Source organism: Varroa destructor, unplaced genomic scaffold (genome assembly GCF_002443255.2).
Source record: "Varroa destructor unplaced genomic scaffold, Vdes_3.0 BEIS01000005.1, whole genome shotgun sequence".
Taxonomy (NCBI): Eukaryota; Metazoa; Arthropoda; class Arachnida; order Mesostigmata; family Varroidae; genus Varroa; species Varroa destructor.
Genome location: NW_019211458.1, coordinates 6,165,887 through 6,310,065, shown reverse-complemented (window position 1 = coordinate 6,310,065; position 144,179 = coordinate 6,165,887). Strand labels below are relative to the sequence as shown.

Genomic DNA, 144,179 nt, shown 5'->3' with positions numbered 1-144,179 from the left:
CTCCTATTTTTAATTTAGGCTGTAGTGGTCATTACGCATATGATTGATATCTTTCGAGTGTTTTTCCGAACGGATCTTTGGATTGCCAGGGATAGATAAAATACGATGTTGCTGTATACTTCGTGTGCCCTTTTTGTCCTTAAATTTTAAATCACCGACTACAAGAACAATGATATGGCGTGGAGCCCCTTCTCCGATAAAAAGAAATCTTTGCTGATACATCGCGACAGCAGCAGTTGAACTGAGTTCAGCTGCCAAAGGACCGCTGTCTTGTTGAAACGTTGTACATATAGTAGCTAATAAGTGATTGATTGTCTTATACTAGCCCTATGTACTCTAAGAGGATAATCATGTTAAATACGTAATTATGCGTGATACGTAACCCTTAGATATTTATTATAACGTTATCTCGGCATGTATTAAACAGGAAGTATGGCGGCTCATTCTGAATATTTGTCATATATTGAAAAAAAATATTGATTGACAACACACAAATATGGTTTAGATACACACATATCCTTTATGACAACATTCGTCTTCAATTAGTTGCCCAAACAAAACGTCCAGAGTTCGATATGCATTCAACAGATAAAATCTGCGTTATCGCTAGGATATTAATAGTGCATTTGTAGGAGCATAATCTACGTACAACAGTTCGCTAACCTATTTGACAAGTTTTGCATCACTAGCCAATTTCAGTGATTAATTTTCTAGATGATATTTTTATCTCTGGCAATGAATCTACGGGCTGTAGATAAATTCGAAGCCTAAACCATGAATCAGTACTGCAAAGTTCTCCAAAATACAGAAAGGCTATGTTTACTGAAATGTAGTTAAATTAATTAATAATGCTCTGTTTGTTCGTTTGGCTCCGACGCACGTCGCTGTTTCTCCTCGGTTCTCTAGTCTTTTTTTAGCAACGACTGAGATAAATAATGCACCTTTTCACACTTCCACTTCAGTTAGGCCTTCTCTGTTTAGCTCTTTTCGACGCGTAGGGTTTAATTTCATTATTCGTTGATTTTAAAAAGTGTACTTTTTGTTGCAAAACACAAAAACTCAGTAGCCTTGACCTAGCGACTTATTTATTGTCTTCAAAAGAGCTAATTTTTTCGTTAAGGGCTAAACGAACCACAGATATGCTTTTTTGTCTCAGCAAAATCCCATTGAGCAAATGGACGAGTTCGTTTTGCCTAGCTCAGTACTTCTCGCTTTGCAGTTTATCTTTCATAATAAATAATATTTCAATTCAATAATATTTCCAAATAAATCATTTTCAAGCCATTGTTATCGCCAACCCGAGTGAATAAAAAGTGAACAGTGGTTTTACTTGTACAGATTTAAAATCTTACCGCTTAGTCAGGTCTGCCAAGACGTTGAAGGGCATAATTGTCTAGGATGGTGCGATATGAAATTTTCTCTAAACTTGGTAAAAGCCAAGCTATAATCAGTGAGTAAACGGGTTTTCGTATTTCAGGTTTGAGACTCACCTGTTCAGGCACAAATTGTTGTGCTGGGTTCAAGCTCCCTATTCCCTTCAGATTTTGAACACACAACTGTATAGTGGTTAGCCTCAGAACATTTGTATCTAACGTGATGGTTCTGACACTTCTTCGTTTGGTGGTTGCGCTGAGAACGCATTGGAAATAAGGAATCTCCCTCTCCTTCTACCAAAAGAATTTTCAAGCATGGAATGGTTTTTGGGTATTAGCAAGTTGAATGGTTCTTTCCTCAGGATGTACGATACGTCTTCGAGGTTGTAAGGAATGAATTCTTTTGTTTGAGCCCTTTTTCTGTTAGTTGGTTACCTCTGTGGTGATCAACCTTGTAATGAATATGCTTAATATGTTTGTGCTGATTATACTTATGTTGTGTCAAATGGATACTTTTAACAAATGACGACAAATTTACAATGTTTATTATTATTATTTTAACAAATAACAAATGAAATAAACAAATGATAAAATTTCTAGTTTTCTCACCTCGAGTTCAGGAGATCAGAGAAACCGCTCTACTTTGCGGTTAGTGGTTTAGTATATGCGCGTCATCCTCATTTTTCCTGGTGATTCTTTTTTGTGAAATTGTTCGTCTCTAAATTACATTATAAACAACATTCAACCATCATTAGTGCATTGGTCATTAGTAATGGGCCGGTATTTTTCTTTAAGCGACCAGAGCATTGATAATTTGATTAATTAACACAAACTGCTCCAGTTTATCCGGCACAGGTTAATCTTTCATAAACGAGGCCTTGTGTATCCGGCTTATATACCCAGCTCGTGTTCGTTATTGTTATTATCTTTTTTGGTTAGATTTAATGCACGACTAACTGCGAAACTAAGACAAAGAGTGACATGACTTGCAGGGCATACTAAAGCGTTTTCAACTTTTGAAATTTTTCTTTGTTTTCTAATATACGAATACGCTGAATAGTTAAAACCAACCTTTTTTACATGGCTACCAAACTTATTTCGTGCTTGAGGTTACTATTGCATTCAACTGTGATGCCGAGTTCTTGTTTTCGTTTCCACTACATTCTGACAGCACTTTAATACAATCTTTTTTACATAATGATCACGTCGATATCGTTGTTTACATACACGGCTTTTCTTCTATGAATCTCTTTCAATCGTTTTCCAGACTTTCATTCTGACAGCGGTATAAGCAACATACCTCTCCGAAATTTTCGTCGATTGCTTGCAATCGCAAGAACAACAACAACAAAACGTACTTTTCTTAATAGTATTTCTGCCAATAAAGCAACAACTTTATTTTTATTAATGTGAACCTGGCCTGCTCGGTGCCTCTTTTCCTAACAATGGCATTAATTTGTGCGTCGGACCATTGACCCATCCCTGCCTTCGACTCCTCATCTCCCTTTACGCTAGATCCATTATTGTTAATCGCCATGTTTGTTTGTTCTGAGGTTAGGTAACTTACATTTAGCTCACTGATAGCATCCAGTTGACCGCGTCCTCAAGATGTGCTTGGTATAGTTGTTGTAGGGTTGATCAAACCTTGAAACGTAGAGTCGTCCACACTTCGATGAACGGCGATGGGTTAACGAATCACTTCTCTCAACACAATTGATCCTGGTGATATTTTACCTTGATAACAACGGGCAGTATATGCAATCGTCGTATAACGTTGTGTTAGAAAGGCTTGACCTTTTTTGGTGGTGAGTCTTATGAAGTGGTAATTTTTCCATGAATCACCATGAGAAGCATTTGGTTCTAACTTCACAGAGTAAAGTGGCCTTCTTTTTTAAATCGACCTACTGACGACAGCACGATAAAGGGCATCTTTATTATCATATATGCGAACGTGCACGTGTAGGCAGACGTAGATAAGCGTCATGCACGTGTTGCAGGTCGTTAACAGCTCGCCACTGATATCATCCGAGTGGCATTTCGATTACATATGTGGCATCCTGAGCTGTTTCGAAGTGATCTTTGTAACTTAGAGAATCACAGCAAAAATTTGGTAAATGAAATATCCATATAGAGGTAGCAAGACAAGCCTGCTTTATTAAGCAATAATACAACTGAAGCATTGTTCAATTAATCCTAGCTCTGTTTGGCACGCTGTGGGCTCTAAGAATTCTTGTTATTCGACAATTCGTATAGGTAATACCTTTAGTTGTTTTAAAAAAAAAAAACTACAATTACTTATAGATGAATCTACGTGAGCATAGTTCTTAAACTCAGTCTGTCTTTTTTGGGCAGCGACCGGCAAACATACATGAACAGAGTCTACGCATTACATGACAACAGTATTCGCCAACGAACAATGAAGTGAAAACCCGCCAATCACGTTGGTGAAAACCCGGTATCTTAGAAACTATCGGCTGGCTCGATCGGAATCATAATTGCACCTGTTAGTGCAGTATCTCGTTGTCAGTTAGTGCTTTAGATTCACGTATGATACTTTGAATATATGGCTCAACTTTGAACAAGCGTTTAGGTTACAGTTTGACCAATGATTGATAAATAAAACAAAAATGTCTAAACCCGATTTTTCACACTGCTAACAAAAATGCTTTTGCCTGCGTTGGGCTTCGTTAAGTGATCGGCATCAGTTCAGTTAATCAACTAATGGCACAACGAGAATTATTTATAACGCTAATATTCCACGTACGAGTATCCATATGTTCACGTACGCTGCTATATTCATTGTTTGAATAGCACACACTCGTAAGCCTGGCACATTCAGAAAATGCTGAAAACGTTGCAACGACTCACGGACTGGAGGCAGAGTTCTCAGTGGCCCACGACCAGAAACGGAAATGGGTCTGTCTGTCTAGGGCAACCTCCGTTCGAACCCACAGTGCTGGCAAATACAGCAACAGAAATCACTGGTGACGGAACGACTCCTGTCGCTTTATCAGGTGGCCATACAATACTTGCGCAATTTAGCTACTCAGTTGTAATTCTTCGTATTAATATAACTATTATTGTTATATGTGTGGTTTGCTTGTATATTTGGCTATGCGCAGTTCATGTTGAAATAATAAAGAGAGATAGTCAGTCTGGGGCCTACTGATTCGTTTAGAATCGAGGAAATTAGCGCAGCGATATTTGTGGAGATGATGTCGTCGATAATAACAGGTGAAATAACAAGATATCAGTAAATACAGACTTCGCGGACCCAGCGACCCAATATGGTGAATTCAACCTGGATACGATACAGGATATCGTATCCTTACTCTTAATTTGACTCTTGCGGATAACGACTGACAGACGACACCAGTATCTCGGTTCGCTTGGTAGAGCGGTAATAATCGCATTTTTATTAAACATTGTCGCTTTCCCAAATAGAGTTTGGGTCTGGTAAGATCTTCGGAAAGACGAAAGGTTGACACTTTTAAAAGTAGCACATGCAAGCTACATAACTGGCGGCCACCAATCTCAATTTACGACACGTCATTAAATATCTAGGAACTATGAAATTTTTCTAGTAAAATAGTTTTAGATAATAATTCCGATATGTATGTAGTGATTCTGCAGGACGCGAAGCATTTCTACCGAACATTGGGGGCATAAACGTCAATGAAAGAATGATACGGAAGAAATAACGGACATTTTGGCAACACTATAGGTTTATATAATCTCGGAAAAATGAATAGGAAGGGAAACAGGCTGTGTTTTCATTTATAACGATAATTAATGCAGTTCAAAGTAGTGCGATGTCTGTCTAAAATAATCGCCGATTCACTTACTATTTACGCGAACCATTACGCGAGAACAAATCAGAAGCGTCTAATGTGAGTTCCCCTTAGTCAACGTGCTATAAGTGAGATAATCACATTAGCAGTAAAAACAAGCAAAAATAATATGTTCATTTCGTCAAATCACGAACGTACCAAACACTTTGTTATTTGTATGAAGATACTATTATCGCTATGGATATAATGCTCATTTACTGGAAAGGACTAACTCTTTGAATGTGAAAGTGTTGGTACAGTAGATTACAGATGAGTTACAATTAACTACTGAAAACTATCTCGAGCGTGCTAGATACATTCGAAGTTCTTAGCAGCTCTTAGGTTATAAAGATTGCAGTAACAGTGCTCCTACTGGTGATTATTACGTAAAAGTTATCTTTTTGAGGTTTTTCATTTCTCTCGTAGTTACAAATTAATTGATTAATTAAAAATGAAATAGTTGATTGAGGTAACTAAAATGCTTGTGATGCGGTTTGCTTGCTACCGCCTGAGGTATGTTTCTCATCTTCGCATAAAGAATATTTGTCGAACTACCCCACCTGTATAGAGATATGTGCTTTAGCTCAAGAGCTTATGGACACTGTGACAGTCTGAGCACGTTTTGCTTCGAATGACTATATGAAAGAAAGGACACCTTTGTAAATTACCGTTGAAAGTGCGACTGAATGCAGGCGGCGCCTTAACGTCATCCAGGCAATGCAATTGCTCCGGTCTCTGTGTTAGGGATGATGTTCGAAAAACCGGTTTGTTAATTTGTTCGGAACGTCAATGACTACTAATCTATGGAAGATGCAAACATCTAAGATGACTTACCGAATTGAATTTTTTTAATCGAGGCCTAAATTAAAAGCATGTTTGGGCTGCCTCAACCAAGTCTCGTGGCTTTACTTAATTCGAAATTCATGCTTATACTACGATCACCAGGGGCTGTTCCGCATTATATAAAAAACGTAACACACGGTGCTAGCCGATCAAAAATGGATCTAGTTCTGGAATAGATCTGAGGGCAACGTATCAGAAAACGAGCCTGTACCATGTACTTTTGTGCGTGCTAGTATTGACAAATGATTTTTTAGGCAAATTAGTATAATGCCATCTCACATAATACCAAATTCTCTAAGTGAGTAGTTCTTCATCTATTTATAGGCTCAGCAGCTGTCGATTGGCGAAGTGTTGAACAGGACCATTGTCCGATAGGTACCTAATAACTTGTCGTAGTTATATACTGAAAAAAAATGTCTAACGTGTTTTGAAACATGCTAAAGAAATACTTAGTCGATTTTTTAGAACAATTCTATATCCTCATCATTTAACTTCAGATTCAGCTGTACTACACTACTTTATGGGCGTACTTTATAGATGTAATAGTATAAGAAGCTTAAGAGGGGTACTTAAGCTTACAAGCACCGATTTAACTATTTCTGATTCATTTTGATTCGGAAGATGTCTGTCTGCTGGGGATTCTAAGATTTAGGATGTTACCCTAAAGTTCATTTATCTTAACGATCTATACATGTAGAATCAAAAATAGCGTAGTTAGGTAGAAAAAAAGCCTTTGTCATTGGCACTGAGTAGCCCTTTTTCTTACCGTTAATCGTTACGGCCAGTTTCATTCTAACAACGTGCACATGTTTATGTCTTCTGTGAACGCTCGAAAGTGCCAACATTTTAATATGCAATTGCTACTCCTCCTGTCAATGAAATATTTACGATAAATTCGGCCAAATGTTGATAATGAACGCATCACTTCAGTGATCGCCTTCAACTAACGAGTAACAGGACCAGGTGTGGGTTTGAATGGTCACTACATCATTCCACCATCAGCAAATTTGTACCCAAAACCGCTGGCCAAAAAAGGCTGGCGAAGCTCTGTTCGATAAATTTCTATTTTTTGCGCTGAAATAGGCACGTTTGAGGCTCAAACGACTGAGCGGCTGGATGGTCAAGCGGTTAGATGCTACAACTTCGCAGTGAAACTGATTGATAAACATTTGTTTTGGTCGAGTTACCTACGAGATAGTTACGTTTTGGCAACTATTCATTTCAACCGATGATGGTGATAAACAAATACAAGAACCAGAACGGTGGTCACTATGTGCTGATGATTTGCCCTTGTTGGTTACTTTCTACAAAGCTGGAAGAATAGATTAACAGCATTTTATAGTACACGTGCGGTATACAAATGTTTCAGCTCAACCAAAGAAGCTCAGAATAGGTTTCTTGACAACGTTTTTGCATTGGTAGCAAAATAATAATCTGAAAACTTTTCCTTGTCTATAGAGAAGTTTATGACAACGCGGCAGACTGAGTTATCACTGAACATAAATTAGGATAGAAAATGATGAATAGGTCTCAACTTAATTAATTAGTCGTCTTCTTTTATATGACCATGGTTCTAAGTTTGCTTTCCGACATACAATCAAATTTTGAGTAAGAACGTGGCTTTCCATGTACATCATAGGATGTTAAATTTCATCGAATAACTTTGAAATTTCTAAATCCTTCTAGCAAACAGGCACCTCAGAGACGACCTCTTACGGTATTTAAAGCATTATGGCTTTGTCAACTTTTGCACACACATAAACCTATAGATCCCTTCTCGTTGTCAGAAATGAGACTGCCAAACTCAATGATTTCTCAAACTCTCGGGGTCAGCGTGCTGCAATACAAGTTATTTAATTATGAGCCATTCTGGCGAAAAATTCATTCCCAGTATTATTGGTTCCGCCCGCTGGCACGAACAATTGATGTCACACTCAGAGCACAAACGCATTTTTCCTAGAAATTTCCACCTAGCGTATCTTCCGAACGTTGCGGGTGCTGCCTAACAACTAACCCTGCTTTGGCTAAATCATGTACTCCCAAACGGAATAACGTTTACCTTAACAATGTACATACTCCTGGTTAAAGCAAACTTCTTCAAACGTATGTGATCGTGACAACAACCGGTCGGTCTGTCTCCAGCAATTGTTTCTATGGTACTTTTCAGCTCTGTGACATGCATCAATGTAACTGTACTATTCTTGGAAAAAAATCCTGATCAAAAAAATTAGTGTTCAAACATGAAGTAATAATTATTCGTTCAGCCGTGACTGTTTTTATATAAGCTTCTAATGTAAGGGGATCGAGACCTGTGCAGTGCATTGCATGTTCTTTACTTTATCAATCCTAAGTTCGGCGGTATACTGAGCTTTTATTAGGCTGTGCCGCTTGTTTTAGCCATATTTATCCATACCGCTCATATGTTAACATATAGTACTTGATAGCTGCCATTTTGAGAAGTCGACCAAGCTTCCGCGGTTCTTAATCTTTTTGTCACTATCTTGCTGGCTTAGGAACTGCCATCTGTGCAAAGATGGACGCTTCAAGATTAAGCTATGCCTTCTGGTGAAAATAATGGTTGTCTTTATTCACACGGGCTATGTACTACGACGCCTTCTGACGAAAATACCACCCTGTTAGAACGAGGGAGGAGAGCGAAATGTTTTCCGTCTCTGCTGCGAGAGTCAGATACCGGTGCTTGGTTTTAAATTCCCTATTAAATCAGCCAAGGATGCCCGCGGGTGTTCTTTCTCTTTCTATTCGCCTACAATCATAATAACTAACCGCAACGCTCATGCTGTTACTACTTGTTATTTCGTGTTCCGTCCGTCGCGCTTCTGTTAGTTCGGCCTATGTATACGAAAGCCACATGTCATGCGCCTGTATCTTTGAGGTGATACGAGGCCTTGGTATCCAGAAGACCGAATTTCTATAAACTAGTAATGTAGGTAATGAATATATCCTCGTTTTTTTGGCAACATTAGTTGACTGGATTCAACCGTTTCTGGTACTTGCAATAGAGATATTAATGCATCAATATGTTTTCCAATCTTCTGAGGGACGTTTGATCTATTTTTTACATGGACACATTTGTTGCTCACGGCTGTTTAAATTAAACAGACATGCATCTGAAATTCTCTTTTGTGAGCAAACAATGTACAGCGAACCTCCATAGCGTTACCGTTGAAATATCCAGTCAATCACAAAAACGACGTTGTGCTTTCTTGGATATTTTTGAATTAGTCATACGATAAACAAATCAGAGTTACCACTGACATACCATATCTCTATTCTACTGGAAATCGATTAAAAAAAACCCGTGTTCGATATCAAATAACAGCGTTTTGGCAATGCTTCTGATTGCTCTAGTTAATTGCCTTCTGATAAGTCTAAACAGGAACTCAATCGTCTAGGCCATTAGTCCTAAGCTAAAGCTGCTCTAGTGATTTGAAAATTCGTATGATCCTCATTGAATTAGCTGAAGTGAATCGGTTATAGGTGCAATATTGCATTCATTGCGACCAGCTTCAGTTCAGAAATGCAAATGTTAAAGTCGTAAAGGTCGACCGTCTGAATAGAGCATGATATGGTCGTGTTATAGGCTTTCGTTATCCGAAGATATCGTCTTAATTCGGTTCGATAATTTTACCTAAAACCAGTGGTTACTATTACCGATACTCGTAGCACACGGTATGATTATGCAAAGCTGATCGTTTCTGTGAAATAAATTTCTGCAGCATATATCCTTTACATACTCAAACCTGTGAACATCAATATGTCCAAGTAAAGTATCAGTTTTGGAAACCTGAATAAGTCAAACCGAATCGAAAGCTTTAGAAGACGAACTACTTCAACTAGACGCACGTATTTCAGACGTTTTAACTAGAATTTTTTTCTACTTCCTCTTAAAGGAATTTTAGATCTAACTTCATATAGGTTGTAGCATATTTCTTTTCGCGTTTTGCGTAACAGATCTGAAAATTATCAAATGGCGACCTAAGAACGACGTGCAATTCAAAGGACTATGATAATGTCGTTCTGTGGTCGTGATGCACGAGCGTGGACATCACGACGCTGTATCATGTAATGGTAACGTACAGCTGCTGCTCCCCTTTTAAACAACGGCAGCATAGCCGTCAAACTGACGCACGCCGCCACACAACAGCGAACACTGCTAATGCTATTTGAAAAAGTCTTTATAATAATAATATTATTATCATCGTTGTCGATCCTCTTCCCGACTCGGATCCACCACGAAGGCGAATGCGATAGCTGCGAAAGAGTGGCAGATGTGTACGGATGCTGAAACGAGACGGCAAAAATTCGGTCAGCCAAATATAATCACACGTGGACTATATGTATACACACACGCATGCAGGTGTGTGTGTATGTGTCTGCATGCATACCTACGTACATCGGTGAAGGCGACTATGGTGGCAGTAGAATTGGTGATGCCGTTAAGCTAATATTTGTCCATAGGCGGTGCTGCTGATATCCGTTCGATTTGTTGTTGTTGTTGTCTTCAGCATCATCATTCTTGGCCTCAATCGATTTTGCCTATTGCGGCTGTGACTGACGCAGCAGCTGTATCGTGGAGGTGCTATCTTTTGTCTTGTCTGTCGCTCGAGAGATCGTTTCTGACTGTTTTGCTTAAATCGGGTGGCAATCTCTCGCGCGACGGGAGTCCTCTCAAGTTGTTTACTTGGCCCGCGCCATCAGAATCCTCGCTACGACGCTTTTGTAGATAGGCCTCGAATTGACTTCAAAAATGCCTGCGCAAAGCCAACGATTCAACGTAATTGTCATTTTGCCAATACTGCAAATCTTTATTGAAGTCAGGTCCTAGGCTAGTTAGGTCAAAAGCTGTGGCTGATCCAGCGTACGTATGCAAAACTACCGAGACTATGAGAAGTTATGGCTGTTTGTATTTCTTTTTCGGCATCTGCTTCAGTCGCTTCATTCCGACGACTATTCCAAATACGAACTTCGACAAGTTATTCTGTTTCCTTTTCCTCGTTCTTTTTTTCGATCTCTGTCGCACAGTGTTATTGAATATTTACACGTCAGTATGTCGGCGCTGTGAGAGTCTGTGTGTTTACCGTAATTCTTGTGTTCCAAGGATGGCCCGCGCCCAATGGATCCTGCACCTCAGACTCATCGTTCTTTCACACGTCGGTGCCAGAATGGATTTGGAATCACCGACTTTCACTAGATTGTCGCTAAACCGTACCGATTTGTTGTTGTCATAAAAACGAACTTGTTCAAATCACGCCAAGATTCAAATACCTGAGAACCTGTGTGTTGTCTGTCGTGAGCTTTTACAAATAGGAGCAGAGGCAAATGACGAATGAACCCTGTGAGATTACAAGCTTTTAGCACGTTGAAGTCCTAACCACAGAAACAGCTGCACCTGAACGTGTTTTTCAATATTAAACGAGGTCGCTTTTATGCAACCCTTTGGAAAAATCCTTTGCCATCGTTTTCATGCACCTCATTTCCAGCACAGTAGCTACCGATTGCGCCAAAAAAGGACAAGTTTCTAAAAACGTCCAATTATAATGTATACGTAACTTAACACAAATACGATGGTAAGATCAACGATTTTATTCCCCTTCATGCTTGACTACATTCAATGAAAGCAGTAGATACATAGGATCTCAGCTGAACCGAAAACGTAAATAATACTTCCGATGCCAATCAGAATAGGAGATATATTTCGGTAGGTTTCATTCAGATCAAACGCTAAGAGGTCACCAAGAATAGATAAGGCAATCATAATCGTCATTTTCTTATGAATCCGTATTTACCCAATCACAAAATGAAAATCCTATAATGTGCATTAATTTTGCTCAGATCCATTCGGTCTTTATCGGTTCATAAGACGCGATATGTGTGGTCTTGAACGGGTTTAGCTATGCACGCTTGATAAGACAGCCTTTGTATGATCGCGCAGCCAACTTCAAAGATTTCACCCACATATGCAAACGCATGAATGTAGATGCAGTACGCCTGGAGCGGTCTTTCGACTACAATGGCGTTCATGATGACGATCATGTTAGCGGTGCTGATAATGGCGTCGAGGATGATACCGACGCAATGGCCACTGCCGTTGCAACTAGCGCGATTGAGAGCCATTACTTGTACAGAGACGCTTTGGCGCGATATATAAATATAAATAAGACGAGCTCGATCTTTCGATTCTTTTCTTAGGCAATTGACAACGGGTTGAATTTAAGGGGAAATTATTTCCTTCTGGGCAGCTGTAGACGATGAAGGAGCAATTGATGAATTTCTAACTAGACATCATTGAATAGAGCGATAGAAACAACAGCAGCAGCAGCAGCAGCAGTAGTAATTACTAAAATAAGACTAGGGGAAAACCGCTTCCTTCTGGCAACTTTACTGCACCAACTAGGAAATCGTTTCCGATGCCAACCTGTTATTTTGCCCATAGTCTCAAAGTTTTCTTTAGGCCGTAGTCCTAACAATTGTAGCTTGATTGTGTATTATAAATATAGGACCGGAACGTAATTTCTATATAAATCCTGAATACTGTCATTATCAGGATATAGCACAACATGGGTAACCTCGCAGGGAACCATCTTTTGTCATTAGAAGCAAAGCATTTGTTCCTTTTTCTCTACACCTAAATATCGTTACTTCTTAAAATGTCTGACCTGCAGTGTTGTAAGTAAAGAATTAATGCAGCTAGGGCGGAACATATTATTATACTGCTCTTCCTGTCGTTCTCACCCCCTAAACATTAAGTTCAAATTCTAGTCCTCCGATTTGCTTATCGAACTCTTCGTATGTACATAATTAGATTATATTATTATATGCTTCCTCAAATTGGAAATGAACCTTACCAGGCCCCAAATATCAATCAGATATCCACAATAATGATGCATTACTTTGCACGTTCTCTTACAGTTTGATTGCGTCAATTTGTTGTCTATCGAACAGGGTATGTTCAGTGAGATGTTCAAAGAATACCAAATTACACCCATTCGTAAAAATGAGACGAACCAATTATATGGGCATCGATCACCAAGAACTTTTTGTTTTCACTCCGCAACATTATAGATGAAAGAGGCGTTTCTGAACAAAGGTGATAACTCCTCCACGACCAATTTCGATTTCGTAACTATCATCGCACCGCCCTTTAAGGTGAAATTATTTTAAGGACTTCTTTCCACTTGGCGTGGCAGTAAAAGCCTATTCGTCTAATCGTGCTTGTTACATTTACACTCGATCTCTACCTCCGAATATATTCAAAAAGGGCCTTGTCCGTATAGTACTTACTTGGGTGCTCATAGCTTCAGTCTGCTGAAGCCCGTTTTCTCTGAATCTTGATTGATGATAAACTCAAGATGTTCATCTACCAGTCGCAGTTGAGAGTTAAGGAGGTCTTGGCCCTGTTCTCTGAGTAGGCTTTCAAAAAAAGCTGGCGTGTGTCCTCAACAGGTAGGCGTCACTTATAGATTGTAAGCCGGCTGCAGTTGTTTATTAATAAAATAGCTCACTTCAGAGGCTCGCGAGTTGCTGAAAAAATGGGATTTTTTTGTTGATCGAGCACGCTGTGGATGTATACGGCTAAGCCTGTCTTTTGACTTATAACAGCGTGTTCTTGGAGCAAGACATATCGAAACGTTTGCAATTACAGAAACACATATGCGACACATTAAACATATTATGAGATGTTATTTCGTCTTGGAATATATGACCTAGACTAGAAAAATGACTGGCCACTGCTCTCGCAGCCACGCGCGGTCCCTATAGTCCTTCGACGGTACCGGCGCTCTTGCATTTCCGTTGATCGTCGCACTTCGTCTCGACGCTCTCCTTTCCTCGGATCTTTAGGATCTAGATCTGGCAACTTCGCACGCTGTGTAACCGCTTGCTTTTCGTAGGGCAGGGTCTCTCTTGTCTGTCAAGCCTTTTCCACCATTTTGTGGCAGCCCCTCCCTTTCATCCCCAATATTGGTGTTGACGACCTCGTAAACGACGACCTGACACTCCTGTTAGACTTGTCTGCTGTGGCGATCTGGCTCTAAACTGACCTGCTTCTGTCGGCGATTTGACCAGTGTTTTGTGCATTCCCGGTCTCGTCCTTAGTCTTCTTAAATCGGGTCGGCTGAACAGACAGCTGCAGGCCGGCTCAGTCTCTTCTACAGCTTTACCCAGACCTTGTCGCTGCCATTATATCAAGAAAGACTAGACCGATGGAGGTTAAGAGTAGTACATTGGCTGACGGCTAAAATTCTTACACGCCAGCCGCGTTTGAGCTTGCAGCCACTTATTGATCGCTTACCTTTTTCTTAAATAAATGATTTTTTCAAGGATCGTCCATCCGTACGTAGCAAAATTTCTTAATTGGTTATATAACGCTAAAATGATAGTATTGCGAATTATATATATAACTGAGTAAGCCATGGCGACAAATGGGGCGCACTTCTAAAGTCGATTCTACTTTTGTTACAGTAATCATAAGGTAATAACTATTGGCTTTTCATTCATACGCGCACTTCATAACACAGCAATTTCTAATATATTTACTATCATTTTCCATGACCTTCTTGGGGGGTTTTAGTGGCCTTTAACATTTGAAAGGGGCAGCTTTGCTTTGTTTATGGGTTTTTCCTGTTGGATAAATTCGTTTAATCAATGCAGCATGGCCATACATGGATCTTTTGTTGACCGGCTTATTGTTGTACAAAAGCATTTGTCAGCGTATAAAACCCGTCCAGTCCTACCGATGCAGATCCTCGTCTTTTTGGCATGTAAGTGCAGGCTTAAGTCTGCCCTCTAAGCGTGTCCTTCTATTTGCGCTGTATCGGCTAGAGATACCACTTCCTGTCATCCATAATACTTTTGCGTAGAAACCTGCCATTGTGCTTGCATATCGCTCGATGCTGGACGAGATTTTACGAGGCAACGAAAAGCTGTATTTCCCTGCGCATTTCACCCAGACTTCAGTGCAGTCAGGCTCCTAATATTTGATAAAATGTCATAGGCGTCAAAAGGCCGAAAGGTGCCTAACAATCGTTTAATGTTCATAGCTCGTCTTCTCGGCCAATTAGTAACTCTAAGGTAGTTCTCTGAAGTGGAATACACCCTCCGTTTGTTTTCACCACGAGTATCGATCTTCCGAGCTCCAATTGGGTATGAAACACAACGAAATTGTGACGGACTTATAAAGGAGAGAACGCAATTTTTAAGGGTAACAAACAGTGACCAGCCAAAAGCGGTGACCGCGACCTTACTTATGCTACAACCTAATCGTCGCTTGCTATTCTATTATTTTTTTTTTTATTTCATTATCACTGATCTGTGTGTGTATTGGACGTAGTTGCTAAAACAGACGACAATATAAAATAATTATAAACTAGATAACTGATGACGGCCGATTTCTTTTTGAACATTCCCTCAGCCTTTGTTTCTTTGCCCTTCATATATATGTGTGTATATATATGTATGTATGTATGTATGTATGTATGTATGTATGTATATATATATATATATATGTGTGTGTATATGTATGTATGTATGTATACATATATATGTGTGTGTATATATATATGTATGTATATATATATATATATATATATATATATATATATATATATATATATATATATATATATATAGAAAGAAAGAGAGATATTCGAAATTGTCATAAGAATTACGCGAAGCGGCGTCGTCGTTCTAAGGTTTCACAGGGATTCGGGTTTTTAGCTGAGAGTTATATGTGCATTTTCACTCTATCATGGTATACTATTTCAATTGAACTTCGTTGTCCAAGACTCCGTTTTTTCTCCGTGCTGACCCTAACTCCGAGACAAGTGACTCCGCACAACAACGATTGCGAACGCCTTCTGTTTCAACTGAAAAATGTCGTTTAGGTGCACCTAGAGTCATAATGATCGATGTTGGTCTGGTTCCATGCAGTCAACTTTACTTCTTGTAGCTGGCCAATACGCGCATATAGAAAACATCATTATTTCGATGATTGCTGCTCATCACATAGTAAATATGACAATTATTAATCTTCACGACGACTGAGAACGAGGAAAAATGAAATTGAAGCCAACAGACCTGAACATTACATTGCTTCCAGCTGGTTAGTACTGGCCGAAATGTCATATTCGATAATGTACCTCGGATCTATTTTGTTTTATTCCGTTCTATATTAGTTATCATGGTGACGTGAGTGGCGACGCTCTTCAGCTATAGTGTTATTAATCGATTTCATCTTTATTCCATTAGCTTGGGCCACTGTTTTTCAGTAAGACTTGATCTTTGGTAAGAACAAGGTGGTACTAACCAACCCCTGCAAGAGCTCCCTCATCCCAATTGGCGACTGCGCTGATTCTTTCTCTGCATAAACGAAATATTTCTCTAAGGTAAACTACTTTTAGAAAGTCTCATTTGTAGTCGCTGAAGCTGGTGGTTAGCACCTCTAAGCATGTTGTGCCATTACGCAAGTATCGACTTTAAGTTGGCCCGTTTGTATACAACGGGACCCGTAGTAAGGACGGTATGCTCACTTGCCGCATATATAATAATAATATGTAAATCCAGATAAGGAGCAGAAGCACGCATTTAATAGCACAGAGGTAGTGTATAATAACTGCGAAGTCGAAAGTAAAGCTGAGGACATAAGGGCTTGCTAAAACCGAATGATTTTACTTATAACATAAATATGCCTACTATACACACGGCACTCTTATAGAAAATATCGCAATTGCCATACAAGCTTTGGCAATACACGATTTTTCGTAGAAAAACTGAGTCCGTCGAACCGGTTAGACCAATTCGCAATCTCTCAGAGCGCCAAGCTTTCGAAAATTGGTCATTTTTCCATTATTGCTTTAGCCCATTTTATAACAGCACAGTTCTTGAGCAAGATACGTGTGGTTTGTCGTTCTAAATTCGACTTAATTGGTAGACTAATGAAATGGGCGATGGAATGGAGGAGCGTGTCTCTGTTCCCTTTGGGTGCACGTGTGTGTGTGTGTGTGTGTGTGTGTGTGTGTGTGTGTGTGTGTGTGTGTGTGTGTGTGTGTGTGTGTGTGTGTGTGTGTGTGTGTGTGTGTGTGTGTGTGTCTGTGTGTGTGTGTTATTTTTTGCAGCATGTTTTTTCTCCAATTGCGATCAACTCGCTGTATTGTTCCCTCGTTCTGGCATCGTTTATTGTGTGGCGATGATGATTCGTATGATTTTGAACTTGGTTAGTGATGATGGATGCATTGAAGGGTATGTCAGTGATATATATTTAGCTGGCGCCAAGAATAGTGCTGTTGCTTGATTATGATGATAATTGACCTGTTGGTGGCGAGTCTGTAAATTAAGAGACACTGATGCATGCTGTGAAGAGATTAGCGATCACTCAGCAAGCGTTAACAGCATCTAGACAAGTAACTAAGAGAGAGAACAGTGTCCAGATGATTAAAAGGCAACGCCACCAGCGGCAGCAGCTGCTGTTGACTGCCAGGATCACCGAAGTGATGTACGTGTCGATATGACGCGGAAAGGCGAAGCCGTGATGGCGATGACGATGATGGCGGTTGGAGTGTTGGTGTTTGTTTTGACGGTGGAGATGGATCCCTACATAGCAAGCGCCATCAACTCCACATGTTTGAAGTCATCATTCATAATGGCAGGGACGACGACGACGACGACAACAACAACAATCAGCAAAAAAACATCACAAATGCTACTGCCAAGTTCAGCTTATTGTTTTTTTTTCTCTGAAACTTTATGGACAAATATCCTGGACATTTGAACGGAGGGCTAACCTGAATCAAATCCAATTCCAACCTGATTTGATGGGTAAATACAAAAGCCATTCCTCATGTCGAGACGTTCACAACAAATATCGAACCTTAAGAATATTTGAATTGTCGCATGCGTTTACCAGGCATCCTCTTTCCCTGACCAGTGTATATGCCTTCATTCCTGGTGTGTCTGTCTGTCTGTCAGTCATAGCTTTGGTTACCAGCGAAGTAGGATCTTGTTTGCTCTGCAGCGCTTTGACGCTCAAGTTCACCTTTGTTATGAATATTAAGCGATCATTGATAGATTAACAAAGAGGTTCCTATTTGCTCGTTTTACCGAGCACGTGTTGCTCGTAATACCTCATTTTCGCACTGGCTGTATTTACTATTTATCTAATCTTGCAATAGAATACATAGTGAGCTATTTAGGCTGTAGGAGACACACAGATGTACCAGTGAAACTGCGCCATAATGAGTCTGTAAATCGCAAAAAGTAAAACGATATTTTCGTACATTTTGGCACAGTTCGCACCGGTGAATAAAGTATCTATCTGAATTTAATAGTATTCAAGTTTACTCCGCAAATATTTGACATTTGCTTCTGTGATAGGGGAAGCACTGGCCGATCTAAATTCTGAATCATTTGCCACAGCCATAAAATAAATTGTCTTTCTTTATCTTCTGTTTTATGAGGAAGTGTCTGAAATATCGAGACAAAATTGTTCGTGCAGCCTCCGTCTCGTGACAAGGATTTCGCCTCGGTAGCGCAAGCCACGTTTTCAGAATGATCGTTTTAAAAACGGCAGAAAAACCGCAATGATAGACGAGTAATTATTGAAAAGTGACTATTTTTGCTGCCAGCGTCTAGCGTTGTTGTTCGATAGCCTCAGGCCACCAGACTGATGACCCCTGGTGCGCATTTATTAACACCATTAATGCTTAAATTGCGCTCAGTATTAAAAGCAGAAGTAGAGCAATAAGCGGCAGATTTGAGTGAGGCCTTGAAGGAAGGAAGGAACGGCTTTCTGCCTCTAAGTGGAGACTAAAGAATTAAGAGTTGCTGCTGCCGTCGCAGCGTCCGTGTTGAGCGGGTCCGAACGCAGAAATTCAGAGGTGGTAACAAATCCTTTTTGCCTCAGGGCCTCTCGAACAACCAGTCAGCAGCTCGTAGCCAGTCAATCACTTAGTGAATTATCGTGAAACAGAAGGAATAAGCTATTTTATTCTAGATCATACCATGGACCAGCCCAAATCAATATGTATTTTGGGTCGCATTACTTTCCCGTCGACTAAGCACGAATATTGTTAACACACGGTTTGGTTCGAGTCCATTCGAGGATTTTTTTACGGACGCGTAAATGGATTACGGCTATTATGCCTGATTTGTATCATATTCTGTTCAAACAATGAAGTGCATTACTTTATTACTATTAAACCACGCCTATCTACTTCAATAGAACAATGGGCGCATGTAAAAGAAATTTAATTATGCAATCTTCTGCAGCAGCAGTAGTTAGTTTAATCAAATAAACTTTGTAGGTTTGGGCTTAAACGACTGAGCTTCCGGCTCAACTGACGGAACTATCATAATAGTTTGAAGGTCGCTGCATATTGTGTCTGCTGCTCGGTACGTATTAGGTATTTTGAAGCATCCCAAAATAGGAAAACGTGTGAAAAATGACGTCATGAAAAAGGTTTACTTAGGTCAACACAGAAAATGCTATGGCCTCGTATAGCGTCGCTCGTATCCTCCACAGCCTAGTTATCTTTATATTAGGTAATTTTGGTTCGTTAGTAAAAATGGGTGTGGTTTACAATATAATAACGAGTGGCCCCTCTTAGTTTTCTTCAGCTCAATCAACGCCTTTATATTTCCACTCTCATTAGCTCGATCACTGTCGAGGTATAATGCGCTTTACAATCGAGTGTCTCATTGCCAAACAGAACGACTTCTCTCCTGTGTAGACAGATAACTTTGCAGTTCAGCTTAAAAACAGGTCCCAACTAGTGTCAAGTACAACTTGCAGAGCATTTCAACATCGGAAATAAACATCTGATCTATTATTTAGAGCGAGCAAGGGAGGCGAAACGACAATCTTGCTTATCTTATTTTTGTTTACCTTAGTCTGCGGTACTCGATACTGCCAACGTTGGAACCTGTTGAAATCTTGAAAAAGCAGGACCTTTCATAGTACCTGTCGCTGTATCGCCACAAAAGACAAGAACAACAGGGCGCGCGCAGTGTTTTTTCCCCTTCAAACAGGTGTTTTGATTATGTATTAGCAGACGGCTGCTTCCGTCATTAATCTTCTTTTAAGAATAACTATCGTGTTCGAAGTTTGCATCCATGACGGGGCGTTAAATTTGTACGTCGTTGTCAATGAGACTATGACATGCATCTATGTATTTGTATATATGTCAGACCACCGCCAACTATCATCAGTATCATTTTTCTTGACTTCGTCATTGGTTCTCATAGCACCCGTCCCTGCATAACCACGACCCCAGCCACAGCCTTCGATGCGACGTCACATACAGATTTAATTAATAAATTTTAGCAAATACGATATCATCAGAGTCACTTTCAATACTATCGCCGCCAGCATTATGAGCATCCCGATTAATAGCACGCTTCGAGCACAGTGGATTTTTGTCGTTTTTATGCTCGTGTTTTTCGTTGTCGTCGGCCGAACGATGTTATTCGGTGGTTTCCATTGTCGTCGTCGTCGTCGTTGGCCTTCGTTTTTACTACTAATGTTGCAGTTGCTACGAACGAGCTAACGTCTGTCAGTTACTTGAGCCTTCTTATCGTGAACTTGGCTGGTCGGTCTGTCGGTGGCTTCCGACGCCAATGGCATCGCAGAGTAGAACGCGATGCTGTTCATGCTTGTAAAGTTATTGACTGTGAGTGGAAGCGCGAGATAAACGTTTAGTTTGGGCGCGGTTGCTGTCGTTTATTAATCTACATAAACTAAAAAACATCGACGAAGGTAGCGCGACAGCCCGCACAGAACAGTCGAAGTAAGTGAGTCCTAATGTATAGACGATGAATCGATAGTGAGAGAATTTTAAGCGAGAATGTGGCTTAGTTGCTTCGACCCGCTCGATGCTTTTTTAGCCGGTTGAGAGGTTTGCCGCTGTCATTTGCAGCATCGTTGCCCAATGTCACACGACGGAGTATATCTTAAACTCTATTATGCGCACTACTAGTCTCGCTCATTCCCTGATGTCTTTTTTTTTTTGTTTATTTCTTTCTAAACAATTGACTCTGCTTCAACCAAAATGGATTAAATTGTCTAAGGTGGTTAAACCTTTAAGGTGGAATCTTTCAGTTGGCTTCTGTTGTGTTTAGCGGGCGACGCAAGCGCCACCAAAAACAGTGTTAAGCGCTTCTTCGCTCTTTTAAAATGTAGCGGAATGAAGTCGCCAAGCTAGGTGAAGCCATAGAATATCATATCGTCATTGTTATCACTGCACCGACATGTGATCAACTACTGTGATTATTTCAGTGTCTCACCCGATAAGTGATTTTTAATAAAACACAGCGTTCAGAAAGCGTTAAGGCCTGGCCTAAGAATCCAAAGATAGAAGCGCAGGGGCTGTTTACTTCAGTCTCAAATGTAGGTTGGTCAACGTGAGTTATTTCAGTCATACATAGAGGAATAACCACCGAAGGACTAGCTAATTTTTATTAATAGATAAGCTCTGGGAATTTTCGGGGAGAATTTTGACTCTATCGGACTGCAAAAAAAAGAATTAAACTTGAATAAGAATCCTTCAATAACTGGCGCGTCATTGTACCTCTTACTATCAAATACCAGTCACACGTTGCTGCAGATCTCTTGTCTCGTTATTTAGGTCATACTATGAAATCGCTGCAAAAAAGCATTAATTCCATATTGAATAATAGTAAACATAGCTTAAATCCTTCGTGATGCGAGCTGCATATTCCGTTCATCTACCGAAACCTGGTTGATAAGCTGAACAAAATGGCAGAGCAGGAGTTACCTTATCTATACCAATATAGTTAATTCACAGCTCCAAGACTGGTTCAGAATACCTGCAGTTTCATTCTTGGGTCACCTCAAACAAGTTAAGAAAGCATCGAATCCAAGATGGTGGATAACGTCAATTTTCTACGCACACGACTTAGCTCCAGGTTATTATCAACCAGATGGGTCTCAAAATTCAACTTATTCTTCTTGCAAAGGGTTGATCTTACGTCATAAGTAGTTGGCCCTTAATTTCAGCCTCGTGAGCCCAAGGATGCAACAGAGGCGTTCAATGTGCCTTGCGCAACTTTTTGGGCTGCCTGTTTTTTCCCTTCATTCACTAATATGCTCATTGAATTACTCGACGTTTATATGTGTTACATGGGATAATAGTAGCATTTGTCTGTTGGAATTAACAGCGGTTGGCTGTGCGTGTCTGCCGGCGAGTGCGCGTGCGATATTTTTTGCTTCGCCCAATGAAATTCTCCAAAGCAACATGTAGATGTGCATGTGCATACACATACATATATGAGCGAACGCACACATCTATTTCACACTAGACGCTAGACAAATAACCCATCAGCGACCAACATATACTTTCGTCAGTGTGTGAACCTCAATGGGGAATGACAGTCACACTATTCCCGTTTGCTGGCTTCATTTGATATATCGAAAAATGATGTATATACTAGCCACAGTTTGTAGCTATTGTCTGCTGGAAGTCGATGCATTCTGCTGTAATTATACGATAAATAATGTGACCTTCTATTTCATGCTACTTCGTAACAAACAACATAAGTACATAAATCCACAAACAAAGAGAGAACTTGTAGTAATGTTCTTCATAAACGTACAAGCGAGGAGAACAACAAAGTTCTTACAAAGTTACAAAAAACTATCTCAATAATGATGTTTAGCTAATGGATCGCTGCGGCTGTTATTCAGGAGGCGCTTTATGTGTAAAAAAAATCATTTAGAAGTGATATCTAGATCGAAGGAACTCCTCAGAGTTCCAGATAGGTTTTAATTACCATTGGCTTTTTTGAATTCGAAGCTATTTTTTCGTAAAAAAATCATTTATAATAATATATAAAGTATAATAATAATATACATAATTAATCGTATGTTAAAAAAAATAATGAAATTATAGCGACACTAGAAGGCGGACAGTAATTTAGCCTGTTTTTTTCTTAAATTTTTTTTTAATAATTAAAATTAGATCGACAGATATTGCACAACAGGTGATCAACCATACTAACAATACTGTGCATCTATTACATAGTCACATTCACTAGAATTATGTACAGCCAGCATTAAACCTTTTCGATTCGTTTTGTAAAAATCTGATCAAGTTGATTAAAATCACAGGGTGGAAGGATTACAACTTCAGATGAACAGTTGCGGTATTCGTGTGTTCACATAAGAGCCAGCGGTTCCGGAACAGGAAAGCTTCGCGCACACCTTGTGTGCACACCATATATTTAAATATACAAAAACCTCATGTGCAATATCTACGAATCTGGCAACAGTTTTGGCATAAAGGATGTGTGAACCAGGAGCTGCCCGTACCTATAATAGCAGGTGGGTGGTTAATTTATTAAGAAAAATATCGCTCTGAAGCAAAATGTTCACGAAGCACCGCGGTGCGTTGGGCCTGTCGTTCGTTACGTGACATTTCGATACAATGTGCTCTCGTTATTTACTTGTATTATGTTAAATCAGATACTATAAAAATGAGAAAGCTTCAAGATGAGCGCCTAGTTTTCTTGGACAGTTGATTTGAAGTGGGCATATGGCGAGTGCTTGGAGCAAGTGCGTTATATTCTAATGGTCGTACACTGTTCTCATCGATCAGAGTACTACAATAATCGACAGTCACAGCAGCTTACTACCAGCCAAGATGGTCGTATTGCATAAAATGGGTTGAATCCATCTACTCTACTATTCTGTGACAGTTGTATCTATGTGATTTATCTATTTACTTGTACTAGTAAAACTGAGACCGAGTCTCTGTCTGGCCTTCCGCGTACGTGCAGGCTGATCTAATACAAGTGCATTCTTCGCATTGAGCTGATTTTTCAGAAATATTAAGGCATTACCTCAAAGTCAATCACCTGTCGAATGGAGGAGACCTGGATGACAATCTTTTTTCGCAAGTATAAATAGAGCGTAATATTAATTAAGATAACTTAGTTATATCTTTGGATCTCCTCGATGACTATTAAGAGTTTATGAGGGTTATGTTGGAAAGTTGTTTTTCCATGCTCTATAAAGCCGGCTACGATCGAATTTAGACAACAAGAGCTTTGATATTTTATATATTTATTGCCTAGAGTTTAAATAATAATGGTTTCCAGTTGATAGCTGGACACATGTGGCCCCTATTCTTTAAATGTGTGAATCATTTTATTAGACTCTTTATTAGGATTAGATCCTCTCTCCTAATCAAAAAAAAAAAGAAAGAAAGAAAGAAGAAAAAAGCGGGGAAAGGGCGTAAGCCTAATTGGGCTGTTTGACTGACGAAATATCAGTTGTTCGGAAGAATATAGCTTATGTTTTCTGGTAGGGATGAACAGTTTTTCTAAGATATAGATTGTGCAAGCTGACCGTTGTGGGCCTGTAACTCAGCAACCCTTGAGAGTATCAGGAAGGTTTGTAATGCAAAGTAATGATGTATAGTAATATAATATAGAATAGGTATAGCAATGACTTTTTTCTCTTTTTCGTATTCTATCTCTTGAGATAAAATGGTGACCTCTGGTTGAATGGTTCGAAATCGATATAAATGCGAATCAAGGTACAGACGCAAACGGGTATCATTATAGCTTACAACAATGTTCCATGGAGTAGCGAAAGCAACTCAAGAATTGTACGGGGGGACTAGGCTAAACGAGACTCGAAATGGCCATCCGTGCGCGAAGTTAACTTTGCCTATACAGATGAAGTACATTTGTCTGGGTTAATATAGGCAACTTCGAAGCCGCGCTCACTTACTTTTTTCCAGTAGCGGAATTCTGCATCAGCGAAATAACTGCAATTTAGTAACGTGGTTGCTGGAACGTTGATTCCACAAAGGGAGCTAATCCCCGGGTACAGAGTAATAGGATAGCGTACGCAAGCTAACGTAATCATTGACATAAGGTAAAAAATCGACAAAGTCAATGATATACCATTAGAGTGACCAGAGTTATAACGAGATAACGGAACTAATAGTACTGGGTTTACGAGACTGAAATTGAACGCCTATAAAATTGTCGATTTGCTATTGAGCAGTAGCTTTAGGTTAGGAATGATACAAATCGAAGGACTGTGAGAACATTATAACGGGAACGACCTGCGTATTTCTAATAAATTAGAAAAAATAGAACTACCTTACCAGGATGGCTGCAACAATCTAGCGGGTTTGTTGCCCCTGAATTTTAGAAGAACTACAACGAGAAAGCTAGATAATTCAGTTGTAAACCTACGTGTTCAATTTGCATCAGACCAGATCTAGTATTAATGAATCAATTCAGGTAAATTAACGACAAAATAGGCGTAGGCTGAAGCTCGTAGGTGTGCCTAATTTCATCTAAAGGGTTCAGTTCCGATCGGATTCCAGTCTCCAGTGGCCAGCTCTGCATTTTTAAAACGTTGCGATAATCTAATGTGGTGCAATAACTTAACTTCCACAAGGATGAAGGACGATTGCTTAAGTCATCGCCTTTAACTTGTATCTTCGATTAAGTTATTTTTTGAATTATGCTCTCATCTGCGATAGGTCACTATACGTTATTATCGCCATGAGATTATGCCTCGTACAAGTTGGCGCTGATTACTCGCATACATGAGTAGTTGCCTGCCTGGTGGCGCGTAGTTTAGCCAACTTAATTTAACTTATAACTCCACTCACGTGAGTTATAATTTTATCGCACAAATATGTATAACTAGTCTTATTTCTGACTGAATGTTATTTGTCTAATTTAAATTTATGCTTGATATAAAGCCCGTGATCTTGATCTCAGCCTTGTGGGTTTGTGGGCGGAAAGGCACTGGATAAAAAAATTCCCGCCCCCTCTCTAACTTGGGTGATTATGAGAGAAAGAAGACGAAGAAAACAGCAGTTATTTTTAATTGTCCGAACCTCAATTTCGTAACTCTTGCCGTCTCACCTTTTGTGTTATTTTTTCACTTCTGCACATACAAATACGTGTGATCTAAGTTTGATTATTATGACCCTTACTCGGCCATTTCGATGCTACTTTAGCAATCAGGGTGCGCAATGAGCGCACTCATCGTAATCTCCTGTACAGCCGACGCCCCGACGATGGTTCGCCTTTAGAGCGAGCCCACCCAATATTATGATGATCATCATCGTCTTCTTATCTCTACCCTTTGCACAATCCCACATCGGGACCTCTACTCGTGATTCGCTCGTCTGAGAGCTTCGACTAGGCCGCGAGTAGATCAAGCATTTCCTGATTGAGTCACCTTCTCTGTCAGACGCCCTCGGCCCGAGTTGTAGGCAGAGGCTATGCCTCGTCCTCTCCCCATTCGCCTAACGTGGATCCGGTCTCCGCCTTGATGGATGGATGCTTCGCGACCGACTCCTCAGTCGGCATCCAGAGGATAAGTTCGATAGCCCCAGCTTAGCAAGCCCAAGGCCCAGTTTTTTTCCAGCCTCTTCAGAAGCCTCCAGCGGTCGTTTCGTTCTCTTGCGCTCAGACATCGCTGTTTCCCTTGCCTATTGTTCTTGCTTGGTTCCTCCAGCCTTGCCCTCCGTCTTCCATCCGTTGTTCGTCGCTGGTCACTCGCTATGGCCGTTTGGCGTTGTGCTGCTGTTCCTGCTACAGCGGCCCGGCGGCAGCCCTCCTTCCTCCGAGCCGTAACCTGGCCGATGCTGCTTCTACACCAGCGGCGATAGCTGCTAGGTTTCTGCCGCGTCCGTTCGTCGACTCCCAGCCGGCTGGCTCGTCCGTTCATTGCTCTCAGCTCTGCGCGCTCTCGTGGCGTCCTCTTCGAAGCACTTCATTGGCTCGCCTATTATTTCTCCCCTTCGTCTCTTATCCTGTCCTTCTTTTCCTTTTTCTATTACTTATAACATTGTCGGCCATTTAGCCGGCTAACGCGTTCTCTGTCTATCGGCCGACCCGAGTCCGGCCAGGCCGAATCCCCACCGCCCCAAAAGTTACCAAGTGGCAAACGAAGCAAACACTGCCCCCATGTCCATTACCATCACCGCCGCTGCTACCGCTGCCCCGGCCGGCAGCAGCAGTTAGATCGAGATCTGCTTGGCTCGGTCCGTCTGACGCGGCCCAGCTTCCCAAACTGACGTTGCCGGCATCACCATAGCCGCGGCCGCCGCTGCATTGTAGCCGCCCGTAATGGTCCATAATAAGCGCTGCCCTTTCCCTAGTCCCGCCCCAAACTCCTCCTATTGGCCCGCCCCACAATGGAGCGCTCGTCGGTTTAGCGTTCCCTCAGTTCGAAGCGAAGACCGGTGCGTGCGGCCGGGATAGCGACAACGCTGTTGCTGCTACTGCTGCCGCTAGTTCCGCTTGTCCTGCCACTGAGCAAGCACGACTAGTGCCCTTGTGGGGCCGCAGCATTTACGAAAGCAATGACCGCATGGGAATGAGTACTGCCTTTTCGGTGACTACGGCCGTTGCTCCCGCTGTTAATGCCACAGCCATTACTTTTACTAATACGACTGCCGCCCTTGTTGCTGCAGATCTATGAATCACATCTACGAATTGTAGTACCGCCCGTGAATTAAGCTGAGACAGTTTTACAGAGATGTGCACTACAACTGTTCCCGTTCAGATACAAACCAATTTTATATTTCTGTTTATCTCTTGTCTCTGCTAATATGTGTCGTAATAGAAAAGTTTTGTGTATACTGAAGAAAAAACCTTATGCGTCCATTTGCCTGGAAACTACGCATAATCAGGGTGTCTCCGATCTCGCTAGTTCGGATCGTTAATAACACTGCATGTTAGAATATCAGTGTGTCAGCTGAATCCTAGTGCTTCTTTTTTCCGCGTCAATCAGAACTTTGTGCTCGGAAACACCTGAAGAGCAATCTCTGTTATCACAGCAGTGAAATCGCTTGCAGAGCTACAACTGTGGTGCTGTTCGTGTGCGGTGACTGCGAGTGTGTATGTGTGTATTTTGTGTGGGGAGTGCGTGCCCATAGAGTATAAATGTGCGCGTCCACCGAGTCCATCGTAATCTAACTGTGTACTCTAACTAACTTCAGTTGTGTCCGATGTTAATATTCAGTTAAGGATCTTGCGTCGTCAAAATGGTTTCAACGGAAGAGATTACGCAAGCGATGGTAGTCAATTCGGCAGGCCCTCAGGTTACACGTCCCAAGTTGGGATTCAGCATTGACGCTATTGTAGGTAAACACCGCGCGGTCGCTGCAGTTGCCGGTGTGGGAGCAATGGGTGCTGCTGCTGATGAGGAAAGTTCAGGGCCTTCGCGCACGCCATCTCCAACCGCGCCCCCAAGTATTGCAATGGACTCACCTGGTAGCGCTGATTCGGACCCCGAATCGCGTGAGGGAGCCCGTGCGCCTGCGGCTTTGCCCCGCCGTCCAGTTCCTCTTCCGGGTCCGCTTGATGCTTTGGTGAGCGTTCAGGCTGACTTACGGGCTCCGTTCCCGCTCGCGGGCTTTCCGGCACCTCAATTTCTCATGCGACCTGGGCATCCTGGGGCATCTGAAGCTGTCCCGGGCCATGGGCCGTCACCCCAACCGCTTTACCCCTGGCTTTTGGCCGCAAGACACTCACGATTCTTCGCACAACGCTTCGCCGGTAAGTAGTTTGGTCCAGAATTAGATGAGCTTGAATTCAGGTGGTGCATATCTCTAAATGGACATTAGTATTATTAATATTTTGTCTCACCGTCAATTCCCCATTTTTTCTTCACGGTGATAACAAGGTTTGCCACCCTGACAGTGAAATCCGCTCAGACATACAAAAACACTCTCCACCCACAACCGTAACGATTTAAGCGCAACCACTCTTAGAGGCAGAATCTCGTTTTGTTACCTTTACACCTTTCACTGCAGATTTTCTACCTTAAATTGACCGTTTGGTCAACCGATCTAGTCCATCTATCTAAACACCATTTATTTAATAAATATTTATTTAGTGACACTGTCGATGACTGACGACAATTCTTCAACCGTGACTCATGACAATATTCAATTAACAAAGACTGCGAAACTTTATTGAGCAGATCTCAAGGAATTACTGCCGAATTAAACAGGTAACGACGCGCTAGTGGTGACGGGTCTCACAACGATCTTCTGTCAACGACTATCATACTGTATCTACCAACGAGAAAGTCTGTACGCTTGTATAGGTTCATACTTGGCTGAACCCGAAGACCCGAGACAAAAACCTCTATTCGCCGCTGAATCACAGCGAATGCTTGAACAAATTTCCTGCAGTAATAGACAAATGTTTCAAATTGATATCATCCCGAACGAGCGCTAATAATCTACACCACAGTTAACAGCGTGCCGAATTTTAATGGACTACTAATTCTAATATACTGGACGCTAGCAGTGTACCTTGGAGAGGGGTAGTTTATTAAAAGCTAGTTGGTGTGAGTATTTCACCGTCGAGTCACTTGTATGTAGGCCCCACCCTCGATAGGTCCTAGAAACAATACTAAGACAGCAACGCCAAGGCTCATCGTGGGAAGGACAGTTGAGTCGGCTATGAAAATAGTGTTCTTTAGGTGGTGTAAATACTTCTATTATGTACAGCCCTACTACCTCTCGATACGAATGATATGGATCAAAGTTTCGATCGAAGATTGAAAGTCTTGATTATTATGGCAATTTGTATTCACTGCGTAGGCATCCTCACCGTCAACAGGCCTACATGTGGCATATTTTAAATGCGGGTTTTGCTGTAAGGCATGTCGTGATGTACGGATGTTCACGCATTGGCTAACTATAACTTAACTATATCGATATTTAATGCGTCAAATAGAGAAGCAATACATATATGATGCTTCACGTAAACGTCAGCTCGGTGATATGATTTCGCTCCTGCGTGTCCGGCATGCCTTTATCAGAGGACTATGTATAATATTATGCCGCCATATACTAAGTACCATTACTACCGTTATTCAATCAACACATTGTTCCGCTTCGCTAAGTAGATGTTGATACACGACCGTATGGGAAGCGAAGAGGCTATGGTTACTTCTTCAGTTTTCCTCACGTGTTTAAACGACTTGAATGAACAGTGCGTAGTTTGACAACACGTTTGTAAACGGACCCACGTTAATTACGGCTTTGCTACATCGCTAACAATAACTTCAGCATAATATATGTAGTCTTGCTATAGGATTAGTAATATTAACAGCCATTACCACCATTACGGTTTGATAGGAGAAAGCATTGATTATTAAGGGTTGTCGGTCGGTCGGTCGGTCGATCGATCGATCGATCGATCGATCGGTCGACCGGCGTCGTGGAATATCAACAGCTGCAGTAATACTGCTGAGTAATTTTATACTATTATCGTCTGCTGTTGCCGTTGACGGTGCTGGTGTGCTTCCTAGACTTACTTCAGCACAGACCATCGCAGTTCTCTCTCCAAACTATTCTGAGAGCCCTGGCCGTCTATCGCCCGTGTTAATTCGCTACATCCTTCCGTCGCCTCTGTAGTAATAATATTTACTATATTGCCAACGAGCAGTGCTTGTTAGTTGTCAGCTGTCGCTGGTCGGTTGGGCCGTCGTCCATCCGTTTGCTGCCAGTTCAAACAGCAACGACACCAATCTTTAAAGAAAACAAAAAAGAAGACGAGAAATAACGCTGGTGCGTGTTTATTTATTATTTGAAGGATACAATTAACTGCTTCCATCTTGCTCGTCGTGGTACTAGTTCTGCTTCTGTGGCTTTTTCTCCAAACGAAACAGAAGATCAGAATATAAGCAATGTGAAACATTAACGCATTTTCGCCTGTTCATTGTGGTCGCCACAGCCGTCGCCATTACTCATGATGATGGCGGCGGCGGCGGCGGCGGCGGCGGCGGCGGCGGCGGCGGCGGCTGCTAATGATCATCATGCTAAAATAGACGAAAGATGCTCGACCAAAACGGAAGAAACGAATAGCTGTATTGCTAGTTTTAGAAATGAATTTTGATTGTAATTGTAGCATTGATAATGCTGTTAGCGGCTAGAAATCTTTGCCCTTCTGTTTTGGGAATGAGTTATTAGAACGGCGCGCTTTTCTAGGATCACGATCGCACGACACGCAGCGCACCATACGGATAGTTAAATACATGGCAGTCTGATATTGGTGTCGTTTACGTGCAGCCAGCATGCGTGGACTTCATTGTTTCTCCGTGCCAGTGTTTGCACTAGCACTACCGGGTCGTGTGTTGCTTCACTAACCTATTGATTCCTGACCTATCCTTAATTTCCGATCCACATAGGTTTCTGTCGACGTTAATAAAAGAAAATGATTTTCCATTTTGTGCATCTATCTAGCTGTTGGACATTTCGGATAGTCTAGTTCCTCGAATACTTTCATGACTGAATTAGGCAAATCCAAACCACTGTGTGTAGCTAACGGATCTATATGCTCGGAGGTGGCTGTATTGGCGTAGTTCATCAGTCGAAGCTCTCTTTGTCGCCGCGATATTAGTAGCGTAAACGCCATTACTGACGTTGTTCACACAGTCTTAATTAGCCTTCTCCTCGTTTCTTTTAATTATTCCCTTCAGTTTGGTGCTGGCTGAAGCGAGCCCACGTAGAAGGACTGACTAGTTACCCCCGATCCATGTGCTGCTGTTGGTACACCGTCCATTCGATAGATGACACCAACAAGCACGTACGCGAGGCAATATATGTGTGTGTGTGCACATATACACAGTACATACGTAGAGCAAGATTCAAGCATTGTATTATTCTGAGTGTGTTTATGACTACTGCAACGTTGAGACGACATTACAACTGGGTTAGTGTCCTCCAACCACTGCCGGTTCCGCTGTCTACCTTCCTCGGAAGTTTCTGAAAAAGAAGATCTTTTTGATCACTTCTCTCTGAACTGTCATTTTTAACACTTCTAGTAGCCCTGTTGTCAACTGTTATTATACGATAGAAGAGCAACAACAACGTGGACTTTTATCCTTAAAACAGTAATGTTGGCCGCTTCCAGACATTTACTACAAATATATTACATACAAATATGTTTGAGCATACACGTCGCAGACTGTTGTTTAAAGCGCTTTAAAGAAAAATACTCATTCGTTAAAACAACCACAATGGTCCGCTGAAGTGGTTTGCGAAGAAAAGCCGATGTATGTTCAGGCTCTTTGTGGTACGCAAACTAAGAGCCACAAACAAATTGAGCCTTCGTCAAGTCAGCCCATGGTCGAAAAATCCTGTTTCCATTGATATTTCCTCAAAGATCCTTATAAATCTCTTAACGGATAATGTTTATATGGATCAGTTTTTGTAGTTCGTACCGTGATGTTGCAGTGCGCAGATGAATCATTGAGATTAACTTAAGTAATTTACTTTTCCAAGCACTACCAGCTAAAATGAACATATTTAGGGCTGTATTCAAATTTTAGTTATTATCTGTTGTTTCCTTTGTGCCTGAGTTGTAACGAAAATAAAAAAGCCATTTGTTGCACACAGTTTTAGCGAGTGTTGGGGGGGCATAACTGTTTCGTTTTCAGTACTGGCAAAAACGTGAATTTTAGACAACGAATTCGAATCTAATTCGTACGCTATCCGTTGTGCCCCCTAAAACGCCAGTCGGAGCAGCATTTGTCATAGGCCGGGATTATTTTGATTCGTATTTTATTAGTATTTGTACTATTTCACTACAGCGTACTTCTACCATCACTATTCCATATTGCCTCTTCTTTTTATGGTGACTTCGTTAGTGCTTGTACACTAATATGCACACGTGTATGCACAGGGTACGGCACCTAAATTTGAACGAAAAGTGGCGGGCGTTTGCCGTACGAGGCGTGAGTTTATCCGCCCTTCTCGCTACTAGAAAAAAAGCCACATCTTTCTAGAGCAAAACAATAAACGCGTCATGGTAGAGAACCATGGGTCATTTGCGCGAAAATAAAATAGGCTATTATCGTATGTCTTAGCGCTGGACGAATCCTCACGGAAATATTTTCAATTTTTTTTCTTTTCTTTTTTCCTAAAATCGACCGTTTACGTTATTTCTGGTTTTCACGCGAATTTGAAAAATCCAAAGATTTCCATGGCGCAAACCGCAAGTCTCTTCTTCGCTTTCAGGTTTAGATGGCTTAAAAATTTAATAAAAAGCCATTTTTAATACACTTGGATCCTTTGTGGAAAATCGAAATAGCTAATCAACGAGGCTCTTGAGACCTAGCCACAGGTCAACGCCAAGTGCACGCGTGCTCTTCAACGAACCTTTGATAGGGAGGTCCACTTGTGGGTGGCAAGGCTTACAACAGAAGTTAAACTAAAGAGCTTGAATTGTGAGCAAGTGCCCAATTGGTCAACAACGGTTTCAAAGTAATCCTAACATAGCCACAGAAAAAAAAAAGCTATTTACAAAAGGTTTTTAATAACATTACGTGACGTTGTTTTTTAGAATGAGCCTAACTTTTTGCGATAATGCATGGGCCTACATGTTATAACTTGTACAAAGTTATTTTTTACAGAAAAAGTTGGTGTTTGTGTTGCGTGGATTCCCGTGTTATTTAGATCTAGCGGTTTCTCTGACTTTCTATTTCCTCTAAATAAAAAAAAAACTTTGCAGACGAGAAAAATTCAGAAATTCAGCGGAAAACTGGAGTGGCCTGAGGTCTTGATCTATAATCCCAACGCCTTGGAATTAGATTTGGAAAAATCGGTGACACACGTGCATCGAATCCTCGCAGAAAACTACAAGACGTATTCGGGTGTCAACGCTTCTTCGATATTTCTTTTGGATTGTTGATCCGATAACGATGGATAGCACAAACAGTGCATACGTTTTCTAGCGTAGAGATCAAAGTTTAAATGTAAAAATTGCTTAGTTTTTGCGCGCTTCCAAAAACGACGTCAAAAATTGCTTAATTTACCTTGCTGGTACTGATATTTACACAGAGTTTTATAGATTGACGCCAGTTCCGCCGTAACTTCAGGGTTACAGCATTCGGAACAGGCAAGAGGAATACTTCCTATTGTGTTTATTTTTTTTAAGTAAATTCTTAAAGGCATTACGTTGGCTGATGAAGTTCTTAAAGGCTGATGAAGTATTTGTTTGGTACTGTGAGACTTTGGTCCGCTGAAGACTAGGCGCGTTTTGCTTCGGACCTTGATTTGGAGCTAATTTCAAGGCTCTGTGATGATTTAGTGATAATGTGTTTGCGCACTACGTTGAAAAATACAAGAGGTATTCCAAATTTGGATAGGGCGTTCCGCGACAGAAGCCAGCGTCTGAAGCGATACGTGACTGTGGTAGTACCGGATGTTAAACCCGAGACATTTATTAAAGTCTGAACCAGAATAACTGAGCAATTGAGGGTAAGTAGCCGATTTATTGAAAAAGGGGTGATTGGACAACGCAGTAGTTTATAGAAACGAAACGAGAGAAGCACCGTAGGCAGAGAACTGTTACTGGATCAACACAAGGATAACAACGATTTAACCGGAAAACGCGAATAGTGCAACAAGACGACAGAGAAGAACCGTCATAAACAGCTTTCGATTCGGCAGTCACAGGTTTAGGTACATACACGTGTGTGTAGTGGCGGGGGAGAGAGAGGGGCCTGTACATTTGTTGGTAGTATAAACTGTCGTCCCCGCTTTGTTTGCTTCAATCATCAAATAAAATAGATTGGTAACGTTGTACATCCGCATCTTTGCTCACCGACATACAACAGCCTCTATTGACGACGGCCTGGTCTCTCTCTTTTCCGGAGAGCTATCTTTTCCTTCGTTCGTTATTCGAACGGCGAGGACAGACCGCAACGGCGGAGATGGCGACGACTGTTTGCCATTGCTTTTTATAGATAGCGATGTGAGCGGCAGCGACGCCACGTAGCCAGATCGCGCTCAGATTCAATTCAGCTTAAGCCAATTTAGGCTTGTAGTGTCTCAGGTGCACTGAATCTAAGAGTAGTACTTCGATCTGATTCGCGCCATTCGCTCAAGGAGTCGGCACCAATTAACCACACGAATCTGTCATGCTGCGCAGCTAACCAACTGGTAAGTCTTCTGTTCAGCCTGGAGCCGCTTCACTGGCAGATTTACGTAGACGAGCTGCTCTGTAATAGCACGGGCTGGTTTGCTGGCTGACACCACGTTCTGCCGTACCCAGAAGTCAAGCGAGAAACGGGAACCGTCAACCCGACAAGCTGACTGTAGGCCGACAGGCCGGCCCCTGACGTCTGTCGGGGAACGGGAGAGAAGAGTAAGGGCAGTGACTGAGAGTGGGTTTTGCCTGTGCTTTTGGCGTTCATGCTGGTGTTGGCGGCGGTGGCGTGGCAGCCCCTATAGCGAAGCCAGAAAAGGCCATAATTGATTTTAATAGTCGTCTCGGCTCGTTATTTTCCGCAAGAGGAGGCTCGTTGACATTCCAGTCTTTTATTATCTTCAGTATTATTGTCGTCATCAGCACGATCATCATTATTCTTAAGAAAAGTTTCGTAATTAACAAGATGAGGCAAATTCACTTGAGGCGAGTTTCGGTGGCTGGAGACAGAGACGTCGACGAATTAACGAAGAAGCAGCAGCAGCAGCAGCAGCAGCAGCAGCAGCCAGACGAAAAAAACAATCTTCTACGCAGCGCTGCGTTGATGCTTATGTGCCATCAGCGCGTATATTTGCGTTTATCCGTTTGTGTGCCAACAATCGCAGTACGGACAACAATAGAACAAGCCGGGGCAAAGATCGTCAGCTTCATGCAGCTTCTAAACGAACGAAATCATATCGATACGTTTTTGTTTGTAAATCAATTATTGAGGATCCGATCTGTCACTGTGGAGTATCTCTCTTGTTATTTTTAAAGTACAATACGTCGTCTTACTGCGGAATCAGTCAAGCAGCTGACATTAATGGTAGTAATAGTTAGAGTCCCGCCACTGTCCTGATATACCGCTATCAAATTGGAATGCTCACTGGCTCAGTCAATGTACACACGCCGTCATACACAGAGCTTTATTTAGCAAACATTACTTCCATGCGAGTAGCGTATACTAGGGCCGTAATAATAATCGGGATAAATATACAGGCAATCATACTTACTCTAACACGTCCATTTGCATATTTAGCAGGGTCGTCACTGTGCTGGCCTATTACACTCGTACGAGTCGCTGCTTAGTAGATTTGCCCGAACAAAAATGACTGACGTTTTACCAACGAAACTTACCATTAACGCAGTCGTTGGTACCCTATATAGCGACAGGTAATATTTAATTGCGATGGTCGGCACAACAGTCCGTTTGAGCTTCAAGTGTCATTCACTTGTACATTGAGACATCAAACAGTTGCTGTCGACGGCAACAGTAGCGGTAGACATAGTCGTCACTGCCGCCGTCACGATGCACGTTCCCCTTACAGCACATTGTACTATGAATTCAGCGTACGGTGCATGTAGCAATGATGCTTTCTTTGATCCAATATGACTGCTGTACACATAGTGTTCATGCTGCTTGTTGCTTCTCCAGCCTGCTCACCGGCACCTACCCGGTGGCGTTCCCGTTCAGAACAGGTCGGCTGTTGGGGTACCGATGCCTCTTCAGATGCCCGTCTTATAAGTCTAGTTAGGTAATAGCAGCATATTATCTGTCGGTTTGTCTTTATATCAGCGTGTGTTTCTGCTTAGTACTAGTAGTAGTACTTTGCTTGGGTGACTGTGGGTCGTGCAGCAGCACCACCACCGCCGCTATATGCGCCTTTTCCTGTTCATGATTTTCGTCTTTCTGGTGTTCATCTAATTAGGCGTTCTCACGTAATCGTCTCATCGGGGGTCGGCTGCAGTAGTGGCGGTCGTAATAACTGTTTGTTGTTGATAATGATGACGGGGATAGCTTAGCAGTTGGAGTTCTTAACGAAAAAATGATTTTGCCCAAAGCGAGGAACTGAATAGCTTGATAGATAATGGCTAGGTACGTCTTTTGAACTTCTTAAACTTCGCTAGTTAGGGCACTAGTCAGCTCCGCTCGGTTACACTTGGCCAAATAATATTAGACGTCTCACTTCTCTTCAATTTGCAGGCAGTCCGGGACAACTGGATGAGAGGAAACCAAATCAGTTTAGCGGATTGTTTCCCAAAAGCGTGAAATTGTTGTATGGGGCTAAAGTAGAGTACGAACAGAATCCGAAGCCCGATTATGCTTTTAGCAGAAAAATCTGTACCACTTTACAATTAGTTAGACGCAGTCTAGTGAATTGTTAGGCCACCAGTACAACCGGACAAATCCCCATGAGTTTTGAATGTAGCTAGTGCACGAGAAGCACCTGTAAAACACACATGCGGCGTCAAATTTTAACCGATATAAAAACGTCAGAAACAAAAAAAGAAAAGAAGCCAACAGATCGACAATTGTCATAACGAAAAGCAATTCCTCGTGATCGGGTAACTGTTTACGCCATCGCTCGAGACCTGAAAACACAGTGGTGTCAACAGCGGCCCAGCTCCTTAGTTCTAGGCACAAATTGTAACCAGCCGCATGTTTGCGCTGGACGTATTTTAATACGTACTTCCATCCAATTCAACTAATTGCTCAGCTAGCGCAAATCAATCACTACGATGAAACTCACTACAGAGAGCCACTGTGTCAAATATTAACAGTTTCAAGTGTCTGTTGAACGCCTAATAAGTGATCAGCGCTGATTTGTTTTGGGACTGGTCGACCTGTTGGACGGTACCTTTCGTTGTTACCCTGCCGAAGAAATATGCCGCGATAAGGGGAAGTGGGTATAAATGGTCATGACAATCATCGCAGAAGAACGGAACGACGAGATTCAAACGGCCCGAACGCAAAAGGTGATCACCATATCGGTTGGATGCAGCTACTTAGCAAACATATCCTACTTTAAAAAGAAAAAAGATGGTGGAAAGTGCCAAATGAAGTTTATCACTGAACAAGACCTGAGGTACGGTCAAATGAAGCGTCTTATAGCAACCCCACGAAAAAGAACGATACTTTTCTGCGATTCTTAAAAAAGATGGATAAACTGCCAGCGGTCGGCTGCTTCCACCACGTGGTAATTTCGTGTAATTCGACTCTCACGTAATCGTAACATCGTATGAATCTGGGGTGGCAAGCGTCTACGACACTCCCATAAGCGCCTCATTTCGAACAGCGAAGCCACATAAAAGAACCCATGAAGCGAGTGACCGGACGCGCTATCGTACAGAAGGCTGCAGTGAAATACAGACAAATAGACAGACACAACGAGAAAGAAGGGAAAATAGCGCTTTTTTTGCCGCCGCGTGGCAAACAGGCAAGGCCGGCCTCGCTCCTACTTGACGAAATATTATTACATACGCGCATACATATATATATGTGTGTATATATATATATATATATATATATTTTTTTTTTTTGAGCGAAAATAACGGGTAAATCGAAGTAAGAATTACGTATAAGTCACACACGCACGCAGGGAGTCATTGCGTATCAAGTGCAATAATGTTAAATTATAATATCAATAATAATTATGCTTTCACATCTTTTCCTAGAGGCTTCTAGTGAATAGACAGAGGCTAATGTTCGTTTTGATTGCTGCCGTTACTGTTGGTACCGAACTCCCATCAGCAAATCCACGAAGTGATCGAGGTCCTCCCTTCGTTTTCAATGTGTTTGCTACCAATAAATGTGGCTGTGTTCGGCCTCACCTCCAACGGTATGTGCCGCTAAATCTCGTCCAGTAGTTCTAGTAGTCGTAGATATTTATTATATATATATATATATTCGTTCGTCCGTCCGTGCTCAAACAGGCCAAGAGAAATGAAGCTCCTTCGTTTGCGAAACCGAGTCGATAATTTCGGTAAATGCTCTTGTCGCGTCTTTTTTCTTTGTAAAAACGATTAACTCTAATTTAATAGCAAGCCAAATGCCCACTTCGATGGGAAGCAACTAACTCCGACTCCTAGAGTGGCGATTTACGATAATTTGCCATCGTCAAGCTCAAAAAGCGACACATATCGGTGGAAACAGCAGTAACTGCGACTGCAATCTATAACTCGGGACACAACCTCATCAGATGGACGCTTTTTACCAAAATTATCAAGCGACTGTTAAATGAGATCGTCGAACGATTGCACGAGACCAATAGGGGACTGGAGCACCCTCCTCAAAGAGTAGAGCCAGGAAAAGGAGGATCGATCGTACATGAACGAGAGACAAACGAGGCTCGTCCTTCGTTCGTATGCTATTCACTTGCGAGGGGTTCGAAGAACGGCTGAGAGATTTATGAAATAGACTATTGATCCCCTATTTGTGTTATCGGAGATAGCAGTGGTCAGTCGATGTTAACGATACGCTATCAATTCCAAGACGTCATAATTTAGATATATTCCGTGGTAAAAATTAGTTTTTAGATAATTATGTTTTGTGTTCGTATTTAGGCCAATAAATGATTAGATAGGAAAATAACACGAGACATTACTTTCATTTGTCGCATTTAGCCTTTTCAAACGTGTACTCAAGTTGGTCACTTCAGTAAACATATGTTTCCGATCGCGTATTATAGCTTCGAGCGACCTTTAACGCGACGAACTTTGAACATCTTGTACAACAACGATAGGGATGCGGGATGTGGGTGTACGATTCATTACTTTAACTTCATGTTCCTCTAGTAACAATGCATTCTCTGTCTGTGCCACACCTTGTCCACGACTACGCTAATAACAGCGACGGGTGCTATGTGATGTCACATCTAAACAATGGTTCTATTGTCGTAGTTAAATAACCGACATATTATCACAGTTCTTCATTGGGAAAGTGTAACTGCGTGGGGCCGAAAAAAAAACAGGAAAAGGCCACTCTGCTCAGGTCACGCCTGCTGCCTTCAGTGTTTTCAATACTCAGTGCCAAACACAACGTGGCGTCCATACGCACCGTTATACAACTAACGAGCGTCAAAGTATCACTATCGCAAATACTAATGCTCATTAGATCATTCACCAAACGTCTTCGTCAGTCTCGATTAGTCCCGAAAATAGAACAGCTTATTCTGAAAAACTGAGCAAACGTCAACGACCTTGAATTCCTTTGTGATGAATAAAAACAGAGCTGGCCAAAAAAGTAGAAGAAGAACATAAAAACACGAGGTATTCATACCACCTGATCAACTCGTCTACATACAGCACATGCATATGTCTGATGCTGCTGCATCTTAATACCGATACTACATATTTATCAGCGGTAATGTGGTGTTTACTGCTATGGCAGCAGCAGCAGCAGCAGCAGCAGCAACAGCAACAGCAGCAACAGCAGCAGCAGCAGCAGCAGCAACAGCAGCAGCAACAGCAACAGCAGCAACAGCAGCAGCAGCAGCAGCAGCAACAGCAGCAGCAGCAGCAACAGCAGCAGCAGGGTGGTAAAATATAATGACAATAGGAAATACGAGATGTATCGAACGTTTTTGTTTCACCATTACTTAATCGTTGCTATGTTATAAAGTGGCATTCGGTAGATGCACACACGCACATATATGCCCGAATGTCTGTGTGTGTTAGATTGTGTACGTACGCGGGGCCTGTACATTTGAGTAACAATATTCACGCTGTTGGAGTGATTTGTCATTCCACCAACGCGGAACAATTACGCTATACCTGGACATTGTCATCGGCAGTCATAATAGCTATCAACAGCAGTGTGATTGTCGCCTACAGTTGCTCGACTGTCGCTGTAGTCGAGTTTCGGTTCGATTTTACAGATCGACGCTTGATTCTAACGATGATCCTCGATGGACAGTTGAGCATAGTAGGGTACGCCAGCAGTCAATTACGGAAACCAGCTGGTAGAATGGCAAATTACAAAAACGGTAGCGCTATCTAAGTCCCGTAGATAGCCGGTAGCTATTGTCATATCTTTTTCCAGACACTGTACTAGAACACGTTTAAGGGGTAGACGTCTCTCTAGCTGAGCTAAGACTAGCATCAGTTGCGACCGGTATCAATATTACTAAACTGTTACATCTCATAATGTGCCTGTTATCTTATTATTCAGTTTTCGAAAATTTCATCTGGACAATCTACCTAAAGCCAATCGGCAAACGCCGATAAAGCGAGCGATACGCGCAGACCCGAGCGGTTAACTAGTAGCGGCTGTATCTACGTCGCAGAATTTCTACAGTATTACTGCTAAAGCTACGTTTCGAGTGACACTCACAGGGACAACGAGAAGAACCGGCAATTAAAAGCTGTGACAATTATTAATATTAGACGTCTAAATTAAATTAATCTCCCGTGTAGGAAAATCAGGCGCCGACACGTTGGTGATCATCGAAAAAAAAAAAAACTAACTATTATTCCCCTTGATTGCTAGCGCACTTATATAATATAATCTATCTAATAAATATAACATTATACCGTCATTAATTATGTAGTAGCAATTGCAATTATGCACATATATTTCTCTTGCTTGTTGGTCCTTTTCCAAGCCACGATAACACAACTGTATTACGTACATTCATACAGACAGAAGTTGCCACAACGTTCTGCTGTCTACTATATATTTTTCGATATACTGCCACCTACCGGCCCGACAGAAGCTTCGGTGAACGGAATAACTCCGTAAAAAGTGCAACGACGAAATATACTCGTCTCTGTGCCTTATTTCCTCCCTTTTATCCCTGTAATTAACGACATAAATTCATTGACATTGTAAGAAATAGATGGTTTTGCGGTAGCTCTAGCAGCATTGCTCCGCATGAAATCCGAAACAAAACGCATATATATTGCATTTCCTGTGATACTTTTGTTAATTCCATCTTTTTATCGAAGCGATGTCTGATATAGATTCCGGCCCCATGACCATGGTCATCAGCGGTGCTATTTGCATGAGAAGCGTCTGGCTGGTAGACGTTCCGTTTGCCTGCATTTTTTTTTTCTATTATCCTCAGTGGGAATTAATGAAGTGCTTATTAGCAGTGTATCCTCATAGTAGCTATTCATATTATTATTCTCGTACCTTATATAGAGTAGCTAGTCACTTGGTCAGTCGTCGCTGCTGACGGCGGGACCAGCATCAAGCTATTGATCAACACGTTTACGCCACACATTTGTTCAAATGCTTACACAGTTATCATTCTATAATTATGTCATAATACTAGATGTTATTAAATATACTAGTGTATAACAGTGCTGAAGCTGAAGTGAGATAATAATATAGTAACTAGATTTGTATAACAATAAGCCTGTATAGCGGCGGCGGCGGCGGCAACTATATTACCGCTCGGCATTTGCAACAACAAATGTATTTTGTACTTATTATTAATATTACATTGTAGCCGTGGGGCACAACACAGTTGTTGAATAGCCAATTAGCGCAGTAAAGCAAAGTGCGTTGATTTCCATTTTGTGATCAGTACTTTCTTGCATTTTCGTTAGATTCTCTGTCGGTTGCACGCGCCGGCGTCGGCCGCGTCAGCGTAAAAGTGAGTGAATTGTTTATGTGAGGGTGCGCGTTCGGTGACGATGATACGGTCAGTCGACCCTCTCACGTCTCCGAACTGACCACCGCTGGCGTAGCAGCGGGTATAACCTCACTTAAGATCGACACCGGCTAGTCCTCGTTGCAGTAGTGGGGTCAGTTGAGAGTTGTGAGCCATCGTTTGTAGCGGCGCTGGCCCTGATGACGCTGGTCGTATTTCTGCCATCCTAACTGCCTTAGCCGACCGTATGATGTTCCCCAACGGACGACCGGCCGTCCGCCACAAAGAACAAAGAGGGCGGTTCCCAATTAGCGTTCAGGTGTGGTACGCTTTGGTGTGGTCTAGCGTGGCGCTGCTGCTGATTACAACGCACACGTCCGACGAGTAAATGAACGAGCGCTTCGGTTACTGACGCAGGCCAATGGACGTCCGTCTAGTGGACTCTGCCAGCTCCGAGCACTGGTACAAACGATATGTACAGTGGTGGTAACAACGTGCCGCAGAAAGAAGACAGCCATAGTTTCGAAATTCGTTCATCCACAGCGGATTTTGCCAGGCTTCAGTTCCATTCCTGAATCTCCGCCATCATCTGCACGACGACCTCACATTTGAATAATAATCGGCGTAAGCTATTTCTGCTGCTGCCAGTGACGCTCTCACTTAGCTCGCTATGAGATGGCGATCGTAATAATAACAATAATGTCACTTTTAATGATATGTCACTTAAATCAAACTAACCAGAGCTAAATGAAGGGTCTGGCGGGCAGTCAAACAAGTACGATAGCGTACTTGTGGCTCCGTTCATTTGTTGGCCCGCCACAGAATTAGTGACAACATAGAATAATACATGTGCTATTAATTTAGTAACAGCTTCTACAAAACAGGCCAATGGTTGTGTAGCTATTGCTGACAGGGTTGATGGTGCTAATGATTTTGATGACTATGGTGCAACATCTATATCAAATGAAAGTTCGTTCGTCTTGTTATTGTCAATGGTCACTCGCTGCTCGAGTGCTAGCGCGAGGTCTTCGCCTTTGAAGCGTTCACTGAAGAAACCTTTGTTAGCGCAATTATAAACAGAATTAGGTTGATCAACCTGGCTGCTATCAGCGACCACAACAACAATGCGACGGCCAAAGCAACGACAGGAGACACAAAGGGGGCCTTTTTTTAGAAACTGTTTCTGTTGTCAATTCGAAAGCCTAATTGGCGCACAAAGCGGAAAATCTTACAGCTAAACGCGCGGTAATTCAGTGCGTAACCTTAAAGATGTTGCTTATTGTGTTTTCTTAACGTGACGATTGAATAGAGAAAAAGGGTGAGCTGAAGTAAACGGCAGCGTCATACAGAATGTGCGACCGTATGTACTTACACGTAAGCGACCTCGCGCGACCAGTTTTGCTGTTCGACGTTTAGCATACGTCTACTAATAGAAAAAGTCGAGCTTTGCTGATAGCGTTAGACAATTAGTTGATCTTCCAGATTGCCGTTAACGTGCTGAGTATAGCTATGCCCCTCGATAACTCCAGGACGCAGGTACGCATATCTATCTAACGTTATCTTCTTTCTCCAGATGCTACCCTTTGAACAGGAATCTCAGTGAGTTTCTAGTTCTTTTTCTCTGGTTCCTCAATAGGGTTGCCAACTGGTTCATCGTAGAGACTCGTGTCATTTGCGAGCAATTCTGCGAACTTATTGCCCACTTACTTGACTAGAGTCTGCATCTGATTGATGTGATGTGATGGCCGGCCGGTCGGAGGGTAACGGAACGACGAAGAGCTCAGGGCGCTAGAAGACAAACATCAATGACACGTTCGCCTGCAGTACACACAGAACGGCGACGATTGTTGCCGAAAGGAGATATGCAGTGCAATAAGTTGAACCTGCATATTTGGTCGTGGTCGATCAGATATACAGGTTCAAGGCTTGGGAGCGATAAATCTGATCATAAAAAAAAACAAAAAAAAAATTACCCCGCAGGTAGGTTGCGATCAAACAGAAAATACAAGACGTAGCAGTAGCTGATGGTAGTGAGCTGATGTGGTACGACTAGCAGTTTTATCCAGCGATGAACCTCAAATATCGCACCGATTTGAGGATTTGATTAGTCATTTGATAAGGGTGGTAGCGCTATGCCGGTGGTTCGCTTAACAGTCAACTGGAAAAATCGACCACTCACTCTTTTGCGGCTCTTGTGAGTCAGCAGAGCTGGTAACCGTAGTGTTTCGTTTGTTCTACTAACGCTGCTATTGCCTCTGTCATCATAACATAGCCAGCACTATCATTGCTAGACACCTATGTACCATATCAGTTTCATCTTTCTCCTTGTCGAACTTTGTTAGACACAAGAATAATGGTCCTACATTAATGTACAGCCAAATAGTTTTCCGTATCTTGCTTGATCGTAAGCAGTCGGTTTTAGGCGACGCCTGACGTCAAATATGAAAGTTCTACGAACGCTGCGTGGCTCCAAGATGCAGGGACCTTAACACTCTTGAAGGCTCGGGCTACCCTTTGCATATGAGATCAGTTACGATAGAGCACGTTCAAAACAGCTTCTTTCCATGCCAACTTTTTATTTAATAATATTAACACTACCGTATTGCCACAATTTTGCTATAACGTTAGGTTTAATGGCAAAATTGAATCCATCCGTAGGAAAATTTAAGACGGTAAGATTCCCATAGAAGCTCGTGAACTTCTGGTGCTAACATCGTGATTAATATTTGCGAACCGCTGACCACTACTTGTGTATATTATACAATGATGTAATGCCTGCAGTTAAGACTCAGAAGAATTTCATTACAGGGCGTGCATACACGTAACAAGTTCTATTCCATCAAAATGAGGTGCAATTAGTGAGTGACGCGCATCGCTAGACGAGCGCGATATCTTTTTCAGACCTTTTTTTTCTTCTTATCTTAAACTAGAGATCAGCGGAGTCTCGTCATGAGTTTCGTGCTGTGGATTTTAGTTGTCTGCCACGCTAGAACTGGATAGATGTTCTTGTAGCAGGTATAGCGGTAGATGACACAGCATGAGCCCCTCGCCGAGCGCGGACATGACAGATCGCATGTCTATTCGATTCTATGGTCCGCCCCGTAGTAGGCGCTGGGAGCCGACGACTGCACCAGATGCTGCCAGTGGACTCACAAATAGTTAAGCTCTACTCCACGGAGGATTTATTCTGCTGATTCCTCTGCCATTGATACCTTTTTTGCTGGCGGCTACGGCGTGTACTGGTTCTGCACGGGGCAGGGGTGTTAAAGAGCATGCACTTTTACGACGCATCTCTGATCGCCGCCAGCCAGTCTGTCGTACATCGTACGCTATATATTTATATACGTGTACTATATCTGGATCCTAGGTGGCTGATCTGGTGCTTCCCGTATTTGCGACTGGTAGCAACCGTACAAGTAACTACACAGGGCTCTGTTGGTAAGTAGGGAATGCCAATTAACCTGTGAGCTGACTACCCTAATTAACAGACAGACATTTTCAAAAAATTACAGCAAGCAGAACTCGAACCTAAATCTAGTTATTTGTCTTAAAAAAAAAAAAAAAAAAAGAATAAATAATTTCAACGCATCTGATCAGTAGCCTATTATGGTAGGCAGTCAAGGGAAGATACAACCACATGACAGTGGTTGACAAACCTTGTAAAAGCATCGTGGCATAGCAGTCCAAATTGCCCCTCAACGCCACGCATAATCATCTATATACATAAAGGATGATATAATTACAGCAAATGGTAGGTAGGCAGCAACGGGATAGACCGTGTGCGTACTGAATAGTGATGAGCGGCATTAGAAGACTTAGCAGCTACAGAAGAAACAAATTAATTAAAGCAGTAAAGAAGCTTATTCAGTTAATGGTGTTACCACAACCTCATGCGTGTCTGTACGTGGAAGAAATGGACGTATTTCGACAGGCGATAACAATAACAAGTACAGCTTCAGCTGTTTCTATTCTATTCTGTGTGTACACTGTAGAGCAAACGTCTAGCGGCTTGTCATAAGATCGCAGATATTCCGGATAATGCCCAACAGTTCATCGGATGGAGGAAATAAAAAGGACGGTTCCAGCCGAAGGTAGATCTGGGAGGAAATAGCATTGTTCTTTGAAAGCATGGAACGCATGCGCACACACGTATAGGCAAATGGAGATGTATAGATCGAAAAACGAAGCCTGAATAATAGGTCCAAACGCAAAGAACTACGTTCACTTTGTTGGGTCTCGAAGAAGAAACGCCAGAACCTGTATAATATCTCTCTCTCTTTCTCTTCTCGCCACAGAGCGACCCTCCCTCAGCAACAGCAGCAGTAGCGCCATCAATTCTAGAGTGATGGAGTACCGATGGTAGCTCGTGTTCTAATCCACAACGTCGGTCTAGCCGGCTTGGCTTACGTAGTATGCCATACAGATGACAATTGTTTGCTGTTTCTACTTCACCGTCATCATAATCAACGCCATTTTGCTTCACTGTAGAGTGAGAGACTTGTATCTTTTGCATTTTTCATATTGCAAAACGCTGTGGACCGATGAATGCTGACCCTGCAACTTAAGACTACGACGACTATGGTCACGGCAGCTGGCAGTAGCGTCGCTATTGCTACTAGTAAATGTTTCGAGTTTTATGTCTGCTACAATGCGTTTAAGTTTTGCTAGCGACTGCTTCGACTACAATTACTTCTAGTATTACTATGAGCACTGATGTTGCTGTCGGCCTTTGCCTTTTTGCCTCCTTTTATGGCCTTTTGCAAACTGCTGTCCCAGCATTTACCGTTTACCAACGAGAGTCAACGAGTGAACGAAAGCAGGCCAGAGGCGGCTGAAAGAGCAGTCCGCCATTACCATCGTCGTCAGCCCCCTTCCATCCCTCCCGTGCCCCGTTGTTTGAAGTTACCGACAACGCGCTCAGTCAGTCGAGGACGCTCTGGCTGAATATCCGGTGACCAGGCACCGATATGAGGCGTTGGGCCTCAGATTCGCACTACTCGTAGCTGTCGGTTTTTGACTCCCTTCTGACTAAGTTTCGACAATGAATCTGCGGAGAACATCGTTGGCGGCGATTGGATGTTGCATTGAAGCGTACATACGCCAACCATCTATAGAAATCATCCTAGTAGTAGATTATTAAGAGATGCGAAGAGGAAGACGAAGAAATCAGCGAGGAAGAATCATGTCTGTTTCTGTGCTATGCTTACCGTTCGACTGCGTGCTGTTTCTCTCTCGGAAATCGTCTCGCCTAACAATATATGTATACATAGACATCCCTTTACGGCACTCTGCCCAGCCCGTCCGTATTCATCCGCCGTTAGGTCAGTTACTAGCAAAGCAGAGCGTAGTAGCACCGCCAGCGGCAGCGGCAGGAGTAGCGGCTACGCTCGCGTACTAATTCGTGTAGCGGAAAAACCAGTAAAGTGGAGGGTGTGTGCATGATTCTTAACTAGACAAAATGGATAAATGATCCCTCTCTTTTACTATGAAGTGGCAAAGTGTTATTACTACTACTCGACGGTCAACAGCCGCAGTAGCAAAAGCGGTAGTGGCCGTACGAGTAATAGTGGCTGCATGTGTGACAGAGATTTACGTCGAAGTTTCGCATTTGCCTAAGATGTTTCCTTGACCGTTTCAGTTATTAGCGGTACTCAGACCGGCAACAGGGCAATCGTTGCCGTTGTGGACGACGACTAAATGTCCTGTCAATTTATGGACCACATGGGTTTTTTGTTTCGTCATGTACAGCAGCAGGGCAAACGTTCATCAGCACAAGCAACAACAACAACAACATAAGTATTGATGGCACATCCTACCTTATAAATATAACGTATACTTTGCGATCTAAAAGAAGGTACCTACTATTTATTACACTATTCACTGATCATTCCCTAAATGTGCGCGAGTGGTGTGTCCGTATGTATGGACGCGCACCGTCTCGCATGTGATCGATCTGGCTCGCCGATGAGGAGCAGAAGATAGAGCGATACCGAAAAAAGCGACCCATTTTGCTGTCTACCACGCTCAGAAGATGATCATTTACTGTGGCAGCATCAGCATTAACAACCACCATCTAATAAGTACTAGCAGTATATTGGTACTTTGAACTGTTGACGACCGCGGCGATGGTCTGTATCCATTATATATTGAAATAGATGTAGGTGTAGATGGTACAGGCACTATTGCGTACTAAAACGAACATAGATATAATCATCTGATAAGTGTATTTTTGTGCCATGCGAGATTAACTTATGGAGCTAATAGTAACGGTAGTAGTGGTTGTCGACTAAACAGGCGTCCGTTGCATCGTCTGTCTATCGATATCGTCTGTGTGTGTATATGATACACATCCCAAGTATCTCTTTAGCAATCCCTCACTGCAACAGCCGCCATTGTTGATGAAAACGATGTTTATGAAGTGAGGTCGGCAACCTGCTGGATTCTCTCGAATCGATTAGTGGATCTGTCAATCTAGTCGGCGCCAGCTGCATTAAAGGCTTCCTACCTAGGCACGTACCTCAACAACTCTTCACGTTGTTCCACTTGTCTAGTTGATCATCACAACAACGGTCACCTCCTCGGAGCAGTGCAGCCCGGACGATGATGCCCCGCCCTCTTTTCCCTTGAGGATATCTACGACAACTAGCTAAACCTCGCGATTCAACCGTACGCATAGACGGCGATGGCACATTGATTACGAATACTATTATCATTAAAGTCCTGTATAATGTCCAGTGATGACATATTCATCAGGTTCGAAGTTATCGAACGATTTTGTTGATTTAGAGGGCCGGCCATGGAAGCGTCGGTTAGTTCAGATGTTTACACGTTTGGGATGCGAACTATTAATTGTTTTCGCCCTAACTTGTGCGTCTGTGTGCGTGTGATAATGATAATCAAATGACAAAGCGGCAGCAACAACTATGTTGAGCAGGTTTTGTTGTTGTTGTTTGGAGGAAGTGACTGCGTGGGATACTTCGTTGCCCTTCAATGATTTTTTTCTAGAAGCGCGCTAAGGACGAACGCTTCAGGCGCCTAGTGCTTCGGATGTCCATCCCCGGACCGATGGATCGCCTATACTTGTCCTCTAGTAGATAATGATCTGATAATAATTACCCCAGAAGCCACATTCATTAGCTACTAAGTACTAGTCGACAACGTGGAATGCGCCACAATTAAGCGGCTGTTGATTTGTGCCTGCGTCAAATGTTATATATGTACACATGAGTAGATGCAATATACATTAGTTTGGTGTCGTTTTTTAAGAGAATCATCACTGCCCGTGGCTGTGTTTGCTGCGGGCGGCCTGACGTGAACAGATTTCTTTGGACGTATCTTTCTTCAAAGCCCTATGTCACGAATAGCCCCAGTAGAACAAACTGCCCATATCGTCGGTTAGCAGACGTTGGCTGTTTGCTACAATGTAATGTTGATCTGACAATTATAGACCAAGCAGAATCGGACACCTAATAAAGTATATACAATCGTCAATCAGTAGTGATAATAATTTCCTAGCTAATAAAGCTTTCGACCAATCAAGGTACTAGCGAGTAAATCACAGCTTGGCTTGTCCTCCGTGCCTTTCGATTGGCTCCGAGTGTTTCCTTTTAGACGTCATCTTTAGGGCGTAAGCCTAGATGTGCATGAAATATTGCGGGTCTACGATTCCTTACGCCGTCGCAGCGCGAAGAGTTCTGATGCATTGTTGCGCTATGTGACCGTTGTCGCTGCTGGGCCCGTATCATCACTACATCTACTACAGTACCACCAACATTGGCATCAGCAAACACGCGTCACTTTAATTTGCCCGTATGACAACAGTTAAATTTAATAATAAGGCAATATAAGACCACCATGTCCTAAGTAGAATTATTTTCACAACCCAAACCCATGTATTTATTTTGCGTAACAGTAAGGACATATATTATGAACAAGTAAATCAGCTAAACCTATACTATAGTACGATTTCGAAACATACCTAGTAAAAGCTAGTACGTTGTTTATACGCGTACTGACACGTGTGTGTGTATATATGTGTTGCAAGTAAATAACGATCCCAATCGGCACGTGAAGCTGAATCTGTTTCGAAACGGGCAGCGAAAAGGCCGGCTCTTTTATACGTACGGGCTAGCTACTATGTGATGATTTACAGCACGAATCATGTAGTTTTTTTTTTGCGCATTTTTAATTACGAAACGGCTTCTCAACATTTTCAGAGCGTCCAAATAAACTTTTTTTTAATAACGGGTACGGTTTTTATGAAGGTAGCGTGTATGATGGCTCCTTCACTAAACACCATATCGATAATATTGACACTAATTGGAAAATTCGTTCTGCCGTAATGGAGACATACTATGGATCGAGGACAAGTAGGCGGCCGTTTCTGCGGCTGAGTCCTGTGTGTGCGGCAAATATCTTCTCGTTTCTGTATAGCCGAAGACAGCTTTATGCTCTGTATGTTGTCCTGGTAGCAAAAATGTAACTTGTACCTGAAACATTCGTGAACAATCTGAGCCATTATATTTATCATCGGCGCACACCGAAATACCACGAACGTCAAAGATGTACTTTTTTCCTGTTCATTATGGGATATATACATAGTCAGTTGGTTGATTATCTGTACATACGATGTAGTGAACGTGTAAATATTGGCACGATGTTATTTTATCATTTTTTCGGCCAATTGACGTTTATGAGCATCGAGATAACAACAATGATATCGTTTACTGATCGACAGTGTTAGTAGTAAGAGTTCAACGACGAAAGTAATGCAGAGGGAGGACGGATAGGGTCTAAGGTAACGACAATTACCGTCGTTACTAACTGTGCTATTGCTGACGATTGCTGTTCTGAAGGAGTGCCTCCTGATTTTCTTGCTTCGTATTAAGCTAGGGGTCGAGTCGCTTCCTTACTCATAACATGGTCAATTATTTGATGACGATCAAATAGGGAAAAATAATTAACGCTTGAGACTACGATAATTAATTTTTTTACTCAGTTAATTTTTTGCGACACGGCGGAATTTCGCTACTGCTTTAGTATCGCTACAGATTTTATAACACTATTGTGTATTGTGTGTAAGCAACTATTCGCGGCTGGTAGTCGCCTGGGAATAGATAATTACGCTGCTGCTGCTGCTGCTGATGGTGGCGACAACGACGTCGACGACAAGTTAAACTGTGACCGACCAGACACATAAGCGGAGTGAAAACGGAGCTATTTCGCCCTGGGTCTTCTTCCTGTTCCTTTTGGTTCTGCAGCTGCTGCTGTTTTTGAAGTTCTTGGCTTTCGCTGTTGCTCACCCTGTCACCACTGTCACTCGCTGACTGCTCATTTACTAGCGCTGCTGACGTCACCACCAAAAGCTAAATAGGTGCTTTCGACTAACCGGCTAATTGCACTTTGCCAGAGCGCTAAAGACCTTCTATATTCGTCTACTAATTGCATCTGTGCCACCCGTCTGCTTCTCTCCACTGCTTCTTCCTTCTCGTCCTCTTAGCGGCGGCACCCTCAGCCGCTGTCTCCTATCGTTCGTGCATTTCCCTCACCCCCTGTTTCCCCCAACCCACGCTGCCGTTCACCCGTTCTTCTCCTCCTCCCTATTCTGCTTGCGCTTTCTGTGTGTTTCGCTCTTTCCTATCGTTCTCTCTCACATGCTGTGGGGCTTCTTTAGAATTTTGGATCATTAAATTTAGCGCCGACATCAACAATCAACGCCATTACGTCGATCGTTCCTATCAGCATCTACTAAACAGCTTTTTAAATGGCTAAGTACTAGTAGTAGTAGTAGTAGTAGTCGTAACCGGTCGCTGCTAAGCGCCATCACCACGACGACGGCACCATCGTTTCCTTCTTCTCCGCCGTCGCCACTGCCGCAACCGTTCGTCGTTGCCACGTCATGCTATTGGCTCTATGTAACAGGCCATTAACGGCAACATGAGCAGAAGTTGTGGAGTCACCCTGAGTAGTGGAGGGCCGTCGACGACGTCAATATCGTCATTTTTATCATTATCATCCGCAACATCGCTGATGCCGCCGCCGCCGCCGCCGCCGCCACCGCCACCGCCGCCGCTGCTGCTGCTGCTGCCGCTGTTATAGACGCCATTTACAACAGCAGCAGCAGCAGCAGCAGCAGAAGAATCAACATCGTGAAACTCAAAGGCTACATCAATAACAGCAAAAAGCAGAAAAAGTGAGGACCATCACCAGCACGAGCAGTTAATTAGTGTTTGTCCGCACCTCTAGAGGGCGCTCACCGCTTGCGTCGTCGTCTAGTCGATCGAGCCACGTAACCGCCCCCCGGGGTGACGGGAGGCACTCGAGATATGTGTGTTATTGCTTGTTTTTTTTTCTGATTTTTTTGTTAGCCAGTTCCCCGTATTGGCGAGTCGTCCTGTTGTGACGGTTGTTGATGACGATGATGTCGTCTTGGTTGATGATGTTCCGTCTACTGTTTGCTGCCCGCAAATTTGTTTTCATGCTGTTTTTCATCAAATACACACCAGCGACAGCACGCATCCATGGAGCTATAATAGAAGCATAGGATAACTGCTGCCGTAGACTGTTATTTTTAAAGCAGAAGCAGTTGTAGCTTATTATCGAAAGAAACAAAGAGAAGCAGAATGTTTAGAGATCCGTAGAAGTCGACCATAGATAATACAGATTCTGCGCCATTTCTATGCCATGTGTCGACGCGACACACGGTTCTTCAAGCCGTGGTATACCAAATGTAAGGACAAAAATACTATCCGACTGATTACTTCAGGGGGAAGAGAAATAGCACGGCGATCACGCAACTCAAAAATTATTGTTAGCGCTCTTTATTTCTTGTTTTACTTGATTTCCGTTCTCGGCTCCTGTTCCGTTGTTGATAGAAGTGGCGTTAATTCTACGCAACAATCGGAACGTCGTTATACGCAGACGCGGCTGGTGTATGTGCTGATGATAGGAGTAGAAACTGTGTACGCAATGTTACTCTGTTCTATTCTGTCGCGGTGCTTTGGCAGAGTGGCAATGTGGGCAACGCAAAGCTATTGTGGGTTGAGCATAGCTTTGCCTATATCATCGATTGATCGAATGGAAGTGAAACGTGCGCTACCATCTCGTCGTCCTATTTTACCCGTGGATGACCCAGCAGCGGTTGACGTTCCGGCTCGAGTTATGCTCATTACTCGGTATTTTAGTTGTTGTCAATACTACTACTATTTGTATTTCATGCGTTACTTTTGCCGACCGCCTGCCTATGGTCGAAGACGGTCGTAGATAGTTTCGGTGATTTTCCCTGGCACATGGTCATTCCTTTCGCTGATCAGCATCAGAACTCCTGAAAGCATTGCTTTAACTAGCGCGATCATACCACTCTGATATTATAGCTAACAACAAATCGAACAAGCGTCTAGGGTTGTCCTCGTCTACACAATCTGCTTAAGGACGCTTCACCTCATCGTAACGACTATCTTAGTCGAACGTGTAAAATTGAAAATCCTTAAATGCGTATTTATATGAGAATACGTAAAACGAATAAATCTAAATTATGGCACATACGAAGGAAGCAAATCAATGTTAGGTGAAGTAATAAACTTCATTTATTACTAACAGCATTATATCCAGCTGCCATATCCGAATGAATGTGTTTCTCTAAGAAGCCCATTTGAAACTATAATATAAACAAAAAATATTCTCATTTTGTCCGGTCTCTTGTAGAAATTTTTTGTGGTCTTATATTTGCATGTCTCTGTACTTTTTACTTGTCCGTCAAAATTTAGTGCTTTTAGTGTCCTGGCCCGCTTCAGCCGCTCTCATTCCACGTAATTATTATTAGCATTACAATTATGACCGCGGTTAGGGCCAGTGGCAGTAACAGGGTGACGAGATGAATTGGCTAGAGCATTTGTTTCAACTTGTTCGTTTATCTCTGATCTGCTTAAATTGGTGTCTAAAAAGATATCGGTGATAATATGATACATATGTGCAGCGCCGGTTATAGTTTTCAAAGGCTCCATATAGCTGAGCGGGTTTTTCAAAAGCTGTATGAAAATCTGCAACAACAGCAGTGGCAGAGGCGGAGTGTGGAAACAGATTGTACTTTTTTACATCACCTTCCAGTTCTGCTTCAAATACCATCTACAATTCTGTTACGTGCTATTACTAGGACGCACCACTTGTTAATGCTGCTAAGTAATTTCAGCGCTGATACAAGACATTACCGCCATCTGTAAACATTTAGCGTACCTTGGATTGTACGGGTTTCTTGCGTTTGTTTGTTTGTTTGTTCATACCATTACACTATTGTAGGATAAATGGATAACGTCCGTTAAATGAACACCTGTGAACCGTGTCTGATGCCAGTAAGAACAAGCTTTTTTCAAAACCGAAACGTCTACTCTGTTTTTGAGAGAATAATGGGTCGCACCACGTCTCTGGCCAATACGACAGAAGATAATTGTGTAGTTTGAATTCTGATTGGGATACTTACATCGAGAGAATTACGCATTTTCGTCCAGCAGCAGCAGACCGACCGACCGGCCGGCCGGCCGGCCGGCCGGCCGTTTTAATTTGTTTAATTCTGGCGCGTTAAAATATCCTGTTAAAAGTGAGGCCTTCAACTCCGACTTAGAGCGACTTTGATGGCCAAAGCAGCAAATCAAATTCGAAAGGTACGAAGCGCGTGCTCACCAAAGGACGCCGTTATGATGGCTGTTTTATTACTTTCTTTGTTTATATTGCTGTATCGTACATTGAGCCATCGACAAGGTACTGACTGTTTGATCATTTTGGATATATAAGTATCGTCGGCATTAATGTCACCTGAAAGCAGAAATTTGCTAGCGGTAGGCGTATCAAAGTTATTCGGGGCTTAGGATCGAGCGCTTTGAAGCTGAGTTGAATTTCTGCAAGATAGAGTATTATAACGATAAAGACACTGACGCTGCTGCTGCTGCTGTGTTGAAAAAGTGGAAAAAATCATCTTGTTTATGATCAACATTGATTACTGCAAGAAACGGTCTATTTCGATATGAGTGATGGACCTCGATAAAGGTCCCGTTCAGGAAAAAGTTGCAGTTACTGCGAAAGTTGAGCAAGACTTACGCACAAACAGCCATGATATCACCATCTACCATCAAACAGTTTTAAACCATTTGATGCAAGTCGACTACAACTGGCGCAAAAAAACTGTTCTGAAAGATCGAATTATTTTTTGAAGCGGTGGATAACGGGCGTTGAAAAGTGGATGAAAATAATGTATAAATAAAGGAAAGTCAGAAAAAAATTGTATTCTCCCATCTATGACTTAATCCAACGAACGTGATGGTATGTGTTTGGTCGGACTGGAAAGGAACCGCTTGACCATATAACTTATTCGAACTTTTTTTGTAACAGGATTACAATAAGCCGCTGAAAAAAAAATCGACCGGAACAGAAGAAACGTCGTTTTCCATTTTGACAATGGTAGCCCACATTCATTTTTAGCTATCCAGTAAAAATTGAGAGAATTGGCCTGCACTGCGTTCGCCGTATGGCGCAGATCTTGCATTATCGTCTCTGCAGAACCTCTTTGTGTTACCTTAATTTCGAAAGTCATCGATCAAAGTGGCGCACATTTAGTCCAATGTTATCGTTTTTAAATAAAAACAATGCCTACTTAAGGCTTTGCCAATATGTCAAAAGCGTTATCGAAGATTATGTTTCCCGCGTATAATTACGTGTCTCTAGCATCTAGTCTTCTGTCGCGTCTGACAATTAGGGTTGCCCTGTCATAGGCGCCTGTAGATGCTTTCCGTTTTCAATTTAACACAACGGACAACACAGTTGGCTATATGTACATGGTTAATATTATTTATGATATGAATTTACGAAGGGATAAGCAAGAAAATGTTGGCAAAAAATATTTATATTGCATTACGTTTTATCAACTAATATGATTTAGTGAAGAAGCAGCGGCAGCGGCAGCTTGCCTGGTAATAGAAAGCAACTTGCACTCAGTAGTATAAGTGAGCCATAGCCGTGAGGAGACACGGATTCACACTTCATCTGATTCAGACAGGATCGTTTACTTCGGCGCCAAAAATATCATTAGCAGCAGTCCCTCTCTCTACGTTATGTGTCTCCTGAAAAGCGTCAACGGCGCAACAAAAAAGCGGGGCCAATCAGGAATGGCCCTGCTGCTTACCTTTTGCAATTAGTAGTTGGCTACGCTCGCCGAGATCTTCTTACAGAGTCGAGAGCAAAAGTGAATTAGGGCTAACGAGAAACGTGTATAAAAATTTCAAATCTGTTTTTATGTACATTAAATTAGAGTGGCCATTATATCATCACTTAACGGAAAGCATTGATGACGTTCATCAGGCGCTAGCAGAATTACGTGTCTATGAAACGAGTGGTACTTCATCCGCCTTCGTCGTATCAAATAGGTGTGTTGAACGTACAGAGAATTCGTAAACAATCTATGGTTAACCTTTTCTTCATTACGGAAACATCCCATTGCCAAGAAATTTCTGGAAATGCCCAACAACGCGGAGGTAACCTTGTCGCTAAATGATGATCATCATATATCTATCACAATAGCTGCTAGTCGGAATAAGTAGAGCGCGGCAGACGCTGAAGAAAGAGGTACGCACGGAGGCCAGTGAGCTAGCCAGCCAGCTATCTCGCTGCCACCTCTCAATAATTTGTAATTATAATAATACTAGATTTACTCGATTATGAGCGCTGAGTGCAGAAGAAATATTGTAACAAACTGATACAGGTAACACTTCCGTCGAGATTCCTCTAAACGATTAATGTACGGTCAGCGTTTTCGAGCTGTGAGGTGCCACGCCATGATGACACGACACGACCAACATCGAACTACCTCTATATTCACCACAATTATAATGATAATAGCCGCTGCTGAACGGCTACTTTTATTACTCAAAATCAAATGAACCACGTGCACATGGATCATAGTACCTACGTTTTTACTAGACTAGAACCGTAATAGGTAACCGCAATAAATCGCACGGCAAATAATACAGAACCGAACCCTTGGCCAGCCAACGATAGAAAAGGCAACGCCTGTGCGTGTGATGTCGTCATTCCGTTATAATTGGTCTATCGCAGCGATACATAATCTGGTGTTTCCAAGCAATTAATTAATTGAATTTTGCGTGTTCTCGCTGATAATAAAGATCATGTCGATCGTTGAATTTTATTGTTGCATATTAAAAACGTCGCCTCAGAGTAAAAATAGTCGATGTTGACAGCTAGCGCCGCCATCACCGTCAGCATCAGCGCCCCCATCTGCTGAGTTTTCTCTCTTTCCCTGTTTTGCTCTCTTCAGTCGGGTCGCTAGTTAGCCTTTTTCTTTCTTTCTTTCTTTCTTTCCGATTTTATGAGGATTACTATATTCCGATCGGCCATCGACAGCGGCGGTACCGGCACTGATCGTTTCTTGCGTCCTATTTTGCAGTTCTGCGAGTTGGCGTTGCTTTGTTATTGGTCCTATTATTATTGTTAGGTTTGTTGTGAACGCGTTTTTGTTCGTTGCCTCACCCCTTGATGTTGCTCGACGCTTTTTCTTCGCTTGTCGAGAAGTTGCAATAATGTCTTGGCTCCATCGACGGCGGTAGCATTGCTGCGTAATAAACGTGCGATAAAGCTGTGGCGTTTGCTAGTGCTTCGTAGTTCCCCTGATGACCTTCCGACCCGCAGAAATGCCTGCTTCCCTTCCTCTTTCGCTCTCTTACTTTCTTTTAACGAAAATAGACAAACGAGTGCGAAGGGTAGACAAAATTCTCGCTAGAACAAGTCACTTTAACCCCCGCCGCAGCAGTTCGCTATTACACCCCGGGACCACAGCAATGCCTCCTGTTTGATTTAATTCTATTCGACACGTATGTATACAGGAGCAGCTAAAAAATCTTCACTAAAGCAATGGAAAATGATATGTGGACTGTGCGACACGTTTGGAAGAGGGGTAGTTTCATACCATCTTTATAATGCTGTACTAAAAGCGTACTACCTAATCGCAATGTGTTGTGTTGGGCGTATGTTGAAAGTACAACTGGTCAACGTTTAACTTAGCATCTAACTAACGCTAAATGTAAAAAATTGACCAAATGGCAATATCTGATAGTACCTCTTGAATTTGTCAAATACAAAAGTGTGACCCTGTCTGGCCGAACACTGACTACTAATTCAAGCATCTATAACATAAAATGTGAGCGGTATTATTATTTGCTATTAGCTAATGCACAATTTAAAGGCCTAAGGTATTGACTGTCATAATTGGACAGGCCAAAAGCTAGTATACCGACTTAATCCCTCCGAAATGGACGGAACAGAAGCAAGTTTTGATGAGGGTCTTTATTCCCATGTTAGGCCAGCCCAGAAGCTTTAGTCTTTACTATACATTAAAAACGTCCTTTCACGAACCTGATCCGTTCCGTGCAATTTGGTTGGTATGGTGCACGGCTGGTATAGTGCCACATAAATTTCCCCGATCTCTTAAACCGTGTACTGTGTAGAGTACCTCTGAATAAACTCCGTCCTTAATATAGGCCTACAAGATCAAAATGAAGTGCTCATTCATAGGTCGAGTTGCTGGACAGGGTGTCGTTGAGGTAGCTGGATTGGTCTTCATGCTGTTTCGAACATCAGTGATGGCGTGCCTAGTTCAGCCGGCGTGCAGTCGTCGTTATGTGCAAGTGTGCCAGGTACTTCGAATTTCCTGACCCGTCACTTTAGTGCTATTTTCGTCAGCGAGAAGTATCATCCGTACTCTAAGCGATACTTGCAAATTTTCACCGTAATTCGTTCTTCCTTTCAGTAGTGAGTTTCTATGAAAATAAATGTCGTATCATTGCAAACCATAAATGCGCTCTAGAACTATTGTGGTGTACCAAAATATCGTAGGGAAATGACAGGCTTTTTACCATGTATAATGTGTATATTTCCTTGGAATGGTCCTTGTCGGAAAAGGCAAAGCTGGTACGCCGACGAGGGATATAATTTAATTTGGTCACTTACATTTAGCACTTTACAATAATTGTTTAACGGGGTGGAGTGGGCTATACCACCGAAACGTTAACACAATAATGTAGTCCTCGGTTGGCTGGGCACACATAAATCGACCCGATATTATACTTCAAAATTTGCTAGTTTTTATTATTATTTACCTACATCCGCTACTTTTAAAATAGAACTGAAGAACATAAAAAACTATCACTAGACGGTTTAAAAGGATCTTTTGGTGTCTGTGCAAACGCTCTCAGTCGCAGTTTTCGTTCAGCCCGAGTTAGCCAACGTCCTCTTCTTCGGGTTCGATAGATTAAGCATTTTTTTCGTCTTTAAATAATCCAAAGGTTCGTCAGTTTTCTGTGAATTTAGTCCGGGTAGACAATATCAAACGGTGCTTAGCAGGGGAGAACATTCGCACGACGGCGCAGGGTGATCATAGAGACGCCGAAACATATTGTCGCTGCCGGCTAGCAAGCCAACTACGATCTCTGATTTTAAGCGATTAGGGCTATTTGATGCAAGACGATGGTTCGTCGTTAGTATTTCACTAATGAGATATTCTTTTGTCGAACATCATCTGCCACTGAACACAACTTGCGGGGGTTTTATTTTTGGGACCAGGGGGTTTTAACTGTTCTTTCATCTGTTAACCCACGTAGATATCCAAAGTATGACATCTTGTTATTGATATTGTTCAATCGTAATAAATATAGTTCCGCTGTTCGTGAAAAAAGCTTAGGGTCGTTATTGTTACGTTTCTTATACTATACGCATGATGTTGGGCGCCACCGATGCATGTTAAACTTGTGCAGACAGAACGACATCTCAATTAACATGTTATTCGAGTTTGAATATATTTATAGTAGAGTTGATTAGGTGAGGGGAAGAGCCATACTTATGCAGCGTACGGATGAGAAAGGACACTTATGGATTCAGGTATGTCTTTTGATACCTTATTACGGTTATTCGTCACTTTTCAATAATCCTCTGTGCTTTATCTTCAGTGTTTTCAGCAGAAGGTTTACTTCCCATATCATTTCCCCACCTCTTTCCTAAACCACTTCAGTTTTGATCCGATCCGGGGACGGAAACTAAATAAGCTGAATAAACAGAATGCTGTTTCGCAATCGTTTACCTACCCACTCATCTACCCCTTTGCCTGATTCCATAGCCCCTCCACCCTCTCGACGAACCCTCAACTTCGAGCTCCCCTCCCTCCCTCCCTCCCTCCGTCACTCACTCACTCACTCTGCTTAAAATTGCTTGGCCATAGCGAGCGATGATGGAATAACACATCTCACTTCTATTGCCTCTGAGAAACAAAAGGTGCGTTTTTCTCAGTATCAGTAAATGCTTGTAGAAGCCGAAAAAGGGCGCAATAGAAAAAAAGAGAAACACGGGCAGAACCGATGGCATCAGAGGACACCAGAACAAAACGGGCAACGATTTGAGCTGATTCAGCGACGAGATCGACGCTCCCGCTTCCCTTTTTCGCTTCCAATCGCTTTACCTCGATCTTGCCCTTGCGCCGCCTCGCCCCGCACGCAGTCGCTGACTGCTACGACGGCCTGCCTGCCTGCCTGCCAGCAGCAGTAGCAGTAGCAGGATTGTAATGGCAGCGTCCGAAGCGCAACGGGACTGCGGCTAGAGCCACTGCTGGGGTCGCGCGGTGCGAGGGCAGACTTAGGCCCTGATAGGCTTCGACCCAACGCAGTGTATCCCGTAAGTACGCGTACTCACACTAATAAGAACTGGTAGCAAGAGGTGTGCAATGAAGCCGAGGATAACGACAACAATGGTGACAGTAGCGATGATCTCAAATACCTGACGAACAGCTAACATCGAAGCATCGTTATTGTTGTCGGCTTGATAATCAGGGTTCACCCTTCAGGTCGCTGGAGCCCCAAGTTGCTGTTCGAGTTTTGCGGGCCTGAAATTGAGAAAAGGGATAAACGAGATCAAAGGATGAACTTCACTCGAAGCAGTCGCTGTTGCTGATATTGTTACTACTGTTACTGCAGTTGTTGTTGGTGATGACGATAGCGCGGAATAAAGTTCGATAGTGTGGGTTGCTGGCAGCGTGCTGAAGTACGATTCTTTGAATTAGACTATCTATTGCAGTAGCGGCGCCCAAGAGCTGCGAAGAGGACTTCAAGCAGCGTGGTTTGCATGTGTACGCCAAGAACTTGAACGAACGAACTATAGTCGATGTTGCTTCTGGCAATAATGACGATTGTCTGACTGATCCAATGTTATTTTAACACGCCTTTCTGTCGCATTCGGATTTCTTTGTACACAGAAGACGCACATAGCCTAGCACCGGCTTATGTAAACATGAGCGATTATGATGCGATTCACACGTGTATTTGATCTATTATATCGTAGCTGATATATGCACAAATGGGCGTACATTCGTATGCGCGCATGTGTCTACAAGCACTTAAATACGCATCAGCCTTCCGTGAGAATGTATATATACCCATAAGTTGTGTCAGTAAAAAGTAAAAGAACGTAAAAAAACGAGCCTTTAATTACGGCCAGCGCACCAATGCGCTATTCTTACTCGATGTACTTTTGTTCAAAACGGCCAAATTTCCAAAACATTTGCCTTGGCCAGAAACCGCGTGCTCTGAAAGTGATCCGCAGCAGGCTAACCCATTGAGTTAAAAAAAATACGGTCGAGGTCATGTGTCGCACATTCGGAATTAATGTACTCTTACAAGGGGACGTTTTGCTCCTTTAACATTCGGCGTTCATTCGAGCGCTACCAATAGCAAACATAATCGTATTACGCTTGCAGTCCAGCTGTTAGGTCCTAATTTTAATTGCAAGACAATCTGATTAGCTTGTCTAAAAATCACTGCTCGGACTAAACGGTGCGATTGAATAAATGAGCATCTACTAGAGCTCTATGTGCTTCCATGGAGCCCTCCCTTAAACCATTGCCGCCTCCCTCCCCTTCCGGTCCAATCACTCCCCTAAAATAGTAGGGGTCGGCTCTCTTCATCGCCGAATGAGTCCGTGTTATGTGACTAACCAGCCAACTGCTAACAACCTTATCCCCTCTCGATTTGATACAGCCACTCTCGAACATTTCGTCGACATCGGAATCTCTCGACGGGTAGCGTGCTAACATTTATGTATGCACGCATGCATGTGGAGCCCTCGCCGACCCGATTCGCCTGCTTGCGCTCCTCGAACATAATCACCCAACAACTGGCGCAGTGGCGGTGACCAGAATTCACTTCGCTGGGACATGGGTGCGAGATCGGCCAGTCCGATAGCGGACGCGCATACATACAACCAGAGTGAACGACCGGATCAGGACAGCTAGCAGTCGTTGTCGCGGATACCAAATTGATTGAACATCATCATCAGCATTGCGTGATCATCATCACGTTGCCACTACTGCTGCAGGGCGCTGTTGGTTCGCGGGTCGGTTTATCGCCTGCACCGCGCGCATCCTTCTCGGTCTCCCTCTCGTGTAGCAGCAGCACCGCGACCACGGCAACAGCTACTGTGCTGCCGCGTTTCGCGTAGCGGGAGGGAAGCAAAAATGGGTCTAGCGGTGCGAACGCGATGTGTTTGTCTGTGCGAGGCGGCGAGTGCAGCAGCTCGGAGCGACAATGAGCAGACGACGTTTTGCAACAGAACCACTATTGGCTTAAATTAGAACGACGAGTATGCTAAGTGCTCGTTGGATGCTCGGTTGCGAATGATGTAGCAGCAGCAGCAGCAGCAGCACATTTATCGCAACGATCGTCTTTCTCTGCTTCTGTTCGGCTGTTCATCGGCGCAGCCGCTCGATGTCCTGCGACATGACATCGGGGAGGCTACCGCCGCTGTCCGTGTGCTTCGTGCCCTGTCCGTCTATGCGCCAGGAGAAGGAGTGCGGAAGGAGAGGAAGGCGAGAGAAGATGATTAGATGTGAGGGAATGATTTGAATGCCGCTAGCGGCGCCATCAAGTGATAGAACAACAGATGGCTGTCGTGGCTGTCGCTGAGGTATCAGCAGCGGCTACAACACCGGCCACCCCGGCTGTGGTGACTTCGGCTACGAAGCGCTGAGCGTTGCAACACTTTGGCACAGACGTGCACACACACATACAAATATATCGAGGCATAAAGGCGTACGCACAAATGCACGCGGCGGCCGAGGGTTTGGCCTTCCTTGCTAACGAGCTGCATTGTTGGCCTATCGAGTGAGTAGTCGAATACTTGAAGAGACGACTACGAGTATCGTTTTCTCCCAGCGTCGCTCTCCCCCCGCTTGCTCTCAATGCATCCCCCGTTACCCCCCGCTGTCGTATCGTTCGAGTTGTTATTCCATTTGAAGTAGTCGGAAGGTGGGGCGGCTTTGAATTAATATCATTGCGCGGATACGCGACATATTACATGCGTTTCTATGGTTAGTTTGTCATCTATTCTAGTACCAGCGTAAGTAAATAGGAGCAAACCATGTCGTGTGTAGTAGTCAGGCCAGGTCGATGGAATAATAGTCCGCCGCGAGGGTGACGACGAGTCGCCCCTTCCCGTAGTCGGCTGGATCACTCGCGGAGAGACGTACCACTATTATTATGTCTACCTGTGTATACATAATAGTCATAGTTTTTCTTAGCTGTGTGTCAGTATATATATAGCGACCTACACTCACACCGCAAGAAATGGCCGTTCTCGCCAGGCGGCCTAATTCTTTCGACCCTTCGAGGTTTCGACCGAGGATTGAGTTCGAAGTATTTGCACAATGCTCGCGCTGATAATGTCGTCGTCTCATTGCTTGAACACGCGGTAGTTTGTAACAACTGTATGCTACTGCAATGGGAGAAGAGGCGAGAAGAAGTCAGAACGGGCGCAAGGTCGATAGCAGTCGCAACGGCTTGCACGCGATACTCGCATACATACATACATACATCGCGGTAGGGCTGCTGAATGCTCAACAGGAGAAAGAGAATATAAGCGAATCTGTACAGCAGCTGGTCGAGGTAAGCTAATATCTAGTAATATGAACTTGTTACAAGGTACTGCTCTTTTTTCGTTCTGCTGCAAAATGACTATGGATAAAGCAGACGATTAACTTAATGCAGATACCTTTGCGTTTTGCTCACTGCTATCAATGACATATTAATGAGCCCAACTATATTTTTCAGCGAACATTGAGACCAGCGACCATCGCCGTTTCCCACTATGTGTTCAATTGTTAATCGTAAAAAGCTTCGAGAGTCGGATGAAGGGTTCCGCAAGCGCGCACGCAATGTCTGATTATATACAGACGAAGCTGAGTAAATTTTAAACACTAAATAATTAATCATTCCCGTTTCAAGCCGCCATAAGCACAACTTTTTAATTCGTTCTAATAACACTATAACTTCCTCAAGGGAAATCAGCGAATTATTCAAACTCTACACACTACAAGATCGCCATTAGAGCACGAGGAAGTCTCTTTTCGAAGGGAAACTATCTCATTGGCTGAGAGCCCTCATTTAGCTGGAGTAGTTTTAAGCGCCATATGAGAGTTTGCACTGTACACGCTACACATGTACATGCCTAAGTACTATATATGTATAGTCACATGACATCATGTAGTTCCGACCCTTAAAAATATTTCCCAACAAATATATTCCGCAGCCTAATGCAGGACCTACGTTATTATATTCCGCTTTTACAAATGTAATTACTGGCGCCCGCCAACCAGACTGACTTCACGAAGTAATTGACGAGATAACAGAAAAATGTGACTCAAAGGATTTACTTACCCATTTTTTAATATAGTATTAATATCACGTATTAAGTATTTTGCTGCTCTGCATGCATGTTGATCAGGTCTCAATGTTACACAAAGGCACGTTGTCTATAATTAATTATAGGAATTATGTACTTACATGATGGTGCGGTATTATATAACAGGTAACTGTGAACTGTAAGACTAGCAATCAAACAGATCATTGAGTACTGCACATATACATGTATATATATATATGAATTTCTGTGCACACTTTTATGTGTGAAGTAATGGCAAATGGCATTGTATCTGTCGAACAGAACAGAAAAGGACAAGCAGACGCGTCAGGTAACAATGACAGGTTGTTGTTCGCGTTAAATTTAACGAGCGCAAAGATGAGCATCACCATACAAATTTGAATGGGCCGACCCTTGTCCAGGCGGTTGGGTCTGTTCGATGGCTGCACTCGATGTAGAAGTTAGTAAAATTGTTTCTTCACAAAGCGTCAGCGGTAACGAAAATTTCGACGATATCGCGTCGTTGGCGGCGGCCAGTCAGTCTGTTGACAGTCATATGCACACTTGCACGTACAGCTCGTACATACAGACGAGCACGTACATATATATGCGCGTGTGTGTCCGTGCGTATAGAGTTACTTAACGACGACAGCTTGCAGTTGCTGCCTTCCTGACCCTACCAGTACTGCTGTTCCTGCCGAAGCACTAATGGAAAAAAAATTGAACGTCGTTTTTCCACTACCAGCTACCTATATATCAGTCTGCTTTAATTGAAGAAGAAAAAGGGAAGCGACGATGAGAACCACGACAAAGTGACCACGTCGCTGTCACGAGCGTCTTCCGTAGAGTCTGGAACAGCTCAAAGAACGCTTCGACAGAAGAGGACAGAGCGCAAGACAGGAAAAAGAAGGGGAAGGGTGGGAAGGAGGCCGAAGGGGCATATATTAGGAGAGCAAACGAGGGAACCAGATAAGCCTGGCATCTCACGCGCGTGCTTGCATTCGTAGCTCACATACGGTCAGACATGATGAGAAAGTCATCGTTATCGCGCTCATTATCACTAGCGGCGGCGGCGGCGGCGGCAGCGGCGGTGGCAGCAAACGACGGATGCGCATACGGCGGCGGCAGGCGACAGGCGCACAGATGATGACCGGTTGACGGCATATAAATATTTATATACTACTATTATTCTATACTGTTTGCTACTTGATGAACACGGATAGCCATAATTCACTTATTTGCACGTTCTGACGACGAAGACGACAACAAACAAAAAGCAGCGAGGAGCACGAGCGAACGGTAGCAACAACGACGACAAATCTATATGTTGTTATAGTAGGCACAATCTAAAGTGTGTGTGTGTGTGCATGTGTATGTCAGTCGGCGCCTGAATGAGATAGCATTTATTTAAATTTCGTAGAAGGAGCAAGTTGTATACGAGCAACAGACACAACACGAAGAGTAAATGTTCCAGCAGCAGCAGCAGTTGCACCTGTGACAACACTTACGAGGATCAGACGTAGTCTATACGCGGCCAGATTTCACATTCCCGCCGGGTTTGTGAGTCGTTTACTCCGCATTTCCTCACGCATTTGGGTTTCGGGTCATCATTCGGGTAATTCTTTGTTTTGACTCGATGTCACTACGCAAGTGAGTTTAGGCTATTTCAAGTTGTTTGTCATCTTTCATTACTGTTGATGGCCACCATGAGGATGCACCATGGCACAGGTTCTTCGTAACACCACCATGGTTACCACTATGCGCCACAGCAGCGGTACTGTACATGCAGTAGTGCCGATCGTGTTGACCCTTCGCTGATCCGATAACCATAATAAGATCATAGCAATCACAAACGTAAGAGTGACAGTGTCCGATATCTTATCCTATGGTGAAACCTATGTGGTCCTATCCTATGGTGGTCGTTCATGTACGAACGACCCATATCAATATAGCTGCAATGTAGTATCTATTAAGAGAGATTTTATGTCTTAATATTCTACCACAGTGTAGCAGTAATGATTAGAATAGAATGAGCTGATAATTGTATATATACGTACATGCTAAACTGTCGAAATACAGTGTGTGGTAGTTAAATTAGAATCTTTTCCTATGGTTCCGTTTTAAGACTACGGTATCTGAACAAAGACAACTACGTTTTTTTGCATATGCTAAAAGTTACATACTCATTCAATTTAACCCCCTGTTCACCACGATCACAGTATCACCCAAATTAAAACTAGCAGTTTTTAATCTATTCTCTATCTAAAACTATCTAATCTGAAGATAGAAACCGTGTGTCAAGCGATATAGGATAGGGCAAATTCGCTAGCGTATTCGGCATTGAACATTACGACGAAAATCAATATCGGGTATATGGCCGACCAGAGGCCCAGGCCTTACAAATGCAAACGCTTAAGACGCCCAAAAGGTTTTTCCCAAAAAGTACAAAAAAGCGTTTCAGAGAGTCATTGAAACTTGGCCAGATGATCAGATCGACAATTTAAGTTGTTCTCCCTAATGATTTCCATGAAAAAGAAAGACTACGTGCATCAAAAGTAGCTGAAATTTTATGAAGACCTTTCCAGTTTATCTGATTTTTCAAAAATCACGTGTGAGCTGGCAGTAACGTAGATTGTTGATTTTTGAGCAAAAAATATCCTTATAGAAACGTTGTTGTCATTGTATTCATCCTTGTTTGGCATGTAAACGTGCAAAAAGAAAACGTTCTATATACACTGATGCTAATAAACCTTATGGGTCATCAGTATTTTATGGAATATTGCCCTCTCCGCCAATGGCGTTTGGAGGTTTTCATAATAGGCTTTCTAATGGAATTAGATTATTCTATATAATAACCTAAGGGCGGTCGTTTCTATTGGTTCTTCCGCAGCAGGGAGTAGCCAACCAGCAAATCCTACCTTCAGATTTTGATCGCATTGTTGTGCAAATGCAATACCACATATCGTTATCGCGGCGATATTTAATGAACATGGAGAGAAGTCGTTGAGGGCGATGAGCAGTTTTAATTAGCGCGCCTCTCGGTTGCCACTGCCGATGTCCCTGTGACAGTGGTGTTGTAGTGGCAGTACGGAGTGAACGAAAACGACGAGAAGCGAAGGGCGTCATTAAAGTTGACGTCGTCGTAAAATCCAAATAAAAACAAAGAATAAAAAAAACCGTGGCACTACAACTAACCAAGGGAAAATTATTCGTAGCAGACGACAAGAGCTGAACGTTGAAACAGGATGGAACTTGGCCAGGCAGACTTCGGTAGGTTGTTTCTTGTAGCGTACATGCGTGCATCTGCTTTTTCTAGCATTAGCAAAGTCCACTTCTTCTAGAGCTAAATACAATGGCGAAAAAATAGTCCGTTGCGTCCGGTCGAACGTCAGCCATTATCAGATATTTTCGTACAAAGCAAATTGAAAAGTTTTGTTTTTGCCTTTAAATTATTGCCAGCCTTCATACTGCCTTTCAGAACCCCGAGAAGGATATCCACGAGTCGAACCGGGAGATTCTCAATCGGATCTAAATCTAAAAGGCTTGAAAATTTGCCAGCATGGCTTAAAAAGATATTTTGATTCTTGATATAAAAATCAGCGGCTGGTTTAGAGTGGATAGTCTTTTGCTTGCTCGGTTGCACAGTTATATACATATTTTTTAAAGTGATTCCGCCTTTTTACCTTTATCCTTTTTTTGCCGTCGCCTTCCTTCTTGGGCTTTAACCCACTGTCAAGCTGAATTCTAATTGCGCTGAATTTGTGTAGTATATTGCCTGTTTAAGTAAGCATTTAACGAGCTTATACCTGCCATTATCGCTTGACACGCCATTCCTATTAAAAAATCGGTCGCGGATTAAAGAAGAAATGCTTCGAAAGTGGCTGGTTAATGGTTTAGATCCTGAATTGAACCTGTAGCCACGATGAAAGGCGGTTACATTTAAGATGTAGATACACCTACATATTGTGCTTGTATCATGCAGAGGCAACGATATTATCCATAAATGAAAAATGCACGCGGTACGACGACGACACGATCGACTGCTAGCTGGCAATCGCCTATTAGCGCTGGTACGAGCACCGTTCCATCGATAGATGAATGCATGCATGGATACAAAACCCTTCCTTTCAGTAAAAGCCGCTATTATTTGGCACCCTTCTGTCTCGAAGGCGACCGACTCGTAAGCTCAATGCGATCACCCATCTATGGATAAGATTGTCGCGCGCACCTCACTGGTAGCAGTAGCAATAGTGATAGCGTCCGAGGCAATTGCAGAGCCGGAAGCTGTAAGGCACGAACAAGGACAAGCATTTTGTGGACGCACACGCGTCCATCGGTTGCAACTAGTTGACTGTTTCAATCAACCAGTTATTAAGTTAGCCGATTTTATGAGACAAGAAAATTGCCTAAGCGGGAAAAATAGCTTGAATCGCAAAACGCAAAAGCGACGCACAACTTCTCATAGCCAGCAGAATAAAGATGGGCTAAAAACCTGTTTCATATAATCTAAATCGATCTATGTGTAGAACACGACATATAAAAATTGGGGTATCTGCAAGCGGCTCTAGGCCTGTTCTTAGACAAAAACAGATGCTTCAGCGGAATGTTTAGCATCTAATTGAAAGGTTATTTCTGACGAACATGTTTATTCAATATATTTCTTCTACGCCTTAATAGCTTCCATGCGTCGAGCAGTATTTGTATACTCGCTGAGGTGTCATTCACGTACGCTACATGCAAAAACCCAGCTGAACTAAGTTTTGACCTGACAGCAGGTCAAAAAGCGCTAAGGAGTACAAAAGGTGTAAAAATGCGCAGAAAGTCTCGAAAAACATTTTCAAATCTAAGCTTTATTGGAAATTTCCTGCTTTCCCCACTAAAAAGCACCCTCAGATTTATACAAGCAAGCAATAATATAGGCCATCAACTCTAAGCGCTATATATATATATATAGATATATGTATAGATTTCTTCCTGTGTGCATAATACGCATAAGAACTACTGCAAAAAAAGGAAGTAGGCTAAATAAGAAATATACGAAGATGATCAAGTAGTGGAACGCTTACCTAGGTAAAAGTTTTTCGATTGGTACTTAAATGTTAGGTTAACGACCTACGAGTCCCTTAGTCGAGTAGGAAAAACGTTACCCACGGCGCTATTACGGCGACATGTAGTAGAGGACTAGCATAGTCGGACATTAATCGTCGTTACATTTTGATTGTGTACTGCTGGGATTACTGCCCACGTTAGTACGCGCTTAAATTTCATCGTTTGACCACCAAATGACCTACAAGTATCGGTATCGCTATCTGATTTGAATGGATAAAATAATCATTTTATTTAATATATATTTGTTTATTTTATCGGACGATAAACGCTTAGAGCTCTTCATGGTTCTCTTCAAAGACGACTCCTTAAGAAAATCTGTGACTCGCGTTTCGTGATCGCTTCGTCGTGACGATATCGCATTGCGTTGAGACATGGCAAGGGAATAAAGGAGACACAGTCCGAATTTTTCGTTGGCGCTGAAAGCGGCAATACAATCACCGTGGAGATTCTACTCTCCTTGAAGCTCTACAGCGCATCTGGACATTACATTAGTTAGCACCTTTATGATTTTTCTTTCCTCGCCTCTTAAAGTTATTAACGAGGTGACAGGCAGAATTTACTTCGAACTCACGAACAAACTACCGACACGTCTATCTGTTAGTCTTCCGTCTTCCTGCGCGATTACATCTATCATCATCATTGTCATTATTATTACATGTAAGCAAACGATAACTTGTATTGGTGCCGTTGTTACGCCATCAACCATCATCACGTTCAAGATGTTTGATGACAGCTAGTTTCTTCACTACCGCTGCCAAAACTTTGTACCGTATGATCATGTTCTGCTGCTGAGCTCGTTGGTGATGTTATAATCGTCATGAATTAGCTTTAATTGGCCGCTTCACCGCTTTCTGTTAGCCATTTTGAGAATCGCCGCTCATTAGTTGCATGTCTACTCGTCATCGCCTGTCTTAGTAAAGCCTTATTCGTGTCCAGCATGTTCTTGGTCGTCTTTTCTTTCCCTCCACAATAACATTAACGAAAAAAGTATGACCGTTGGAATTAACACCTACCTAGATACCATGTATTTTTTGTATGTGCTTCCCCCCCCCCCGCCCCCCGAAGATTAGTACAGCATCGGTGCAGTGATGCTGGCTACAGATTTTCGGCCACCGAACCCCAAGTCGTTCTGTTTTTGTCGTCGTCGGGATCGTTATCGTGCTCCTCACGTTTTATTAATTATCGTAAAATCAGTCGAACGCTATCACGCCGCGAGAACAGCCATGCCCACAATAACTACTACACCAGCAGCAGCTACGACGACAAAAAGGAAACGAACGAAAAATATGCAATGAAAATTGTACGTTTTATATATTGAAGATCAATTGGTCTGTGCTGTTTCTGGCCCTATATTTGTTTTCATTGAATTATTTACAATTATTTTGACCGGAGGCTAAGAAAGAAAGGGAAAGTGGACGAAGCGGCCCAGTAGGCTCTGTCCTTCTCGCGACTCATATAACATTGTGTATGTAGCTAGACTCGTCTTATATGACGTTACTTCTAGTCTAAGGGCTGCGAGCAACCGGTAAGGTTTTTAATCGTAGTCATTTATTATAAAAGTCAACTTATTATGTATTTTTTTTTCACTTTAGTGCCATCGTGTATACAAAAATATACATATGCATCTTCTCCGTCACGATCAACGAAACAGACAGAGCCAGCTTGCTCTATCTATCATATATATTCTTTTATTAGAATTTTGCACTTGCCTAACCTTAGCCTATTGGTGTATAAGTAGTTAACACCATGCTCAGTAACGTGGGATTAAATGTGAACTGTTTTCTTTAAGATAAGTCTAAAATAAGAAAAGCCGATTTCTTAGGTTCACGATGTTGAAGTCAATTTTCGCTGTTTTTTTTCTCTTGATAGCACTCTTGCAGATGTTAATACTTCTGCCCTTTTTTTGTATCACACAGGCATAATATAATAATAATTGTTATGATATTTAATAGCTTTTAATGGACGTCAAGGCTGCTATTACGTTGTGATAGTAGAAGGATTTATCTCCTAGGTCCTTCTTCCAATACGCTTCGGCTTGATTTGGTGACTCCTGCACTGAACTCTGTCTGTCCGTCCCTCGAAACGGATCGAAGCGTTTATGGCCGCCGCATCGTCGCTGTCGAATATCTATCTTTGCGGCGATACTGCTAGTGACGATGATGATGACAAGGGCGGTGATCGAGGCGGCAGCAGCAGTGAAGAGAGATAGATGAAATCTTTTCGTTTTTTTCTGGAGTACATAGTGAGAATTATCTGACAGTGCCGAATCGCTTAGAAGTAATAAAAAAAAGGCACAACGTAACAACGACGTTCTTTATGTATATGTGTACAAAGAAGGGGCCACGGCAGTTCCTTTTGTTCTGCGGCAGTCTCAAGATGGTCTGCGAAGGAAGGCAGCAGTAACATCTGGAAGCATCAGGACCAAATTTTTTCGTTGAAATTGCTGTACTTTTGTTATCGTCATTAATAGGTGAGGGTGTACAGATGACCAGCGTCATTGATATAAACTTATTACATCACAGGCACTTGCTGAACACAAAGAAGAAGACGATGTCGTAGAGTAAAGCAGACCTACAAACACCGGACACATGTAATATGTTACGTAAGATAAGAATGAGCAAGAAGTAGTGCATGATTATTTCGGCTGAAAATTATTGAACGGAGGAGGAGCTGAGTGACGAAATTCAAATGCTCTTCGCCAGCAGCAGCAGCAGCAGCAACAGCACCCCTGCCTCGATGTCCCGGCAGCTTGTGCATCATCCTTAATACGATGGCTATTACTTGTCGTTCTATTGTTTTGTTTAAGCATCTGCCACTACAATTAGAAGGCCAAACGGCTCCTTCTAGTGTCATTAACTCATCTCCCTACGCCAAATATATATCTGTATCTAACATATGCACTCGTTCTGCTCCCCTTCGAACCAAAGCAATGCAAGCCTTAATCTCGAGGTAGTCGAAATAATTGTGCGCTCAATTACATTTTCGACATCATCATTGCCGCAGTTGTTAGTATTTGGTTTTGCGCTATATCAGCGTCATACTGTGCTTTTTGCTGTCATATAGCCCAGCCGACGAAGTCGATGACGGACGGTTACGCTGGTTGTGATGATGATCACGTCGAAGGCGTCTTGAAGGTGTGTAGCGGACAACTAGATACGTACAGTTGTGTAGCCGTACGTAGGACACAAATGGCAGCGGCCTTCGAAGAGCGGCAACTGCTCCTGTTGTTCTCGGTTAAGATGTGCTATCCATTGACACCGCCACGCACAACATAAACAGACAACGATTTCAGTGCAGCAACAACAGCAAGACAGAAACAGCGACGATGACGAAAATGGCGAATGCATATATTTTGTCTGGTTACGCCGCTAATATGAAGGACACTGTGAGATCGTCCAGGTATGACCGCTTGACTTGCGAGCTTGTTGTCCACTTGTTTACTTTACCTAATATAGCGTAGCTACGAAATGTTTTTTCTACCGCCGGTTTGTTCTCTGTTTCAGTTCATTAGACGCCTGTTTAGCTGTTACATCTACGTTTCTGTTAATCAAATTACGATTCACATTAATTCTAGGGCACGCTGCGTCTACGGAACCCGCGGAATCCAATGTCAATTTGATAGATGAGCTTGAGTTCGAAGACCAATAAAGACGCTGCACGGTATTCTCCTTTTTAAATACATGTGTTCTATGTCATAATAAGAAGTGGTGAACAGATGTTGACCCAATAGGGACAATCTAGCCCTTTCATCGTCTAACTAGTGCAACGGTGTTGACGATAATTCGAGGAAATCATCTTTCGTTCTTGTCTGTCTCTTTCGTTCTGTTCGATATTGCTGCTGTTACCATTGTGGGAGCGGACTTTCTCGTTTCCAGAATCCGTTCTGTGAAGCCATGGCACTACAGTGAAGACCACGGCGACGAGCGACAAACAAACGTGCCAATGTTGTTTCCGCCGCCTCAATCGACGTCGTTTTCAGATAAAATCGCTTCTACATAGAAACATGAATTATCTACAGACATACATTAGTGCTGCCGCTGCTGCTGCTGTTCTAATACAGCTGCTTAAAACGTCTATGTAATCACCTTTATTAATCGAGAACGGGGTATCACCGTCGTCAAATAAATATCACCGGAGGTTTTAGTTATCCTTCAGCACGAATCAAGCCAGGTAATCCTATTGTCAGGTCCGGTACGTTTGCTTTTTTTCTACAAGGTCTTATTGAGTGGTTACCCGTTATTACGGTCACATAAGTAGGACACAATGACATCCAGTTTCCAGAACTAACACAGGTTCGACCGTCTTTCTGGCCCTGTTGTTTCAGGGTCCTACTATGGCTTTCCCGTACAACAATTTTGTATAGTATTTAAATAAAAGGATTATTGAGTTCTTCTTAATCCAGGTTTAATGATAACAGGCACCTGGGCGATTTCGCAATTGCAATAGGTGCCAAATCCATTAGTCAAGTATTGCTTACAACGATACAAAGAAATTCCAGGTATTGAATCAACAATGCTATTGCCTTTCTTTGAAGGAAAGTTCATCAGCGAAACGCCATTAGTGCCAATAACAGCCTCTCATACTTACGTTCACGAGAAAATTCATTGCTTTCATTTGAGCTTCCGTGTTTAGCACGAGAAGATCGGTGGACGAAACAAGCTAATTAGTAGAATTCAAGGGATTCGTACCGACTTCGGTATAAGGGCAAGCGTCGAGAGAAGCAAATGTTGGCCTTTAATTAGAGCCAAAGGGTGCACTAGTCACCATCAGTGTCTACCGCTTCGCTTATTAGTCACGTTGATGGCGCCGGTGACAGCGGCGGCGGCGGGGGGGCGGCCCGCTCTGATCCGCTCAGCTCAGTTACGCGCTTCCAGGGTCCAGTAACACGTGCTTTTTATTCATTTTTTAGAAGCCCATTTTTCCGGAACAAGCTGCCCTCGTTGCCGAAAGAAAGTAGACCGGATAACCTATCATGGTGACCAATGACGGAGCGGCCAAGGGAAGCCCGCTGCTGAAGAGTTTGCGAGAATCAAGTCACTACGCTGCCAGCTGACGCAGTGGCTCCATGAAGTCCTCAAAAGAGTTCACTCCTGTTACTACTAGCATTGTGGCACTGTCGTAATTATGTACTGTTATTATTAGAGGCTATTAGCACGCCAATAGAGAGCAGGCTAGCACTCGTGTGTAGTCCATGTACGTATAGGCCGTTACTGGGCAACTATCATGCTGTCGGCTGGCAAACTGATCGATTTCCTGTCGAATACACGGCAGACCCTGGCACTGAACGGACGGATTGACTGCAAGTTAGACTCAAGTATGCATCGCGCTGGTCTCTTCTGTTCGCGCATGTAGATCAAGGCGCGATCACCACGCGACTACCATTACCGTCGATTCCTCGGCCTTTCTACGTTGCTCTCTCTCCCCCCTCACTCATCTGACTGTCGTCTCGATTTTGTCTGTCCGCATTAAATAACAGTGATACTGGTGCTGAAGTGAGCTGGTAGTAATCGCCGGTGATGCTAGCGACGGACCACTTGATTGTCGTCGCTAAATCAGGAGTAAGCGCGACGACGACGACGACGACGATTGCAGCGCCAAACGCCCGGCTGTCGTCCGCGCGCCGCAATATCTCGACTCTCTACGGGAAAACAAATGAGTCAAGGAACGAACGAACGACCAGATGCAGCGAGCGAGTAATGTTTAAATCATTAGCCAAACGAGCGGGAGCCGTAACTGTAGCAGTGGTGACTGGTGCTATAGCCCCATAGCAGCAGCAGTAATGGCAGAAGTAGTAGGAGCGAGTGTTGTTTCGTTGCGGCGTATTCATTCGCACGCTTCGAAAAACCATCATGTTTGCTCTATCTTAATTTGTGTAGCGACTTCTGCAGGTAGCGTAGACGTCTAAAGCGGCACAAAACTATTACGCCGCCAATACAGAATTGTGCAAACACAGTTCGACGCTAAAGAACAAAACAATTGTTCAACCTGGTGACGATGACGATCCTGACATACCCTGGTGAAGCGGTGGAAAAAAGCTGTTCGTCATAGCTTCTCTCCAGCACATCAAGTAGCGTTTCAATCCGCAACTGACGGGAAAAAGCCGCAATTCTACAATAAATATTTGCTACTGAAACACGCACAGAGGAGTTCTTCCGCAATCCAGAATCGGCCGCGTCTAATAGTTGCAAAGTATTTTAACATCGCCAACAAATTCGTCTGAATAGCCAAGCTGTTATAGACAAAACGTCGCAGGCAACTGTGACAAGCAGGACTATTGCTATATGTATGTACGGAGAAGACGGCGGCAACGAGGATAACATTTGTGCATGTACGACGACGGTTATAGAATCGGAAATGTGGGAGCGTGTTGCATTGTGGACATCGCTTCGGGAGGCCAATCGTGAACTTAACATAAGAGGTGCGCAAAAATATTTAGAGCACAATGATTTATATTTTCTGTGCTGAGGAGTTTGCCTAACTAGATGAGCACTGTGTATTAATGGATACGAGATTTGTTATTCCCTTCGAGCATGTTCTTGTAGAAGCCTTCTGCTTCGCTATATATATATATATATAGCCGAAGCCTACGCTTATTTAGAATGAGTAGATATAAACGCTTATCGTAATGAAGACAGCAGTGCCAGCCCTTACCAAGTATGGCCCTTATCATATGAATCTAATTAGCAGGCGGTGCTGCTCTCAAAAACGTCGATTAGCTGAACTGTTCTTGAGTAAACACCATTATGCCCAATTAGAGGAACGGTTTTGTGCAAAAAGCACCCTCACACGAACATTTATGAATTTAAGCTAGTCTAGCACCTATTATAGCACAATGTATGATAGATACAAATATAAGGCATACTATAACGACGTAACGCTAGAGCGACCGACGCCTCGCTTTTTTACAGTATCACCGAGAAAATGTGGATTGGACACGTTCGTATTTATCGTAAAATGTATCTGTTCCAATTGAGGCATACGTAAATCGATAGACATTCGTACTGAAACACGCAGGCCTCTGCCGTGTTCAAGTCTATGACCTATATAACAGAATATATATAGCTTTATAAATGGTTTAGTTCTACGTTCAAAAAAAAAAAGCAGAAAACCGTCAAATATCCAATTAATCTCATTTAACCGGGCGTTTGTAGCATCGATGTAGTACATCATTTCTACTATAATTACCATCGATGCATCATTCGTGGTATTTGTAACAATGTTATCTCAGCTTTTCACTTGTGAACGGCGTTCAAATTAACGAACGTCGATTGTATTACCATTTTTTTTTCTATTTACGATTATATAATCTCCCTTTCGGAGTCAAACACCGACTCGCGCGTGCAGCGGACCCCGAGTGGACTCACAAAAATAGGCGAGTGACGCTTCGCTGTTATTGATGATAATAGCGGTCACCGCAGCGGCCACTCGGCGACGACAACGCCAGCGTCGCCGTATCCGTTGTGAACGCGTGGACTGGTTTTTAGTGACGTCGCTTGCAGCTAACCGTTCATTACCTGGCACCTCTGTTTTCGTACAAAGAAAAAAGACAACGAATGGACAATGTCTCGCTCAACCGTTCTCAAGAATGGCCCAGACGTCAGATGGTTCCTGTTAATTGAGTGACGGCCCCCTGCATATCTGTATGGCCACATTGAGTGACGAATCGACCTCTACGGGTCTGATGAAAAATGATGTTAGAGTAGGGGGATGGACTTCGACTTGTTCAATTGTAAAATTATATACAACTGATCGACTACTTTCCGGCTGCAAATCTGGCTGGAAATTTTACTTGGGTCCATTTACGGAAAGCGCTTAACGATATTCTGCATATATACAATAAGTCGCTGCTGCTGTTGTTGAGGGTGATGGATTCAGTTAATTGCGTAATGGATCAGAGGGCTAGAAAGGTCGATGCGTATATGCGCGGTCGTGTCTGGATAGGCATCAGGTACGCAGAAGGGCAGATAGTCATAATAAAGGAGATCATATCCTCTGTTTTATATTCACCATTAAAATTTCTATGACCCTCATATCGTTTAGGTTGCTGCTCGGTGTAATTTAGCGGTGACTGTGGTTCTGTGTAACTCTCCTATAGACCTGTTCCAGTGGATGAGTGTTGTTTAAACAATTTAAATGATGTTCACTCCATCGCGCTTAAACAGACGTTTCTCTCATTTACTGAGGTCCTCAGTTCAAAGCCGAGAAGGGAGGAAAGGCGTGCGCGCGCTCCCTCACTCGTAGCGCTTACGGCAGTACTGATAGTGACTGGTTCCAGCAGCCGCAGCAGTAACAATAGCCATTATAAGTTGCTGACTATTAGCTATAGCTAGATAAAACGACAGGACAACAGTAGATTCAAATGGAGTTGTTGCGGTGACCAGCAGATGAATGGAAGATGGCGGCACCGGCAGACAAGCTGATGACAAATCAATATAAGCCAGTTTAGAAACAATATTTATAGTTGATCATTTGCAAATTTTCCGCTTATTACCATCTGCATTTAGTCTAAATATTTACCCATCCTTTTCAGTCTCGACCTACGATAACGATCATAGATCTCCCATGCTCGGCAAATGTCACTGGGTGCCTTCAAGTAATTGGTGCGAACTGACTGACAATGGTGTCTCTGATAATGCCGAACGAACTTATCATTCGGCAACGCAAATAGATAATGACAATTACTTATCTGCCAGTAATAATCTGGGGACACTGAGAATCATCTTCACGTGCGTTGCCATGTTCATCACGAACTGGCACGCGACGATCGCTGGCTCAAATCTCAGCGTCGAGTTGCTAGAGTGAGTTACTAAAGAGGGCGGCTACTCGTGTGCTTGCCGTTGTTTGCTTGAAAATCCTCAGATAGGTTTAGATAGAACGTAAAGGCACGTCTTTCACGAGGAGGAGATGATTCCGAGAGCCTGTTTTCCGAATGGGAAGAGCCGAGATCCTCGATACACGAGAACAAGTAGTCAACGTGCGTGCGTTATGGATAGAAGTGTTACTGTTACGGGTCTTCATTTTGCGTATGATAATTAAAATCAACGTTTCGAGTCCGGTACTGCTTCGGATACGTGGCAGTTACTTTTATTATTACACAGATTATCATACTATTTTGTGTCAATGATGCTGTTGCTGCTAAAACTGTGTTCGCGGCATTTATGGCGGCGCCAGCAGCTGCGGCGTCACCCGGCCAAGCTGAGTCATCATCGTTATTTTTTCGCCATGTCATTTAGTGCCGATACAATATATTGTTTGCTATGACGTGTCCCGCTTCTACTAGTAATTTTAGTATAACTACTTCTGCTGTTTGAAGGAAGGAACATCATCATCTCCAACTGTTCGTAAGTAGTATAGCCAGCAGCTTCACAACGTTTGCTTTAGCTCCGGTTGGCATGATGCCCCTGGATCAAGCAAGCAAGCCCACGCAATGCAGGACCATGGGCTCAGAAGTGGCCGACGACTCATCATCATCATTAAATTTATCGTCGTCTTCCAATTGATCTTCATGTTGCTGCTGCTGCTGCTGCTGCTGACGACGATAACGGTCAGTGATTGCAGCGACGCTCGGAGGGAAGCGTTCCAACAAAGGAAGAGTCACCCATCTGTTGCTGCCGCTACTTTTGCGTGTGTAGTGATAAAGCTGAGAGTGGTGGCATATGTAGCCGATGAACTGGGCTGCACCCGACTAATTTCTATTATTTACACAAATTGTGCAATGATAGAAACAAAAACAAGTCATAAGACCAGTGTAAGAGAACGGCAAAGGACCACTGTAGTTTAATAGTAATGATGATAATTCTACTTGTAAAATAGCCGAAATAAAGATGTAATCCTTTGTGTGTCATGAGCAAAGAAGAATTACACATCGTCTAAGAATTGTAGTACGAGCAGTAATGGCTGAGATTGTGCGCTTTCACCCCTCTGGCTGACTCACTTGCTGGCCCAGAAACCATTTCTAGAATGTTTGGATGACGGTCGTGCAATAACTATTACTGAAACGGTAATTACGTGACTAGTAAGGCGAACTGCCATTATATGATCCCTTTGGGTGCCAATTATACGCATAATATGTATTTGGGAAACGAAATAGTTACGGGTAGGTCTTAAAAATGATCACTTAGCTAATCTTCAATGGTCTTCGCTGTGACGTTTGGAAGAGTACTTGCGTACGGGTATACTGAAAGACATTACCTGCTATAACTGATAAGCGCTTCGTTCCATAGGAAGATGGATTGATACAAAGTCACATAGCAGCTGGTATATCCTTTATTAATTGCTCTGCGACATATACGTAATCCAATATATATGCAATAGACAGAAATATATTGCTTACATAAGTTCCAAGTAAACGCGGCACATTGTGACACTTCTATATAGTGAATACGGATATATACGGATTTGGACGAATGGTCCTCTCTTTTTCACAGACACACGATCACTTCAGAGTGTTTCAATAGGATAATAGAATCTTGTCGCCTTACATATTTCGTAGTAATCCGAGCGTGCTACGTTCGGTAATAACGAAGGGAGGGTCCCGTGTTGAGTTAGCTCAGCCACTTTAACACCTATGCTTGCGCCCTATCTTTTGCCATCATTGTATACTTGTCACTCGTTAGCGACAAACTGCTATTACGATACGATTGTTGTTATCGTTATTCTAAGAACCTTTGATTGCCGAGATATCGGGTTTGTTCCGACTGAAGTTAACGTGTCGGCGAAACTAACGTCCATTCGATTTTGGGGTGCGTTTCGTTCTGTTCTGGTGTAGGACGGACACTAGTGGATAATTCGTTCGCATCTACTTACGCATTACCAAATAAGAAGTGTCAACGAACGGGGAATCAAGAGATCACATCGAGCTGGGGAGGATTCGTTATAAAGCATCGCTGAGATACGCCCTCAAATAGGCATTGTCTACCTAAAGCAGGGCTTTCAAGGTGCCGACGTTAAGTCCTTGGTGATGATAATAACAACAGTCCTACGAAAGACAGTACATCTATTACGATGAAGGCAGTATCCTCATTGCCACTAGCTAGAAGGCGGCAGTTGCTCTACTTTTCGGCTATTCTGTACACTTGATGTTGCCGTTGTTGATGCTCTTGTTATCAGTCTTCGTAGTTATCAGTAGGGCAGTTGTTAGGCGGAGACGGGAAGGGGAGATGCCTAAAGCTTGAACGAATACGAGACCGCCCGCCTGCCCGCCCGCCCGCCCGCCGGCGAAACAAAGCGAGAAAAAGGGCGGGAGTAAGGCGCATAGGAAGGACAAATGTGAAAAAGATCGTATGGGGGGAAGTTACATGTGGAATCGAATGATAATAACCTTTGATCGCCACCTCAATCATCACCACTTAGATATGCCCATTGCCTAGGATTTCCTTACTTACCTGCCAGGAATGTGCAAGGTTGTTTTTTATGTCATAGATAACATTCGCTGATAGTCCGAATACTTAACTGCTGCTAACTTAGTTACTGTATATTCGTTCCTGGCTCCGCTGCTACGTTATTGCTTCGTTGTTATCAGGGATGTTTGAAAGCTTCTATTGCTGATGCCTGGCCTCTAAAAAGCTGATATAGTGCAAAAGCTAAATACTAGCAATCAACAACGTTAAGAGCCCCCTGGACGCCTCTGAAGCGCAATCGAACTATTTGAAAGTAAATACAAAGGTAGAGCACAAGATAGTTCTCGATCTCAACACAACCAGTCACGAGCTATTTATCGGTCAAAAGTTCAAAGCCAGATCAACTTACCCTATTTGTTAGCTAAGAATTAACTGGACGGTTGTCTTTTCAAATATTGTCTCACAAGAGATCTTCAAATATTATCAAATTTATGTCTAGTAGCAGACACGTACGAGCGAATCATTGAGAGATTTGGTTGTCGACAGCAACGATGCCTGAAATCTACGTTTTTCTCGCTTTGCTTTTTTCATCAAAATTTCTGTCTACCACTATTATTATCGTCACCGGCATCGTCATCAATATGATTATCATTGCTCCCGTTGGTACTGTTATTGTAATGGGGTGTTGTTTGTGTTTAGACAACAGTGACAATAAACAGAGCGACGGCAACGTCATGGCCGGCACCGACGGTGCTCATTGTTGGTGTTTTTCGCCGCTATCAATCAGAAGCGTAGGCTCTGCTTTTCATTAGTTTTAACATTTTATACGCCTCACCTTTTCAAAAAGAGACGCGATTTTCGGGTGGCCAAATACCAGCTGACAGCTTTAGCGTACTGGCCTGCCTACGGTCTCACTGCGTATGAAGAGTCCTGAGGCCTTTTTCATCAGTTCTCTTCTCACTGCTACATGCTAGAGGAAGAGTATCAACAACAAGAACAGCAGAAGCAACAAAAGGAGGTAAATATAGAGTATATTGGTAGCACTGGAATAGCCATCGTACAGACGACGCTAGGTTTTCGATGGGAATTTGTGGAGGTGCGACGACTACCATAATCAGTAGTAGCACGACGACCTTAGGTTAGGCCCATGCGGCTGTTAGTTCTATTGCTGTCATAGATATGCTGGGGCTACTGCCGTTGCTGCTAATAACTATGATGCCTGGGTTGTACGCTGTTGTCTGCCTATTGTGGGCCCTATAGGCTATCGCGTCGACCGTTTGTGGATGGACACGTCTCGACATTTTTTCTTATCAGTGTCTATGGATGATGTTTTCTACCGCTGCCGCCATCACGGACTATATATGTGTACGTTTGTATATTGAGTTTTGCTGCAAGTGTATTGTTTCTGCAGAGCCCTTCGGTCGACTCCCGGCAGACGACTGAAAAGCGATAAATCACATCGTGGTTAAATGTTCTTTAGTTCGACATTTCTTGGCTGAGGGTGGAGAGCTGAAGGAGATGGCGAAGGTAATCGAAAGGTATTCATGTTGCTCATCGTTGCCAGTACGACAGTTGTTAGTACTGCGCCTGTGTACGACGTTCGCCGATGCTAAGTGTCAGTTAGTAGGCGAAAGAAGCTGAGAAAGTAAAAATAAGCAAAAATGTTAGACTCTTTTTTCATGTTGAATCCTTGTTATCGTAGCAATGAGCTGTCTATTTCAAGTATCTACCATTGATCTCGGCCAATGCAGAGGTGATGCTGCTAAAAGTAACACGTTCAATGAAGTCAATGCCGCACAAGTCATCTATCATTAACGCCGTTGAGACGACTACTACCGTTTTTGTCATCATAATACGTGACATTACACATTTGCTTGTAAATATATCAGTCACTGTGATAGAAACTTATCACTTTTATTCATAGTTCCGTTACGTATCGCTAGACAACCTAATACCATTTGTCCCGTCGTTTTTTGAACCTGATGATTCGTTGTTCCACTTTCCTGTCTCTCCTGTTTATCTCGCCCAGTGCTTCCTTCACCAACCCACTAGCTGTCTGTCAACTATAATTAAATAATCATAATATTTCATTGTACTGATGCACGTATTGGTCGTTTGTAACGATCCGTTCGTGCGATCGGTTGTTCGTTCCCTTCTACTTGCCTCTGGGTCTCTGATAGTAACTGTAGATATAACTATTTCTGCTAGCTCTCGTAGATAGATTCGATTTCTGTTTGGATACTCTCGCCTGTTGCCGGCTCATCATGCCGCTGATACTCGTGCGGCCTGAACGTGACTGTAAATACGACGTGCATTCGACGAAGCGACGGCGATTCTGGCCGCTTTCGAAGGTCCATGCTACGGTCTCTCTGTAGGCCGGCTGCTTTGCCTTGCTACAGGTGCGGTCGTTTTACTGCGGACTATCGTTTATAAATACCGTTACGTCCAAGTCTTTTGTCCTTCGTCAACAAAGAGATTAAGGGTTTCTTGACGTACGCTCTGGTTTTCTTATATTATCGATGTGTGTTTCCCTAGCGAGGCATGCCGGCCGCCACTTCGCTCTCGACTGGCGATAATTTTAATAGTCATAATAATGATTAGTATTACTATCGAGACCTGAATCGTATCCATCGACAATCTATACAGCATACAGCAGTAGGATTCTGTGACGAGACAAAATATCGTAGCAGTAGCAACTAGCAAAGCAGTGTTCGTGCGTCGCGAGATTAGTCGTCTACTGTTGTAGCGTTATCATAGAAACGCCTAGGAAATACAGCCGCAGTGAGCTATGCAACGTGGTGATGAGGCGGCCGCGGCCGCCGCCGCCGCCGCCGCCGCCTCCGCAGACTAAACGGCTTAATTCCTAAAACACAATGGCGGTACGTAATTTCGTACGAACTCTCAAATCGCTTTTTATCGAACAGTGGAACACTTTATTTGACTCATTAATGCGATGCAATGATTGTTTCATCAGTCGTTACCTCATTGAGGAGGAGGCTAGCTTGCGTAAAGCAAAATCACAGACTAAAACGTACATTAGATTTAGAACTTAAGAAAAAACAAAATTGATCAACTTATCCTCAATTAAAGTTAAAGATTGACTGGACAAGTTAGATGGATACAAACAACATGCGAAGATAAACAGACATAGAAAAAGTCTTCCCTCGTGACAGTTCGCGGGTTGTTTTTCCCCGTCTATCGTCAGTTTGCAGACTCCAAAGCAAACGTTATTTATGAGCTTAGTGCCAAATGGCAGCAACAACGAAACTAAAAAAATTTAGTTCTATTGTACACATATATATATATATATATATATATCTTCATTTAACTTCACAATAATAATGATTCCTGGGATACTTTGCGCATAAATTCGACAATACATAGCCCATCTTCGAGCCAGGATTCGATTACCGCTGCTATTCGAACTATACAATTTTGCCGTTCTTAACTACTTCTACATGTTCCGTATCGTCCTCTATCTATTTACTGCAAAAATTTCTACAACAAAAAAAGGGCAGCGGCGGCATAACAGCCCAGCGCGCAGGCTATGCGTACACATACGTTTGCCCACTAACCAACAATATATCACACAGGAACAGGCACAATTTTATTATTATAATTGACTACCATTCAACTTACAGGTCCCGAAGCTGCCTCCTTCCTACTGCACCCGTTTCGGAAGCCGAAACGAATTCGAACTGCTTTCTCGCCGTCCCAGCTACTCAAATTGGAGCACGCCTTCGAAAAGAACCATTACGTCGTCGGTGCTGAGAGGAAGCAACTGGCTCAATCGCTGAGCTTAACTGAGACACAGGTCAGTCATTTCCGCTAGGTAGAACCGCAAAGTAAAGCCTCTGACATCCCTGAACAGCACTCGTCCGAAAATCCCGACCGATATCGCTGTCGTCCCGAAAGCACACACACCGAACAATTACACTAACAGAGAAAAGAACGTAGTAAATAGATGTGCTTTGCCAGATACTTATATAACGTGTCCTCGTATAGTTCGAAGCTAATTAGATTCCCGATAGATAGTTTTGCTTTTCTTTGTATCGTCTACCCTATCTAAGTACCAAAACCGTTCGGTTAACCCACGTCGAACGTAACGTCGTTATTTATATTGGCCGACATCCAATCAGCGAATTATCGATTGACCTATTGATAAGCACATTGTGCTTGTTATGTACGCGCGATTATTCATGTCCTACTACTTGTTCAGGATCTTGAAAACAGCACTTAAATTATATGTAACGTAAATAGACAATTCTGCTGACGGTAATTGTTCTCACAACACCAACATTGAGTGCTTTCCCGACTATTGACACATTGAGCTCAACGTACGTATACTGTTCCCACACGATGCGGCAGCATCAGTGGCCGTAAATGGTCATCGTCGATGACTCTGGCCGCCGCGAACCGCCGATTTATGCAGACATCGCACCCACCTTTGTTTCCTAACGCATGATTAACCTATAATTATATCGATTTAATTATGTTATAATAAATAGTGGCTCTCCGTACAGAACTTGGTCGATGTCTCTTCTCGATGTGTTCTTCTATTCAGTATTGAAGACCGGATAGAGACGATGCGCGCAAATTTCCTGTCGCATCTATGATGCAACACTGTGCCGTTATATTGGGATATTTCATCTAATTAGTTTGTATGAATAAGGTGTGTACCGTAGCCATTTAGGAAAAGTTCTAACGATAAATTCCAAAATAGTAGTTCGTGTACTGCGATTACAATCGTTCTCAGTGCTTCCGCCGGCTTAATTATTACTCCATTCTCAATTCCAATCGAAAAATCGATTGGAATCATATCCAAAATCGGGTTTCAACAATACCTTTGGGGGGTATCTGGAAAAAAAACATCGTTTGCGTACGATCAATTTATTGCTTTAAAAGAGCGAATATGCGATGATTGTCTCGGCAAGACTTTTGTCACGCCCCTTCGATAAGCCGGGCTGAAAAACAGTCGTCTGTTATATCATTGTCGTCTATCCATTCTCCTTAGTAAACCAATGTTGGGAAACTTTAATTTCCGCTATCTTTTTATTTATACCGACAATAAAGACAACGACAGAGGCCATAGGTTTTACCCTTCTAACGGTTAATAAATCTTCGAACACTGCCCTTTGATGTGCAGAGAGTGCTGAAGTGGATTGCGCAAAATGGACCTAGAGAAAGGTTTTAGGACGGCAAAGAAGATTCGATGTTTTAGAAGCTGGCGATCCGCGAGCATCCAACTATACTCTTTTTCCATAAAAAAAAATGACCCCAGGTAACGTGTTCTATTTTAGCGGGAAAAAGAAAGGCGAAAACAGTCATGGACTGCTCCAGCTTGACTGAGTTGTCGTGGTCTAACGAACCCATTCATTCATTCACTCCTTTATTCTGTGCGTGACTGCATAATCTACTATTGCTACGCAAATTCACTACGGTGATCTATCCGTTTGTTTTCTATTTCAAACCAGCCGAATGTAGAGTAGCTATCATCATTGTCATTTGTGTGCTTCGTTCCAGGTTTGTTCCAGATCTAGATATTTTCATGCAGTGTTTTTTTATACGCTAAAATTGAAGACCAAGCTTCACTTATGGATTTGCTATTTTCACTCATTTGAGCCTGTTTACGACGCCTCTTTTACGTCGTATCCCAGGACAAGAAGGAAGACGAGCAAAACAGGTCTGGCAAAGCGTACAGATTATGTGCGGCGGTTCAGTATAGCCTCATATTATTCCGATCACAGTTGTTGCTAGTTCTAGTAGCGGATGCTATTGTTATGGTTATTTCTCATCATACTAATTTAGTGCGGGTTTGCCTTGTCAGCACCCACTGACCAAGTTTCACATTCGTATATTTATCGTACTATGTCGGACGTATTTATTATTACTGAATGGGGCAATACAGTTTAATTAAAAGCCACCTAACTTTATTACGATAAAGAATAATGCACTTCTGCTGTCGCTACACACGGTGCCCTTGTTGATTTTTTCCCTTCTTTTCTTTAGTTATCGCTAAATAAAAACAGAAATAGATATTTGTACGCCAAAGCTATAGTGGCCATCAATTAGGGCACCGATTTGCCTTTCTCCTCCTGTATAAGACACGCATACGTCGCGTGCATATACACAGTTGTCTAGACACGTATAGACGCCGACACATTTTAGTAGAAACAACCGCGTTCGATCACTCATGGGCATCGATATGGTAATTGCATTACGCAGCGTAGAAAATAGCAAAAGGGGCGTACGTTTTCTCGTTCTCCTGTTGCGTTTTCTCTTGTCACTTCTAACATCTACGCACATGGGAAAAACGTCATAGCGACAATTAATCCGCCAAACGTTTCTGCTTTCGAATGAATGGATGGTGTATTCGGCGGTGTTCGATGCAGGCTTCCTCAGAAGGGAGAATCTCACTCACATCATAAGGACGAACGGAAACAGATCAGGCATTTGCACCAGAGCTTCGAATAGGGCTCTATGTTGGTTCCAGCAAGAACAAACCGATACTACTAACGGACACTAACAGCACTCGCTCTAAAATGTGCTATTACTACGTTTTTCCGTACGTTCGCCTCCTATTCGCACACAAGTAGGAACACGATCACGCGTACAATCTCTACGATTGTCGTGATCACCACGACTAGTGTAGTCAAGATCATTATTTTCACCAATGGTGCAAAGATTGGTCCGACGGTTGTACCTATTTAGTACACACTCGAACTTCTCAAACGCCTCGAATCGAACGTCTAACTGCCTATTTTACAAACGTTAGTTGATTTGTTGCGTCCCGACGCGTAGAGCGTATTGCAGTGATGTTTTGCAAGCTATTGCCTCACTTGCCTCAACACAGAGACTAAACCTAGGACGGATTCGCTTAACAGAAACAAAGATGGATGTGTTATCAGATAAAAAAACGAGACGCTGCTGCTGTTGCCGCTGACGACGCCGATAACGATTTTGAGCGGGACCGTTGCGGCTGACGTTCGATGACGACACAATGATCGGTCATAGCGGTTAATATACAATAAAATTCATAGATTCTAACATAAACCCAGCAAGTAGCTAAACCCAGCTAGATATTGCTTTCCTTGCAATTCTTCGCGACGTGCACGACCCGCAATCATGTCATCAATTTCATCTATATTTTGCCGCAGATAGTAATGAAATCGTCGTAACAAAAATAGATGGAACGAACAGAAGAAGAAATGCTAGCTTTACTTTATATCGACATATATTACAAGTACTTATAATAAAGGGGTCGACGGAACTTCACTCAAGTATAAATTAGCGACCCGTAAAACAACCGCGTCGAAAAAAATGCAACAACTAAATAACACTACGTTAACTGCAGCCGCACAAGATCAATCAGAAAGTCAGGGCCGCGCCTTGTTTTCTTACTACTATGCGCCTAACCCTTTGCTTTTTACCTGTTGTCTATTGAATCACCCTAGATTTGAACCGTGACCTGTTGGTACAGCGGTCACCCAGGAAGAGGGCCCATGACGTAATAGGCCCATTTTGTTCGCCGGCGAAACAGCAGGCTCGCACTGCGGGGCGTCAGCCCTAATGTCAAGTACAATATGTCAGGTTTCCTTGATCGGTTGTTAGCTATCTGGGTTTTGGGATTTGCTGGGTTTTTTTTCGAATGAGCCATGAAACGGCACGGTCACAAAATGCCATGCTAACCATTTGGAAACACTAAACCTGAACCGACTATGGGCGCATACATATGACCCAGAAAGATACGCGCTGCTTACCCAGGCTATGGCGCCCTATCGAAGCCGATAGACGGATAAAGTAAACGTGTGTATCATACATACGGGTCCATCTATATGGTTGTACGATATATATAACACCAATTCAAGTCATACAATAATAATTAGAAAACCGTTATTATTGGTCGCTGTCAAAGAAGAAAGCATATTCGAGGGAAGAAAGAATTTGTCCGTTCGCCCGCGAACTTTTGAAGATCCGGGGCAGGTGAACGTAAACGCCAATGCTTATCGAGTCTGTTCTGACCGGACCAATTAGCCGTCTAGCGGCTAATGGCCAAGGCCAATGTGTGCAAATGTCAGGACCAGCGAACATGAGCCTAAACAGACAGCTCACAGTAACAGCAGCAGCAGCGACGTTACTAATCATCGTTGTTATTATTATAATCATTGTGAAGATATCGATACGACCGGAGGCGACGGGTGAAAGGTGCAGGTGTCGTCGATTTTCCGTTTGTCTCTGTCTATCGGACCGTCCGTCCATCAGAGTGTGTGTATGTAACGCGATCGTGTGCCGGCCTGTATCTCTGCAGCGATACCGTCGCTTCGGTAGTATTCTGGCGATGGCAACGGTTGCGGATTTGTTGTATGCGGCGTCGCTGTCCCTGCGGTCATCGGCGCGACGTCTGCTATCATTTGAGAGGAGCCAGGTGGTTTCGTTGATGCTTTGTGCGACCGACCACAACGACGACAGCGATACGGTACGCAGACGACAAAAAGGCTTCGTTTAGACTTTAAATGAAATCGTCTGCTTCAACGATAATTGGTCATGATCAAAAACATTAGTATTCGTTTAATGTCAATGATGATGGTGTCGGTTAATTCAATGCTCCTTACTATTATCTTCTTTGGTCTGCGATCGTTTCGTGCAATAAGTAATGAGCAGAATGTGTTAGGCTTGCTCGGTCGCGATCGACCCCCACTTTAGTGCCTTGATACTTACCCGGGCCCCGATTTTTCTTCTACGGACGCAGATATAAAACCGCATCCGATTACATGTTATTTTGTCTAAACGATTGTGTGTCGCAGTAAAAACTCTAGCGACTATCATGGGAAGGAAACGAAGTTTAATTAAAAAGTTATCCTTTCGAATAAGCTGATTGTATCAGTGCTCGACCAAATTAGTATACTGTTGTCTGCAGAAACTTCCCGCTTTCTGCAAGAATAATTGTCGCGACTCGATCAAAAGATGGATCTTATAAACTGAGTAAATGCGTTTGATTTCTTTTTTGATATACAATGTCATAGTCCAAGCTTTTGTCTGCTATCTGTTGTCATCCGCACTAAATGCGCGCAGTCGCTTCATGGGCATTTGGCACACCTAGCAGGGGCAGTTGACAAGCAACAAACGGGAAGCACGCCCCATTCCACAGCTGTTGCCACCAAGCTAGCTTGTCTCCCAAGGCTGGCTGACCGAAATCTTAAATTCCATCTGTGGGGGGAATTTTCATATCACTTACCAGCTGCTTTTTGTCACTGATTCTTTGGCCTAATTTTTGGAAGAAAGTACTGTCCAATTTGTTGCCAGAGCACCACTTGCGTTGCTTAATCGGTCTGTCAGAAGTATATCATTATACAGTATTTCGATTGTGTGTCAGACTTGCCAAATTTGATGTAAATATGCAAATGTTGCTTATGCGATTTGTCTGTCCATCTGGAAACGGGGAGGGGAGAAGGGTACAAGCAACGTAACTACGTAAAATAATCACACAGAAAAATCTAGCTTTGGGTGTAATCGACGATTAACTGGGTTCGGTGTCTCCAGGCTCCGGCGCCTCTCTGGTCAGTTTCAAAAGCGCCCAAAAATCAACCCTAAAACGTATTTAAACAGCCATATATTATGCCCACTGACAACTGCTTTTCTGTGTCGGCTTTTAAGAAGCGGCGGCACTAGTAAACCTACTTTGTATCTAGGAAAATTTGGGACCACATAGGAAACTAGGTTCTTTGAGCTTTTTCAGTTGTACCTTCCGTCCTCTTTGGATGGTAGCGGCGTCCGGGTGCGGGCGACACGAATCGCTTCACTGAAGAACGCTGATAGCGCCGTTGGTCTTTTCTAGTCGGACGTTCACGTGAGGAGCCTTCAGTTGATACAACATCAGTACTTATAGAAGCAAATATTTTCATCCAAATGTTTCATAATATGAAGACGGTCGTGGTGGATTTACCGCGTACTTTTGGCACCTGTCAATTTAAATAAAACATATTATTTATTCATTATTTTTTCCCTCAGCCAATGCTCTCTCTGCTAACATGTAAACAGATTATCGACAAATGTCTTTCAATGAAGAGCTCCTAAAGATACTATTCTCTGGGCTTCTCCTGCCTGCCCATTCCTTTTTAAACACATCAGCCATTTAGGCTGACGCTCGTGAGGCGATACTCAGTTATTGAAGCCGCTAGTCGTTATCTTCTTTTTTCCGATAAAGGTGATTTTAGGCCGAGGCGGCCGTGCGTCGTCCGCAATGTGTACGAGCCAGTCGCCTGCCTGACTGTTTGTCTATCTTTGAGCATGTACGAATATGTGTGCCTGTGGACCTATGTATAGGTAGCTGCAATTCTGTGTGCTTCTCTTTCACATTAGAACGGTGTTTTGGCTTCTTGGGTGTTACTGCTGTGGCACAATAGAGGGTGACTCGGGCCGTAGTCGAAAACTGTTATTACTGTTAAACGCTATTTAGTTTCAAATAGTCGATACGGGAACATCAAATGCGAGCGCTCGTCACAAAATAATTACGATGAAGTTCAACTGAAATAGTAACTTCAACACTAATACAAGTCGAAAAAAAACTTCAGAGACAACTTGAAGCCTCCGATTCTGAAACTGCTCAACTTAGGATGAACAGAGGAAAGAATTACACGAAGAACAAGAACAGAATCGAGGAAACCGGGACGCGACGCGACGGGACGGGACAAGAGGAGAGGAGAGGAGAGGAAATCGCTGTTCAAGCAATCGTCATTTTCAACCCAAACTAGCGTCGAACAAATTCTGCCTGTATTAAATGCGGTGTACAATTTTGACATATTATATAGTCGTTAGCGGAAATTGTTTATTGGCAAGCTAGATTGTCTGTTCACGCACTCGCGCGTAAATCGATCAGTGGCGGCAGGAAAGAAGGGGGGATGAAAAAAGCGCGAAAGCATTTGAGTACATCGCTGAAGGTTTAGAGGCCAAATTGACGCAAGTATTGTATGTCCACATGTTCATCCGTGGACCACAAGGCGCTGGAGTGTTAGACGTTTAGCTTGAAATTAGGATTCGGTGCGCAATACCGGCTACGCAACCGAACGAACCAGATTTAGCATCAGCGACGGCGAAATAGCAAGTGCCGCGGACGACGACGACGACGACTACGACTACGCGTATAGTAGAGACTGTGCAGCCATTGCAAAAAGTGTAGTTGGAGCCGAGTGCTACGTTCAGATTGGCCACAGGTGGAACGGATGGCTCAAAAAAAAAGAGTAGATTTATAAGCAATATGTTTGAATATTGAAGGATAGACACGAGTGCCCATATCGCTCACATACGTATAGCGCATTGGTGCGAGACGCCCCTGAGAGTGGCGTTGGCAGTAAATACAAGGGCACTAACAAATGAAGCTATGCTATGAAATCATTTTATCACTGGAGACAGAAAGCCGACGCTACCTTCTTCCTTTGCGAGCGACGGATTCGCCGAGGTCGACCCAGCTCCGCGCCGCCATCTTCCGCTTATCTTCATCTTCTAAGACAAAGGATAGATTGACTTAATTTTAATGACTCCGCGTAATTAGCGCTACGGTGAGAGCTTCAGGTGTAGTTGTTGTTGTTTGTGACGGGTAGATTTAGCCGAAACGCGGACAACCGTTTAGATTCAACAAAAACGCTCGATTAAGAGTTGTCTATATATAATTAGTACAAGTAAAGCTGAGTTGGTCCGGCACTACGACCATCATCATTCGGCCAACCGTTAAAGGTATTTTAGATGTTTTTTCTTCATCCGGTAAAAAGACGTACCACTATTGCTGCTAATTATAAGAAATGAGCGAAATCGCTAGCCCTCTTTTCTGCTTATTACGATTACTTTTTGCCTGCCTAATCAGTGCTCCGCGAGAGTAGATAATAGAATATTTATGGTGGAGATGTAAGCCAAAAGGTGATACCTGGCCAAATGTGGAGTGTGCGAGACGTGAAGCTAGATCTGGCCATTTTTTTTAGCTCGACACATGACATACAAAATGGCTTTTATCTTATTGCTGTCATCTAGTTCATATTATTTTTGCTATTGCTGCTGGCGTAGCCGTTTCAACTAGCATGAGAAACCGTTGAGAGCTCCTCCTGCATATGCCCGCCATCTATGTGGCCTAAGCGAGGGTGAACGCATAACAGATCAAACCACTTTTCTACCTCCTCTATATTTTTTCCTTCTTCTTTATCATATCACAAAACAAAAACGGCCAAAATATGTGCAAAGAGATGCATTACTACAATGCTAACAGCAAAAGTTTCCACGATCATCATCCGCGTCCTCGTCATCAGCACCAAGAGCACAGTAACAATAAAAGTAATAGTAACAATAAAGATCACCGCACGAATGTTGCCGTAGCGATTGTTGCTAATTCAAAACATCGTTTCAGAGGCTGTTTCTGTTGCCGATGTTCCTGCAAAAAGCAAATAAGATGCTGACTAACTGACTTAACTATACGCAACGAGTCGCTATGTATACATACATATCAGACATGGTTGCGTGCAGTCTGGCAGAGAGAGAGCGAGCAATGTTGTTAATTAGCGAAAATATGCCACAATCGTATAATGGGAAACAGAAGAAGACGAACAGACGGTCGTAACAGCCGAAACAAACGAAAATTAAATGAAATCATATAAATTCTAAAAGAAAAAAAGGGAAACGGCCAGATAAAGGCCGATTAACCAGCTCGAGGAGCCGGTCGCGACGGTGTCTCAGCAGCAGCAGCAGCAGCAGCAGCAGCAGCTGTTGCTGTCTGAACGAGCGAAACGCTTATCTTTGTAACATAATTAGGCTACAACAGACAGTCGTAACATCAAAAATAGTAAAAACAAATAGAAGTATACAACATTGCACTTTTGAAATGACTTGAGGCTTTACTTCGAATTGAATAGGCAGACATTGTCGCTTTGGTATAGCAGTTAATTTTTTTTTAAACAAGATTTATGTCCTTGTTACACGGTGCTTTGTGAAACAGGCCCGTACCTTATCTGACTAGGTAAGAAGAAACCTGTTTTTAAAACCGACATTTGCTTACCTAGCAAACGCATTCAATTCAGCCGGGATCTCTGTACAGAAGAAGGTGATATATGGAATCGTTGCATATAAACATATACATATATATAATTGTTGCGCGTTCGTTTTTGCAGTCGCAGGCCAGTGGTGGTAGCCAGAAGCACGAAAGCGGCGAAAATTAGTCGTTTCTTGGTGACCTTTTTCCTTTTGCGTTAACTAGTTATTATTTCTATAATATTCATCTAATTCTATCGCCGACGCTAGCGAGACGACCAGTGGAACTATTTATGCTGTTGTTATTATCGGCGCTATCATAGCGTTTCGCATTAATGACCGTCACAAGGGATTAAATAAGCTTAGGAAGAAGTTACCGCCTTTATCAGCAAGGACGAGAGGTTATTAGATTTTTATGACTTTTTAATAACACAACGACGACGATGGCCGCAACAATAACAAGCACGCATCCATAGAACGACTTAGCGTCGTAGATCGTTATTGACTAGTGGCCAATTGGACGTATATGATAGCGCCGCTGAAATCCTGCTATCACTAGAGCGGATAACAACGACACGTTGCTTCGTTGTTTCCGTCAGGTTAATAAAGCCATTCAATGGCAAAGAAGCATCTCTCTGTCTTTTTTTTTTTCTCTACGTGATCATGAATACTACCCGGTCTACCACAGGACCACATGCCCAGGCCACATAGGACCTTGGCTCAACGTGTACGCACGCATACACACACACACACACACACACACACACACACACGAGACAAATAACACAGTGTCGCCGGGCAAATGGTATCTTGTGCCGCCGCCGCCGCCGTAATCGTTGGCGTCGGCGAAACACTTTATATCGATCCCTTCCCCGTCTTGCTCAGCCTCATCACATGTTTTCAACACACGGACAGCAGACAGAAAATGTTGTCCATATAATGTAATGTCTTGTCTGCGACCTCTAATAGAATATTGTTATCCTTTTTGTATTGATGTGTGATGTCTAGCGTTTCGCGTGACCGGTGCGCCGTGTATTTTAATAGACATTTATAAGACAGAGAGTCTGTCTATCGGTCGGTCGGTTGGTCGGTCGGTCGGTCGGTCGGTTGGTCGGTCGGTTGGTCGGTCGCTCGCTCGCTCGCTCGCTATATAGATATGTATAAGCGCGCGCACACACACACACATATGGGCGCATCGATGCTAAAAACACTACTAGAATGGTAGCATAGCTTTTAAATACGTGTTCTACTCTTCCGAACCGCATAGAATTATTATTATTGGGAATATTTAATTTACCAATAGGATTTACGTCAGGTAAACGTTTATTCAGAGTGTTCATGTCACGAAATGTCCTAAAAACCTGTATGTACCAACAAATTACATGTATGTGAAGTGAACAAAAAACATACAGGCTATCGGTATGGTTACGTGCCAGTCATAAACATAAAAGCAATATTGAGAGAATTCTTCAAGCTGTTCACGTCCGCTAAAATTAGGATTTCACCACCAGTAATGACAACAACACTTTTAATCGTGGCGGTTGCGCCTGTGTAGGCCACTTCATGTCTTTGCTCGCTGTTCTGACCGGTAAAGACGGCGGCGATGGCCATGCGTGTCCCATTTGATGTGCTTCGCTGGTTATACGTGTGCGTCTGACTGACTGACTGACTGTATCCCTCTGGTGGCACGCAAGTCGCTCTGCTGGAACTAAACCTGTCAGAGTGAAATTGAACTTGTCGCCGTTGAGCCAGGGAGCGAGGCAAGGCGAGCCTGGCCCAAAATGGCAGGGTTCTTTTTTTGTTGCAGCAGCCGTAATGCTCTTAAAGTTGTACTGCATACTATCTGTATCTGACGGTGCTGGTAGTAGCGGTAATCGCCAACGTAGTCACGGTGTTAACAGCTCACTGATTGCTGTTAGTCTGTGACCGTACCGCGTAGTCCGTATGCCATTGGCGAGTACAACGCATTGTGTCCTCCTCGCTCGTTCTCCACGCCCGCGACTATTTCGAATTCCCGCTCTATTCGTTCTTTGTCGTCGCCGCCGCCGCCGCCGCCGCCGCCGCCGCCGCCGCCGTCGCTTTCCTTACTTATTGCTGTAGCCCTAGCGTATTATTGATATTATTATCAAGACGTTGTTCGCCCACACGAACGTCATTCGAAGCGTTTTACGAGCCAAGAAGAGTCGTGGCAGCAGAGACAGCAACACAACAGGGTCCAACCAAAAGAAAGTCACAGATGTCGCCAACGAAACAGACGAAGAAACATCAAGAAAATCGTATTCCTGAGGACGAGAGGAGACGGAGGAGGCAATAGCCGACGCGGCGAAAAGACTAACACGACCGCTTGTTCCTTCTACCGCAGTTGCTGTTAGTAGTAGTAGTGATAGTATTAGTTGCAGTAGAATAGCGACGCTGATGACGACGACGATCCTGCTACTGCTGATGATAATGACGTCGGTGGTGGTGATAGCCACAGAATTTATCCACCGCTGCGGCTCCAGTAGATTCGTCGAGGCAGCGTTAGAGCGAGCGGTTCGTAAGCGAATCAATACGAAAACATTTTATTATTGCGTCGCAATAATAAAATGTTTTCGTCGCCTCCATTCGTGTTCTGCCCCTTCGATTCGTCGTCTGCTGATCTTGGGGCAAACGTTCATTCCTTTTGCTTCAGAAACTGGAATCATCGCCGCCACTGTCGCCGTTGATCAGGGGGATACAACAACACGAAGTAACGGCGACTGGCTACGTCTGCTATGAAAGGTTTTCTATTATTGTGAACGAATAATTGGACAAAGATGGTCGAAATAATCATAGATCATAGAATTAAAAAGGACAGCTACAGAGGCGTGAGCACAGCTGACCAGAAAACACCAAATCCAGAACAGCTTCTCCAACTTTCGCTATGATACCTATTTTCTTCTATATGATAGGCAAAAGAAAAGCCCAACTGATCTTACTCTCGCATGTATCGAATTGTTCTTGATCATCCCCTTTTTTTACTTATTCACTCACTTGTCGTCGCTCGCCCACATTGCCTCGACAATCAATTTGCGTATACTCTATTTCAGAAAGAAGACCTTTAAAGCTAAGGGCGACAAATCTTCGCCAACCATCGTTCATCGTACGAGTGATACGTAGCCCACGTTGCTTCATCCGACCCTTCGAAGCCGGATGCAGGCAGGCCTTCAATTTTGTCCTGCTGTTTTGCTTCAACTGAAGTGGCTAAACTACTTTTTCTAAAGTGACCAATTGAAAACAAAGGTTGAGAAGTGTATTATTGAATAACTGGTACCGAATCTGTCTTGTTGGGGCAATCTCTACGCATGCACCGTCTTCTGCTTTCTGTCGAACCGGCCAAACGTTAAAATACTTTATACTGCATCACCGAATTACACGGAAAACGGCGACAAACTATATTCCTTCATGTCAAATTTAGCGTGAATTGCGAGTATGTAATTATGATTAAAAACATATATATACGAGTAATAGTTTATCACAGACAAAGTGCTGCGAAGCATCGATTGTATCCTGGAGATGATATGGTAAATAATATTCAGCAGCTCAGCAAATCATGTTGCTTGGCCTTGGTCCATAACCTTTTTTCCTCAATTCGCCCAAACAAATAACTTCATCCGTATATAATAAAACTTGTCGTCAAAGACTATTGATATAGACCAAAATGGGCACAATGCCCACACACAAGGTCTTTGCATATGTGTGAAACGCAGGTTGATAACCGTAGCTGTGGCATCAGTGGGCCCACAGCGTGACACTAACAAAAAGGCTCGGTGAAGTGGCTGATATTGCCATTGGCCGTTGTGAGGTCACACTTACTTTCAATTAGGTCATAAATTAAAGAAAGTGCTGTTAGGCTTTTATCCGTCTACTTGTTTTACTATCAATGTGTCTCCCTTTCCCTGTTGCAGAAATAACCCTATTTTCTTATGTTACGTATCTTTTGTACCTCCATTCTTTGAACTACACTCAACGATTTTCATTGTTAATTATCGAAAATAATGGCCTTTCAGGACGCAGATTCTTTTCTCTGTGTGGATCTTGGTTGCTTCAGATTTCATTGTCATTTTCACGTCATGACATCCTAGCCTTCTCCCATTGGGTAGTAGCTTTCCTCAAAACCCGTCGAGCATAGAATCTTTCTGCTTTTGATGCTGTTGCGATCGTTCATTCGAATGTTTAGCACCCCCCCCCCCCCTCCCCTTTATTATCTCTCTCTTTCTCTGTTCGTCTGTCTGTATAGCTGTGCGTCGAATGCATCCCCCTAAGACATAAATTTATCACGCGTTGACAGGAAACGCCCGACAAGATGCCTGTTATCATTGAGCCTGTCGCTGCTGCTGCCGCTGTCGCATCGCCATGAACTTTTATCATCGTGTACCACCGTATCGCAACGTAGACGCGAGACGTAAACGGGCATTGAAGATCTGAAACGCCTCTGCTCCGATCCTCAAACTCAGTTGGTGAACTAATTCATGGAGTAAAAGGTCACAGTTGATTTTTCATTGATGGCGACGGCGCCTTACCTTGTGCCGACTTTGCCATCTAACCACCAAATGAGTGACGATACTAAAACAAAACGAGGTTCGACCCTAAATGCTGTTGGGCGGAAGGGCGGGAGACGGGGGTGGAGAACAAGAGTAATATCTGATTCGTTCTCATAAATTAGCGGTGGTGTGGTGCGGCGTGGCTTGACCAAAAGCGCGGTCCTTCAAAATCTCGATTGAACTCTACACACACACACACACACACACACACACACACACACACACACACACACACACACACACACACACACACACACACACACACCATACAGACACACTATCACACCCACACGGACGCAAAAACACGTCTCAATCGGGGTTGACCAAGATCTTCTCAGGATTTCCAATGCGAAGTCAAGCGATGGTAGCTATAATAGCAGTAACCGTTCTGAGAAATTTGCGAAGATTTAGTGATTATCGTCAGTAAATACCATCGACATAACGATTTTATTCATCGCTTAATGCTGATTCGATAACAGTGACCTGATGAACCACACAACGGCACGAACTAGGCTTCCTGATGATGTAGTACATGTCGAACGATCGGATTGGCTTGCCTACAAACGAACTTCAGAACTCAGACGAATCAGCAGTTCGGCTACCGACCCGCAAAAAAAAATACGCTTCATAGCAATCGAAGCTAGGCCAGTTTGGTCCTCTTTGTGTGTCAGCGCAAATCATTGGCAAGTAACTCTACGTGGGATCACTTGAAATTATCGGAGACAAAGTCTTTCGTAGATGTTGTAGGTGATCACTTATTACTATTATTACTTAATTGTTTGCAGCATCGAGTGTTCTACTCTCTCAGACCAATCTAATTCAAAAGTAGTACTGGGCCTGTGGTATGTTCCATCAGCCGGGATTCTACTGGTTTGGGTTTGTTGGCGACAGCTTGTCCATCTTTCTTCACCTGCCATGATAGATTAAAAGGTTTCTGTGTGATAGCTCTCCCGCCGGTTTGAGTCACACCTTGAGCTTTGCGAATTGCATCTGTGCAACGTAAACCGATTCCGTGAGAACCTCGTTAGTGATTCAAAGTGACACTCGCCTAATGGCTAAGGCGATACGATGAATATGTAACTATGTATAATCGTGCTGGCCAACAAGTTGAACTGATCGTGTTGCGCAGCCGATTGGTGTAGCTAGGCCATCCACTTACGAGGTCCTATTTCATCTTAAATAGCTAATGCAACTCTTCTACTTATCGCGCGCTTGACCACACACGAACTGTTCATGACTTATAGTCTCAATTCAGATGGAATTATGTACGACCAACATTTGAGCTTGACCCTTCTGTATTAAAGGCACTCCCTGACATAGCTAAGTATGAAAGCTTTTTCGTCGAAGAGGCTACGATGCTGACCCCGCAAATCTTCACTACCCATGTCACTCTAGAAGGGTATCCGCTTGCGAAGCTATCGAACTCCCCAACTCTTCCCCAAACTTCATAGTCAACTGCTCGCTCGTACATCTCTCGCTCAGTTTCACAAAGACGTCATCCATACAAAAGAGCCTACTCGTATCGCGCCAATAGAATCGTCTGCCATCAGAAAAGCTTATAGCAAAATAATTGCTTGACCGAGTAAGTGTTCATATATATACGTGTGTATATATATCTGTGTATATACATTTACAGATGTACACCACATGGATCTGTAGATAGAGAAAGTTGTTAGTGAATTCTTAGTCGCAATGAATCCATTATCCAGCAGCAATAGGACTCGTTCAGGCTCATATGTTTCGACTTCCCCCCACTGGCCTGTATGACCTTCGTTTGATTTGCCACGCGTTTGAGTTGGCCCCCTTCAAATGACCGTCAATGCTCTTGCCACACTGGTTTCGTGTTGTGTGACGAACTTCAGCGTCCCTTTTTGGCCGGCCTACAACACGCGATCTCGGTGTCGTCCCCCAGCCTGCCATCGATCCACATCCCGTCTCCATTCACTGTCCTTTCTACAGACTTGCATGCGCCATATGTGTACATAGACACTCAACACTCAATAGGCACACTGAAAGCACTGCAACATCGTACAGAAGTTAGCGCAAATCTGAGCAGGCCGTCGTCTTATGCTCTAGGTGCTAGCCTGAGTTAACATCTCACTTGAGTAACTATAGCGGGAACCGCTGTATATCGTATCTAGTAAATTACAGAATAGGCATGGTTACCAGCGGCACCACCCGTCCTGCCCCGAATGACGCTGTGTGTAAGGTCTATGGCCATTTCCGTTCCTCTTCCGGCCACCCGGCCGGCTGCTAACCAACGCACAAACACTCACTTACCCATCAACCACTCAGTTCCCTCAAACTTCCCTTGCGCCTCTCCCATTCAGCAAGCAACATTATGCTTACCATGAGAGCTTCCGCACAGCGGATTACGACCCTCCAACAGCCTCTACGTCAGTGGAGAGGGAAAGTTCGAATCCAGAGGTCGCGTGTGGTCGGAAAAGAAACGGAGGGAAGCTGAGTCTCTTAGTTAATGTTACGATACGGATTTTGTGCATGCGCTGTTTTCGAAAATATGAAATGAAGAACAAAAAGGGACGCTTATTAGTTTTTTCTCATTTGGCTGATCAACTGCAGTTTAAAGGAATAATTCAGCCTTAACAGGTAGCACAGAGTGCAAGCACAGAGGTTATTTTCGTAAACCTGAATCATCTAAGTGCAATGTTAGTTTGAATGGTCTTTAGAAATTTGAAGTATTAATAACAAGATTACTCCAACGCACGTCGTAACTTGCTGACGTGGCATAAACGGGTCACTGCTTCCCACCTAGCTAGTACGATTCAGGACTGCGGTGTGGCGTTTGCGGTGTGATAAGTATTTTAATTAATAGGTACACTCGCAGATTTCAGCAGCACAGTGGGTCCCATTGTGGGTCCTGATTTGTCAGCGTCGGCGTGTCTGTGCACGTTTTGGTTTAGGTCTGTATATGAAGGAGGAGGGTACGCAGTGATGACGAAGCACGTGCCAAGCGGCGGTGAGCAGGCAGACAAAATGAACTAAAGTGATGAGGAACAAAGTGAACAAAATCGCTCCGGGTCACGGCGTAAGTTCGGCTGCTAACGAGTTGATTGGACCCCCTGCTGAAATACTCGTCGGTTGTCGGCCGCCAACTCAACGATCTCCTTCGCTTTCGCACCAATCTTTTCAGAAATTGGCGCGATCGATGCACTGAACTAGCTATTATATGGGGTAGTCGAATCATAAACTTCAGCGTTGCCATGTTGTGTTAGTGGCGGCTCGGAGGCTATAGCGGATAGGATTCATTATGGGACTTCGCTACTTGGGACATCGTCCAACAGCCGATTCGACAACGAGTTCGGAGCAGATGAGATGTGTTCGACCGATATGTGAAGTCAAACTGACACATTTTTGTTTGAGCTGTGAAGATCGCAAGCAGCTTTCAGCTGGCTGAACAGGAGTACGGAGCAGGTCAGGTATATGTGGACATAAACATAGAGGAAAAAGCAGGCAACAGAGAACAGATGGTGTTTACATGATGGATGAACAAAATAGGCAACCAGATCAAACGAAACCGATTGATGCATGATGGCAACTGCAACGATGATGATGCATACCCTTAGGGACCCGGAATAAGGGAGGCCATTCCTGCGTGGCCGGCATGCGGATAAAGTCAAGTGCCCTTTAAGTTAGCTGGCATCGCCAATGCCATTCTCACAGATGACTTGACTGTTGCGGCAATTGTGCTAAAGGGAATTATGCTGACGAGAATCAAGAGCGAACGTGAAGTGGCTGTTTCAACTGGCACTCTTGCAATCGCTTCATACGGCGTCTGCTATCGCGATCCATCGTATTAACGCGATTGTGTACAGTATCGCTGACAGATCGTAGCACTCTGGTTTACCTTTAAGCTTAGCTCTTACTAGATAATATCACTCAAGTGCTTCGCCAACTGAAGAGCCATCACCTGGATTGGCTAAAATATAGTACGTGAATATATATATATAATAGCGACACCGCACGGCGGTGCAAGTCATGGAAGCGCATTAGCTCGTCAAAAAAAAGGCACACAAGCACACATACACGTTCACTTAAGGAGGAGAACCACTATTTAACATCACTTCTCTGTTTTTAACTCATAATATATCTTCTGCAACTGGAAACTGCTCCTTGACGGGCCATGATGCTATTAGTACGATCATTATTGTGATAACGATGATAATGGCGACCCCACCAATCGTGACCACCAACGATATCAGCTAACTGCCAACAACAGTGAGGCGGGCTAGCTAATTCGCTATAATTTGGGGCAATACAGTGACTGAATAAGTGTTTGATTTGAACAAAAGGACGCGAAAAAGAAAAAAAAAGTAATTTTAATAGCCGGCCGCTGTACATTTGCGTATATTACGCGAACAAGTTACGTTGCTGGTTTTGCCTGCGTATCGCGTTCGTTCCTGGCGTACCTGTATGTGTATGTATGCATGCCTCCTTCTCTCGGCGGCAGTGGCGTTAACAGGATCACATAATTGTATCATCACATAGAAGAAGCGGTAGCAATTGTTGTTGTTACAGGTTAGTGGCCCAGAGCTCCCGCAGTCGATGTCACAGACGATCGGTGCGACTATCGGAGCTCGTCTTGCTATAGCTGTAAAACCTTCGTGCGCCGATCAGACTGCGTGCACGAGAAGAACTAAAACGAACAGAATTAATATCTGTATCATCTATAGCTGTCTACTGCGCTTGTCGACCATAGCAGGCTGTATAATGCTGCTATTGCCACCAAATACGGAGAACTGGGTGGGTCCATCCTGTCTCTTCGTCTAGTCACACCTCCCACCGCCTTTTAAAATCGTAAAGTTACCACTTACCGTCCCCACAACTACTGTTTATACTACTACTACTACTACTACCGCTACTATAACCTCTACCACGTGTGCCACGCTCCTGGCCACGAACACTCGAAGGACGGCCGCGATCATCGAACCGGTCTTTGCCATCCGGCATCAGTCCCTAATTCGCTGATTTTGTTTTTGATTTTGAAACGCCGCACTGCTGGTTTTCGTTAAACGCTTCAACGCATTACTGAACACTTACGCATCAGCAACGTACGATTACTGCTAGTGCTATTGCAACCATCACTTCCACTAGTGGGACATCGAAGTCCTGTATCTGCTCTTCGGGCGTCCACGACAACTACGATAGCGGTATAGTTGTCACGATAGGCCACATGCGAGTGATGTCCATCTCCGGGGCCTTTCCTTGTCCGGTTTTATGTATCGAATGCGTACTGTTTATCATGACCTTACTTCGACAAATCGACTTTAGCCACCCTTATATTCCCTCTCCTTATCTCCTCCTCCGATCTATCGATTTATATATATAGTACGTCACTTTGCTGCTGCCGCCGCCGCCGCCGGACCTGTTATCTTCTCGCTGCTGCTTCTGGTGCTCTCTCGCTACTGACAACTCGTCGTTATCATCATGATGATCGTCAGGAATGACACTTATAATGCATGCGAAGAGCTTTCTTAAAATATCTACTTTTGTTTGATACAACGCATTAGAGAAATTCTCAGTTTTGACATACCACCTTAAACATATATTTGGGTCCCGTTGTAATTTTTCATTTGTATTATATAGCTCTCGTTCGAGGAATAATAAAAGCGACAAGCAAACCTAACACCTCTATGAAGCAAATGCTTCGCAGCCAGGCGTTTTGTGATAACCGCTCACTTGAGCAGCTTCAGAAAATGGTTGCGCGCGCTAATTCAAAAAGATGAATGAATCGCTTATTGCTGTAGGCGGCAGCAATCGAATCGAATCGAATAAAAATGAAGTCGCTGAAGGGCAATAACATGGGGCTTTCGTTTTGAAGTGTCAACAGCAGCGGCAATGACAAGTTGTAGCGAACGGGGGTACGTTCGGTGGTTTTGTAACACTGAAATCAGCTGGCGCGCACGTCTTTCAAACAGTAAAGCTCTATCAAGGCGCTAAAGTAATTTAGATCAAAACCGCGTATTTACGAACGCCTGATATTATACACCGGCGAGAGCGGGGATCATTCATTGAGAGCTCCCCGTCAATCTGCTGTTGCAACAGGTTTTTATCGGACGCGGAGGGAAAATTCTGTTTCAATCTGAGATATTTGACGTTGCACCAAGAGCTGCAAGTGGCTGTATTTACATATTAAGTTACAAATGGTTTCTTCACTTAAGCTCTTTATATTTAACTATTAGTTACATGGATTACCCTGTTGCAAGTCGACAAGGGTATTACGACCCAAGTTTATTGTCAGCTGAGTCGAACAAAATCTTCAATTCGATTGAAAGCGTTCGCGAACATCTACATGTAAAGTAAAAATGAAGTTGATCACTAACGTCGGCTACCTCTGATGGTGTAGCACACGTTGACGGTGCTCTTCGTGTGTCCGGGTCCTTATAGCATTTAATTCCGGTGTCATCAAACATCAACGTTACTCGTTCTAGATGAGGTATATAGAGGAAAGAGTGCGTCGTCTGAAGTCACCGTTCAGCTACCGCCGACGGACGCAGCGTACTTGGCGTCTAGTATTAGAAAGACGCCGTCAACAAACAGTAAAGGACGGCGATGGGTTCTCAGTGATTCTATCCGGAGCAAAATGATGTTGTGCTTTTACCAACACCGACGCGACGGAAACCTTACTAAGTAGACTAATAACGGCTGACAGCCGTCTATTACATTAGAGATATTTAGTGTCGTATCAAACGCCAGTGGCGAACGGATGACTAATTCGTTAAGGTTCTATTTGAATTTTTTCCCACTTGTCGTCAACGTCAACGTCAACATCAACAGGAAGTCGTGGGTCGTCAGCGCTAACTAGTACTGTTACCTTACAGATGCACTGCATTGGGCAACATCAATCAAAGATAATGTTTGCCAGGGTACCTTGGCAAGCTGCGAAAGTGTAGTTATGGAATTGAAGGAGTTTAGTTTCTTAGAATATATAGATAGATATATTAGTTTATCCATTTTGAGGTTTGCAGGGAAACCGTAATGTGAGAAAGTTTATTGCGCATTTCTATTTGCCGTAGCCACCTTTCTTTGTCGATATTAATTATGCGTGTGTGCCTGTGTGTGCGACAAATACAAATGTCGGCCTCGAGACGAATGACCATTGTGATAGCAGCGAACACTTGTTGCCGTTGACCCGACGTTCGTTACTTCGTTGGCTTTTTTGCTGCACGCGTGTGTATCACTGATCAAAACTTTTCGATCGCTTCAGCTTCTTCAGCAAGTGTTTGACTTCGTGATCGGAGGCTCAAGCGCTCGGTAGGCCGCGTGTCCTTATTGAAGGGCGCGTTCACCAGACGCCACAGATTGCACCAGATCCACTCACACAAACGGACCCGAGAGTAATTTCGTCGCAAATAACACGCGTATAGGATACTGCTTGTTTATTTGCTCACTCACTTCCGTACTGAAGGATTGGTACCGCTCGTGGTGCGACTACTGCCGTTGGTCGTGTGTTCTGTGGCGGCTTGACGTCCTCTGGGCTTCCTTCGGCTCGCGATGCACCGCAACAACAGCAGCACTTCATTTTTGCGTCCTATATACAGCCTCGTCTGTTTGTCTCGCGCCTCGTGCGCTGTTATTCTTGTTGAGCCATAGCTACACGGTGCGCGACGATGCACGGCGCTTCTCCTACAGATCAGACAGGAAGGCAATCAATACAAAGGAATGAAGCAGTTGGCCATGTGTGGTGTCTCTTCTGCTTCTACCGTGTGCGCGCAGCAGCAGCAGCAGCAGCAGCAGATCAAGCAGATAGCCAATGGCGATAAAACAAAACAAATCGAACCTATAAATTTCGGATTAGGGCCTTTTTACTCTTCATCCTCACACATGTTATAACTGCTGCTTCGCATTTCTCAGCTGAACCTTTTGGTCTCATCAAATTTTTTAAAAAACAAATATTTTGTCTCTCGACAAAAAGGGAGCAGCAGCGAACGGATAACAGTAATCAAAGTCAAAATGTCCATACGTCTGCCTGTTCATAGACAGACCTAATCATAGAAGCAGGTCGAACATTGATATAGGATTTGCTTGAATTGCCTATACGATCACTTCCACTAAATTGGGACAAAATCATCCTAACAAATTGACGTCCTGATCCGGGCCACATGGCACCAGCGACCATTCGGATGACACTGAACCTGGCGGCCTTGTGCGCGTTCGGCCGCTGATGGCGACGGCCAGTATCAGCCATTGTTCAAATAGGCAGAGACCTACTGGTTACGAAGCAATTGTTTCATTATCATCACAATCGTCGTCTTAAACGGAGACGGAAAGCACGAGTAGGAGCAGGAGCAGCAGCAGTCAACCGTAGGTTACGCATACATACAGATATACTAAAAGAAAAATAACAGCGTCTATTTAATTCTAGGTAGATAGATAGATTGATACATGGACGACCTATGCTGTAGTAGGAGCATTTGTTAACATTTCGACAAAATGATGATGACGGGAATAATACAGTGACCTGCAGCGACTCTAGCAACTACGACCAATGCGCGCAGAAAGCGCGACAACATAGCGATACGAGGCCTAACAGTGGAGTAGATTCTTCAACAACAAACAACAGCACCAGATGGTGTCAGATCCCGTCAAATCAAACAATCGTTGTCGTTTGAGAACTCGAATGAGGATAGCGTCATTGTTTGCGCACGTTCAATCGCACAATTCGACATAGTATTGCTGGCTGCTCCCCGCTTGCCCCGTGTCATCATCCAGCCAACAGTACAGCAGATTCACACCAACTCTGACGCGAGACATCTCCCTCATGTCTCCATCTCCCCGCTTCTGACGCTTTCTGTGTTTTAACGTTAGATACCGCCATCGTTTGTGCTGCTACCGTCGTCGTTGAATTGTGCTCTCAAGTTGTTGACGTCGTTGCGCGAACTGACAAATGGAATATTGGTGCTTAAGAGATGCATAGTGCTGCCCATAGAAGATATAACGTGAGCGGCGGCGGCACTAGCACCCTCGCTGATAGTGGCCGTGATCGTAGTGTCGGCGATAGGAGCATTACCTTTGATTGGTTGGTTGGCGATCTCAGCGGGCGGTCTAAGAGATCCTGCGAATATGCTTCGCCGGCTACGACCATCATATTATTTGCTATTGTAGCTATTTATTATTTGATTATCGTCAATGCCATTGTCTATTACGTAGGGATTGATGAGCGTATCTAGGTTATATCGTAACATGATTGCTTCAATTAGCCCCACAGGGCCATCCTCCATTTTAGATGCACAGTAATTTGTATCACACGAATCATTAACATTTGGAACCGAAAATGACATTATGGGTAATCACTGAATTATCACTGAATCATATTAAAAAATACCTATGACTTCGTCCTGTACCTTCCAGGTAAAGGTCTGGTTCCAGAATCGGCGTACGAAGCATAAACGTCAAAAGCAAGAAGAGGGCGAAGGTGGCACTGCTGGTTCTGGTGGAAATAACGGCAGTAGTAATAACAACAACAACAACAATAACAACAACAACAACAACAACAACAGTAGCTCACCACCGCCGCCTGGGTCAATGTCGCCCGATATCGACCTCGAAGAGAGCGATGACGAGGACTGCGATGCTCGTGCCAACAGCCCTTCACTGTCCGGCGCCTTAGCCGATCAGCAGCAGCATCAACAACAGCACCACCTTCTCGTCGCACAGCATCACGCGCAGCTGCAAGCGCAGCTTCAGCAGCTACATCAAGCGCAGCAAATGTCTCAGCAGATGTCACCACAGCATCCAGGCAATCTACAAGCTCTACAGCAACAAGGTTTGACACCGCAGCTATTGGCTGTTGCTAGCGCCAGTCCGCAAGGTCTTAGTCTGCAACAGCTTAATCTCCAGCTGTTGCAACAGCAACATCATCACCTTTTACAGCAACAGGCGGCGCAGGCGGCGGCGGCCGCCGCCGTTGCTGCCGTCGCAGCAGCTGGTCAACAGCAGCAGTCGGCCGGTATAGCTCAGCACGCTGGTGGCGCTAATGGCGGCGACGATACCGAACGGGAGACGACGACACCCCCTTCTCCTCGAGGAGGCGTTGGGGGAGGTACGCAGACACTTATCAAGCGCGAAACCGGAATTTGACTTTTGACGATGCCAGCAAATCGCCATTATGAATCAAAATTATTCAAAAAAAAAGCCTAGACTGTGAAAAGATTTTGTCCGAAACAGCAACAACCGCTGCAAAGTGTGCGAAACTAGCACGCTGATGCATAGGCACGTTCCGGAGGCGTGTTCCATCTATGTTTCCAGGCAGCTGCTGATTTCTTCAATAGTTCGAAGAGAGATGGCCGGGCGTCATTGACCCACTGCTTAAATTCGTCGGATTTTCAACACGTTCTGTTAAGGTGGAACACGTTGCGGTGATGACGAGGACTTCGATGACGTTGACCGTCGAAGATATTAGCCATGATCTAAATACTATGTAAATATATTTAATAAAAAGACCACAACAATTGGTACCTAAGGATGGAAGATGGAGGATATATGATAAGCAAACAGGAGAATAAGTTTCAAGGATAGCCTAAAGCAGTATGGGTGAAATAGAATAGAAGCCAAGCTTACCGCGGGTGTCGGCACTGCGTTGATACGACTATTATAAACGGCAAAAATAAGTTAAATTTTCTATAATATAATGTACAACAAACAGCATTTAGAATCTGGGAAATTGCTCCGATCTGCATATACTAAGTAATGACTAAATACGTTCTTAGCGGTTCTAAAGCTGGTTGAAAATAGCTTTAGATAAAGAACATTGTATTTCGTGAAAGCTGTATGCGCTTGTGTCTCAGAAAGTTATATAAGTTAAAACACCCTGTAAACACTGAATCAATATCTCAGTAAGAAAGTATGTTAAGATGAATTATAATCTAAGACATATTCCGAGTTATCATTAGTTATGTGTGCATGCTATCTTCACTGTGGTCCTCCGAAGACTAACCAATTCGTTTGAAACCACGCAGTCCCTTGTTTTACATATGAAACAGACAGACACGCGCAGTCCTACCGCCGACTGTTGATGCGCCTCTAAAAAAGGACCGGCTTCATCTGGCGTCCAGAGCGTAATAGCAACACAATCGCTATTTGAAATTACGACAACATAATGGGTCCAAGAAACCTATTACTGACGCTCCCTTTGGCGAACTCCAGTGGTACGGTGCTACCTAGTGCAGGACCGCGTTCGATTCAATGGCTTAGAACTCAGCTTATAATAGCTATGACTGTTATTATCAAATGGCTTCTGTAAACATTAATTTAGTTTTAACTTCTCGTCATTGTTAGGGGTACTGCCGTCTCCAAATCGCGCTGATTATGGTCATCATCAATCGTGTATTGATCACTTCTGGGCACATCATAAAGTCTTTACTTGAATCGTGTATTTTCTGAATCGTGCACCCGTAAGAACTACAACTGCTTCAACACAATTGTGTTCTTTTGAGAAGCAGAACACAGGATCGTATTTGAGTATTATTTCTATATACATGCTACTGAAGCGGACTACACAGGAGCTCTGTCCGCTTCTGCTAAGCGTCAAAATGATGCGTTGAAGTGAGACATTGCCTGTATTATGTTTCTAAGGGGGTAGGCTCTTGTGGAAAAGGAAGAAGAGAGTATTGTCAGTCTGAGTGGTTAAGTAAAAACAGAGTAACGAAAGGAACGAACCAACAAATCGGAGCAGATCCGCTGAGGACCATGAAATGACGCTGTCATCTAAGCAAAAGCTGTTGAACGCACGGTGCGTTCGCTGAGCGCGAATCGTCTCAATCATCGCCAATTCTCATTTCTCGTAGATCTCTTCGTAGGTTCTCTTCGCTTCTCATTTACGGCCGCTTGATTCTTTCTTTTTGTGAATTGTCGTCGTCGTCTAGTTCTTACCTTGTATGTGTCATATATCGTTAGGACGCGCGTCAATCACGATGGCGATAGAGGAAAAGTACAGCTATCGCCTCTTCGTTACTGCGGATGGCGAACGAAATAGAAGAATTGAGATTGAAAATTTGTCCCATCGCCGACACAAGTGCCGGGATCTTATCCCAAGTGCAGCGAAAAGAGCAAAAGACAGAAAACCCATACAAAATTCGACGCCTTTGGCAATTGCAGCCATCTAACGCTAAAGACTCAAATCCCCCATAGGTATTTTCTCGTGAAGAATGAATTTATATTAAATTTGCTACCAGCAAGAAGAGCAATTTATTGAAGCTGTCCGTCAATATTTGCATTTAGACACGTTCCGTCCGCGGGAGTATGGACTGAAACGCTGTTCTGTTCTGTTCTGTTCTTTTTCCTCGATGCTGAATTCGGCCCAGATTGGCGGCTGCCCTGTTTTTTTCTGCCTCTTCTTCTTTTCCCTATTTCTAATATAACCTTTTCGCCAGGCCGCTGGGTTATCCGATCAGTAAACACATATACGCATTCACACACATATAAATCAACGCATACATCATTGGCGCATCACATGCATTGTTTTTTGTTTTCGATAGAAAAACTACTTAAGAAATAAACGACTGACTACGAGCTAGCCAGTCGAAGGTAATTGGTCATGTAAACAAAAGTCCTGTCTTTACGCGCCATCATCACACGTAACACGTTACTGTTATTATTTATTTATCTTCTCCACTGATCTAAACCTACACTTCAACGTGGTCGTCCGCAAAGTCTAATGGTAGAATTGTATGCAAAAAAAAACTACCCAGTAGCAATCTATATGGATTATTATTACTATCATCGATTGTAATGTCGTTAGTGGACCGGTCGCTTCGGTTCAAGCTGTACTGATATGAGCTCTTTTATCTTGAAACGCAGCGAAGAGTTGAAACGATTCTGTAAAAATACACAGGGTTTCCAGCAACTATATATATATATATATATATATATAAATTGAGTAAAAAGTGCTAGTAAATCAACATATTGATATGTTGAGATCTCGTTATTATTGAATGTATTAAACTCAGCTGTAATAATAGAACAGAATGAATGCTAAGACGCAAGATCATATGTAAAAACTACTTTTTTTTTTCTTGGATTATATTCTAGTGGACCCGGTTAATATATATATATATAGCTTTTATGTAGTGCACAATACCAGCATGAGCAAGCAGGAGGCGAACGAACTTTCAGTCTCACTAATGTCACAAAATCTTATTTATATAGCGTATATACATATGTAAGTGACTATAGGCGTTTGTGCGTGTGCGTACGGAAGGACGACGCGCGAAGCTTCAGCGGTTCGGTCTCGAGAGCAGTTCCTAGAAAGCGAGAAACTTTGTGAGTCTGGGGCGCGGCAGGAGAAAATACATGACGTAAAGCGTACGTGCCTGTATGGCGGTGACGCTTCCTGTATATGTATATATTGATGCAACAATGGAAATACGAAAAAAAAAATGAGAGGCAGCCGCAGTGATACGCCAGCAAACCTTCTCGGTTCCATGATAATAAAAAATGAAAGTTCTTATACAATAATAGAAAAGTGGGGTGCATTTATTTTATAAGCGACACCTGTATAACCTGATCATTCATTGTGACACGGCGAACGTGCAGGTTTATCGCTTGGGGGTTGGATGTATAAGTAAGTATGCTCGGATGGGACATGGGAACGTGAAGAACATGCCTGGAATAGGAATACAACGCAAAGGTGAATGCTAAAGAAAGATATAGATATATGATTATGTCGTAAAAAAACAACAAAGAGGTGAAATAAACTAAAAAGTTTCAGTTTACGTACATTTTTCTGCTCTTTTCGCTTAGGTAATGCGTACGGACAAAGAAACTTTGTTTGCTTTTTACAGATGGTCTATTAACTATATTCAGCTTAGGCTATACAGAGTGTTTCTCAGCACCTGCTGAGCTCGTTTTCGCTAATTCAGTTGCCTGGAAATTAGTAACCCATCCATCCCTATCACAGAGATTTACCATTTTGGCATTACGTGGCTTAGAAATTAGGCATCCAGAGTGTCTCTACAGAGGTTCCAGGTTTTGCTCGGTACTTGAACCGTTGAGCCTTACTTAAGATGACTAGCTCCTACCGCGGGACAAGGTGTATTTTCGCCCAGTTTCGAATCATGTGATCTGAAGTTTAATAGGCAAACACGTTACTACCTAGTTATCATGAGTCGAGTGCTCCCAAAGTGCTGGCTTTAAGGCTGAATACAGCAAATCCATTTCATTTTTTTTTCAAATAGCACAATATCGCCGCTCGAGTATCATAGATTGGGAGTCAGTCAAGTACACTTATTATCTGATTAAGTGAAAGGTTCGCTTTAATGCATCTGATAGCTGCTAGCTTCACCCTAGCTAAAGCATTACACTTCAAATGGTCACAAATAGTTATATCGCGAAGTTATATCGAATTGTAGCCGATTCATGAGAGGGTTTAATTGCTGATTCCTAAACCTGCTTCTACTTGATAGTTTTCAAGTGGCAGCAGTGCTCAATGTCGTGAGAGCTGAAGACAAGGAAGAACTCAAGGATCCACTTTTACTGCGGTGATCGCCATTACCAAATTAGACCCCTGAGACGCTTCAGGGCCATCTTCAGAGAAAAAAAACTTTTCCGGAAAGAAACCGCTCAAAATAGCCTCCGAACTGCTGCTCTACAACAGGAGTTGCTCGCTGATCGGTAGGCAGCACACAAAATCCAGATGTGCGGAAACCAGTAGTACCGACCGATAACTCAAGACGAAACTGGGCAATGTGAGAAAAGTAAGGATACACAAGCTGATAGGAAAGCGAGTCGATAGATATATTTGTATCAGCAGCGGCAGCAACAAAGCTTATATAACCGATGCCAAAAGTGGAGATGGATAGGTTCCTTTGTGCTACTAATAGTGGTGGTAACTTAGGTAGTGATGTTGCTATTGATGTAGAAGCGATCATGCTTAACGGGGTCAGTAGGATACATTCAACACACTCATACGTTTCTCTAAGAAAGACAGTAAATTCCAATAGAGAATATGTACGGTTATAATATTGTAGAATTAAGAACCTCTAAATCTTTTTAAACGTGGTCGAACAAACTTGACAATACGGAAAGGTTTAGGCAACGTAACGCAAGGTAATTTCTATAATTTTCATTATATTATAGTGTATTTGTTTCTGTATACCTAATAAAGATAAAGTAACGAAAGAGTCATGTTAGATAGCGGTTGAGTGAACTCAGCAACGCGTTGCCCTGACAAACTTACATTTACGACGATTAAAGACCTTTCGTCATATTAAAGTGAAGGATTCAGGCTAAAGTTCCGTTCGAGCTGCTCTGTTTGAGTCACGTGTATCTGAATCAGTATTTAATATATGCATGCCCTCGAAAATTCTAACGGACCGACAGAAGTTGTGACTAGTTGTGAAAATATGCTGGCTTGGAAATAAAAAATACCATAGTTAAATTCATACCCAATAGTGTTACATGGAGTTCAATTTATAGATGAATATGTATATGAGAGAAAGTATGCCCATTCGTCAATTTCATCGATGGGGCAACTTTTTTATGTTGTCATTGTCAGTCTACTTTAGCGGATTTGATCCAGCTCAATGTATACTCAGCTGTCCGTACTCTCGTGGTGGTTCTTAAGACAAATAGGTGACAAACGTACAAAGTTGACGCTGTAAGCATTCAGCCACAATGTAACTGACAGCTTGTCGCCAAGGCTAAAGCCCCACCCGAGAAACTATAGCTAGATAAGTTATCTCAGAGAGCAAGTTTCTCTTTGTGCTACGTCGAATCGTTCTGGAACTGCAGATTGCTTCCTATTAACATCTATAAAGCGTAAAGTATAACATTAAACGATTTGAGTGCATTTTTATCAGAGCTGACACAATCCGGACTCCCGTTCTGTTACAAACATTGTGCATTTACGTCAGTGCTTTGATTTTTTTCAAATTGTTCCCTCTATTGAATTGCTGTCGAATAAAGCACACAACGGTCAGTAAATCAGACGAGCAGAAAGAGATGGCCCCGAACTTTGCTACGAAACCTCTGCGGCGCCTTTATTATAAGTTACTGATATGTTGTGATTTAGTGCTTCTCTTTTACAAGGCTCTTTTGGGTCCTCTGAATAGTATGTACGTTCACGATATCCTGAAAAGTTAAAACGGAGTGGGCAGTTGCTTCAATAACCTTCCCAAAGCTACGTTATTTAATCTTGCTTGATAGATAGTATCGATTTTTTGGGAACCTTTTTAACATTGCCTTACTTTATTACATCCTTTCTCAATCTGTCGTCATATTGCTGACCAAAGGCCGCCCATACTTATGACTGCTGTTCCTTCGAGAACTAATATAGATCTGCATAACGACAACAAGTTCCGCGCCCGATTTTAGCTGACCGGCGCATTGCTCGGAGAAGGTCGCGCACAGTGGGTGAATAGGAAGTTGACTTGTAACTTCACCGAGAAAACACTCCATATTTTTTTCCGGACGTCCAAAGCAGAACATAAAACGTTGACTCAGCAAACATCTTGCAAAGTAAATAATAATTTTTCTAAATGTCAGAACGGATTTAAAACCGATCAAGCTCGAGAGTTTCAAACTTAGAACTTTCTATCGGAAGCTTCCAGGAAACACTTGGAGCTGTTTACAGCTGTTCATTGTCAAGCTTCCGGGTCAATAGTAAGCCTAGTAATGAACCTGCCATAAAAATAGAATCATAAAGGTTTCTTTCGATTCCAAATCAAAATGATAGCCATCAATAAAGACAGAAGGAAACAATGTTTATTATGTTCTACAGGCCCAGCATATACCGAGCAGAAACTCTTACAGAACTTGAACGAAGCACATCTGCACCGGCAACAGGTTTTATCAATATCTGATGTTGACCAGATCTATTTTATACAAGTCTGGGCGCAAAGGATACGCGGACAATGTTTTGGGTCATTGTGACTCTACGCACCACATCTCCGCCACCTACCTCCTCTCCGCCGGTTAGCAGACCCCGCCCTAACCCTGTCGAAAGCCGCTAAGGGGACATAACATTATTTATGCTGCGCGTTTGTCTCTTGGGGCCGAATTGCTGCTGCTATATTGTTGTTGTTGTTGTTTTGCGTTTTTACTGCGGCTGCTGCGGCTGCGGCTGCGGCTATCACCAGTGTCGTCGATCAGGGCAAAAGAGGCAAACGCTATCGTTGTTGCCGCAATGGCTCGGAGCTTCCGTCGATGTTACCTTTTCACATGCGCTGTTACTGTTTCTATTTAGATTCTATTTAATTTGTTTTATTTTGAAATGTGTTAGGTTACCGCTTTACTTTCTATCGCACTATTTATCAACTTTCATTTTCTCATTGTGTCTGCTACGCTATCGACGCCGAAAACCAATGGAAACATCTACATAAACACATAATACATAGTACGTACTGGCCATCTATCAGTTCCGATAATAATTAATTGATCACGAAGTGTAATGAGTATTTGTAAAAGGATAAACAGCGCAAAGTATCTGACTCGAAGGTGCTGAAGTTGCTTTCTAATTTCCGGTTCAGTCCGAGTCTTTCTTGAGCCAGCCACTCTATAACTTGCGTGTCACATTGACAAAGAGGCCACAGGATCATAGCAATATAAAATATGCTCGTGGGTTAATAAATAACACCGATCCTTCACGATACAAATGGCGCAACTGGCTTGATAGCTTTCTATAGTCTTGTGACTCAGCGGCTTGATTTCGGTTTTCAAAGTAACGGAAGAAAAAGGGCTGCTTTAGGTTCTTTCCATGTGACAAGTTGTCGAAATCGCTTTGCCCATCTAAGTCCGGAAGACACATTTTTGGTTTGCAAGCGTTTGCTACTGTCATCATGAATGATCTCTCAGCCAAACAACAATTTTTAAATGAGTTATTATTTGTTTTGTCTTTGTAGCTGACGGCATTTTCTGCCGCAAGATGAGCGTTTGATTTACTGAAGCCATGATATTTTCTATGTTCTATGCTTGGCACCCGGGTTGAAGACGTACATTTTATAAATCATGTATGATCTAGCAACATATTTATTTCATAGGTAAGAGTAATCACCCTACTGGTCATTATTGTTTTCTATTACATGTCTTCAGCGTTCGCTGACGCTACTGCGAAGCAATCCAGATAAATTTCACCGCTTGTAAAACTTCGATAATAGTAATAATAATCAATACTATTCACCGAAGCGTCGCACTTCATTTAATTGTTATTAATATTTGAACTCAAATTATTCAAGCCTTAATCGTATATATATATATATATATATATATATATATATATATATATATATATATATAAAGTAAAAACTATTAACCGCTTCTGTTAAGTTGTCCAGGGCTATTTAAAGGGTCGAACAACTTTTAAACCATATAGCATTTGATGTGTTAGATATATCTTAATCTATTATTTACATACTGAAGCTAACGCCTTGGATTCTTCGCAATGACTGTGTGCTTGTAATTTGCATTACCACACCTAATTTCACTTATCGACAACTTATTTGAGAAGTTACAGGGCACAGTGGGGTCGTCGTGTGGGGGTTGAAGTGACCGTCCGAGCTTATTCTCCTCTATTATTATTTCCTCGACCCACGTTTCGATTATAGTGTAGCAACAAGGAAGATGTTGCGGAAATTAGTTACTGCAGACATCTACGAGACTCTTTAGGAACTTCAGAGATCCATCAGCCAGGTCTGTTTTTTTCAAGCAATATCTCGCAACGACAACTGCCCCTGGGCAACATGGCGACTGTGAGCATTCGGGTAAACCGAATTCGTTCTACCGTACTGCCATGGAAGTCGCTTTCTTTCCTACTCGACATCAGCCTATCGCCTGAAATATTTGTGGTGGACGGCACAGGCTAATCCTTGTTTCGTCTATAACGGTATGCTCCGAGCGATTTGTTCACTGCTGGTAATTGCTCAAAGCGTCTCTAAAATATACGAGACACGGTTATATCTGTTTTGGACTCAGTTTGTGAGGAAGCAATTTTTTTTTGCTTTTATTCTTCGTTTTCAGTGGTCCCGTCACAATGTCATTGAACTTCGCTATGCCTTGAACGGGGCGAATGTATTGTCTCTGCTCTGCTTCGTCTTAAAGTTTCCGTGCTAAAGAGCGACTCGTTCCTCAATTCGAGATCCTGAGATTCAGTCTCCTCGCTTGAAGTGCCCTATTTCATAACCTCTGTTCTTGAAGTGATCGTACGAGTAACGAACTCTTATTTCAATATAGACCCTTTTACCCGATGTTTTCATCAATCTTCCCCATTCCCGAAAAACGCTTAAATTAATCCCTAAGCGTTGGTTATGAGCACCAAACGATATCTTTGCTTCTGTCCCAATGTACCTAGTATTCCTAGGTTATACTCAATGAGTTTATAGTCACCGAAGGCCAAAGACTGATATGCATTTTCCCAAAACGTAACCTGAAAACAGCAGAACAGAAACGTAGAGGTATTAAAATTTTTCGGCCAGTCGAAGTACTCCGGGCAAGCTAGTTGGGTTGTTTTTTTAATATAGGATATTTGATAACGCTCTCATGGGTGTGGTATACATCTTTCAAAGATGAAACAAGCTTTGCTAGCTGATTTGGCAACTACGCTAAGCATACCCGCATTTAGCTTCGAATATAGAAGAATAGCAGTATGTACACAATGACGCTGATATGATAGTTTAGCTCAATACTGAACTTACCATGATTCCGCCACGATACTCTGATGGTTTGTCCAGCTTGCGAATGCCAGTATATATAGTACTGTCTTATATATATAACACAAAAGATTGTGTTGGTTTTACCAGTTGTATTATCCCTATAAATGCAGTTTCTCTCATTTAACTCTGAACTGAGCATTGCCGTTTCATGTTTACAGAAACAATGGGCCGGGGTTTACGCACTCATGCGTTTGTATAGCTTTCATTGAAACTAATGTTACGATTTCGGTATTAGTTCTTCAAGGACTCGTCGTGTGGGGCTGAAGCTATTAGCGTATTATCTGCCGTATTGGCTGAAATTTTCGTCTAAATAAATTGCCTACACAGAAATCCCCAGCGCGTTCATAACGGACACAGGGCATCTGTTATAAAAGAAAAGTCGAAACAACAGCCTGCCAACTCATAGGAGACTTAATACGCCGTCAATGTTTACAAAAGATCTTCAAGAATAAAAACATCACCGTTATAACTGCGCTTTGGGTCAGTTCTTCAGGCCTTCTATTCGAGTTGACGGGTCCGTTTCGGAACACTGCCACTGGGGTGAGCTGTTCAGTTGAAGACCAAATTAGCTAGTTATAATCTTGCAGAAATAAACATACGACATGAACGTTATCATTTCAAAGTTCTGAAGCAAACACTAACCATAAGCCTTGGTAAACAAAAATGACACAGAAGAAATAGTGACACTCAAGCCAAAATGAGAAGATCAAACAAGATATTAACCACTGCTATACAGAGGTAAAGAGAATTGGTTCCTCACAATGAGCGCAAGCTTTGAGGACTCGCAATTTTAGAGTCGTCTGAAATAATTGAGAGGAATATTAATAGAAAAATCGCAGACAATCGTAGGTTTCACATTGGCGAATGCACCGTACCACAAACGTGTGGAATCGTCTGCATGACAGAAGCCAAGTTCCTACACAAATGCCTCAAACAGAGATAGCTATGATTTTACTACTAAAATAAAGAACAGTATAATAACATCGAAAATACTGTTAATTGTCCCAACCTCTGAGCCTGTATAGGTGTACATGTGAGACTTTTCAAAGCGTCCATCCTCGTTGGTCTTTTCATTCTGCCACTTCACTCGAGACACATCGCCGCCTAACACGAACCGGCTATTGTCGTCGATAGGCAAGAGAAACCTGGGACTATTTTTGAATGCAGAAATTGTACAAGTTGAAGCAGTAAATAGGTTTATTCGTCACTGACTTGGCCTTATGATATAAACCGCTTTTTTCACTACACATTTTACATACATGAGTCTTTGCACATAGCGTACACATTATTCATCTATGTAACTTTTTGACGATAATCTCTGCAGGTTTTGCTAAGCCCTCCGATAGCCGCTCTGTCATGCAGCGTCAACTCGACCACGATACCCAAACCAAAAACACATTGGCAAGTTAGTTACTAGAAAACGTTATGATTAAGCAAACCAACATAACCTGAACAGAAATAGAAACATAATAGTTGGAGTTTCGCAATTGAGGGATTTTACCAAAGAGCTTCGGTGGTAACGTTGCGATTTATATGCCAATAACAGTCAGTTTTTTTTTCTCACGGTAAAGTCAAGCTTTGCGTGACAAACGTTTGGGCAGATTTCCAACGCCCGACTCTCAAACGTTGACAAGCAGTCGGGTCGCAAGAATACAATAACACCTCGTACGATACGATAGGGCATGCACGTCAACGCAGCAAATGCCGGCTGGCCTCCGTTAGGTTACAGTAATTAAGATGTTCATTTATATAACCTTAGCCAAACAATAAAACCGAATTTTAACATGTTAGTTATAGATCAGAGCAGGTATCTAGATTATCTCCGATTTACTGGCTGCGTGTGCGTGTGTGTGTACGTGTGTATAGCTAAACAGAAGCCGTAGTAAGCACAACTACTTCATACTTAGTCAGCACACAAGCAGAAAGATACGTAGACAAAGAAATACTGCATCAGCGTTTATCCATGGGCTAGTTATGTGAGTAGGCCGTCGGCCGGTCAGTGGGGTGACGCAAATTTCATCAGCTCTTCGTGAGGTGTCGTTGGCGGCAGCGACGATGTATGAGTATGCTTCATGTTGGTTTGTTTACTCAGTCCCAGCTGCTTCGGCTGTCAGTCTGACGCCGACCTCATTTTCGTTTCATCTGCCTTCAGTGATGCTACTCCCAGTTCTCTAGTACCGGCTGTTAAATGAGCAATTGAAGCTGTGGCTACATCAGGGCCGCAGAGAGGTGAACTAAAGTCACCTTGGTGTAGAAACGCAAATAAAAAAATAAGTGGAACCGACGCGCTTCATATTCAATTCTCATCAATATAGCAAACAAGAGCGAACTAGGAGCTACCGAGGGCCGAGAAAAGCATCATGTAATGACGAGTTGCGCGCTTGATAAGCGATAACTTCGCGCGATGTTTTCGATCTAAGTTCGCTTTTTGGCACAGTGATTGGTACGACCAAATATCCTAACTTACCTTAATGGATAACTTAAAATCTCTTAGATAGATTTTTTTGGAGTAGCCGAGCAATGAGAACAGTTAAGGCCGAGACTCGCATCAGATGATCACCCTTAATTGTGGTCATAGGAATCATGAACAATAATAAGGCCACTTCTATACAGTTTTATTACGTGTAACGTATTGTACAACCGCAATCGTTCAAAGCGTACGTCTGAAAGCGCCTGACAGTTCGAAGCCAGAACTTCGTCAATGAAAGCCTCGCAATTTCTTTCACACAATATTTCATAAATTCTGCAGAATTTTCCATGTATTTAGCATTAGGCATTAGCTAACTAGGTTATCTAGTAACAAAATAAATGGGCATCAATTGTACAAAGCAATGTTTGTAAATACTCCGTTTCTCTCTCAAGTGGATTTGCCCTTTTACATTGATGATAGAACCTGTTTCAATTAGTTTCATATAGCTTTCAAATGGACTCTTCCAGTGAAACGGATATCCGCCCCATCATAATCAGTCCTCGATCGTATGCTTTATATACTTGATTTAGCCCTTGTTAGTCGGACTGAGCGGTGATACAAACGCACTTATACCGGCGACTTACGCCGTTTTAGGTAGATACAAGCTTCTGTCTATCTACGATGTCTATCAGATAGCGGAGCAGCTGGTACCTTTCACCGGATCGGCAGCCGTAAGTAGTGCTATTTTGATTTGAGCTATCTTGGTTTCCGTAGTCCTGGTAACAGCTCGACCCATCTATTTAGGTATGTTATTACTTTGGTGTGTCTGTTTCGATAAATGTGTAGAAAGAACATAGGCATTTTCACAACGCTGTCAGACTGAACGAATTACACTTCAGTTCAGAATATTTCAGATCAACCAATAGTATTGACTTTAGCCACCCGGAGTGATTTCTGTAGGTGATCGAAAAGTTCAGCGGCACAATTAATTGTTTTAAAAAACGAAAGAAAGCCAGTTCGATCGCGACGAAGGCTAAAATCTCACACAAAAAAACATGTCCCCAGGGGTCTTATTGATAATAGCGAGGTGATGACTAATCTTGGTACGTTGGAGAGGAGAAATTACCTTCTAAATGGTACAAACAACCTCATTGAGTGACATTAGCAACTGTATTAATTAAAAAAAGCCATTAATTGGGCTAGCTTCGCAGCTGGTTCTTGGAAGTTCTGTAGCTTGTGTCGCGGACCCATACAACGAACTCGGTATTCAATAAGATTGTTACATTTTTTGCGATTAGAAAACATGGATTAGGCAAACATAGCCAACATGGATGAATCTAGATGAATACTAGAATCTTTCAGGTAAGATAAAAATACCGAATAAGATTTTCAGGCTAAGCCTAACTATCGCTCAAATTTCATAATTTGCCTATGCAGTTATAAGTAAGTGTAAGGGAGCCTTTTGATCACCTAGAGTCTTCGTTCCCAATCATTTCACAGAAATTTTAGTTCGTTACCAGAAATGCCCATATCTTTTCTGCCACAGATTATGATGATCTGTTCCCGCTGCACTAATACAACGACAAAAACGTGACTCTCAAGAAGCTCACAGTTTGATTCGTTGGGGGGTAGTCAGCAACCCAAACCGATGTGTTGGGTCTAATTTACGTTATGTGTTGTTGTTGTTGTAAGCTGTGGTTCCCATTCAGTATATTTGACTTAGAAATTGTCAACTACCTTCACCAAAAGATAGATGTTTCTTCGCGAAACGTTTACGGTGCGTAGTTACGATTTCATTGACCTGGCAGAAAAGACATAAATAACAGGGCGTTAAAACGAAAGGTAAAAAGGCTAAAAAAAAGGGAAGATTTCACATAAAATGTTAAGTGTCTCGAAGAGATGTCGACCATTCATTCATTCATTCATATACCTGCTAGGAAGCTAAATATGCGGTCAATTCGCTAAATTGTGTTTACTCGTTTTGCCTGTGACAGTGGTCTATCCGTCCTCTCTACTTCTCGTCAACGTTCGGTAGTTCCCGTAATAGTGAACGCGAGTAATAGATAGATAGATAGATAGATAGATAGATAGAAAGAACTCAGTCACCTGTCGCTGATCTACATTGGCATCGCATACACATAAATCGCTGGCCTGCTTCATTTTAGGTTAATTAAAATTGTCCGGATATATATATTTTGGCTGTCTTTCGGGCTTATCTATACCACATATGAGCACCATCTGTGATTACTGCTTGAATTTGGAACCTAAGCCGCTAACTACTCCGTTTGAAAAAAATATTCCTCCTTTAACACAGAAAGCTTTCAACAGTGGATGTACGTCGGGAGACATTAGTAACCGTGGACTCGCTAAAGTGTTAGCTAAATACACTGCATTAAATTCTGACCTGGAATCAGGCCAAAAGTCGCAAAAATGCGAGCGCCTAAAGCGGGTACAAAAAGCTTGAAATAGGCAAAGAGATGCAAGAAATCCCTAAAGAATGTTAAAGTCTGTCTGGACGACCAAATTGTGAATTGATATTCTCTTCTTTTAGAAAACCCCCGTTATTTTCTCTGCGAGAAATCTTTGTGTGTCAAAAATGGCTTTTTAAGCCATTTTGATGATTTCTCCAAACCTTTAAATCTAAATTTCATGGAGGATCTTCCAGTTTGCCTCAAAATATTTCTGTTTAGATATTCCAAAAACCGCATGACAGGTGGCAGTAATGTAAACCGTCGATTTCAGCCAAAAAAATTAAGTTTCTAATTATGGTAGGGGTTCATACAACGCAAGATGTTCATTTAAATCCCAAAAACAAATTTGTTGTCTGGCTTTCAGCTGATACCATGAACAGAAGAAAGAAAATAAACGTGTGCCCGTTACGACAAACGCCGTGCCAGAATCTTTGCTCATATATATATATATATATATATATATATATATAAAGAATTTAAATTTAGTATTTATAATAAAGATATTTAGTAAAAAGTTTCGTTCTGGAAGATTAAAAGCTCAGGATATAGATGCACTCAGTTTGTCAAATGTCTGCTAGCCTCCTGTGGTAATGCTTGAAGTAAAATTTTACTACAGTTTTGTACTTATAAAAATTCTGACAAAATGAGGATTTTAAGACTCTGTGTGAACAAGACATATATGTGTCACTAAGTGAAATTTTCTTCTAAAAATCTCTAGCTATCTAGTAATATCGGCCGTTGTGCGTTGTCGTTTCTCTTCAAGTTGGTCGAATTCTTAGCGCTTTGTTGTTTTTTTTTTTTATTCTAAGAAAAAATCGATCAACAGTAAAAGTAATCATAGTAGAAGACGCCTTCGGATCTTGGTTAACCTTGCATATTAGAAGTTCGCCATAATTACAACTATATTTGTATATTGTACGTCATTATGTCGTTTGTGAAGTGGTTTAATGTTTAATAACGAGTACATCAACTTAACATTCAAAGTGAATTTCATTCACAGCCATTGCCACCGATCAACAACGCTATCAACAACATGAAGCTAATAGTGTTTAAACAAAAATGCCCCTTTTTTAGATCCCCGCTAATCCGTCCGTAACACAAGAGCAGCCGATAAACAAATATCAGCTCTCGTCTTTTAGCTACAATATTAGAGATCGGCGTTTTTAGCTGGTACATTAACAAAAGCAGATACGACATCAACGAGAACAGAGTCAAGTGCAGGAAACAAATAACAGTGAGGTGACTACAAATCATTTCTTTCCAATTGAAAGTCAGCGGGTAGCCCCCCAATCGATTTTGGCACCTCGAATATTTTTGTACAACGCAACAACAACAGCCGTCATCATCACGTCGCCGTCGTCGTCGTCATTATAACGGCTATTTCTGCGAGTATTTTTTCTGCTATAGAACTGCTCATATCATACGAATCCAGCAGTAAACGAATCGAAATGGAGCAGAAATGTACTTTATGTATATATGCGTGTGTGTATGTGTGTGTATATATAGTGGTCGAATTGGGCCTTGACTCCCCCTGTTTCGCCCGGTGTCATTTCTCCTCTACAGCTGAAAAAGACGACGATGGTGCTTCTTATTTTGTCTATTTGCTGACCAAACTGGTCGCCTTTACGCTCGCACAGGTTTTTAGTGCGTGTGTGTGTTCGCGTCTACGCGCGCGAGAAATGTATCGCTGTTGTGTGTCGTAGGAACTTGTAATGGCCCAGTTACACAGTTGGCCTCTTGTTCTTTATTTTGTTTATATGCATCTGACGAGGTAACAAAGACAAATGCCTGAATGTTTCGCTAACGAGCTCAATTTGGCGTTCGCAAACAGAAGAAGGTGGCTGGCTGATTTGTTTCTCGGTTAATCTCGCCAAGTTAAACTTGCTTAAGTTACCACTACTAGCCCTAATAAGTGCGACCACTTGTTTTTCATTATTAAGTAAATGTAACAAATACAGTTAGTAGGGAAACAGGTCTAAGCAAGTAAAATAAATACATCAATAAAGCGAAAATAAGGAAACGTAACAAGAACGACAGAAGACCTAAATCAAATAAACGACGAACCATCGCAGCCGATCGATCGAGGTATTCTATCTTAGTAATTAAACGTCTCATTCTCTATCACACGAATAGGCATCGCACCTTGCTTAGGACTAAATTAACAACAAAAACAATTGCTGAAGCTAGAAAAGGCGTGCGGGTAAGATAGCGACATTCAAAGGAACCCAGTTTGTATGCGGGCCACGAATCAGCTACGGTTGTCGAAGACTAAGTGAGCGATGATTATAGTTAAGGCAACAACACGAGCTATTATAACATATCATATCAATATCATAAATAACAGAGACTTGCTCTGTATGGGTAGCTGAGGATATGCTGCGAAAACAGTACATTGTATACCCATTCATCGTACATGCATAGACTCGCTATTGAAACGAATTTAGGCTATTTACAGGACTAGATTATACAATACACTAGCGAAAACAACGGTCTATAGTTGAAGAAACAGCATCTACAAGCACCATATCAGGGAATCACAAAGTAGAACCACGGCCGTAATTGCTCGCACGCCACAAATTAGGCAATCTATCCGCGCGAGGCAAAACCTCCCGCGCTTGCAACTTACCTGCGACTCGTTCGTCCAGTCTCTATGCGAAAATACACAGACAATTTATGAATACGTAAAAAAAAAAAACTCCTGTCCCTTAGTCGGCTAATGGTTATAATAATGATAATGAATAGAACGCACTGAAATAGCCTATCGCCTCAAACAGGGTGTTCGAAGTGATTCAACGGTCCCAGCTGGCCGATGACAAAACATCGATACGTTCTGGTACAGTTCACAGTTAGTGATCGAACGTAGCGTGAATACTCATGTTCAAATCATCTGATGATTACAATGATAGCATATATAATAATAAAATCAATTGATGACCAATTTCAGAGAGTTCGTTTGTTTGTCAAGGCGCACCTCAGTTGTTCGCTTGCAACTTTGTATACATACAGCTCTATAAAAGTATGAGATCTCCGCCCTTTGGTCAATGCTCGTGCATCCACGGGAGTACCATTCGAGGCGGCTTGGCAAATCGCTCGAAATTAATGGGCCACAACGAAACCGGCCCACTATTCATAGCATAATAATACATAAACCTGCCGATATTGCTCGATTTTATACGAACAGACCGTCCTTAGTGTCACGTCTCAACGACTACTCCGCACGCCTCTACAGTTAGCACCTACATATTATGTAAATGGGAAACGACTTAGTTCTCGTTAGATGCGAACAGCACGTTTCGTGCATCAAAAGCTTTAGTGAGGCTAGCAGTCCACCGAAATCGTAATCACACGCCAGTAATCATGTTGTACGTACGAATTTCCAAATTCTTGTTCTAAACGCACGAGGGAACAGCTCAAAATTGTCCCAGATTGACAATGATAAATACCGTTTATTATATAATGAGTGATAACAATCAACAACATCTTGTCCATATCACACATTCTCCTATATGAAGAACTTGTTTGAATCGCACAGATTGTGTATCATTGTGTGCGGGACTCGGACCACCAATCCCTGCTGCGTTGCGCCTGCAGGCTTGGCCGTTCAAGCCACGGTGGCGATTTCTTAGGCTACCGACCTATTCAATTTAGCCGCACGGTAAATACGCAAAGATGCCCACTATCATTAATAGTAGCGCCACCTAGAGTTCCGTTTGGTAATAATCATAATAGTAATAATACTGAACCGCGCCAACTTCAAACACGTCATCGGTCATCTGCTGCTCGGGGCTGATGCTGTTCATTTCAAGGCTTACACTGGTGATAACCTTTTACCACCTTGGCAACACGCCTTGGCGCCAACGCGCGCGCCATATTTCATTGTATATCAAATTATAATAATACCGTCATTGTAGTTAAGAGGGAGGCATTGGACAACGACTTCGCTATCAAGCGTTGATAGCTACCGACGAGTCAGCGAAAAAAAAACAACCTGTATACATATATCTCAGCAAAAATAACAATCTGAGCTTTGTTGTTGAACCTTGTTAATCGCTAATTAAATGAGAAGGGGAGAAGTAGCAGTCGGTAAGACGCCAGCCAAACGAGCGGCGAGCGAGCGGGCGGGCGAGAGCGCGTGAGAGAGAGAGAGCGAACTGCGAATTCTATCGCGCCATGCCGCGCCACCAGTGCTAAGTCTGTTGTTGTTCGTTGATGTCGCTGATGATGCTTCTGCTTCTATTGTTGCTGTTGTTGTCGAGGAGCTTAAAGACGACAGCGACCAGAGTTATTTTAGTGGCGTAGTGGTGGCGCGTGTTAGCACTGGCTTCTGCTTTACCCTGCGCCTGCCACGCCCCCCCGCGGCGTACTGGTGTGTCTGCCTCTACTTCTTCAAATTCAGCAATAACAGCAAGAGTCACAAGGCAGCAACGAATGCCAACAACGAACGTCGAAAACAACTTAGAAAAGTGGTGCTAAAGCTATCTTTTGCTCTTCTATATAGCTGCCACTGGCATTCGACAGAAGGGAGGCACTGTGAGAAACATCACGAACCATCATCGTGACTTGTTGAATCGTTCATTATTATTATTACTATTATTGGTGATTGGGTACTTTACGGAAAAGCAGCCAGCTCACCGGTTAAACTTGTCGAGAGAAAAGTCTACAGTATTTAGTGGTGTTATCGAGTGCGCCTGATAACAATTGGCGTTATAATGTTAACCTAGCATCGATATTGTTGATTGTAAACAGATCTATGGTTTGAAGAAAATGACAGCAACATGTTTTTCCTCGGTCACCTGATGGAGTTTGCTCTGAGACGTTCCACTTCAGACAATAGAACCTTAAATAAGTGTTTCGCTTTCCCGCAAATTGACACAAATGCGATAATTGCTTTTTGTTGCTAATGCCACCCAGTCCTTTAGAGATGAATCCCCTTTTAATTTAGTTCTGCCATTGAAGCACGCCGCTATCCATAATTCCGAATAGGAGTACGTCGAGCTCAACCGGGCGTGTGCCATTCTAACAGTGATGATGGAAGTGTCATTGCCGTCTGCTGTTGCCCTACCCTTCAATCAGAATTCGATTGGCGGGCTGATTGTCAAATGAAATTTGGCCATTTCCGATAAAGTCCGGCTAAAGCGACATGATATTATCGTGCCCTTTCTTGTAAACTGTATTCTTCCTACAAGTCAGCTGGATGTTTTTATACCGATTGGCCTTTGTTATTAAAATTACTTCTCAGGGCGTTGTCACAACGATAAACCCATTGTATAACCGTAATAATGATCAAGCGTTTATAGTGCATATACGAAAACTATTAGATCTAAACACAATGGACGTTTTTCATTTCACTGAGCAAAAGGAATATCAACTGTTGTAGGCTATATTATTTCCTAGAAGACGGCACGTCTAATTTAGGCATTTTTCTTCGATTTTTCTTTCTAGACAAAAACAACCGATACTTTAACGCATTTTTATGCCGCATGTGCTGGAAGTATCATTTCTTGTGGTCATGCTTCGTGGTTATAAATGCCGTTTACCGCGGTTAAGATTTCGAATCTGACCGATTAACTAGTCACGATTCCAATGTATGTTTTCCTTGATCCAGAAATAACTTTTTAATACTAACTGTACATCAAACGATATTGGTGGGTGCAAACCCATCAGGGTGTCGCTCATACAAAAAATTCTAACGCAAATAGATCTTGAACTGATAGCAGGCTAACAGTTTCAAAAATGCGCGGGCCCAAAATGGCCGAAAGGTGCACGAACGCACGTAAAGTCTAATAAATCAACTCACTTATTTATACTTACTACACTTATTTGGCCAACCCAATTGGTACTTTCCACTCTAAAACGAGCGTTAGTTTCGGTAAAGAGTTTTTTAAAAGGCTGTCTTGGTAAATTGTCGAACTCCTCATGTCCAAACTCTATTAAGGCTCTTCCGGTCTACCCCATAAAAATTTTCTCAGATTTTCTATCAATTCGGAAGAATCAAAAAAGAGAATTTTCGATTTTGGTGGAGATTTGTCTCACTCGAAAAGCTAGATGATCATTGATCCACGGTCAAATTGTTGGAAACAATGCAGTGTTGTTGAAACGCAGATGTTACCTGCGACGAACGTGGCCGTACATATCATTGGAAACTTCATTGCGCAGCGATCGGGTTCACCAAATTCTGCTCCGTTTTGCTTATCAGTCACCTCCATTCTCTTTAGTAGTCATTTTAGATAGAGAACTAGCCATTGCAGGCAGAAAATACGACGCAGAAACCTATCGAGTAATGACTGCCCATTCGAACACGTATAGCTACCGCGAATAAGTTTCTGCGCCGACGCAAACAGTTCCTTTATCAGGGATCTTCATAAGCTTTCATCCAACATCGTATGGCTTCTAAACATGGCTTTCTGAGAAAACAGTAACCCATTTTCATGTTTAGCTAATGATTTCAGTATAGGGCTACACATTTTTACCAACGTGCCACATAACCGTATAGGTGGGCGTAGTCCAAAATATAATAAGATTCTGATGTTTGTGTGTACGAAATCTTCCACTGTGAATACGACCAGCTCAACCCGCCCTACAGAACGGTAAAAAAAAGTTCTACGTGTACGTACTTAAAAAGGGAGTGAAATACGCGCAAATTTAGCTATCGTTTCGTGTCCCATCTCCATTCTGTATATCGACAATGGTGATGGGGCTCTTTCGACTGCCGTTTTGTTAATTGTTTGCATATGCTTCCGACACCAGACCTCAACAAGTGTGTCCTTCGACAGAATGCTTGAAAGCTATCTTTGTCGTTTGTAGCGGTAGCCGACCATCTTACAGCTTTAATTACCATATGGTGCGCTATAATTCGTGTGATGATATTTTTTAGTCGTGTTTTTTGTGACAAAGAACAATCATTATATGTAAGTATAAATTGTTCAAATGAGCTTCGTCTTCTCTTAACTAAATCATTATTATCTTTCCATTAAACGACACGCATTTTTATACTGTGCTTTCTAGGGCACAACTATTAACATAATTGTAGGGTGCCAATATAGTATTTCATTAGAGGAAACCCATTAATATTACGATTAGGTAAAGGCCGTGTGTTTGTATTTATTAACTTGGACATTACTTTGTGTATGGAGTATTCTTTTCCGCTCAGTAATTATAAGTTCCTTTTATAGTATTTCACTACGAGACATTGTTCAAGTTTATAATGACTGTTTTCACTTATAAATATTGCTTTTATAGCTACTACAGAGGAAAGAAGTAATGTAATGTTTATTAGGAAACAAGAGGGGAAGTTGGGCACAGAGCGTCAGCTTTCGACTATTGATGCTCTGTGCTCTGGCAGTATGCTGTAAAACAAGAAAAAAAAAGTTAAACTATTAGCCCAAACTTAACCCAGACATTGGAGTTCCGTAGTATTATACACCGAGAAGTTAGTACTAGCTTTGACCCCCTAGTTAAAAGCGACGATGGATTATAGTCATTATTATTGCCAGTGGTTATAGGCATGTTATAATTATCCACTGGCGACTTTTCTACAAACAGAATAGCATAAATGTATGCAGTTCGGAAGAGACGTCTCTATACGGGCGGTTGGGACGCCAGCTGAGGTTCTCAAGACCAGAATTAGAGTTACTATTACTCTGCACAGATCGTAAGGCAGCTAGAAAAGTGGCTCAAATAAGCACTCCGTTCTCGATTCTTCTTGTTCTGATCACTGCCCAACAAAAGTTCGTTTAAAACTGTAGCTATAAACGCAAGCGCGACGTTGCCAAATAGGTCCTTATACAACGTTGCCAGAAGGGGAAACACTTTTTGAGGGGTGAATATTTTTGAAAGCAAAGTGGTACGCGAAATACGAAATCCGGAATCAGCCAACAAAAACCAGTCCAGGAGTTACAGGATGCGACGTTATTGCCTCTCGCTAGTTCTCAGGAAGGCCTAGCTTTCGTTGCAGGTCAGCTTGGTGATTTACTCGCAGAATCGAGAAAAGCAAAATCTCAAGGCTGCAGGAATATCCGAACCTACCTGATTGCCTCATCACAATGCAGTGTCGAACGAGCAGGGAAGGTTCTACCATCTCTTTAGCGCAATCTTCAATGCTCGAAGCCCTAGCATGTCAAGTCCATAAGCCAGGATTATTGATTAAACGAAATTTGTGCCCCGTTGGTCAACAACTGACGCGAGGACACAGTCGTTCGCGCAGCAGGGATCAGGGACAAATTCGATCACGCGAGAAATCTTTGACACATTATGAGCCGGTTAGTGGAACTGTGAGAACGCAATAACCTTGTTGCTCCTCGCACCTATGGCAGGCCATAGACCTGCCAGACATCCATTACCTCTGCCGGACATTTTTCCGTACATTACCTTGCTCGAAGAGAAGCCGGCGTAGAACGCTTTAGAGTAGAATCTTAATTTTAGCCAATTTCCGGACTTTTAGATAGTCTTATTATGAATGGGCCTGATATCAGTTTTTTAGCTGCCAGCATATGTTCGCCGGTGACTGAATTTGAAGGTTGTCTTCGTCGAAAAATGTTTACATGGTGCAGCTGTTGAGACTCTGTTGTTCTGTCTTTAATGCAAAATTGAACAGATGAACCTGAAGCACAAACGAATCCGTTGTTGAAGCGCTACATGCGCCTCATCCTATTGATATCGAAATCTACCCACAACAAGTGTCCTAGATTTTACAGCGTTCCGTATAGCTTCATCGTTCTGAGGATCACAGCTTCCTATGGCACTACGAACTTATCGCGTTGTCAGGAGATACCAGAACGAGTGCAAGTTTCTTGCAGCTTTATACCCCGGAATGAGAGCCCTTGCTGTATAACTGAAGACTGTGTTCCAAAGGACCTATGCCCCGCAACGACCGGCATAAAGTATAATAATTTATGTTGTAAACATATTAGAAAGTACAGGATCGCATCGATTTGCAGGTGGACAATTAGGTTAGCTAGAGATTTTGTGGTTCTAAGTCCCGGGCGTCTAGTTCGTTTCGCGGGCAAGAAACAAGCTTGGCCTGTGAAGCGCTGGTCATACAAACGGCTTCCCCAACGGACCCCACCTTCGTCGATCCTGATCAACTATTTTGCCACTGCTCTTGAATCGAACAATTTGGTAGCAAGGAACTATCTGATACCAAGTCAACGTGCACTCGGCAATCGGACAGGAAACGGTTAGTGAGGGAAGAGACATCATCGAGGTTGACCTCTTAGTAAAAGACAACGTGCAAGCTTTTCCCGGTCTACACGTTACTGATGAAGCGGGTTCAAAAAGCAACCACCTGAAAAATATTCTCATCATGACCCTTTGCTAAACGGTACGGTTTAGTCAGTAGCCAGGGGCCGTACTTCCAGTTAACTTTAACTGTTCGAACTTGCACGGAAAGTCATATACTACAAACAAAAAAAAAAGAGATTAAGTGGGCTCCTGACAATTGCTAGAGCCATTCCGGGGAAGCAACACGGTCTTGACATGATTGATCAATTATACCGACGGTTAAGGTTCGACTAGCCGATATCAACAACAAACTGATTAAGGCAGCCTCTGATTTGATGTCGGGAAACGATGCTCCAAGGCAAAGAAAGCGGTCCGCACAAAAATGTTTACACTTATAATGGCTATCCTTTAAAAATTAGGTGAAGGTCGGTGATAGAGTAACAGAGTCTTATGCCCTTTGTTAGAGCACAGGACTCGTCCAGGTAGGCTCTTTGTATTTTTCGCGCTTCTAACAGTGAAAGGCCGAGGGCCCAAAAGATTTGTCTAGATAATCACGTACGCTGACAATCTAGTAATTTTTGCAAGCAGCCGTATTTGAGTTCATCGAATATTAGCTAAACTGCATACAGTCTTAGTGAAGCTCGGCCTAGCTGTCAGTCTGACCGAGGCAGTGACAAGGAAGTTGAGAAGAGAAAATCACCATATTAGGTACGCGGTGCATGGCTCGCGATAAATCGTGTGTCACTCCGAAGTTTCATAAACAAAACGAACATGTATTAAATACTCTCACTGTCCCCATGTAAACTCGCTAGAAAACTTGACATCCTAGAATGTTGTGATTTAATTTTTTTAAAATAAATTTCATAAATAAATAAGATAAATTTTACTGAATCATCTATTGATACATCTTGAAAAAAATTGAACAAACTTCGACAGAATACCAATTTCTGATGTGTGTGTGCAATGGAGTCACGGCTTTTTAACTCACATACGGAGCTTCTGATGGCCTATGAAGGAGCCGTTAATTCCTATAACAGCCTATCATACATGAGATGTATAGAGACGTTGGTGCGAAACGGTTATATCACTTCTGATCATTTTGGGCCATTCGTTTACAAATACTGCATCATGGGCATCATGAGATGGGCGTATCACGTTTACGCCGACGAATAGCTGCCCTGTTGCCGAGCTCAGGCCGCATTGCCGGCTGCCACTTGTTTCATTCTACTTTCCGCCTGCCGTAAGTAAATGTCAACGATAACGCACCGACAACAATAACAACTGCAGAAGCATCATCGTGGCCCTCCTTATCACCGATAGTGGAGACTATAGAACTAACAGAAGCCGAAGTTCAGCCGTGATTGTTCCTCGTCATGGTGCTACTCTTCTATGATGATGATGGTAAAAAATAATAGTGCACATGTATGCTGCCAAATATGCTAAAGGACAAACGAGTTGTTTTTACTTTGGCCAGTCCTTCCTCCCTTCTCATTACCTATGTAATCATGTTTCATAGAGCGTACATCGTCGATATAACCACGGCCACGGCCACAGCCACCGCCATCGTCGCCTTCGTTCGTATGGAGAAGCACAACGACGACCAGCAAAGATAAACTAAGCGGGGCAGTTTCATATGAAACGTACGGCCGAAGAGCAAACGGCATAGCCGCCACTGACGCGGGTCGGTCGGTCGGTCAAGCGCTGCTCGATGCGAAGTTCATCAGCTTCAACACTCCGAATGTTATCGTTTTTTTTTTCGATACAAACTAACGAATTGTACAGTTCTGTCGATTGTTTTTTGCTTAGTTGATACCACAATAGTTGGTCACTTGTCACTGTTTGTTTGTCAGGACGGCTTCAAGAACAAGAAGTTTTACTTGTTAAAGTCCTCTTATTTATTTATTTATAGTTCTTTATTACATTGTCCTACACAATACTGAAAGCCCTAGTGGCAGCAGGCAAGATGAATATGCTTAAGTAGGCCCCATAGCTATACGTTTCTGTTTCACAAGATGAGCGTGTATCTATGCGAATACCAGTACGTTATCCATCGTGTCGAAGCTTATCATAACTATAAATAATTATAACTTATATAATTAACTATATAAATAATTGTACTCATCTCGATCTACTGTTTCACGTGCAACAGTTTAGACCGAAACGTGCTATCGGTATTGGCTTATACAAGATAGCAAAAAAAAAATAACATGCGTTATTACGCTCAAAGTCAAATATATCGACACACGACTGAAACCGGTATCATGTATTGGGACATACATGGATAGCACGCTTATATTACAGGTTCCGTGTCCCAGCTATGTTTCCAACCCTGTTTTTGCATTCCTTCTATATTTTCTTCGACTGGTTACTACACAGTTACGTGTCAATAGATAATTAGATTTTAAAGTTAATTAATTAGTTGTGTATCTCTGTGTGCAGCAGCTGGAGAAAAGTTTTAAGCTGGATGTTTCTTTCTTCTCTATGCCAATGGCTAATTGATCTCAATTGCATTTTTTTCATGGTACTTACAGATCACAATTAATACTACCGCGAATCTTGCTTGCTATTCTGGCAGACAACCAGATCCATGTTTTGTGCATATCGAACAAGAGTGTTCTCGATCTGTAGAGATCTTCGTTATACTTCTGAAAACACCTATGGCCTTAATCGTATAACCGTATATTTACGAAAACGTATTTTCTGTCTAGGGGGGACGGTGACGGTTGATCCACATAGTTTATCGCAGACTAATCAATTGGCACATCAAAACCCTTTGTCAGAGATGACTCCCAATTGCCTCTTCAAAGACGAGCCGGTGCCGGACATTGTTTCTGGGGGTCTAAAGGGACCAGGCAGAAAAATAATCTATGACCACATTCATTACCCTTGTTATCGGGAGAATTCTTTTCCTGGACAGCTAAGCTCAGTGTGAGTATTTATGTGTGTGCATACTGCAAGTTTGGATACAAACAGCGTCTTCGGTCAATAAAAAGCAAGCACGTTTCCACCGTGTCATTGCAGGGATACACTGTAATACTCTCTAATAAAAAATCGATCTTTAAGCAGCTCCTGTTTTAATTTGACGCTTTATTTTTTTTTTGTTACGTCTGGTCTTTATTTTAGTTATCAGGCATTAGATAAAACAGACGTTACTAGACTTATCTTACAAACCTATGAAATAAAAGTGTAACAGTATGTCAAATTCCCGATTTCCTGTACGAAATCAACGGTCTGCGTTATTGCTTGTTCTTATGCAACTTCTCAAAGTTCTAGTAAAGCAATCTAAAAGTCCTCATCATAGTCTAGATTTGAAGGGGCTCAAAATTTATCAAAATAACTCAAAAATCGTTGATATATCTGAATTCTCTCTCCCTCCCTATATATATATATATATATATATATATATATATACATGTTAGTGAAGAGCGAAATATTAAGCTACCCAGACAGGCTTTGACCGTTAATGTTTATGAGGTTTTCTAGGCTTTTTTGCATTTTTTGGACATCCTAACCGTTTTTGGCCTTTATATTTTTGGCACTTTTGGTCTCCGACCAGTCCAAAATTTAGTTTAATTGACTTTGATTAAAATTTTAATGTTAAAAATAACAAACAGGTCCGTTGAGAATAAGCACTTGCAGGGAAAGCTCGCTTAAACTATTGTTCATAATCAGGCAGTCTTAGAAATAACCCAAAAGGAAAAGTCCGAATTTAGATGCCCCACCAAATAGGCACGAGTAGAAAATTCAGTTTCGTTCTGTTCAGTTGTATGTGTGAAGTTCGACAGTAACTCTGATTATGCTTGACTCATAACTATCATAATTCACTAAATGATCAGAGCGAGAACTCGAATGTGATTCCCTGATTTCCAGTTGGGCCAAATGTCCTCGAACGGTGGTAGTTCGTCCCTAGATCGTCAGCGAAGAGCGCGGAGCACCTCTACGTAAGTGTAGCATTTCGTCGAGGTTGTTCGAATGAGCTATTTCTATTGTTTTAACTCATAAACGACGCTAGCTTCAATGGCAGGTAGCATTGATCGAATATGAATGTGAGAAAATAGCGGGTATGCCCAAAGTTATTCAAGCAGTCGTCTTTGATGCGGTCCAAATTTCTCTTAATCAACTTTAAGTTTTCACAGCAGTGATTTTCGCTAGAAGGCAAGATGCGATTATCAGGCCCGTTAGATAAACAGCCGCCCACACAGTATTTTGGCGAGATAATTAACTGTGGGGCTCTAGGGTAGACGGACGTGCGCGTTCGCATCGCGTCAATCCATAGCACAGCAGGTACTGTGAAGGAATTGCCTACACCTATGTGGGCCCGAAGTACACATCACGGGGCAGCTAATCGTGATCAGAGAATCAACAGCAATAATACCTGCTTCGTTCGTTCGTACTTTACTGCTGCCAACTAGACGGGGGAGGGAGGGAGGAAGGGAGGGAGGGAAGCGTACGACACAGTCGCGAACATCCCGTACGGCGCCCTCACTATTAATTCGAAGTTACCTCGCCTAAATGAAGCGATGATGTCTTTCGTTGATGTATATATAGTTGTATGTATTCTACCTTTCGTTCTTTCTTGCTTCCTCTCTGTTTGATTTAACGTTGTTCTTCTTTCTTCATACCATGAGGATGATTCTCGCGCGCGCACTGGTTTTACTTGCTCTTTTACTCCGTTCGCTATAACACATCGAGACTTGAAGGGCGTACAGTTGACTACTCGTCTGAGTCAAGAGCTAGACACCCATTTGGGATACCAAATCGAAGGGCCACGCAAAAACAGTGGGTTGGAGGGGAGGCATCGCGTCACCCGTAGAGTACCGGCCCGCTGATAAAGTTGATCGCACTGTCGATAGTGGCCCGTTTATTTACTTTGCTAATATTATTTACGAGCTAGAAACACATTGGATAGATGTTTTTGGTGAGATAGCTCAAATAAAAGAGAACAGCAACGGCGGCAGCCAAAGAAACAAGATCGAGAAGGATCAGTACCGGATAATATATCTGAGATATATAGCCGCGAGAGTAGACACAAACCGAGAAGCACCTGCTCACAGCGGGAAGGGCAATAGGTCCGAAGGCGGCGGCGGCGGCGGCGGCCGCAACAGCAGTAGGGACATCGAATTGAACGTGGCAGACTTGTGCGTTTAACCAAATGCTGCTTGCATCTTCGCTAGTGAGAACGGCGTTTACACGCACATATGCGGATAGGACTGTTGGCTTCTAGAGAAACTACAAATAAGCAGATTTAAAGAGGCATTTTCTACAGTTTCACAACTACGAACTGTCGTAATAGGTCAGTGAAAAGAAAAGGATTCAATAAAAACAAGCTTAATACCCTTCGCTAATACAGCCTTTCTTACAAACTTCTAGGAATAATTTTCGATTTATTACTAAAAGTAGTTCCGAATCTAGCTAATATTACGTATAGTCGCAAAATATCTTTCGGGCAAGTTCTCTGTTTGAAAATCGGAAACGTCAAGATGGCCACTTGATCAGGAAAGCAACTGTCGTCGCCCAAAACGAATTCAAGCGAGGCAGTGTCTGGGAAATCTATTAGATGAGCCATTCGGCATTACTGAAGCCTTACCTAGTTCGGAAGATCTACCAGCCTAGAGGAGGATTTCAGACAGTTGTTTGTTACGCCGAAAGCGCTTGGCGGCTCCGTGCCCGCTTATTCATCAACGCCTCTCGATATCTGTTAGATGTGTTTAGCATTAAGCAGGAATAAGTTCATATATTCGCTATCAGAGTTATTTTGGATCTTAAGGTAGCTAGATGTAGGGCCGACAGAACGATCAATCTTCTATGGTTTATTAAAAGACATGTGTCGTGAGGACTGACATAATTAGGATCTCGCTATTCCTGACTTTCTTCACAGGAAACAGTTGATTTGGGATAAGGTTTCCGCAACGTGCAGCTGCTATACCTAAAGACATATTATTACATACATACATCCATCTAGAACAAAACCGATTTTGTATCTTCAAATTCGCGGCATCACCCCCAGTCGGACACGCTGAAAAGAGCTTTTGCACTTATGGCTATCTATCTTTTTCCGCCTTTAAACTAACGCTTCATATTTTAGCTAATCGCGTTGCAATACCGATATGATAGTATATGATCAGCCAGATAAGATAAAAATACATTAGTTGATCTACATTCGTTATCAGCATCGGCCGCTAGCTATAGTCTTCGATAAGATTATTCAGCAGCATAATCTGGCCGATTTGGATAAACTCTGCTGACCTCCTAGGCGCGTTCAGGCGACACATAAGCGTTTGTCGATATACATATACGAGTATGGCGGCTGCTGCCCAGCGTCGACGTACTGTGCAGTCTATCAACCATTGTGTCACGGAAACCGGAGTCCACAACGACCGCTATCATCCGAGATTGGTGTTGATGGCTATCGATTTTTCTGCGCTAATTGTGCACAATGATTGATCTATCCTGACCCCATCCTTCCTGATCGTAACCAACCTGGATACGCGTGCTTGGCTTCGTGTCATGCAGATGTACTGTTTGACTCAAGCTTGACAAACGTGGATCGTCACTTGGATTGTACTTGGACAGTAACCAACAATAGCTATGGGGGTGGCTGCGTACGTGCATCATAGTATCAGTCGATCGTTAACGGTTCATTTCATATTTGATAATTCGCTGACGAAGATCCAAATGGAATACGGCGGTTCTCCTGCTCTCGCTTGGGCCGAAGATCACTCGCTTTTGTAACGAGTCATTCCGACTTAACCGAACTTATCAGATAACAGATATTCGATCGATATCTTGATGGCTATACATACTCTCCATGATGATGATTCCGCGGATCGTAGTTGCAGAGTGAACAATGGCAGGTCTGCCTTTTGGTAATGCCTCTCATAATGGCTGTTTCACTGGTGGAAAACAGTCTGACAAGATTTAACAGTCCCAAATCTCTGCATCTCGAATAAAAATGTGGTCTTCGTCTATGGACGAAATTGCCGCTGTCTTCGAAGTAGGATTAAACAAAATTGCTTAATACTCAAGCAAGGCACTTTGAGCCTGTCTGTATCTGCCTCATTATTGAAAATAGTGTTAAAAAAAAATATGATAATTTGAGATCGACACCTATATCAGAAAGTTCTTCGGACTCGCTGAAGGTAAGAAATCGATAAGCTTGAGTAAATACGGGTGAACTATGCGATCGCTGCGTTGAAGTGCGCCATCACTGCTCTCATCGAACCATATTGCGCTGTAGAGACCGTTTTTCAACGCAGTAATTTCTATTTTCGCCATTGTCTAAACGGTAAGAATGGACATCTAATACGTACCTCATTAGTCCTCAAAGTGATAACAATAACCAATTACTGTAACAGCTAGTTATATATAAATAGAACGCATATAGCTATAAATATGGGATACAATATATTGTACCCCATAATTTTCTGTGAGGATACATCGCATCGGTGATGTCTCACGTTGTTGACTTACTACCTAAAGGCTACTAGGTGCCTATTGTAGAATATCACGGCAACAATAAAAGCACAGAAAAACTTAACAGATGAACATTGAAACAGAAATGTGTATCACAATAATTACTGGGAGCAAGCTTGTACGCTATCACGAGCCTTAAAATTCGGCGCATGCCTTAGACTCGACTGTAAGATTTGATTACTCGTCTTTGGTTGATGTCTGACTGGTCACACAAAGCTCATCTTCTCTTTTTCTCACTCCATTCGAGGAACCGTCTGTGAACAATTCGTTCCCAAGGAAATAATCAAACATTACCTAGTGCAACTTCCCTCTAAATTTTCTTCTATCTTCTATAGGTTCGTGTTGAACCTTTCACCTTTCCACTAATCGTTTGACGCAATACGGCGCATTAGACCATAAGGCCACATGTCTCTCTCTCGCCGCACTCTTAACACAGAGGTTTCGGCCTTCGAAAAACACTACCTCTTAACGTAGGAATTCACCCGCACATCAAGAATAACCATGAAAGTCCCTCGAATACTATCTTGTGTTGCTAGCGTGTGTATGTTACGTTTTTGTACGTCAGAAATTTCGCCAATTATGTAAGTAACTACAATAACACATTTGGAGACAAGCACTGTTTTTTTTTTTTTTGCAGAAAACGATAACGACTCTCAAATAGGCTTTCCTCATGTTTTATGTGACAACATACTTCTAGATTTGCTAATAAAGGTAATTAGCATTTTTTTTTTAGCTTCGTCAGATGTTACATAAGTTCTCATTGCTGGTCCTTCCTGTTATATAAACAGACGCTTCAGAAGCGATAAAGTGAACGATGAAGTAACACTCGCTCGTATCACCTTCATACAGCAGAAGACATTTGCTGCTAATATATGGCCCTTGATGACAACGCCGTTGTAGATGTTGCTTGTGGCGGCGGCGGAGCTGATGTTAGTCGTGCTGTTGTCGTAGTAGTAGTAGTAGTAGTAGTAGTAGTAGTAGTAGTAGTAGTAGTAGTAGTAGTAGTAGTAGTAGTAGTAGTAGTAGTAGTTGTGGTAGTAGTAGTAGCAGAAGAAGAAGCCTCTGCCCTCAAAAGGGACAACTGAAATGTATGATGAGGCTCGCTAAACACTCGTGAAGTCGAAACACGGCTCTTTAGTTGACGAAGCTGTTAACCAGCAGACGAATGAAGTGTGTTAAATCGTTTACTTACTGTTCGTTTGGCTGTTGTCATCAATGAGTTCTCTTTTGGCTAGGAGTGTAGAAAGCAGAAAAGTGACTGAAGAATAAGCAGAACAAGAGGAAGGGGGAGCGAGGTACCTCAGTTCGAGCGGTCGCGACGAGAGCGCGAGAGGACCTACGGCCGGCCATAAAAACCTAACCCAAATGGCCTTGCTGCGTTGAATTTAGCGAACGGTAGAAACGTTTTAATTAGGCTGCGCCAATTATGGAGTTAGTAACATATCAGAACGGATTAATAGACTCGTGACCTTTTTCCTGGACGCGTGAATATAAGAGTACTTGAAATAGGACAAGAAAACGATCGCGTTAATACCTTGCACATTTTCGCTTATGAGGCAAATACATCTATGCAATTCACACAGTCGCTCATTTGTATATGCACACATTAGACATGTTACACAGATCCTGAATTAGTTTGGTATCATTTTGTTACTTGAGTGGAGTAGCTTGATCGGCGTTATCCTCTGGTCGGCCGTTCTTCTTATTCCTCGTGGTCGAACGGCTCTGAAGTTGGCGAAAGCGCACTGCTATGCAGAAGAAGCACAAAGCTCAAATCCGTAAAGCTAGCTGCTCGTCACTGGAGGGACGCTCACTAGATGATAGCGACGACGCTAATGTCACTCGACGATGCTTATGGTAATAATGTTGCTGGTGGCAGCTCTAGAGTCGTTACCTTCGTGCGAGTACTTTTGATTTATAGGCTGTTAATTCAACAGTTACTCGGGCGAGCTATTTTATGGCACCACTGTTAAAGCCACGATTGGACATTACTGGACTTCGACACCAAAGGACCCCAATGATTGGGGTAATCTCTGTGAGCCGCAGCAACCGTGCGGCACATGCCCCATCTGTTGCGCAGCTTAGCGGTCGCACAACAGCAGAAACCATCAAATGAGGAAAGTAATTGGACTCGCAATTGTAATTAAATAGACATGCGGTAATACGTGTAAGTAAGGATTCAACGTCTATGCTTCCCTTGGAGGGCACAGACAAAGCTTATGCCGTACAACTGCGTACTTTGCCTATAAAAACAGCATCATCATCGTCTGTGGCGTAAACAGTATTTGACCGACACGAGTCTCCACCTCCAGTTCCTCTAACGTTCGTCATACGCTCGAATTATCGCATTTAGATAAAGTCCATAATATGTTTGGTTTCAATAAAGGACTATATTTTTCTTCAGTTTAGTCATTACATATATGTTCTGCCAAGATCTTTTTCCTTTGCCTTATGACACGACGATTCTATAGGAAGATAATTTAGTGTTTATTGGACGTTTACAAATAAATACGACGGGGTGTCCATCGCAACATATGGTTTCTGATGATAATGATCTGAGTCGTGTAATATATATACCAGCGAATTTTGATGTCTCAACAAAACGAACTCTTTGCCAGCTTCTCATATCGATTGCACATGGGCAAATTGATTTATAAATGTATTATATAAGTAACATTATTTATGACAGCTATCGTTTCATAAGTAATTATTTTTGAGAACGGATATATTCAGCAACCGTATTCTGTATGAGTTACTCAAATAGCAATTACCAACAACGTAACTGTAAGTTAGCCTCTCTACTTATTATTATTATTCTCGACTTTTCCGTTCACAGAATGACTATGGCTCCGAAGTCATCCGTTCCAATATGCTCGTCGCGTCGATATTCAACCGTCATGATATGGCTAATTGGATCTAGCCATTGGACTCAACGGATCCGTTGGCCACGAACGCCTTCGTTTTCAAGTCTAATCAATAAAGTTGATAGCCTTTAGGTATAGGTACCCGCCTGACGGTCTTCTGCCGTTCTTATAATTGTATGTTAATTTCGAAGTGCAGTGATAATTGTACTTTCCTTTACAATGATCCTAGAAACACCTGCCGTAGGCCGTCTGCCGTGTCTACCAATACTTGTACCTTTATACGCTGACATCTAATGGCCCCGAAGGGCATAACGACATGTGTATTGAAACGAGATGGAAATTATCTGATGGACGCCTGTGCTACTAAGGTTGCTATTACCTCTTTTCGGATCGGCAGCGCACGACGCTAAAACGAGGGAGACTAAATATTTATAACGAGACCTTATTTAACTGTTCAATAAATATATATCAAATTGAATATTAATAAGCGCTCTTCCTTTTTTCCCTATTAAATAAAATATCACCTTGCGTGTAGAACGGCTTGACGGAGTCGAGTGCCGCGATCAAGCTATTTCGAAAATTACTTACAATCATTACAATGTACAGTTGTTCGACCGCAATGGTATTTTTTAACACCTGTCCCAGCTCTAGTCAGTACGCCCAACCTCAATCAAGTTGTGGAATAGATTATTATCAAGTGAAGTACATCATGTTCCTACAGATGATCCACGAAGTATCTCACCTACTGTTACTTTAGCAGTACGTAAATGTGTAAGCATTGGACACAAATACTCAGAGAGGACTCCGCTTTGATTTGGCCTGACAATGGCGGATTCTATCTATTCTTTATAGCTATTAGGTAAGTGCGTGTTCGTGCAATGAAGTGCCGTCACCATCAGCCACCCTTGAATA

General features: G+C 42.7%; 3 protein-coding genes and 4 long non-coding RNA genes across 11 annotated transcripts in view; 3 read left to right on the top strand and 4 right to left on the bottom strand.

The window, feature by feature from the left end:
• Positions 1-3,331, bottom strand: part of LOC111251534 (uncharacterized) — a 12,576-nt gene extending 9,245 nt beyond the window's left edge. Inside the window, exons 1-2 of one of the 3 annotated variants that reach the window (XM_086989822.1) lie at positions 2,941-3,331; positions 1,983-2,091 (exon numbers count right to left, since the gene is read on the bottom strand). The gene's annotated coding sequence lies outside the window, so the exon portion shown is untranslated. The remainder of the gene's footprint in view (positions 1-1,982; positions 2,092-2,940) is intronic. The other 2 variants (XM_022808185.2, XM_086989823.1) reach the window with 2 other exon arrangements.
• Positions 3,332-27,290: 23,959 nt separating this feature from the next.
• On the top strand, positions 27,291-112,905 carry LOC111251036 (uncharacterized). The gene is made up of 3 exons (XM_022807204.2): positions 27,291-28,612; positions 85,241-85,413; positions 108,539-112,905. The coding sequence occupies exons 1-3, from the start codon at positions 28,099-28,101 to the stop codon at positions 109,265-109,267; spliced, it is 1,416 nt and encodes a 471-aa protein (XP_022662939.1). The 5' UTR covers positions 27,291-28,098; the 3' UTR covers positions 109,268-112,905.
• LOC147755216 (uncharacterized) lies at positions 30,623-40,015 on the bottom strand. Its single transcript, XR_015327862.1, has 2 exons — positions 39,879-40,015; positions 30,623-31,836 (listed from the first exon to the last, which is right to left on the bottom strand). It is a non-coding gene; the product is annotated as an uncharacterized LOC147755216 (long non-coding RNA).
• LOC147755215 (uncharacterized) lies at positions 40,091-48,195 on the top strand. Of its 2 annotated transcripts, none has more exons than XM_086989391.1 (2): positions 40,091-47,738; positions 48,056-48,195. In XM_086989391.1, exon 1 carries the CDS (start codon positions 40,143-40,145, stop codon positions 40,368-40,370), a length of 228 nt encoding a protein of 75 aa, XP_086845517.1. In that variant the 5' UTR covers positions 40,091-40,142; the 3' UTR covers positions 40,371-47,738; positions 48,056-48,195. The 2 variants fall into 2 exon arrangements, 1 of the variants encoding a protein (XP_086845517.1); XR_015327858.1 differs by lacking the exon at positions 40,091-47,738 and adding an exon at positions 47,745-47,847 and having other exon boundaries at positions 48,056-48,193.
• Positions 71,548-94,766, bottom strand: LOC147755214 (uncharacterized). 2 transcript variants are annotated; one of them, XR_015327859.1, is made up of 7 exons: positions 94,636-94,766; positions 93,023-93,098; positions 91,342-91,558; positions 87,851-90,039; positions 85,239-85,535; positions 80,742-82,569; positions 71,548-72,666 (listed from the first exon to the last, which is right to left on the bottom strand). It is a non-coding gene; the product is annotated as an uncharacterized LOC147755214 (long non-coding RNA). The 2 variants fall into 2 exon arrangements; XR_015327860.1 differs by lacking the exon at positions 71,548-72,666 and adding an exon at positions 77,073-79,952.
• Positions 96,984-98,266, top strand: LOC147755213 (uncharacterized). Its single transcript, XR_015327861.1, has 2 exons — positions 96,984-97,367; positions 97,676-98,266. It is a non-coding gene; the product is annotated as an uncharacterized LOC147755213 (long non-coding RNA).
• Positions 112,906-115,866: 2,961 nt separating the features above from the next.
• On the bottom strand, positions 115,867-127,748 carry LOC147755212 (uncharacterized). Its single transcript, XR_015328953.1, has 2 exons — positions 126,338-127,748; positions 115,867-118,544 (listed from the first exon to the last, which is right to left on the bottom strand). It is a non-coding gene; the product is annotated as an uncharacterized LOC147755212 (long non-coding RNA).
• Between the last annotated feature and the right edge of the window lie 16,431 nt (positions 127,749-144,179).

What these genes read in the sequence shown, in the direction of transcription:
- LOC111251036 (XM_022807204.2), top strand. Translation starts at nt 28,099, where the DNA reads ATGGTTTCAACGGAAGAGATTACGCAAGCGATGGTAGTCAATTCGGCA. An exon ending in CTTCGCACAACGCTTCGCCG is followed by an intron (nt 28,613 to 85,240) that starts GTAAGTAGTTTG and finishes TTCAACTTACAG; the next exon opens with GTCCCGAAGCTGCCTCCTTC. An exon ending in TGAGCTTAACTGAGACACAG is followed by an intron (nt 85,414 to 108,538) that starts GTCAGTCATTTC and finishes TGTACCTTCCAG; the next exon opens with GTAAAGGTCTGGTTCCAGAA.
- LOC147755215 (XM_086989391.1), top strand. Translation starts at nt 40,143, where the DNA reads ATGCTGCTGCATCTTAATACCGATACTACATATTTATCAGCGGTAATG.